The sequence below is a fragment of the Hylobates moloch genome, unplaced genomic scaffold (genome assembly GCF_009828535.3).
Source record: "Hylobates moloch isolate HMO894 unplaced genomic scaffold, HMol_V3 SCAFFOLD_12, whole genome shotgun sequence".
In the NCBI taxonomy this organism is placed as follows: domain Eukaryota; kingdom Metazoa; phylum Chordata; class Mammalia; order Primates; family Hylobatidae; genus Hylobates; species Hylobates moloch.
In genome coordinates, this window is record NW_026652287.1 from 13,575,679 (window position 1) to 13,703,183 (window position 127,505).

General features: G+C 44.7%; 1 protein-coding gene and 3 long non-coding RNA genes across 7 annotated transcripts in view; 3 read left to right on the forward strand and 1 right to left on the reverse strand.

Moving 5' to 3' along the window:
* The window catches only part of LOC131380720 (uncharacterized), a 17,900-nt gene extending 5,490 nt beyond the window's left edge, over window positions 1-12,410 (forward strand). The window contains exon 3 of the long non-coding RNA XR_009208835.1: window positions 12,142-12,410. This is a non-coding gene — a long non-coding RNA (uncharacterized LOC131380720). The remainder of the gene's footprint in view (window positions 1-12,141) is intronic.
* A 26,391-nt stretch (window positions 12,411-38,801) lies between these two features.
* On the forward strand, window positions 38,802-111,188 carry LOC131380787 (uncharacterized). 4 transcript variants are annotated; one of them, XR_009208986.1, is made up of 6 exons: window positions 38,802-39,098; window positions 67,217-67,438; window positions 101,344-101,470; window positions 101,640-101,838; window positions 110,113-110,260; window positions 110,939-111,188. It is a non-coding gene; the product is annotated as an uncharacterized LOC131380787 (long non-coding RNA). The 4 variants fall into 4 exon arrangements; XR_009208985.1 differs by lacking the exon at window positions 38,802-39,098 and adding an exon at window positions 100,297-100,350 and having other exon boundaries at window positions 67,324-67,438; XR_009208987.1 differs by lacking the exon at window positions 38,802-39,098 and adding an exon at window positions 100,297-100,350 and having other exon boundaries at window positions 67,324-67,438; window positions 110,962-111,188.
* Window positions 98,401-114,326, reverse strand: HSPB8 (heat shock protein family B (small) member 8). The gene is made up of 3 exons (XM_032168547.2): window positions 113,477-114,326; window positions 106,067-106,130; window positions 98,401-99,443 (listed from the first exon to the last, which is right to left on the reverse strand). Exons 1-3 carry the CDS (start codon window positions 113,841-113,843, stop codon window positions 99,284-99,286), a joined length of 591 nt encoding a protein of 196 aa, XP_032024438.1. The 5' UTR covers window positions 113,844-114,326; the 3' UTR covers window positions 98,401-99,283.
* Window positions 114,327-116,658: 2,332 nt separating this feature from the next.
* On the forward strand, window positions 116,659-119,074 carry LOC116479724 (uncharacterized). Its single transcript, XR_004251048.1, has 2 exons — window positions 116,659-116,736; window positions 118,576-119,074. It is a non-coding gene; the product is annotated as an uncharacterized LOC116479724 (long non-coding RNA).
* Window positions 119,075-127,505: the final 8,431 nt, after the last annotated feature.

Consider the following 127,505-nt stretch of genomic DNA (forward strand, 5'->3'; position numbering starts at 1 on the left):
ATCAGCAATCCATTGGCAGAAAACATTAATTCATAAAGGCTATGGGGTATGGGTTTTTTTTTTTTTTTTGAGACAGTCTTGCTCTGTGGCCCAGGTGGGAGTGCAGTGGGGCAATCTCGGCTCACTGCAACCTTTGCCTCCCGATTCAAGCGATTCTCCTGCCTCAGACTCCCGAGTAGCTGGGATTACAGGCACATGCTACCATGCCCAGCTGATTTTTGTATTTTTAGTAAAGACAGGATTTCACCATGTTGGCCAGGCTGGTCTTGAACTCCCGACCTTAAGTGATCCACCCACGTCAGCCTCCCAAAGTGCTGGGACTACAGGCGAGCCACCGTGCCTGGCAGGTGTTTTTAAATTCTTGCCGTTTGATTGTTTTTGCTCTACCTGGGAATGGTCTCAGGGTCCTTCCTACTAAGTGCTACAGGCAGTTGCTGCTAATCATTTGGAAATGAAATAGGAGATGAAACCAGACATTTTGATTTTTGGCAATTTTTGACAAAATCCATTGCAGTCTAGTTTTTAAGCCTCTAACTCATGGAAGCATGCCTACAGAGGTAAGATAATGTTGCTTCAAATTAATGCCAGAAGATAAGGTACTCAGAATAGCACACAGCAGCCTAAATGGCTAATGAAGTTTGACAGAAGGTTTTTATGAGCATGTGTAGAGCATCTGGGTTAAACAGTAAGCAAATTCCCAAAGACACAAGAAAAGATTAGCTGGACTCCACCATCATATCTGGAATGAAGCTCACTTCCTCGTAATCTTCTGGGGCTGGGGAGAGGGTCTTGGTGAATATTCCATCCAGAGGAACACTTTTTGGTGGAATAGAAAAAGAAGAAAATAAATTTGAACTAAAAAGAAAGTGTAAAAAATTTCAAAAGTAACACAAAAATGAAGAAAGAACAAAAAGCTTTAAAAAAGCCCTCCTAATTAATTAGTTTTTCCCATTTTCACTTCCCAGAGGTAATCTATAGTGAGATGTGTGTCTTTCAAGATCTCAGTGCCACAAATAATACATGCTCAACATAGAAAAATCAGAAAATTCAGATAAGAAAATGGAAAGATAAAGTTCCACAGCTTGGAGATAACCAGGGAGAACATGCTGATGTATTTCCTTTCTGCTGTGTGTGTGTTTGTATGTGTGTGTGCGTGTGTGTGTGTGTGTGTATGTTTTCAGAAGAAATATTTATTCAATGCCTGTGGTCATGTGACCAGCCTTCTGGGAAAAAAAAGGTGAGCAAAATCCAACCTTGGCTGCTAGGTCTCACTGTCTGGTTGTTGCAAACAGTTGTGGCCTTTTCTTTACCATTCCAGGGTCTGCTCAGCTTTGTTTTTCCAATGGAACAGTGAGGGTGGTGTCGGAGACTCCTAAGAGGGATGCATCATCTCCAGTGTGCACATTTCCTATTCACAAAGTCCTGTGTAAAGTGCTCACAAGAACTCTAGGATATAGTTCCTATTGTACAGATGAGGAGACTGAGGCTCTGGGAGGTGAAGTCACTTGCCCAAGGTCACCTAGCTCATAAGGGGCAGGGCTACCATGCTGGTTTTCCTGCCATAGCCGTCTTAGGAGTAGGCCAACCCATGTCCATAGAGAAGTGGGGTGAGCTCACAGTTGCAGGACGGTGGGAGGGATGGCATAGCACAGGGGTTCAGAAAAAGCCTTCAGAGTTTGATAAATCTGGATTTGAATCTTGACTCTGCCACTTCCAAGTCCCGAAACTCGTCTAGCTCATCTGTGAAATGGGGGATCATTAACCTATTTACCTCATGGAGTGAGGGTTAAATGGGCTCATGTGTGTGAAATGCCTATAAGAGCTCATGACAAGGTAAATTGCTCAGTAACTGTTACCGGCTGTTGTCACCATGACTGTTTCTGGAAAACCATGATTTAGGGAGACTTGTATCTTCCTGGTGGGATTAGGTGACACCTGCTCCCCCCAGGGACTGTGGCTCTGTTTCTGTTTCTGATTGACTGGGGCACGGTTTGCTGGCACCATTGTTCCTGGGACTTTGGAAAAAAACAAAAGTTGCTCCATAACCCCACAGGCTTCTGTTGTTGCTCTGACAATAGAACTGGGGAGAAGGTGGGACTACGGGGAAGATTTCCCTGAGGAACATTCTAGGTGGGCCTGACCCACTTGCTTCCCTGGCATGCTAAGCACCTTCTGAATTCCAACACTCTCCTGCGTTCTGGCTTTGTGCTTTGTTCACCCCTTTACCCTTTATCTGAAATTCTTTCCCTCTCTTCTCTCTGCTTACCTGACTGGAACCCTTCTAGCGCCTGGCACAGAGCCTCACACTCAGTCGGTGACGGTTGAAGATTGAATTGATGATGGAAACATTAAAGGCCTGGCAGATAGAGTGAGCTGGGGAATGTCGAGGAAGGCACTTCTCTGGGACTCAGTTACCATCTCTATATAAAAAGCGTAATAATAATACCAACCTCTTGGGTTACTGGAAGGATTAAATATATACTCTATGTAAGGCGCCTAGCACAGTGCTCAGTAAGTGATATCTGCAATGATTGTTCCCGCTCACCTCTCCTTTTTCCTTTTTTGGGGACTTTCCACACCAGAAATCCAGTTTTCCATGTGTGGTCACTTGATGGAGTCAGACAAGAGAAAGATACTGTTTTCTGTTCTGATTCCTGCCCCCGTCCTGATGCCTAGGGCATGATATTTAGACACCTCCACTTGCAGCTTCTTCACCCTCACAGTCCTGTCTTGCTTCCTTTCAGCCTTGTCTCTAACCACGGCCACTCACAAACCCTGTAACAGGTCCCTCCATTCCCCCTGAAACACTCTCCTCTCTCCTATGCCTTCTGTAACTTACAGAGTTCCAAAACGGTTAAACCGTAAGAACACAGCAAGACCCCGTAGCTACACTGGGTGGGGCATTTGATTAGAATTCATGAAAAGTGTCCTAGAGTTGGTTCCTTTTGCTCAGCAGAGCAAATCTGATCAAGCTCAGCCTGGATATAATGTTGGCCAGCCGCCGGGAGGACAGACCCACTGATTTCCTCCACCGGTACAGTGGGGATGGATGAACGTGGCCGTGTAAGTCAGCTGAGTTCTCTGGCCGCTCATCCAACCTCAGAGCATTCCTATGTGTGGGAATAGTGTTTTTAGATCACTTTACAGATCCATTTTGCAGATTGAGCAACTGAATCTCAGATGAATTACTGAGTAGAAAACTGATTTGGAGGAAACTGGCATGAAACAAAAGGGGCAGCTATTCTCTTTGACATTTTGGAAACGTGTGAAAATGCTACACTTGCCCCGTTGGGAACTGGGATGCCAAATTTGATTTCAGATATAAAGCTCACATGTCACGCAAGATTACCTTTCTCAGGACCCGCTGGGGGCAGAACTGGAGCATGAGGAGACAGCAGAAAGGACAAGAAAGGAATCTTCTTATCCGATAATGAAAAAGTATTTTCAGCTCTGACTATGTTTACAGACTGTGTAACTAAGGATTTGTGCCAAAATTCAGAGGTGTCTTCAGTATATAAATGATCTGGCAATGTTTGCAGTAAATTCTGTAAGAGAACCAGAGCCGTCTGAACATAACTGAGGAATTGAGAGGATGTCAAAGGAAAATAATGATGATGATGGTGATAATTACTATTTTTCTGGGTGCCAGTTATCATAATCAGCATATTTAATTTAAATGTAGTTCTGCTTCTCCAAAACTTGAAGGTAGATATTTTTATTTCCATGTTTCAGATGAGGAAATTGAACTTCAGAGAGGTGAAGCGACCTGCCTGAGGTCACACAGCTAGTGAGCGACAGAGCTGCAATTCAAACCCTAATTTGTATGAGCTTAAAGCCCACTCACCTTCTGTTATATTACTCAGGCCTTGGGTTAGGTCCTAGAGATTCAAAGATGAGTTGAGACACAGTCCCTGCTCTCAAGGAGCTCTGTGTTTTACAGAAAAAGGAGCTAGCTCAGCTAGAGTTCCCTGTTGAAATGTGAATCAGGTATAAATAAAACAGCTCATCTCCATTGCCCTTCGATAAAGAAAGAAACCAGTGAATGCATAGGTTGTGTGTGGATATCCCTTCATCTTAGTTCTGATTTTATTTTTTTATCATCTGCATGAGGCATTCCAGGGCACTTTCCCTAAACCCCAAAGGAACAGAAGTTCTACCTGTGTCTGTACTGTGCCTGGGACCTGAGCTCTGGGTGAGCAGTCCTCTTTGCATTATGATGCTGGTGCAGGCAGCAGACAGTCTTGACTCCCACCCCAACTTCCCTCCCCAACCCACCCTGATGTTTAGCTTCAGAAAGACAAATTAGCAAATCTCCCTCTCGAATTGCTGTCCAACAGGGACTAGAAAGATGCTCCCCCAGGAGCCAGCATCGTGATCGCAACATGCATAGTTTTCTTGTGGCTGATGAGCCAGCAGTGGTGGCGTGGAGGGGCCCCTCATGCTCCACTGTGGTATGTAGACCTTGCTCTCAGCCACTCATTTCCTCCTTCTGGACTGTCCAGCGCCGGGCTGATAATCAAGTGCAACCCCCTTGGCATTTAGCTCTGAAAGTCTGGTTTAACCTTCACCTGCACAAGCAGCTCATAATAACAAGAGCAACCACTTACTGAGTGTCTTTTGGAGGCTTATTGTATGCTTTCTCTAAAGAGCCTGTATATTGAAAGAGCAGGGCTGTGGGATACAATCATAAAGCTACTTTTGTTGCCCCCTCCCCTGTTGTGTATCTCAGGACCGGTCCTCTCTGCCTCCGAATGAATGTCAGCCAGGCCCCTTTGCTACAAATTTGTTATGTGTAGGTAATAAAAATGTCATTGGCATCTGTGGTCCCCCAAACCACTTTAGTTCAGTGATTAATGTGTCCAATCCAGTGCAGGGTCACACCTCTGACTTCATTTTCTCAGACTTGGTACAGGCAGAAGCTGCAGTGGGAAATGGGAACCGCCAGCTTTGTGAGTTTTCTCTGAAAGAGTGGTAATTTTGCCCTCCAATCTCTTCCTCAGCCAGGCTGCCGTTGACCCTTTAAGGTTGGTGAGGGCACAGTGGGAAGAGACAAGGGGTAGAAAAAGGTCTCGCTTAACTGGGACTGCTGCTGTGAGCTGGGTCCTACAGGATGCCACTCTCTCATGGGGAGTTCGTGTGAACTTTGAAACTCTGTCTCCATTGGCTTCGAAACACAAGATCTTCGTAGGGATTAGGAAAAAGGGATCAGACACAGCCTCGTGTATGCTCAGCTTGGCAAATGGATGTTGTCTTGTGCAAGTTAGAAAAAGCCTTTCCTGGTCGGGCGCGGTGGCTCACGCCTGTAATCCCAGCTCTTTGGGAGGCCGAGGCGGGCGGATCACGAGGTCAGGAGATGGAGACCATCCGGGCTAACACGGTGAAACTCCGTCTCTACTAAAAATACAAAAAATTAGCTGGGTGCGGTGGCGGGCGCCTGTAGTCCCAGCTACTCGGGAGGCTGAGGCAGGAGAATGGTGCAAACCCGGGAGGCGGAGCTTGCAGTGAGCCGAGATGACGCCACTGCACTCCAGCCTGGGCGACAGAGCGAGACTCCGTCTCAAAAAAAAAAAAAAAAGAAAAGAGAAAAAGAAAAAGGCTTTCCCTTTCTCTAGGTTTCTGCAAGCCCGCATGGGTATGTACATCCTAAGAGCAGAACATGGCTGGATGTCTGCAACACTCTTGAGCGAGAGCTTTTGTTCAGTGCACTGACGACACGTTCATCTTCAGGACCTTGTAGGCACATCTCTTACCTGTAGTTCTCCGGCTGGAGCTGCACGAGCTTCACGTTCCAACTGTCCAGTCACGCATGACATCCCCTTCACAGAGGCTCATCATACCTGAGAAGATCAGGCAAAACATCTTTCAAATATCCCCAGGTCAGCTTGCTTGTGCATGCTCGCTGTCTATCCCCTGCCCCCCACAGAAAACACTGGCCTTTGGTGGAAGTGCAGCTGCTTGCCAAATTGAAGCCCTCTTCAGCTATCCCTGGGCCCCTTAGATTTCTCAGGTACAAGTCAGACTCCAGTCCACAGGGTTCCCATCATTAGGGGACAGAAATCAAGCTCTCCAAGGCCTCTCTGCAAAGCCCCTTTCATTAGGCTTCAGGCGGGAGGATTGCACCCCTTCTCTCCCCTGAGAGATGACATTGGCCTTTCTGCACTGATATGATGAATCCTGATGGGGCACTGAACACTTCTACTGCTGGTATTAAAATGGGACACATTGTCTCAGTTTGGACTGAGTCCTGTAAGACAGCCATCCCCAGACTTTTTGGCACCAGGGACTGGTTTCATGGAAGACAATTTTTCCACAGACCGGGTCAGGGGATGGTTTCGGGATGATTCAAGCACATTACATTTATCATGCACTTTATTTCTATTATTACATTTTAATATATAATGAAATTATTATATGACTCACCATAATGTAGAGTCCGTGGGAGCCCTGAGTTTGTTTTCCTACAACTAGACGGTCTGATCTGGGGGTGATGGGAGACAGTGACAGATCATCCGGCACTAGATTCTCATAAGGAACACACAACCTAGATCCCTTGCATGTGCAGTTCACAATAGGGCTTGTGCTTCTATGAGAATCTAATGCTGCTGCTGATCTGACAGGAGGTGGAGCTCAGGCAGGAATGAGAGGGATGTGGAGCAGCTGTAAATACAGATGAAGCTTTGCTCGCTCTCCCCCTGCCCACTTCCTGCTATGTGGCCCTGTTCCTAACAGGCCATGGACCATTACCAGACTGTGACCTAGGGCTTGGGGACCCCTGCTCTAAGAAAGCCAAGAACAAAACAGTAAATGCCAACTCACCCAGTGCTCCAAAGTGAGGTCCAGGACTCTCAACATGACCAGCAAAGGAGGTGGCCAGAACTTGTTTCATGTCCCTTTAGCCTTTCCTCTAATTTGAGGGCAAAAGAGGGTTCATGTTGAAGTGTGGAGAGGGGAGGAAATTGGAAGGGAGATTTTTTAGATAGAATTGATGGAGTTCTGTGACATGTTCTCTCCCAAAACTGGCAGTAGAAGTGGCCAGTGCCCCATCAGAATTTATCATAGCAACCCTGAAAGGCCAATGTCATCTCTCAGTATCGCCATCTCTGTGCTTTGGGGCTTTCTCTGAAGATGAGGAAGACCAGTATGCCCATTCCCAAGGAGACCACAAGTGCCAGGGAATTAACATCCTCCAGGAGATGCCATCAGCCAATGACTGATGGGAGTTGGTATATAAGGCTCTGAGATCCCTCACTGTTGAGTTGGAAGCACATTGAGGCATGTATTCTGCATAGTTTCCCAGAGTTCCTAGGAAGTTATTTTTGATGCCCACCAAAATGATAGTTGGCTTGATTTTAAGAAACTTGTATAGGTTTTTTTCTCTTCCCTGACTCTTTTCCCCCATGATATGGTTTGGCTCTGTGTCCCCAACCAGATCTCATCTTGAATTGTACTCTCATAATTCCCATGTGTGGCTCTGTGTCCCCACCCAGATCTCATCCTGAATTGTACTCTCGTAACTCCCATGTGTTGTGGGAGGGACCCGGTGGGAGATCACTGAATCATGGGGACTCCCCCATACCGTTCTCATGGTAGGGAATGAGTCTCATGAGATCTGATGGTTTTATAAGGGGTTTCCGCTTTCAGTTCTGCCTCATTTTCTGTTGCTGCCACCATTTAAGAAGTGCCTTTTGCCTTCCGCCATGATTGTGAGGCCTCCCCAGCCACGTGGAACTATGAGTCCATTAAACCTATTTTTCTTCCCAGTCTCGGGTATGTCTTTATCAGCAACGTGAAAACAGACTAATACATCCCACTCCCCTCCCAAATAAAGTACTTGTACTCAAATCCTGATCTCAGGATCCCTGATATGGTCTGGCTGTGTCCCCACCCAAATCTCATCTTGAATTGCAGCTCCCATAATCCCCACGTGTCATGGGAGGGAACTGGTGGGAGGTAATTGCGTCATGGGGTGGTTACCCTCATACTGTTCTCAGGACAGTGAGTGAGTTCTCACAAGATCTGATGGTTTTATAAGGGGCTTCCCCCTTTGCACGACACTCACCTCTCTTACCTGCCACCACGTAAGACATGCCCGTTTCACCTTCTGCCGTGATTGTAAGTTCCCTGAGGCCTTTCCAGCCATGAAGGACTGTGAGTCAATTAAACCTCTTTCCTTTATAAATTACCCGTCTTGGGTATTTCTTCCTAGCAGTGTGAGAATGGATGAATACAATCCCTTTCTGGTGGAACTCAAACTAAGACAAAGCCCTGTTATTCAGATAATACCTTTATTCCTAGCACATCTCTAATCCTTTCCTAACTCTTCAAGATGGGTTTCTTTTTTTCTCCAATGAGGAAGCAGAAGATCCATATGATTCCAAAAATATGCTCTTTTCCTCACACCACTCCGCTCCCTAGCAGTTGTAAGCCATTCCCTCCAGCCAGCAGAATACGATTCTTTAATTGGCCACCCATAGCCTCTGTTTAATCTAGCACTTTCTTGACGTTCAGAACCTTGGTTCTGAATCATTTACTCAATGCTATTCCTCACTGTCCATTGCATCCTGCTTTTAATACCCCCAACATCTAGTTTCTGTTAGCCCTCTGGATGCAACGCTGGATGCTGTCTCCCTGGCCCTTGACTTTGACTCACCATCCAGCTCCATTGCCCTAGAATTGTCTTGAGAAATACTCTTCCTAGTTGGACTGAGTTCCAGGACTCCTGGTCTTGATACTATCCACTATGGATGATGTTCTGGTTGGTTCATACCATGGCTGTCCCTCTATGCCCTAACAATTCCTGTCCTCAGCTGGAGCAAAATGAATTTTTATCCATTGCTTAAAATTTGAAAGCACATCCAGGAAGTTGCACATACTAGCTGAGCAAGCCGAGTGCCTATCAGGAAAACTTGGACACCACTGCTGGGAATTGGCTAAGTGGGAAGATTTTAATTGTTCCCAGGCTTGTCGCATCCACATAATTTTCTCTAATGAGCACACACAAAGCAACAAGGAGAGGTGCGGGATTGGATGGCAATTCAATGCCTCATAATGCCAGATGAATTGCAGCGCCTGCTCCACAGTATTGCATTTGCCGATGTCTGGGAGACAGTCTCCATGGATGCTAATTCAATTATGCTGAAACATAGAAGGAAATTGTCAGCCAAATTGCTGCCATGCTGCCGAGCTGTAACTCGCTCATGCCCCCCGTGCTGTTTCCTGCTAATTCAGCAGCACACGGCGGCTCGTCTAGTCTGGGAATGACCAGGGGCTGTGTCCCACTTGGTATGGTTCTTCAGGCAGACTTCCCATCTTAGACCTCCAAATAGAGAAACAATTCCTTATTAAACTTTTCCTTTCCTCCTTTCACTCCGGCAACACCTCTTGTTACTTATTCATCATCAACAACAAAAATATATGATAAGCTTAAGAGAACTATATTGTTCAACTAGTAAATCTTGATCGAGCATCAGTTAAAGACTGAGAACACAGCAGGGAACAAAAATGGGCATAAATCCATGCCTTTAGGAGTTTACGGTCCTGTCTCACTTTCCAAGGAGGGAAGATTATTGGGTCAGTTTCAAGGCTTTCTTTGCTTTCTAGAATCTGGATAATGGATACATGTGAAAACTCAGAAGAGATAGAAAGGCTCAGTAGATTCATAGGATAAATTGCTGCATAGGAAGAGAAGACTAGGGAAAACAAGCCAGGGGGCACGGCTAGGTTCGGAGATTTTAGGGAGTTTATAAAAGAGAAGAGAAGAATGTAGTGGAGCGTTTTGTGGGGAACACAATGAGAAGAAGGAAGTGCATTTCAAGCTTTGCTCTACTGTATGAATGGAATGCCTCTGTGCTCTGTGATATTTTTTAAGAGACTTCAGTAATTGCAGTTTTTTGTTTTTGTTTTTGTTTTTAGATGGAGTCTCACTCCGCTGTCCAGGCTAGAGTGCAGTGGTGCAATCTTGGCTCACTGCATCCTCCACCTCCCGGATTCAAGCGATTCTCCTACCTCAGCCTCCTGAGTAGCTGGGATTACAGGCACGCACCATCATGGCCAGCTAATTTTTGTATTTTTAGTAGAGATGGGGTTTCACCATGTTGGTCAGGCTGGTCTTGAACTCCTGGTCTCGTGATCCACCCACCTCAGCCTCCCAAAGTGCTGGGATTACAGGCTTGAGCCACCGCGCCCGGCTGTAATTGCAGTTTTAAACTTGCTTAAAAAAAATTAATCAGTCAAAAAATATTTATTGAATGCCTACTAAGTTCCAGGTACAAGACAGATGCAATCTTTTCCTTATCTGGCATGTCGTTCCAAGGGAAAGAGAACTGAATACATGACAGGTACACATATGAGAAGGATGGAACTTCATCTAGGAAGGCAGAGAAGCCTTCACTGAGCAAATGAGATTTCTGATGAACTCTGAAGGATTAGGAGTTTGTCAGGCAAAGAGATGCGGGTGGGGAGTACGGACAGTTTCAGACACAGGTAGTGGCTTTTTAGAGGGATTCATGGAATGAAAGAATCCAGTTTATTGGCCAAAGCTGTCCCATCAAAAGTAACAATGCTGTGAACTTCTCCACCAGACTCTTCTCAATATCTAGTTTCTGGTTTCAATGAAATTGAATATTCTCGAGTGAGTTCCTGTAATGTGGGCCTGAATCTGTCTTGCTCCCAACCTCTGCAGCTGATTCTGCCCCTGCCACTATTGTCAAGAAAACAAGTTGGGACAAAGCTGATGGTAGATGGGGCAGCGGGCGGAAATTGCTTTTCAGACTGACTGTCTGGCTGCCATAATGGACGTTTCTTTAAATAAGGTTCTGTGCTATGGTGGCTTCAAGGCTTTATATTTATTAGGCACCTACTGTGTACCCAGTTCTGTGTCAAGTCCCAGGAAACAGAAATGAATAGAAGACGTGGTTTGGTTCTTGCTAACTTCTGTCACAACTGTAAAAAAGGCTTTCACAGTGTCTTAATGTCCTAAGACTATGACAATGTTACTTGGTAGGTGACTTCCAGAGTCCCTTGGAGAGGTCAGACAGACCTGAGTTGGAATATAGGTTCTACCCAGTAATAGCCGTGTGACTTTAGGCGAGTTAATTCTCCTGCGTTTAAGTTTTTCATCTGTTAAAATGAGGATTATAACACCCACCGAAGGACTGGAGTGAGGCTTAGAGATAGCCTGTGTGTCACTCACCTGGTGAATAATCGGGACACGGTAGAGCGTGAGAAGATACCCTCACTGTTTTCTCCACTGTCCATTGGCAACGCCTTGATGAGTTGAAGCTTTCTCTGCCCGTGGGTAAAATTTTGAGCAGCCCTCATCACTTTGCTGGTTCTTCCTGGATAATAAAATGTCCTGAAGTCATTTTTCTCACAGAATAGTTCTGTGTCAGTAATTAAAATGCCTGCTTTTAAGTAATGGTTAAAACTCTGAGTTTCATTTAAAGTTAAAGCTTCTTTCAAACAAACCAACTGCTTTTTTGTTGAAGACATTTCTGAAATAATTGGAGAAATTTGAACAGTAACTGAATAGTAGATGAAATTAAGGTATTCTTAATTGAGTAATGGTACATATGATATGTGGATATTTACACTGAATTACTAAAGATGAAGTAAGGTGGTGTCTGAGATTTGCTTTTCAATAACTAGTGGTTTGGGGGTAAAGGGTTGGGTTATAAGTGAAACAAGAACGATCATGTTTATCTTATTATTTTTTGTTATCCTATCCCCTACTTTTATAAGTGCTTGAAAACTTTACAATAAAAGTTTGAAAAAGATTTTAAAGCATCTTTCCTAAACAACCTTACATAATTGGCAGGTTGTATAGCACATAAGTCTAGTGGGTATTGTTTATTTAATATACATTGTCAATCTATGTGTTTATTATAACAGTTCTTTGGTGGATGGCAGTGGTCTGTTGCTTTAATAAAATCAGCATATTTTATTATACTGGTAGATAAACTTCTGTGATAGCCCTCTAATTATCTTCTCTTCCTGGTATTCACATCCTGTGTAATCACACCCCTTTGGGGCTGGACCTAGTGACTTTGTTCTGATGAATGGAATACAGTAAAAATGACAGAATGCCACTTCCAATATTAGATTATAAAATACTATCTTTTGTCTGGCACTATCTCTCTCCAGCTTTTCTCTCTTGCTTATTCTGAAGAAACAAGCTGCCTTGTTGTGAATTATTCTGTGGAGAGACACACATTAAGGAAATGACAGCATGACCACTGGCCAACAGCCCTGGAGTGATTGAATCTTTCCAAAAACCACTCGCATGAGCTTGGAAGAGGATTATTCCCCATTCAAACCTTCAGCTGAGACTGCAGCCCTGCCAATACCATGATTGCCACCTGGTGAGAGATCCTGAGCCAGTGGACTCAGCTCAGCTGTGCCTGGATTCCTGACCCATAGAAACTGTCAGATAATAAATGTTTTAAACTACCAAGTTTTGGGGAAGTTTGTTATGCAGTAATAGATAACAAATAGATTATATAATGACAAACTTCAGATAAATGGAGGTAAAGTTCTTGGAAGGGGCACTTTTTTTTCTAGTTCAGGGCAGTAGCCCTGGTCACCCCTCTCTCAGCTCAGATGTTGGAGAAGGGGTTTGTGGTTGGCTTCCCTAGGTCCTCACCTTTTCTCTGATTGCTAGCCAAAGGCCCAAGGGAGCAGAGGGAGGAGAGGTGAGGGCAGATAAGGGCTCTCTTGACCAGTAGTGTCACAGTTTGGCATTGGTGCCCTCTGCCTGGGAGGTATTTAAAGTTCCTTCAGGTTTGGCAAGTGATCAAAGCTGAGTCAATTCTTTGAGGTGTATTGTGGATTCTTTGAAGTCCCTGTTAGTGGCATCCACACTGCACAGTCCCCCAGTTGTTCACCTGAGAACTGTGTTCAGGTGGGGATTCTTCAGTTCCCTTTTTGTGGTGCCTCCTTCCCAGATCCCAAGCCAGGTGGTAGCTGTGAGTACTTCTTTCTACTCCTTTTCTGCACATCTGCTTGACTCATGGGAAGCTCATGCATCCTTGGCACCTGGATCAGGGTAAGTCCTGCTTCTAGTGCTATCCTCAATCCTCACCCTGAGATCTCGATAGGCTCCAGCCACAGTCTGACTAATCTATACATTTTTCAGGTCTCAATCAGATGCTAGTCTACCCAGACTTCAGGGAATTCACAGCAAACTAGAGATAGTTCCTGTAAGTTCCTCTCACCAGGCAAGGCTGTGGTCAGGAGTCATTGCCTCTCTCCTCTTCCAAGGGGACTGAGACTAACTTCATACTGGACTACTTTCTCCAGAAAAATCCTCTCCCCAGTTTCCAACTTCAGCCTTTTCAGAGATGGCTGTTGGACCAAGAATCAGAAAACTATTTCCATTTAGACCCTTTGCAAGGTTGGAAATGTCAGGTATTTGAACATTTCATTTTGTTTTTGGCCCATGGAGCCTCAGCTGAAACCGAGACCCAAATATTCCATTTTAGCATCCTGTTATATGCATACAGTTGCTTTTCAATCCATGGTGCTTTGTAACTTTTACGTTGTTGTGGGAGATTTACTGCACTGATGGACCTCATCAATGGTATCCACACTGTTTGCCGTGGCTTGTTAGCCCCTCTCATCAAGGGTTGAAGTCTATTTCCCAATCCTTGGATTTGGGCTAGTCTTGTGATTGCTTTGACCAACAGAATGTGGCAGAAGGAACTTTACACCTTTTCTGCGCCTGGGAACAAGAGAACCTGAATGATTTTGGCCTGTCTCTTGGAGTTCTCCTGCTGTCCTGTGAATAAACCCGTGGGTAGAATGACAGACCATGTGAATAAGAGCAGAATCAGCTCAGTTGTCTCAGATATGCGAGAAAGCCCCGCCAAGATTGGCAGAGCCACCTAGCCTGACCACAGAGACATATGCAAACCCCACCAAGCTCAGCTCAGATGATCAGAACTGCCCAGCTGACCCACTGACTTGAGAGTGAAAATAATCGATTGTTACCGTATGCTACCGAGGCTTTGTGGTTGTTTGTTATGCAGCATTATGGTAACTGATACATTGTACTGGGTAGCTAATGAGGGAGTGTTTTTTGAGCAGAGGACCCTCTCAAATATCAGGTGACAAAGCTGACTGCTGGCTTGGCCTTGTCATGCAGGCACATCCCTTCTGGAGGAAGACTGTTTTTCTTTTCCTTAGGTACCCTCAGCTTCAGCCTGGATAGATTCCTCCTGGGCTTGTCAAAACTTTCCAGAATGCAGTACAGCAAACAAGGATTCCTCTGGCAGCTTGTTGGGATAATTGAAATGTGGGTGGAAGCTCATTAAGCTCCCCTTTGTCAACATTCTTCCTTCCAGGCCTGGAGAAGCTGTGAGTTCTGTCACATCCCATTAGCACTGTGTTGGGTGGTTTCCACACCTTTCCAAGCAAATCAAACACACGGGGTCCACATTCAAGGGAGAAATAAATTTATTCCCATGGAGAGGAGTGTGTTTTTGGAAATGTAAAGACATGTGCACATCAGGCAGGGATGGATGATGAGAAAGAGAACGAGAAGATCTAAGAATGCTTTGGAAGTATAATATATACAGTAGCTTGCTGCTCTATGTATTAAAAATCTAGCATTTGAAGTCTGTTCTGAGCATCCTCAAGTTCCCTTCTATTCCTATCTCAGCGGGCCCCCTACAAAACGCTATCTTTATGGAAAAGATTTTGGAGTCAAAAAGACTTTTGTTCAAATCCCAACTGGGCCATAGAAATAGTACTACTAATAATGTTAACTTGTATTGAGCATATTTTGTTTGCCAGGCTCTGTGCTGTGAGTTTTATATAGAAAAAATCTCATTTACTCCTAGACAGGAAGCTCCCTCAGATCAGGGGTGATGCTTGGTTTTTTTTATTTTTAATTTTTGAGACAAGGTTTTGTTCTGTTGTCCAGACTGGATTGCAGTAGTGTGATCATGGCTCACTGCAGCCTTGACCTCGCAGGCTCAAGCGATCCTCCTGCATCAGCCTCTCGAGTAGCTGAGATTAGAGGTGTGTGCCACCATACCTGGCTACTTTTTTTATTTATTGTTTATTTTATTTATTTATTTATTTATTTATTTATTTATTTATTTATTTATTTTTGAGATGGAGTTTCGTTCTTGTTGCCCTGGCTGGAGGGCAATGGTGGGATTTCGGCTCTAACCTCTGCCTCCCGGGTGCGAGCGATTCTCCTGTCTCAGGCTCCCAAGTAGCTGGGATTACAGGCGTGCACTACCATGTCAAGCTAATTTTGTATTTTTAGTACAGATGGGGTTTCTCCATGTTGGTCAGGCTGGTCTCAAACTCCCGACCTCAGATGATCCACCTGCCTCGGCCTCCCAAATTGCTGAGATTACAGGCGTGAGCCACCACGCCCAGCCACCTGGCTAATTTTTTATATTTTATGGAGCTGGGGCTTCACTATGTTGCCCAGGCTGGTGTCAAAATCCTGGGCTCAAGTGATCCTCCCACTTTGGCCTCCCAAAGTGCTGGGATTACAGGGATGAGCCACCATGTCTGGTCGTGATGCCCATTCAATAAATGTTTCGTGAACAAATGAATGAATGACAATCGTGTGAGGTGGAGCTGACTACTCTTCAAGATAAAGAAACAGAGGTTCTGTAACTAACCTACGTTTCCACAGCTAGTGAGTGGCAGGAGGGGCTTTAAGCCAAAAATGCTGTTTTCAGGTGCCATTATTTCGTTTAGTCCTCGGAGTGCCTCTAGGATTCCTGGAAAATGGGAATACTAACAACGCCTATCTCACAGGGCTGTTGTGACAATCACATAAGTCAGGGAAGTAAACATATAAGAGATTACCTGGCACACAATAACAGCACACATGCTGGCTTCGTTTATCTTATGTTTGTTTGTGTCTTTGTTTCCTAATAAAGTGTCGAGGGGGTGGGTGGAGGGGGAGAGTAGTGAAAAAGGGACCAGAGGAGGCCTCATGGTGCATGGAACCGAAACAAGTTCAAATCTTGACTCAGCCATGTAATTGTTGCACAACCTGTTTAAAGCCATGTACAATTAACGTTGTCATATTTACCATGTAATATTCTTCTATCACTGGTCTGTGACTTCCAGATCATGTGGGCATGGGAACGAAGCCAACTTATCATTAAATGCTTTTCTATCAACAAACACCATATGCTTGTGCAAATCAATCAACAACAATTGGTTTAAAAATTTTAATAACACAAAACCTACCTCATAGGATTGTTTTCAAGACAGAATTAATGCTCAATGAAGCGTAGCACTTGGTAAGTGCTTAATAATAATAGCTAATAATTAGAGCTTACTGAGCAGATGCCATGGGCCAGTGCTTTCCACATAATATCTCATCTGGTGTTCTTATCAACCCTACGAGGCAGGTACTGTTAATTGCTCCATTTTACAGTTGAGGAAACTGAGGCACAGAGGTTAAGCAACTGGTCTAAGGTCAAACATCTAGTAGAAAAGGCGAATTTCACATAAGACTGAACACATTTTCTAGAGGAGGAGAGGAATGGCAGAACATAAGGACACTTGGATTGAGCTGAAACCAAACCCCTGTCCTTTCTAAACCCAATTTTGGGTGATTTCCAGCTTGAGGGGTATGTGGCATTTCCTGATATGTATAAGAAGCTACTTCTGCAGCCCATGGGTTACAAGGTCACTTTTAGATGGGTTGTTTTGATGACCTTCAGTGCAGAGGAAATGGTACTTCTATAACATTGTCTTTAAAGGGGCATTGTGTTAGCAACTACAGGAAGAACATTACCTGAGGATAATTATTGAACATAAATGTGCTCTGATGGGCTAAATCTGGGATTGGCTAGTCATCAAATTAGTCAACCCTGTTCTGTTGGTTTTAACTGGCTGGAATTCCTTTAGACGGATTTCAGCAAAGATCGACATGTTTGATTAGCAATGTCTGCTGTGGGTGAGGGAAGGATGACAGAGGCATGTGTGACATGAATTATTGACTCTGCCTTATTTATATGATTCGAAGAGTTACTCTGGGAGGGCAATCACACTTCCCTTTGTCGAAGTTTTTGGGGTGCATCTCATGGGTGTCTCTATAAATCATGCACAATTACACATTTGAACAAAGAAGTGTTGCTGTGTCATTTGTCATTGAACCTCTACCGTGTGACCAGGCCTTTCTCCAGATTCTCCAGTAATTATCCAGGAGAAGAAACAAAGGCTCAGAGAGGTGAACTAATTTACTCAAAGCTGCACAGCACCTAGTGCAAAGTCTGACATCTAGTAGGCAACTAATAAGTTATGTGTTAATCGATCAGATAGTAAGTGACCTACTGTGATTCAAGCGTAGGTTTCAAGCTTTGAGATGAATGCCTATTCTATGGCTCAGTTGCTTCCTCTGGAGAGGGCCTCATTCTGTGCTAGGTGCTCGGCTGCATACAGAAGTAAGTAGTGATCTGAATGCTCAAGGAATCAACAATCTTGTTTCCTCCCTCTCCTCTTTATCAACCCTCAGAGAAGATTCCAAATCTTCTGGAAAGAGAAAGAGTCACTGCATTTTATGCACTAAATGGTATAAAGCACTAAATGGTTTAAAGCACTAAATGGTAAATTGCCTTTATGTTTTGAATTGCTGGCACCATCAGATTCATTATGAATACAACTGCATCTTTTTGGGGTAATAGCCATTTTTATGTTGCTGATATAGAAAAAGGAAATATGGCCCAGACAGCAGTCTGACGAAGGGCTCGGTAGCAGTCCTGAGGCTCACGGCGCCTAGAGAAAGCCACCAAGTCTCTCTGGACCTGTTTCCTCCTTAAGAAATTATGTTCGATCTGTGTCTTGGTAACCACAGCAGGGGACAGTTAAGGAAACCTAATAAAAAGTCTCAAGGCAAACCTAAAGTTCTGTGCAAAAACAAAATAATGAGAATACTGCATGAGAAATTTGCTTTGTGTTAGCAGTAAGTCCCTTCTGTTTGTTCAGCCCTTAAAGCCCTCTCAAATCTAGTGTCTCATGTGATCATCACAACAAACCTGGAGGCTGGTGAGCTGGTAGTAGCAGGGTCTCAGGGAAGTGAAGTGACTGCCAAAAATCACACAGGCTAAAGAGGAGCAGAGCCAGACCCCCCAGTACAGATCTAGCTGGGTCCCAGTTGCATCATTGCATGACTGTGCTGAGGAGAAAGAAGGTTAGAAGCCCCTCCTAACAAAGAAAATGTTTGTTGAATGAATGCAAGTGACTGGGTAAGATGGTGAGTGAATAAACGCCCGTAATCCTTTCCAGGAGTGATTTTACTAAGAGTGTCAAGAGTCTTAAAAATGTAAATTTTTTCTGATCCCATTCTTTCCCCTTCTTAAGAATTTATCTCAAGGAAATAATCAGATAAGATGTAAAGATGTGGTATCTAGGCATTCATATTATTATTTATGAAAGCCAAAAAAATTGTATATAATCTAAATATCCAGCAGTAGGACACTGGTTTAAATAAATGAATAGATAAATAAATAAATTATGACATTCCTGCATTCTGGACATTAAAACAGTATCTTTGATGACTACAAAGAAAAATGTGCTTAGCTACAGGGGTGTTTACTGCAGCTTTCTTTACAAGAGCAAAAAGAATATAAACCTAAATATCCAACAGCAAAGGTTTGGATTTGTAAATATACCAGAATACTATAGAGTTGCTTTTTATTTTTTTGTGGGGTGGACGGATTTTCGCTCTTGTCGCCCAGGCTGGAGTGCAATGGCACAATCTTGGCTCACTGTAGCCTCTACCTCCTGGGTTCAAGAGATTCTCCTGCCTCAGCCTCCCAAGTAGCTGGGATTACAGGCACGCGCCACCACGACTGGCTAATTTTTTTGTAATTAATAGAGACAGGTTTCGCCATGTTGGCCAGGATGGTCTCGAACTCCTGACTTCAAATGATCTGCCCACCTCGGCCTCCCAAAGTGCTGGGATTACAGGTGTGAGCCACTGCACCCAGCCAGGATTTCTTAAAGCAACGATGTAGCTGCATATTTATACACAGGAAGAAATTCACAATGCAAACTAAGTGGATGAAGTAAGGAAGAGAATATGTGTAACATGATATCTCTCGCTCAGTATATCTGCGAGGATATATTGGAAAATGTTAACAGGGATTATCTTTGGATGATAGGGGAATATTTTTAAACAATGATAATTGGAATAATTCTTATTATAGGTGTTACTATTCATTGTGCTCTATGAGCTCTGTATGTGTCTGTGCTAGGCTCACAGACCTGCACCCATTTTGAACACAGTGCAGCTCCATGAGGCAGGTATTACTGCATGATTAGGACTTCAAGCATGGGGTTGACCTGAGGAGAATGATGGAGGAAACAGGAAGGTGCATAACTTTCATAAATACCCACTCTGTGCCAGACACTTAATGGACATCATCACACTGAATCTTGCACTAATTATTCAGAAAAAAAATTACCTCCCATTCATACGTGTGAAAATTGGAGCTCAGAGAGGTTGAACAACTTGCTCAAGGCCACCCAGCTTGCAAGTGGGACCTGTCTGATTCCAAAGTGCACACACTCTCCACCTTGCTCTATTGCCAGGAGTGTCTACTTCTCACAAGCAACGGGGCCATGGCCAAACCCACCGACAAGCAAAGATTGCAGGAGTTTTGAGGGGCTTTTTATCATCTAGTCCAGCCTAACCTTACAGTGAAGTTGGAGGCAGAGTCCAGGACCTTCTTAGCCTTGCTCCAAGCTCTGCTTCTCTCCTGTGGGATAGTAGTGATCCCCATCCCTGCCTCTGACTTTGGAAATAGATACATGGAAGTCATACCAACTTTACGTAGCTGTGAAACTGACTCTAGACCTCCATTTTGCAAGTCGCCTCCCCTCTTGCTGTCTCAGTTTCCTTGCTCACAAAGTGGAGTTAATAGTAACACCCACTTTTATGGGGTTTTCAAAGGTTAGAAGTAATATTTGCAAAACACTTGGCACAGAGTAGGCACTCATCATTTAAAGAGGGTTTCTTCTGTTTTGTTTAGTCATCCTGAAAATACAGGAGTGACAACATGAAGGGAATATATACTCTTAGTGAAACAAGTGACACAGGCTAGGCCAATATGCATGCATTTTGGATCCCCGAGGAAAAGCGCTTCAGGTTTTCTTTGTCAAATTAAAATCAGTTCCACCTTAAAATTCCCCTCTGCAAACATTTGGAAAGATGGTAGTTAATTGATCGTAACATCCTCAGACTCTCAGGCAGTCTCTTTCCTCCTCTTGCTCATCACCGCTGATTACTCAAGGTATTTTTATGTAAACAGAAAATGGCTCCTGCATAATTAGACCCATCCACCTCCACACTCCCTGCTCTTTCTTTGCTTCTAGCCTCTTGGAGCCACCCAGCCACCTCTGAGGCTAATCAGCTGAAGGTCTATGCATTTGCTGAGCTCTGAAGATTCCAAGAAGGCTGTAGAGGGGCCACAGACACTGACTGCAGAGGCTGTCATCTGGGGCTGTAAAGGCTGCTGAGAAAAACACATAGTCCTGCGACTTCGATTTTTCCCTCTTGGTTCCCTCCAGTACCTCCTCCTGTTCCCAGTGCCCTGTGCTACCTGTTGCACACATCACAGAGACATTCGTTTTCCAAAGTTAGCAGCCTTGTCTCCCATCCCTGACTTTCTGTTAGCTAACTCCAGACATGTAAGGGTTAATCTTAAAATAACCAAATCTCTGTATATGGATGACAGCTATGTAATGTGTGCCTTCCATGGTAGCTTCCTGGGTATATGCAGGACTGGAATTCTTCGTTTCCATCTTGTTCTTCCTGCACACCCTCCACTCCCCGACCCTGATAGACCACATCATAGCTCTCAATGACATCACTGAAGGCAGGGAGTGTATCGTATCATATTGTCTTCTCATCCCCCATGTTTGGCATAGTTCTGAGAGTTAGTAGGTGCTCTGTTTGGGAACTTCAGGTTCAGTTGAGAAGGCATGGTAATGCTGAGAAATAAGTCCACAGAGGTAAGTAAAGTTAGAGGGTTGAAAGGTTTGGACTTTATCTTGCAGGCACTGAGGAGTTTTAAGGGTGGAATAATCAGATTTGTGTTTCAGGAAGCTCACTTTGGCTGCCAAGTGGAGAGAAGACAAAGGGGAACAGGAAGACTATTAGAAGGCTGTTAAAATAATTCCAGAGACCTGCAGCCTGAACTAGGGGGTGGGAGCTTTCCTTCATCCCCCCAAGGTTTGTGCAGCCACATATGCCTACTCCAGGCAGATGCCGTTGGGAGGTGCAGTTGGTACCCAACCTGCACTGCCTAGGCCTCAATTGCCTGCGGCAGTTATTGGATGCTCTGATGACTTCCAGTACGCTGTGATGCTTTCCAGTGTCTCTCAGCCTAAGGGTGTCCTTAGGCCATGGTAGTGTGCTTGGAACCTCTCAGAGCAGGTAGGAGGCACCGGAGGAGTGACACCTCATGAGTGTTCCTCAACCCGTGAGGACAAATACCCCAGCTTCCTTGACCCTTGGAGGGACGATTCTGAAGCATATTCTACATTGTCTACTAGAAGTATCCTGAAGGATTAAACCCCAGCAGTCCACGGGGAGTGACCAGCTCATTGAGATATCCTGGATTGCCGTCTTCCCTTCTCTGTCTGACTTCCCCACTCCTTCACAGTGCTTCCTGGGATCACCCCCAAAAAACCTCTTTGAACCCAAATCCTTGTCTCAGAGTCTGTTTTTAAAGGAACCCGAACTAAAACAGTAGCATTTTACTATAATTTCGTATACATGGATAAATGGATAAATACACACACATTGGCCGGGTGTGGTGGCTCATGCCTGTAATCCCAGCACTTTGGGAGGCCGAGGCAGGTGGATCACGAGGTCAGGAGATTGAGACCATCCTGGCTAATGCAGGTGAAACCTCATCTCTACTAAAAATACAAAAAAATTATTCCCAGCTACTCGAGAGGCTGAGGCAGGAGAATGGCGTGAACCCAGGAGGCGTAGCTTGCAGTGAGCCGAGATCGTGCCACTGCACTCCAGCCTGGGTGACAGAGCGAGACTCCATCTCAAAAAAAAAAAAAAAAAAAAATACACACAGGTTTTCATTCACTCATTCATTGATGCTATCCCTTGTTACTTGACTTTTTAACATCAACGATTCCTTTAAGAATGGCACATTTGCTTTCTGGGGCACTAAGTCCTGCTCAAACTTGTTCAGGCACAGCATTTAGTCAGTGACACTATTGCCATGCATGGACCCCAAATATCAAAATGAGGCATGGAAATGCACCTGGTTTTCAATGTCCAAAGTCAAGGTGCAAGGGGTTATGAGAAAATGGAATGCCCACTTCAGCAGGTACCACCTATTGGCTCTGCTCAGTAATATTAAGACAGGACCCAGCAGTGGGCAAATATAAGGGACGCATTGAAGGTGCTATCACTTAAGCTTCCTTTGCCTGGGAGAGTGTACACGAGTTGTCTAAAAAGAGTAAACTTTATGGCTGGTGGAGAGTTCTATTATTTCCTTTTTTCTTAGAAAATATTCTGGTCTTAGAAAAAAAAGTGATCTCAAATTACCTCAACTGTAGTGGCGAAGGACTGCTCTGTATTTAAAGTTCATTGTGAAAATTTGGAGGGCTGGGATAGGAACCTGCCAGCCATGAGTAAGCCCATGGTTTTTGACCAGGGGTGATTTTGCTTCCAGGGGACACTTGACAATGTCTAGAGAAATTTCTGGTTGTTATAACTTGTGTGTGGGGAGTGTGTTACTGGCATCTCATGAGTAGAGGCCAGGGATGCTGCTCAACATCCACAGAGCCGCTAGATTATCTCATCCCAAAGGTCAATAGTGCTGAGATTGAGAAGCCCTGCTTTAGAGGAATCACTTATCCTAGCTTCTATTTTTCCCCCTAGGCTTGGGGAGGGAAGGACCTGAATCAGGGGGCATATCTGGGGATTCCAGCATGGGGCAGTAGAGGATGGTATAAATCCCTGTGCCTGCCTTTGCTTGGGGGTAAAGTGGTAGTGGTGAAACGGGAAAAGTTCCCTTACCCCTCTCAGGGTGTGGGATGGGAGTGTGGCTCGCTTCTTGAGTGCCCCACAGCTTAAACCCCTAGAGGGAGCATGCAGATGTGCAGGTCGTGGGCAGTGCGGGCTCTGACCCTACAGCAGCATCTAGGGTTGAGTGTTTATAGCTCCCGAAGCCCCAGTGGGCGTGTGGTACAGTGTGCTCTTTCAGCGTAGCCGTCCACAAGTGGCTTGTGTTAATCAGCTCAATTAGACCCTCTGCCTTATCACAAGGACAGAGGGCTTTCTTTATCCTAGGTTCTTGCCCCAGTGTCCTGGAAAAATCAGATCACACGTGGGCTTGGCTGATGGGTGCAAGGTTTTATTGGGTGAAGGTAGCTCTCAGCAGATGGATGGAGAGCCAGCAGGGGGTGGTGTGGAAAGGTGGTCTTCCCCTGGAGTCAGAATGCTCAGCAGCTGGACTCTCCTGCGACCACCCCCAACTGAATTCTGCATTGTCCCACCGTAGGTGGCCTCCCGGCGTCTACTGGTGTCTGCTGGTGTGTGCTTCTGCCAGCGTGTTCCTCTCGACCTCCAACTGTTTGTGTCTGTGTCTGCTAGGGTCTCGGGGTTTTTATAGGCACAGGATGGGGTGTGTGGCAGGTCAGAGTGGTCTTGGAAAATGCACCATTTGGGCGGGAAAACAGGAGTGCCTGTCCTCACCCAGGTCCGTGGGCACAGGCCCAAGGGTGAATCCTTTGCCAGGGACCCTGCTCTTCTTTACCCAGCACTTCCCTGCCCCAACTGCTGTATCAGTGGTGGGAACACAGGACCATTAGCGTTGCTAAGGGCCTTATTTCAAATTGTTCTCAACAATGGGATGGTTTAAAAGCAACCAAAGCTTACTTAAAAAGGAAACTTGATATCATTACCATAAATTTAAAAAACCCAGAGTCACTCGCCTTAATTAGAAGGTAATCACAAAATAAATCCAATGAAAGTAATAAAATATTATTGAATACGGGGGAGTTGAGCAGGCTGGAAATCAGGAAGCCTTAGGAGAGTCCCATTATCTCTCCAGGCTTCGGTTTGCTCAGCTATCAAATGAGATTTGGTTAAAATAGTGTTTCTCAAAGAGTGGTAAGGGCAGTACGTTTTGTGCAAAGGAGGTAATTTGTGGTTGTGTGCAGAGGCGGCATTAAATAACAATGAAATACTTGGTGAGGAATTGATCCCTTTTTTCAATTTTCTTTTAGTCCCTCCAAACATAACAAGGACAAAGTCTCAGTTGGGGTGCTAACATGTCTTTAACACCTTTTGGACACTTGCTAATTTCCCTTTTGGCAAAAGACAGAGCAGTCCACAGGGTCAGGGGCGTTTGTCAGGTCACCGTTCTCAGTAGTTAGTAACATTCTATAATTTCATTGTACTTATTTTATGATTGCCTTCTATTCGTGTAAAGTGGTACTAGTTTTCCATTTTAGTGGTATTATAGAAATTTTGTCTTGAAATGCATCTATGTAAGTTCTGTAAGTCAATCAATTTAATAATATTACATAAAAATGAGCAGGTAGTATGTAAAAATGGTAAAGATTATGACATTAGCAGATACTATGATGCAAGGAAGTCAGGTTGTCCTTCTTCCAGGGATAATCTTAAAATCATTGTATTTTTTTTTTACTTGCAAAGTTAATAATTTGTAAATAAATTGCAAATATCTATGCTTTAAATATTACCTTAAAATTACACAGGACTCTCTTAAAGTTAGCCAGTTGACATGTCTAAGTGCTTTCAGCTCTATTAAGCACTCATCCCTCCTCGGACTCATTTTACAATATCTGTTGTGAGAAGCACTATACCTATACCTATACCTAACCCAGTACTTGATACAAAGTAGGCACTTAATAGGTGCTTGTTGAAGAAATATATGCAGCCAAGTAATAAAAAAGGAAGTTTTCAGTTGCTATTGACAGAAAATCCAACTGAAATTGGCTTAACAACAGCAAAAAGACAGAGAAATGTTCAGAGGTAAGGGGGGTTGTAGCATTGTTCCAGAGGTGTATGATATGATCTTGGCTGTGACTTCATTTCTCTAGTCTTCTCAGATCTGCCATTCTTTGTGTCCTTGTCCTCTGGGGAAGATCTGCATCATGGTAGAAAAAATAGGTGCTGAGATCTCATTCCCAGACACCAAAAATCCAGGGGTAGAGAGCAACTTGTCTCCAATATTCCAAGGAATTGTTTTGAGATTCACTCCAACTGGACCATTTTGGGTCACATGTCAACCCCAGAACCAATCACTGAGAGGGATGAAACCGTTGATTGGTTTCTCCTGGGTCACATGTCCCATGCCTGCATCCAGGGATGGTACCATCTTCCCCAGAGTAACATGAGTTCTCAGATGGGAATTGAGAGCTGTTAGGAAGGTTAAGTTGGGAGGGGAGGGAATAGATGCTAGAAAGCGTGAACATGTGATGGATGCCACTCCATCCATGAATGACAGCTGGCATTGATAGAGGCCATGCTGGTTCATGAACCATTTGTTATTTTCCAGGATGAGATGAGAAGAGTAATTGAGGGTAAGCATTTAGAAACTTTGTGAGAAGTTCAATATTTGTACAACATCCAAGTGTGTGATGAGTGGACTCATCTTGTTGAACAGGGTTTGGACCACAAGCATTGGCTTATGAAGCACGGGAAAAAATTAGTCTTTCACAATAGATAATTTGAGAAGTGCAGGTGTAGAAGCTGCATCTTGCAGATTGTCCACTGTTAGAAGATTGGTTTCTATGTTCAGCTGGAATGGGGATAAGGTGTGTCTGGTTGAAAGAAGAGCTGAAAATAGTAATAATAGCTACATTGGTGAGAAATTGATCATTTCAATTACAAATGGAAATCATCATAGCCCGCCCATCCAGTCTCTCTGCACGAAGATTAAAAGTGAAGGCTTTGGAATAAGAGAGACTCAGGTTCAAACCTTACTTCCAACATTTTCTAGCTGTGCCATAAAGTACTAGGATAAAGTACTAGGAGTGTTGGAGCCTCAGTTTTCTCCTCTGTAAAATGGAACTAACACTCAGGTTGCTATACAGACTAGTGCCTGATTAGTGGTCACTCTTTCATAGGAAATTTCTTGAGCTGTAGATAGAGGTAAGGGAGATGATATCACTCCTATTTTATGATTAAAGAATCGAAGAACTGAGAGGCTGTTTGTTCCTAATAATCTATTTTCCATTCACTTTTTTTTTTTTTGAGACAGGGTTTCGCTCTGTCACCCAAGGTTGGAGTGCAGTGGTGTGATCAGGGCTTACTGCAGCCTTGGTCTCCCAGGCTCAGGTGATCCTCCCACCTCAGCCTCCCAATTAGCTGGGATCACAGGTGCCCGCCACCATGCCTGGCTAATTTTTTAATTTTTTGTAGAGATGGGGTTTCACCATGTTGCCCAGGCTGCTCTCAAACCCCTGAGCTCAAGCAATCCACCCTCCTCGGCCTCCCAAAGTGTTGGAATTACAGGGGTGAACCAATGTGCCCTGCCTCCACTCACTTTTATCTTAGGCTTTTGTGATTGGGATGTAGATAGAAAGTCTGAACTAAATTCCTTGGATTTATGCATGACTACTGGGTTCATTGAGAAATTTGGGTGTGAATTGGCCTGATGTCAAGATATTATGAGCATCCTGATTTATCTGGAGATGCTTCCAAACACTAACAGGTGATTATTACAAATCACAAGATGCCAAGTAACTATAAGGAGAAGAAAACATATAAGGATTGAGAATGACTAGGGGTGAAGTCTACATTTGTCGGCCTCTTGTCTCTTCTGATAATGACTTTACTACTTATTATGGAATATGGGTTGCTATCATGACAAAAGAAGTAATGGGGATTGTGCAAAGTGGCCTTGTAGATTAAGCTTCACAAAACTTGGTTTAAGTTTCTTCCTGGGAGTTTAGCTTGAAACATCTCATTGACAGTTGTCTTGATACCAGAGATTTTCATGAGGACTATAAAGTTTTTGAAAGTTTTTGCTACCAGGATTGCACTTGTCCTTAATATCCATACCTGGTGAGAATAGGTCCCGATTCTTCTGAAACTGATTATTATTTCCTCGGGACTAATATTTCCAAGAACATTCCATGGTCAGGCCTGAAATCACTGCAGGCAGCATTATAGAGAAAGACTAAGAGCTACTCCTGGAACCAGGGGTGATATGGTTTGGCTATGTCCACCCCAAATCTCATCTTGAATTCCCACATGTTGTGGGAGGGACCAAGTGGGAGATAATTGAATCATGGGGGCACATCTTTCCCGTGCTGTTCTTGTGACAGTGAATAAGTCTCACGAGATCTGGTGGTTTTATAAAGGGGAGTTTCCCTGCACAAGCTCTCTTTTTTTGCCTCCTGCCATCCATGTAAGACATGACTGCTTCTCCTTGCTTTCCACCATGATTGCAAGGCCTCCCCAGCCATGTGGAACTGTAAGTCCATTAAACCTCTTTCTTTATAAATTGCCCAGTCTCGGGTATGTCTTCATTAGCAGCGTGAAAATGGACTAATACAAGGGGTAACTGAAGAATAAAAGTCACTGCAGTCTTGCGTTCCAACCAGAGATACTCCTTTCATATGCAAAGGCAAGAGGTCAAAACGGGCTTTCTTTTTCTTTTTCTTTTCTTTTTTTTTTTTTTTTTTTTTTTTTTTTTTTGAGACAGGGTCTCACTCTGTTGCCCAGGCTGGACTGCAGTAGCCTGATCATGGCTCACTGCAACTTTGACCTCCTGGTCTAAGGTGATCCTCCCACTTTGGCCTCCTGAAGTGCTGGGATTACAGGCATGAGCACCATGGCTGGCCAAAATGGGCTTCCTTTTTGATGGAGTGATCTACTGTCAGAGATTTACTTTAAAATACTCTCAAGAGTGGGATATAGACAAAGCAAGCTTGGCCAAATATGATGGGTACATGAGACTATACTTTTTTGTGTTTGAGATTTTCATGAATACAAAGTTAGAAAATAGGCTACAGAGTTTCAATTTTCCACTGTATAAACAACATGGCATTAAATATCAGTCATTCAGTAAATAATTGTGGAGAATCAACTATATACTCTTTGGTGCTGACCTTTGGGTGACCCACCAAAGAAGATGGGACAGATTCCTATCTAGTCACCCTTAATTAAGAGATCCATTGGTTGAAGTATCCTGCTTGTAGGTAAAAAATTCCAATTAGCTTTCTAGTTTTTAAATCTATTCACATTTCTCGACATATTAGGACTGGACAAGACTTAAGTAAAATTGTAACATGAAAATACAGATACCAAAGTTAACAAATAGAAATGAGAAACTTGGAGAAAGCAGAGATGACATAGGAACAGAAAATAAAGTAAAATAGAAACAAAAGAAATACTTAATATCCTTGTAGAGTTAAGAGAAGATATTACATCTGTGAAATAAGAAAAGAATATCACCAAAAGGAGCAATGAGAGTTAAGAATGAGTTATTGAAATAATTTAAAAGAACATGAATGTTTGTTTTACTATAAATAATTCAGGTTACATATTTGTTCTGTGCACTTTTCTATATGATGTTTACAACCTACAATGATTAAAAGTAGAATAAAATGAATTATACTGCTAAAAAAATCAATAGAAAAGTTGTAAAGTTGAAGAAATCTCCCATAAAGTAGAACAAAAAATGAAGAGCTGGAAAATAAAAGGGAAGAAGTAAGAAAATTAGAGACTTAGTCTGAGATTCAAAACAGGAGTAAGTGAGTCATAGAGTTAGAAAACAGAAAAATGAAGTGGAGAGAATGAGATAATCAAAGTACAAGAGAATATCCAAGAACTACAGCATATGAGACTACAGATTAGGAGGGTCTACTGAATAATCTGCATCCTAAAGGGGAAAAAATATCTGCACAAAGCCACATCATTATGATATTTTTAAAACAGAGGGGATAAAAGGAAAATCTTAAAAGTGACTAGAGGCCAGGCATGGTGGCACATGCCTATAATGTCAGCACTTTGGGAGGCTGAAGCAAGAGGATTGCATGAGGCCAGGAGTATGGGACCAGCCTGGGAAGCATAGTGAGACCCCCATCTCTATAAAAAATTAAAAATTAGCCAGTTGTGGTGGCATGCACCTGTAGTCCCAGTTACTCAGGAGGCTGAGGCAGAGGATCGCTTGAGCCCAGGAAGTTGAGGCTGTAGTGAGCCACTATCATGTCACTGCACTTCAGCCTGGGTGACAGAATGAGACCCTGTCTCAAAAAGAAACAAAAAAAGGTGACCAGAAATGAAATTTTAAAATAGCATAGGTCACATACATTGTGTGTTAGTCTATTCTCACACTGCTATAAAGAACTACTTTAGACTGGGTAATTTGTAAAGAAAAGAGATTTAACTGACTCATAGTTCCACAGGCTGTACAGGAAGCATGATTGGAGAGGCCTCAGGAACTTACAATCATGACAAAAGGGCAAATGGGAAGCAAGCACATATTCACATGGCCAGCAGGAGAGAGAGAACGTGAAGGGGGGAAGTGCTACACACTTTCAAAACAACCAGATCTCATGAGAACTCATTCGCTATTGTGAGAACAGCAAGGGGGAAATCTGCCCACATGATCCAGTCACCTCCCACCAGGTCCTTCCCCCAACATTAGGGATTACAATTCAACATGAGATTTGGGTGGGAACACAGAGCCAAATCATATCATTCCACTCCTGGCCCCTCCCAAATCAATCTCCTGCCTTTCTCATATTTTAAAACACAATCATGCTTTCCCAACAGTCCCCCAAAGTCTTAACTCATTTCGGCCTTAGGTCAAATGTCAAAGTCCAAAGTCTCATCTGAGATAAGGCAAGTCCCTTCCACCTATGAGCCTATAAAATCAAAAACAAGTTAGTTACTTCCAATATACAACAGGGGTACAGGGATTGAGTGAATACTCCTGTTCCAAAGGGAATAGTTGGCCAAAACCAAGCAGCTACAGGCCCCATGCAAGTCCAAAACCCAGCAGGGCTGTCATTAAGCCTCAAAGCTCTGAAATCATCTCCTTTGACTTCGTGTCTCACATCCAGGGCATGCTGATGCAAGGGGTGGACTCCCAAGTCCCTGGGCAGATCTGCCCTGTGGCTCTGCAGGGTGCAATCCCCATGGCTGCTTTCATGGGCTGGCATTGAGTACCTGAGGCTTTAACAGGCGCACAGTGCAAGCTGTTGGTGAATCTATCATTCCGGGATCTGAAGGATGGTGACCCTCTTTCCACAGCTCCACTAGACAGTGCCCCAGTAAGGACTCTGTGTAGGTGCTCCAACCCCACATTTCCCCACTGCACTGCCCTAGTAGATGTTCTCCATGAAGACTCTGCCCCTGCAGCAGACTTCTGCCTGAACATCCAGGCATTTCTATACATCCTCTGAAATCTAGGCAGACTCTCCCAAGCCTCAACTCTTGCCTTCTGTGCACCTGCAGGCCCAACACCACATGGAAGCTGCCAAGGCTTGGGGCTTGCACCCTCTGAAGCAAGGGCCTGAGCTGTACCTTGACTCCTTTTAGCCACAGCTGGAGCTGGAGCAGCTGGGATGCAGAGCATCCTGACCTGAGGCGGCACAGAGCAGAGGGGCCCTGAGCCCAGCCCACGAAACTATTTTTCCCTCCTAGGCCTCCTGGCCTGTGATGGGAGGGGCTGCCATGAAGGTCTCTGAAAGGCCTTGTTGGCATTTTCCCCATTGTCTTGATTATTATCATTTGGCTTCTCTTTACTTATGCAAATTTATGCAGCCTTGAACTCCTCCCCAGAAAATGGTTTTTTCTTTTCTACCACATGGTCAGGCTGCAAATTTGCCAAACTTTTATGTTCTTCTTCCCATTTAAATATAAGTTCCAATTTCAGACCATCTCTTTGTGAACACATATGAGCATATGCTATTAGAAGCAGCAAGCACATGGCCAGAAGGAGAGAGAGGAAGTGAAGGGGGGAAGAGCTACACACTTTCAAAACCAGATCTCATGAGAACTATCATGAGAACAGCAAGGGTGAAATCTGCTCCCATGATCACTTCCCATCAGGTCCTGCCCCCAACATTGGCGATTATAATTCAACATGAGACTTGGGTGGGGACACAGAGCCAAACCATATCACCTTGGTATGTGAGAATAAAAATTTTACTGGCATCAGTCAACCAACAGTAGTACTCAAAGACTGAAGTAAATGCATCAATGCTTTCAGGATTCATAGTAAATATTATTTTCAATGTTCAATTATATATCTAGGGAAACTGTCTGTTGAGTTCAAGGATGGAAGAAGGATATTTTCAGATCTGCAAAGTATCCAATATTTCCTAAGTACCTTTCTCAAAACGTTGCTAAAGGAAGTGTTCCAGGAAAACAAGTGGGAAATCCAAAAAAGTGACAGGATATTTGGATAGGAGATCCAGCAGAGAAGTGAAAGCCTCAGGACAATTACAAAGGAAAATCCCAAGACAGTAGTCATGCTTCAGGCCTTAAATGAAACCAGTTCATTTTGAAGCAGGAGAATGGAGAGTCCAGGAAAAGAGAAGGAGAGCAAGAGGAACAGGGGACATTGAGGAGAAGGAGGAAGAGGAGGAGAAAGGAAAAAAGAAAAGGAAAGAAGAAGAATGAGGAAAGAAAGACAAAGAGGTAGGGAGGATGTGAGAAAGGGAGGAAGAGAGAAGAGGATGGGGCAGGGTGAAGAGAAAGGAAGGAAGGATGGCAAGAAGGGAGAGAGGAAAGTAGGAGTTGGTAGATTTTATGATGCTTTGAGCAGGTAGAAAAATAGTATTAAGATTTTTGCGTTATAGATTTTAGGAGTAACTAATAATAAGCACATAGTAAATAAAAGCAAGAGGAAATTATTATTATTGTTTTAGATTCAGGGAGTACATGTGCAGGTTTGTTACATGAGTATATCGTGCGATGCTAAAGTTTGGGCTTCTAATGATCCCAGCATCCACATAGTGAACACAGTGCCAAATAGGTAGTTTTTTTGACCCTTGCCTCCCTCTCTGCCTCCCCACTTTTGGCATCCCCAGGGTTTATTGTTCCCATCTTTGTGTCTGTGTGTACCCAATGTGTAGCTCCCATTTTTAAGTGAGAACATGTGGCATTTGGTTTTCTGTTCTTCTGTGAATTTGCTTAGGACAATGGCCTCCAGCTGTACCCATGTTCCTGCAAATGACATGATTTCATTCTTATTTTATGGCTGCATAGTATTCCATGGTGTATATGTGCCACATTTTCTTTATTCAATCTATCATTGATGGGCACCTGGATTAATTTCATGTCTTTGCTGTTGTGAACAGTGCCATGATAAACATATGGGTACAGGTGTCTTTTCGGTAGAATAGTTTATTTTCCTTTGGGTGTATACTCAGTAATGGGATTGCTGGGTTGAATGGTAATTCTGTTTTTAGTTCTTTGAGAACTCTCCAATAAGCCTTCTCTTTTCTCTGCAATGTCATCAACATCTGTTATTTTTTTAGTTTTTAATGCTAGACTGGCATGAGATGGTATCTTGTGGTTTTGAGGCAATTATTATCTCTAGAAAAAAACAAACAAAAGACAAGAAAAGACATGTAATCATAGTACAATACTTACCTAAGGAATTAACATTATTTACATGATTGTAATAATAACACTATATACTAGTTTAAACAAAAATTGAGATATTATGAGGAAGAATTGGGGGTGGGGGAGAGAAAGAGAGACAGAGATAGATTATGTGACTGAGGGATCATGATGTAAAATAATTAAAAATTTTCTTCCATAGAAAAATAGAAAATATAATAGATGATGCTTACAGTTGATAACTCAATAAATAGTAGTATCAGTGTGTTACTTAAAATGTGGAAATGAATACCAGAAAAGGCAGCCTAAAATAGTGAATGTGGTTGCCTCTGTGGAGCAAGATTAGGGGCTGATGTTGCATAGGGACATACATGAGATTGCTGAAATTTCGTTATACTTTTTTTTTTTTTCTTTGAGACGGAGTCATGCTTGGTCACCAGGCTGGAGTGCAGTGGTGCAATCTCAGCTCACTGCAACCTCCGCCTCCCAGGTTCAAGGGATTCTCCTGCCTCAGCCTCCTGAGTAGCTGGGACTACAGGCGTGCACCACCACATCCAGCTAATTTTTGTATTTTCAGTAGAGACGGAGTTTCACCATGTTGGCCAGGATAGTCTCGATCTCTTGACCTCATGATCTGCCCACCTCGGCCTCCGAAAGTGCTGGGATTACAGGTGTGAGCCACTGCACCCAGCCTGTTACAAGTTTTATAACAAAATTGCAATCAGTCTAGACAAAAGCTTGCCCCATTACTCCCTTCTTCCCTCCCTCCCACCTTTTCTCCCCACTTCCCAGAGAAACTTGATTAATCCATTAGGTTTCACCTCTCTTTAATTTCCTGATTAGTTACATTTATAAACTCCATTTGTTTTTGCTTTCTCATCAAGCCAAACCAACACCCCCAGAAAAAAAAAATACATGTACATAGCTTCTCACTATGTACATGTATTAGTCTTGTTAAAATAAAATTATTTAAAAGTTTAAATATCCTACATCACAGACTACAGGGAGAAAATGGAAGCAAGGAAATATCTTGAATATTTCACTTTGCTGATAAAAACATATAATCCCTTAGCTTCAGCTTTTACTTTTTTGTTGTACTTTGTAGCTTTGTTACTCAACTAGGAGATGGAAATTACAGAATTTATTAATCTGCTTCATTAACAGACTTGGTATTTTGCAACTTTGGCCAGATTTGAGATCTTGCCATCACTGAGTTTTCTCTCTCTCTGTTAAAGCTTCTCTTCCATTCGCAAAGATACCTGCAATGTGAAAAGGGGGAGTTGAAATTCTAGTCATGTTTCTCCTCAGTTCGGTCTGATTTTCAGAAATTGCAGTAAATCAGTGTCACTGAAAATTGGCCTTTTTTTTTTTTTCTGGGGGTGTTGGTTTGGCTTGATGAGAAAGCAAAAACAAATGGAGTTTATAAATGTAACTAATCAGGAAGTTAAATGGAGGTTAAACCTAATGGATTAATCAAGTTCCTCTGGGAAGTGGGGAGAAAAGGTGGGAGGGAGGGAAGAAAGGAGTAATGGTGCAGGCTTTTGTCTAGACTGATTGAATAAGCCCTTCCATGGAGTCAGCTCTGAGCGTCTGGGTTTTTTTTTGTTCCCTCTTTCTTCTTGTCTATCCTTTCTTGTGAGGGCATGGAGAGCCACCCAAAAGTAGCAGCCTGCTGTGCTGAGTGGAGAGAAGGTACCAGCTGCTAGAAGACGTTGGCTTTGATTTCTACTCTGCCTCTTACTGTAGTTGTGTAACCTTAGAGAAGTGCCTTTACTGTTTGAGCTGATGTCATGCCCATCTATAAAACTGGGGTGAAGATTCCAATTTTCCAACATTCTAAAGCTTTTAAAGGCCAACAGAGATCATATTGCAGAATGCAGAGCTGGAGGTGGAGATGGAGAGGGGAGATTGGCCAGCACCTGCAAAGGCCTTGAAGTGAGATGGCAAAGATAATAGTGAGTTTAGATGAAACGGGTAATCTGGGGTCAAAATAATGAAAATCAGTGTAGTTCACATTAGGGATTTTCATCTTTATCTTGAGAGCTGTAAGAAGACCTTGAACTATTTTAAAAATGACAAAGAGGCTTGAGATCGTCAGGTTTGTGTTTTCAGATCATTCTTGTGGAGAAAAGTTCCAGGGTTCCATGTGTCCTTTGTATCTTGGTGGCTCTCACATCTTTAGCTCTGGCTCACACCGTTATTCTAAGTTTCATACATGTATATTCAACTGTCTATAGGACAACTCTCACGATTTTTTCCCAAGCACTCAAACCCAGCATGTATCAAACTGAACTCTTGATCTTCCTCCCCAAACCTGACTCTCCTCCACTGTCCCCTCCACACTGTATTTCTTTTAAATGGAAACTGTAGCAGAAACCGCTAGTTGCCTCTTCCTTCTCCTTAGTAATAGAATCTTGGGTAATATGCCTAGCAAAACACTACGTTTCTACATTTCCCAGACTGTCCCACAGCTGGAAGTGACTGAGTTCTAGCTGATGAGATGTAAGTGGAAGCTTTGCTTCCAGGAGAGCTCTTTAAAGGAGCTCCATTTTGAACTTCCACTTATTCTCTTTCTTATACCCTGAAACACAGGTGTGATGGCTGGAACTCCTGCAGCCACCTTGGACCCTGAGGATAGAACAAATGAGGCAGAGTAGTTAATAGATAGAACCAAGTATTGAACAGCTTCTAAACAGGCTTGGACTATCTACCATCAGATGACTTTCACCTGAGGAAAAACAAATTCTTCTTGCTATTTAAGTCATCATAATTGGATTTCTTGTTCCTCACAGCTGAAACAAATCCTAAGTGATAGGATTCTGGGAATCCTCCCCTAAATCTACTCTTATACAAAGTTCTGCATCCTGGCTATCTCTTCAGTACATCTCCTTCTTTTATCCTTGTCTGAGCCACATCGTCTTTTGCTGGGGTGATTGTAACAACCTCCTTACCATCCCTCGGCTTTCAAGCCCCTCCCCACCAATGCCCATGCTCAAAGAATTTCTACCTTTTAGTTAAAAAGACATTCTAGAACTCAATTATGACTGCTACTTCTAGGGGAATCATGGAATTATGGGCACTGAAAATGTAGAGCTTACAGGACCCCTAAAGGTCATTTAATTTTGAATTTCTTACTTGTTGGTTTGGCTTGATTAAAAAAAAAGCAAATGGAGTTTTCCATGGGCCTCTTGTGATTGTATATAAATTATTCAATATATAAAATACAGAAGGCTGTGCACAGTGGCTCACACCTGTAAGCCTAGCACTTTCAGAGGCTGAGGTGGGAGGATCACTTGAAGTCAGGAGTTCGAGACCAGCCTGGCCAACATGGCGAAATCCCGTCTCTACTAAAAATACAAAAATTAGATGGGAGTGGTGGTGGGTGCCTGTAATCCCAGGTCCTCAGGAAGCTGAGGCAGGAGAATCGCTTGAATCCGGGAGGTGGAGATTGCAGTGAGCTGAGATTGTGCCACTGCACTCTAGCCTGGTCCACAGAGCGAGACTCCATCCCAAAGATACATATCTATATCTATAGACATAGATTATATAGAGAAATGGACTTCTCTGGAGAAGATGCAGAGTTTTCAGCAGATTCTCACAGGCATTCAACAAAAATTAAGAATCTGGCAAGTCTATCCTCCTCATTTTATAGATGGGGAAACTGAGGCACACAGCAGTTAAGTGACATGTCCAAGGTCACAAAGAGACTCAGTGGCAGAGCTGGAACACAGACTAGTGCTCTCTTCTCCACAAAAGTGCGGCCAACTGACCGTCAAGGCAGATGCTGAGACCTCGTATTTCTCTCCTTGAGGACTGAGTGTCTGTTTTCACTCAGTCTACTCTGATTGGACTCTCACTGATGAGGACTGGAATGTAATTAGTACCAGTGAATACCAAAAGCCTTAAGAGAGTTATTAATTATATACATTTCTGTTTACAGGAGAATAATACTGTTAGCTTCATTAAGCACCATTATCAATGCATGATCTAATAGTTTCAACATAATGAAACTGATACATTTCAGAGGAATGGAAGGAAATACTACATATCTGTAAACTGGATTATTCTGAGCTAGGAAGTCTTTGAGGTGGTGATAATAATGGTTCTGATAATCCTCACATCTAATTGGTACTGTGATTTACAGTTTATATATCTGTGAAGGTCGAATCAACTCCATCTTGGATGCTAATCTGCCATGTTAGCTTCTGATTAACCCGTTCTGGGAAGGCCTCTGAGATTTCCAGTTTATCTGTTGTTGGTTGTGTAAGAGGACTGTACTTCCTGCAAATCCTGCCCTCAGGGCAATTTCCTACCTATTCTCTGTGAAGCATGTGTGCCTCTCCCCTAGACTATATAATCTCTGGGTCTGGAGGCTATTAGTGCTGCAGGGATCCACCATCTTGTCTTGCCACCACTCAAGACACAGGCATGGTTTCTGTTCCTAAGCCCCTATTAAATATTTCTTCCTAAGAAACTGGATTTTTCAGCCTCTTTCTTCAGCTTCTCAGCTTCCTCAGGCTTTGGGGGTAGGTTTGCATAGGCCTGCCCAAGGCAAAACAGTATTATTTTCCCGTACCTTTTTATCTTATTTTATTCTTCCAGAAGTTTGGAGAGGGCAGAGAAAACAGTGTACTAGTTAGGAATATTTTGGTTGCAACCAACAGAAAAATCCAACCTAAAATAGTAAGGAAAAAAGAAATGGGGAGAGGGGCCAATGAGAAGATTGTTGGCTCACATAACTGAATTGCCCTGTAATATTCTGATTCAGGAATGGTTTGATCCAGGGGTTCATGCTACCATTAAGGCTCTGGCTTTGTTCCTGGATGATTCTTTCAGCTGCCCTGTTGGCTTCCTCTTCAGGTTGACTCTTCCATAGTACAATATTTCTGGCCTCTTAATCTCATAGCCTCACATCACACTGCGCAAAAAGCAGACAGATGCTTCTGGTAGGTCTTTTGGAAGATGGAGCACTTGTCTGTCCCAGAAAGTTCAGAAAACCTTTTCACATGTCACATGAGTGTGAACTAGGTCAGAGGCCCATCCTTCAGCCAAACTACAGTGAACAAGGGATAGTAGGCACTTATTGGCTTAAGCCAATCTGGACCTGCTCTAGAGCTGGGGGTGAGATCAATCTCAGTGAAAACAGCAGAGCTGAAGATGGTGAGTAGTTACCTACGGAACCTATATCAAATCCTTAATTAATGTAGTTACCTACAGAAAACGTAAGTGCATGGTAGGAAGGAGGGAAATGATCTGGGGGAGCAACCCAATATTCCATCACACGGTGGTTCAGAAAGGTTAAGAGACATGTCAAAGTCACAAGAATTATGACTGGTGGGATGAAAATATAAATTTTTTGTCTCAAATCTTCTACCATAAACATGAGCCTTCCTTAGAAAACTGAAGGATTTTCCCACCATCCTCATACTTATCTACCATCTCTGTTCTTAGAAAAGCACTGGAAAACCCCTGGTATCATTCTGAGCCAGGAAATTCCTGTCCACGCCTACTGAAGACACAAGAGCCCAAACTCCAGATAATAGAGGAAGTGAGACTTGTTGACATTGTCCTTCATGCATAGAAATTCCCTCCAATTCCGGGCATTGTGGCTCACACCTGTAATCCCAGCACTTTAGGAGGCCAAGGTGGGTGGATCCCTTGAGCTCAAGAGTTCAGGACCACCCTGGCCAACATGACAAAATCCTGTCTCTACAAAAATTAGCCAGGTGCAGTGGTGTGTGCCTGTAGTCCCAGCTACTGGGAAGGCTGACATGGGAGAATCACTTGAGTTTGGGAGGCAGAGGTTGCAGTGAGCTGAGATTGCGCCCATTGCAGCCTGCGTGGGCTGTGGGAGTGAAAACCTGTCTCAAAAAAAAAAAAGAAAGAAAGAAAGAAAGAAATTCCCTCTAATGTTGTCACAGGAAGTAGCTTGACAGAAGCAAGTCTCAGTTATTTTTTCACAGATCCACACCCTTCCAAGTCAAGTGGAGATTTAAAGTAGGCAAGTCCATTCCTCACATCATAAATCAAATCACCATGACGATGACCTCCCCAGTCATGCTGCTTTCCCCAAGATTCCAATTCACTTTAATAAGAATCATCTCCTACTATGATGCCTGGAACTGGCCAACAGTACCTCTAGCTACCACCATGTCCTGAGTTCCTCTGAGCTATTGGCCATATACCAAAGTTCTTTCAACCATTTAAGCCAGGAATTGCCCTCACTGTTTCCAAGGTGATGAGAGCCTCTGAGAGGTGAGATTCCACGTCCCAAGTTGCACAGCTGGGGAGAGACAGTGTCAGGACAGTATCGCCTGTGCTGAGGTCTAGCTCCCCAGCTAGACTGAAGCTTTGTGAGGATTTTATTCATTTCAAGTCTGGATCTCCTGGGGCAACCAGATTGTGCCCTTGATGTGAGATTGTTGTCAAAACAAGAGCGATCATTTATTGAGAACTTACCGGGTGTGAAGCCTTGTGCTAAAAGGATTTTATGTGCTTCGGGTGATTTAATTATTTTTCCCAGCCACCCCATGAGGTAGGTAATATGAGTATCTCTATTTTATGAATGAGGATACTGACTCAGAAAACTACAGTCGCTCCTCCAAAAATCACTCAACTGGCAAATGTTGCAGGTGGGATTTCAGTCCATGTCTGTGATTCTCACCTGCCATGCTGCTAAGCTAACCAGGTGCCCCATGCAAGAAGAACGCACCTTGGTCGCATGTGGAAGCATGGGGAAGACAGTAGTTTGCACCATTCTCTGCTGCCTGAATTTGACAGCAGAACTCCCTTTCCTGTTGCCCGTCACTCATATCCAGGAATGAAAGCCTTGATTGAAAGGCTTGTCCAACAATATAGCTTTAACAGGGCCACCTGCTCAGGACACAGTAAGTAGCGACAGGAAACATCTGCTTTGGAAACGCCGGTGCTTCTGTTGATTGAAATGTACACACAGGAAAGCCGTCTTCCAGTCCGGGGGAAATTCTGAGCTGAAGAGATTGTGGTATTATTGGCCACACCCAGAAGAGCTGGAAATGGGAGAACTCTTGGGTGGTGGAGGAGCAGATCCCAGGCCAGTGGGGGTCCTCTTGGTAATAATAACAATTGCTGATAAATATTGTTTCATGAAGAAGATTGGAAGGACCTCTGGGGTGTTGTTTCAAATGGGTAATTGAATTCCCTGCTGGGAGGGAACAACGATGGCTTGGTTCACCCCACTTTGGGGAGTGGTCTCAATGTAAATTTAATGTGGAAATGCCAAACCCACAAGGCATTTTTGTTTTCGTTCTTTTGTTTGTTTGTTTGTTTGTTTTTGCCACAGAGTCTTGCTCTGTTGCCCAGGCTGGAGTGCAGTGGCTCCATCTTGGCTCACTGTAACCTCTGCTTCCTGTGCTCAAGTGATTCTGCCTTAGCCTCCTGAGTAGCTGGAATTACAGGTGAGCACCACCACGCCTGGCTAATTTTAGTATTTTTAGTATAGATGAGGTTTCACCATGTTGGCCAGGCTGGTCTTGAACTCCTGGTCTCAAGTGATCTACCTACCTCGGCCTCCCAAAGTGCTGGGATGACAGGCATGAGCCACGGCACCTGGCCCCACAGGGCGTTTTCATTTGCGTGTGTGCATGCAGACGTGCAGATGTATGTGTTCATATCAGAAAGACTGCTCATTTAATGTACGAATTTATCACACGATTCCCTAAAGCCCTGGTTTCCACTCCAGGTAGTTCAAATAGAATTTGGGTTACAAAATCCATTTAGGTTGATTTATCTATAAGCTTTCCATAATATACATACTGGGTGAACTTAGGCCTTCTTCCCTCCCCTTCTCCCTCCTTTTCTTTCTTTTCCTGTATCTTTTCTTTTCTTTCCTCCTTTCTTCCATTCTATTATTAAATAAACATTAGTTGAGCTACAGTGCTGGGTACCAGGTACACAAAGATAGATAAGAAACAGTCTGGAGGCGAGCTGGCATCTGCAACAGTGGTTTTCAAATAGGAGTGATTTCCTTTTATCCCTAAGGGGACACTGGGCAATGTCTGGAGACATGTTTGGTTGTCACAAGAGGAGTAGGTGCTGCTGGCATTTAGTGGGAGGAGGTCAGTGAATTAGTCTGTTCTCACACTGTTAATAAAGACATACCTGGGACGGGGTAATTTATAAAGGGAATACGTTTAATTAACTCACAGTTTCACATGGCTGGGGAGGCCTCACAATCATGGTAGAAGGCGAAGGGGAAGCAAGACACATCTTACATGGTGGCAGACAAGAGAGCATGGGCAGGGGAACTGCCCTTTGTAAAACCATCACATCTTGTGAGACTTATTCACTGTCACAAGAACAGCAGAGGAAAGACAGGCCGTCCCTATGATTCAGTTACCTCCCACTGGGTCCCTCCCACAACACGTGGAAATTATGGGAGCCACAATTCAAGATGAGATTTGCGGGGGAGGGGCGGGGGGGCACAGCCAAACCATATCAGTCAGGGATGCTTCTCAGCATCCTGCAGTGTCCAGGACAGTCCCACCACTCGCTACAAAGAGTTATCTGGCCTACAATGCCAGTAAATGTTGAGGATGAGAAATCTGATCTCGAATATGGTAGAAAGAATTGGACTTAACTGGATTCAGTCCTGGCTCTCTCTGTCTCAGGCAGAAGACCTTGAGTAAGTCCCTCAATCTTTCTGAATCTCAGTTTTTTCCATCTGTGAGAAGGGACAAAGAATGATTACTGTTTCGTAGTGATGGAAAGAAGTTTGGGCATAAATCATGCCATTTAGTACCTGGTGGATATTCAAGAAACAGTAGCCATTGGGCTTATCTAAGCCTAGGCTTCTAGGGTCTAAAAGCTACCACTGGGTTCTCTTGAAGATAAATTCCAAATAAACTCCTCTTATTCTAAGTGGAAGCCCGAGGATAATCTCATACCCTCTTCCCTTCCTGGCCTCCTCGCGACCTGTAGCTATAGATTTGTTTGTGCATTTAATGAATGCCTCTCTCCCCGATCTACCATAGACCATAAGGTCTTTGAGGGCAGGGGCTGTGTCTTCTGCTGTCCCTTCCTATATTCCCAGCACCCAGCACAGTGCCTGGCCATAGAATCAGCTCGAGGTAATTGAAGGCAGACTGCCTGAGTAGAAATCTTAGCTTCTTTCACTCACTAGCTGTGTGCCCTCAGGCAAGTTACTCCAATTTTCTGTGTCTCATTTTCTTCATCGACAAAGTGGGGAATATTATGTACTGCAAAAGTTTGTGGTGCGAGCCAAATAAGCTACTATATGTCTGGAGTCTGGCACCTAGTATGTGCTTATAAGGGTTAGCTATTATTATTGGCCTTATTCCTTTATTATTTTTACTTTAATTACTGAATGCCGCTCTGCTGCAGGATGGCAGCACAAGGGGATGGGCCTGTCTTTGCCTTTGGGGAAAATCATTTCTGCGAATTATTTGGAGAAAGATCCGAGTTTGCAGAGAAGCTGGCAGCTCATCTAAGCAGAAAAGTAGAGGTCAAAGTGATTTCTTGGAGGAGACTCATGGGGGCCTCCTGGGTCACCAAACAGCCATCTCTCTCACCTGGAAGAAATAGGAATTGATTTGAAGCTTGTCCCATCTGAAAAGGTCTGTCAGGAGCCAGAACCAGCTCACGTTGTCAAGGATGCTTTTGGTCTTTGGTCCGGAGAGGAAGTGATTCATGATGATTTGCTTTTCCAGGGAGTCAGGGAGACCCAGTGGAGATGCAGGCTGGGGTCCCAGGGGCCTGCTGAGTTAGATTGTTTCCCTGAGCAGCAGGAAGGGAAGAAAATCAAGGAGCCGGTAGGAGCTGATGAGTGAGGATAGGAGACCCAGGGAAAGCCAAAGTGGGGAGTCAGCGGGGTTGGGAATAAAGTGCAAGGAATGAGAGAGGATCAGAGAGAGGTTTATTTCTTCATTTTATATTTTTATTATTTTTGAGACAGACCCGCACTCTGTCACCCAGGCTGGAGTGCAGTGGTGCGATCTCAGCTCACTGCAACCTCCGCCTCCCAGGCTCAAGTGATTCTCCTGCCTCAGCCTCCCAAGTAGCTGGGATTACAGTTGGGTGCCACCACGCCCAGCTAATGTTTGTATTTTGGGTAGAGCTGGGGTTTCACCATGTTGGCCAGGCTGGTCTTGAACTCCTGGCATCAAGTGATCCTTGATAATATTTGAAAATATTATTTGAAATAATATTTGAAATCCTGGGAAAGTGGGGAGGAATATTTGGTCACCAGCCTTTTGTCCACTTATTAGATTGCCTGGAAATTCGGAGATCTTGGTCCATTATCTCAAGAGACTGTAAGCTCTATTGAAGGTGAGGATCATGCCTCGGAAATCTTTTCCCCATAGGACCTTGGAAACAGTAAGAAGCTTTATACAGGGGGCACATTGCCGTTAATACTAACAGTTAATGTTTATTGAGTACTTGCCCTATCCTAGGAACCACAGTAAGTGTTTCATAATTACCTTAGTAAATTCTCAAAAGAAAAAAAAACAACGATGAATAGACAACTATGCTATTATTGTCTATCTATTCTTTTAAGATTTTTATTACCATTTTACAGAAGATAAAATTGAGGCTCAAAGACATTGAATAATAAGCCCAAAATCACGAGCTCATTTTTTCTTCTTTAAGACAGGATCTTGCTCTGTTGCCCAGGCTGGAGTGCAGTGGCACGATCTTGGCTAACAGAGCCTAGATCTCCTGGGCTTATGTGATCTTCCCTCCTTGGCCTCCCAAGTAGCTGGGACTACAGGCATGCACCACTATGCCTGGCTAATTTAAAATTTTTTTTTTTTTTTTTTTTGTAGCAACAGGGTCTTCCTATGTTTCTCAGGCTGGTCTTGAACTCTTGTGCTCCAGCGTTCCTTAGGCCTCAGCCTCCGAAAGTGCTAGGATTGCAGGCGTGAGTGACTGCACCCAGCCTCACAGAGCTCCTAAATTGTAAGTGTGGGGATTTGAACCCAGGTATGTAAGATTTCATTCTGCTACACTGACCTCAGAATCAATTAGGTTTGGATCAAAACTTAGCCTTTTCTAACCAGCTGTGTGACCTTGAGCAAGTCATTTACCCTTTCTGAGCCCTAGTCCTCTCATCTTTGAAACAAGAGTAAAAACAAAATTCTCATAGAGTTGTTGTGAGATTGAAAAAGAATTATAAAAAGTGCCTGGCATTGTGTGGGCAACTCCAAAGTATGAGATCCCTTCTAACTCTTAATAAAAGTGTATTGAAAGAGTAAAAAATTTCTCTCCCTCTCAGCCTGCAGAGGGTTAACTTAGAACCTCAGGGTGTCAGCATTTCTCTGATCTTGGCACTAATTATGTACAGAAATCATTTTGCCTCTGACACATATAATGAAAACGATTGTACAGAAATGGAATTTATCATGCTACATGTTATGAGAGGCTTTTTTTAAAGACTACCTCAATTTCCCCCACTTTTCTTTTATTCTGCCCCCCCCACTTCTTGCCAGATAATCAAATACAAAAGTTGTATTAACCTCCAAACCACTTCAATTAAAATGCTCATCCAAAATTTGAAAACAATTAAAAAACCCATTATCTCAGATTTAATGTTCTCTGATTCTGTGTCTATTTTCTGCCGCAGCATAAATGGCAGGTAACATTATCACAGTAGGTGCCTTCTAGAAAGCAATGTCTCATTCTTTGCCTGTCGGTCCTGCGGCTGCTCTCTCGGCACCGGCCTTATTAAAAATCCGCACACCCTGGTGTACTTTTGTCATGTCCAAATGCACTGAAATAACTGATTGTTTTAATGAGCTCTCCATCTGTCTCATTTTCTTCTGTCTTTCTCTACTCAGTAACTGGTTTTAGTGAGAGAAAAGAACAGACTCCACTCTTGGGAGATCACAGATTGAAAGAGGGGAGGATCTCTGGCTTGGATCTGCTGCCCAGGGGTTCTGCATTCCCTGGTGAAATTAGAAATTATTTTCCCAGGCTGGGCATGGTGGCTCATGCCTGTAATACCAGCACTTTGGGAGGCCAAGGCAGATGGATCATTTGAGGTCACGAGTTTGAGACCAGCCTGGCCAACATGGTGAAAACCTGTCTCTACTGAAAATACAAAAATTAGCCATGACTGGTGGCACACCCCTGTAGTACCAGCTACTCAGGAGGCTGAGGCAGGAGAATCGCTTGAACCCAGGAGGCGGAGGTTGCAGTGAGCTGAGATCATGCCACTGCACTCCAGCCTGGGCAACAGAGTGAGACTCCATCTCAAAAAAAAAAAGAAAAAAAAAGAAATGATTTTCCCAAAGAAGAGCATGCAGGGAAAAGTGTTAGGTGCTGTGGTGGCTGCAAGGAGCACAGGTCCCTCAACTTAGCCCAAGAGAAAGAAAACTCTCTAGTCACTCCTTAAGATAGAAGGAGGACACCTAACCACTTCAGTTTGGGTCAACAAACAGGTATTGAGTGCCTACAGTATACCAGACATATAGCAGACAGTAGAAATGTGGTCTCTAAGGTCTGGCAGAATCAATCAAAAACCTCCTTGGGTGAGATTCATTCACACGCTACTGGTAGGAATATAAATTTTTACAGCTTTCTTGGAGCGTAATTGAACAATATGTATAAGAGATTTAAGAGATGTGCATGCCCATTGACCCAACAATTGGCCTACTAATAATTTATGATAAGGGGATAATCACTTATGTGTGCAAAGATTTAGCTGCAGCTGTGTTCATTGCAACATTATTTAGAAAAGCAAAGAAAAAAATCATTGAAAAACCTAATTGTTCAATGACAAGGAATTATATAAATTCATGATGACATATCCTTAGGATGGAATACTAGAAAATCATTTAAAAGAATATTAGAAGAGAATATTTATTGAGATGGGGAACAGTTAATTATACTTTTTTTTTTTTTTTTTGAGGTGGAGTCTCGCCCTGTTGCCCAGGCTGGAGTGCAGTGGCACGATCTCGGCTCACTGCAACTTCCGTCTCCTGGGTTCAAGCGATTCTCCTGCCTCAGCCTCAGCGAGTAGCTAGGATTACAGGTGCCTGCCACCATGCCCAGCTAATTTTTGTATTTTCAGTGGAGGTGAGGTTTCACCATGTTGGTCAGGCTGGTCTTGAACTCCCAACTTCAAGTAATCCTACCACCTTGGCCTCCTAAAGTGGTGGGAAATGATACATTGTTAAGTTACAGTAAACAAATAAAATACCTAATAAATAATATGATCTAAATTTTCTGAAAAAAAATTTATATCTGTGATTGCATGGAAAAAAGACAGGAAGGAAATGCACTGTTCTGGGAAGATGAGAATTTGTGTTACATTTAGATTCTTCTCTGGGGTTCTTCTGATTTTTTTTTTTTCCAGTGATAATGTGTTACTTGTTAATTTCAAAACAGAAAAAGCTGTTTTGAAAAGAGATAGCTGTGAGCAGGAGCCAGAAATGAAATGGAAACTGTTGGGAATTCAGCAGGCTTGGGGACTAGCTGGGCTCTAGCCTGCCATGTTTCCTCTGTGGGTTCATTCTACTCTCTCTACTTACTGGGTGTGTTAGGCCATTCTTGGGTTGCTCTAAAGGAATACGTGAATCTGAGTAACTTATAAAGAGAAGAGGTTTAATTGGCTCACAGTTCTGCAGGCTGTACATACAGGAAGCATGGCTGGCATCTGCTCAGCTTTTGGGTGACCTCAGAAAGCTTACAATCATGGCAGAAGGTGAAGGGGCAGCTGATGTATCACGTGGTGAGAGCAGGAGTGAGAGAACAAGGGGAGGTGCCACACACTTTTAAACAACCAGATCTCACAAGAACTCATTCACTATCGCAAAGAAGGCACCAAGGGGATGGTGTTAAACCATTCATGAGAAGTCCACCCCCATGATCCACTCACCTCCCACCAGGCCACACCTCCAACACTGGGGATTACCTTTCAATCTGAGATTTGGGGGCACCCTTTCATTGCTTACCCATGGTTCTGCTGCCTCCAAACCTCTGCCTGCTTCTGGTCTATCAGAGCCTCTCCAGCCAGAAGTCAACCTCATGACTTTGCTACTTCAGTGCCAAAGTATAACTATTTTGGTCTCCGGGTATATTTAGTTCTCTGGATATACTATACATAGTCCAAATTTCCAGAAGAGAGAGACTCCTCTCTTCTTTACCAGGCCAAGGCCTATGTCACTGACTGGATCAGACCTGATCTGGTGGCTCATATCTAATCAGGTGTGGTCCAATCAGCAGTGGGCCAGAGTCAAGGGTTACTGGGCTCATATCTTAACCAGGGCATGGAGGTGGGGCATTTCCCTTTAGGATGCTCTGTGGTTGGGCAGTCGCAGTGATAGATATCTTCAGCACAACAGTCCAATCAAATAATTTAAATAATTCAGGGCCCAAATATCTGCATGGGAACCAGATCCCAAGTCTTTGTTCTCAGCTTTGATCAACTAAATTAGGCCACTGTTGATTCTTACTGATTTTGGGGCTGACATCACAGCTCACACAATTTTGGGGGACAGGGTATTAGGCCTATCCAACTCAAATATATAACAAATCTAAGCTTTATTAGGGTTATAGATGCAGACAAGGCAAAATCAAAGTTAGATCATTGTCAAAAGGATTGAATTAGTATAACATAGCATGTTAATGATAATAACAGCTATCATTTTTCATATAATAGTATATAATTTACTACCTGCCAGGCACTGAGCTTCACAGTTTTCATTCTAGTGACTCCTCAAACAATCTCGTTATCAGTTAGGTACGGTTATAATTAATTCCCATCTCATAGATAAGGAAACTGAAGATCAGGGAATGTAAGTAACTTTTTCCCAGGTCACACATGACTAGAAGGTCACTGGGTTAGAATGCAAACCCAAGTCTTTTGTAATTCCAGATTCTGTGGGCTTTACCACCTCTCAATACCACCCAAATACTTTCTGTCCAAACCCCTTATTTTGGAATAATTAAAAAGAATTACCATCACTTCTGGCCATTCTCTGGCATTTTATCTAGAGCAGGATAAGACTCTGGCTCAATCTTTCCCAGGCCAGACAGGTTATGTAACTATAATAATTGGCATGTTTTTGCAAGCAGCAATGGGAATCCCAACACAAACTTGGAATATACTAGTTCAACAATTGAACAAACTTCTGCTCCTCATGAGAAGGGAGTAGCAGGGATGAGATTTTTTTTCCTCCTGCTTCAAACAACCAAAAAATAGATACAATGTATGATGCAATGGTTTTCCAACTTTGGACCTCAGGAAACAGAGGATAGTTAACCTTGAAAGACAGGAAACAAACTGAGCCCTGGGTTTGCTCCAGCATACTGCTTTGAGAGACTTTCCACGCTGCAGCCTGAAGAGGAGGATTCGAGGAGACTCCCTAAATTAAGGAGACAGAAGTGAAAGTTTGGGGAGGCCAAGGTGTCTGGAGGACCCAGATTGGAATAGTGGAGAGAAGAGAGTTGCACAGAGGGAGAAAGCCAAAGATTGGCCAAAGAGTATCCTTGGATTTTCAAGACAGGAGGGATCAGCCTGCACATTTGAGGAAATGACCCAAGTTCGGGGAAAGAATTATCAGAAAGGATTAGAAATAACAGTGTTGGCATTTACATAGGACCAAGAACAGTGTCTGTTCCCATTTGCCAGACTGGAAAACCTCATGGATCTCAGGGCATTGAATAGGCTACAGACGGGTCTCACTCATTGGTGGGGAATAATTATCCCTAGACTGAACACTAAACAAATCTTAAAAGGGATTCCCACAGTTAACAATATACTTAATGGTAAAAACTAGATACTATCTCCTAAGATCAGAATAAGACAAGGATATACTAGCACATCTTCTATTTAACAATGTGCTGGAGGTCCTTGCTGGTGAAATAAGGCAAGACAAAGAAACAAAAGGCATCCAGATTGGAAAGTAAAACTATCTTTATTTGCAGACAGCATGATTATCTATGTAGAAAATCCTATGTAATCTACATAAAACTACCATATCTAATTAATGAGTCTAGCAAAGTTGCAGGACACAAGATCAATATACAAAAATCAATTTTATTTCTATACACTAGCAACAAACAATTGGAAATTGAAATTTAAAATACCCTTTACAACAAATTCAATACTTAGGGATAAATCTGACCAAAAAAGGTGAAAGAACTGTACAATGAAAGGTACAAAACATTTAAAGAAAAAATTAAAGAAGACTTAAATAAACGGAGAAATATGTCATGTTTATATGTGAGAAGCCTCAATTTTGATAAGATGTCAGTTCTCCCCAAATTGATCTGTGCAATCCCAATCAAAATCCCAGTTGGCTTTATTTTTGGTAGAAATTGTCAAACTGATTCTAAAATTCATATGAAATGCAAAGTATCTACAATGGCCAAAACAACTTTGATAAAGAAGAATCATGTTCAAGACTCTTACAGTTATAGTAACCAAATAGTATGGCATTGGCAAAAAAAAAATAGACCAACATATTCATCACTGATGGGACAGAATAGAGAGTCCAGAAATACACAAATGTATACATAAACAATCGAGTCTTGACAAAGGTGTAAAGATAATTCAGTGGTACAAGGAAGCCCTCTCATCAAATGGTGCTGGAAGAATTAGATATCTAGATGCCAAAAAAAACCACTCCAAAAAACAAAACAGCACTTGGATCCATACCTTGTATGAAAGCAAATTTAACTCAAAATGGATCATAGATCTAAATGCAAAGCTTAAAACTATAAAATTCTTAGAATAGTAGTTCTTAATGGGGGCAATTTGACACCCCCTACCCCACCACCCAGGAAATATGTGGCAATGTCTAGGATATTTTTGGTTGTCATAAGTGGAGTGAGCATGCTATAGGCATCTAGTGGGTGGAGGCCAGAGGCACTGCTAAACATTTTATAATGCATATAATGACCCCAACAGCAAAGAATTATCTAAAGCCATTTGTCAAGAGTACCAAGGTTGAGAAACTCTGTTCTAGAAAAAAATATAGAAGAAAACTTTTGTGATCTTGGTATAGGCAAACATTTCTTAGATCTGACACCTAAAGTACAATCTATAAAAGAACAAATTGACAAATTAAACTTCATTAAAATTAAAACTTTTTGCTCTTCAAACACATTGTGAAGAAAATGAAAAGACAAGCCAAGGGCTGGAAGACAATATTTGCAAATCATACCCAAAGGATCTGCATCTAGAATATGTAAAGAACTCTCAAAACTCAATAATAAGTAAATAAATAAGCCATTTAAAAACTGGGCAAAATATTTGAACAGATAATTTGCCAAAGAAGCTATAAAGATGACAAATAAGCACATCAAAATGTGCTCGATCTCCTTAGTCATTAGGAAAATGCAAACTAAAACAACAATGAGATACCACTACACACCTATTTTAGAATGGCTAAAATTAAAAGGAATTATATTGAGTATTGGCAAGGATGTGGAAGAACTGAAACTCTTTTTTCTTTTTTTTTGAGACAGTCTCACTCTGTCACCCGGGCTGGAGTGCAGTGGCATGATCAGAGCTCACTGGAGCCTCAACCTCCCAGGCTCAAGCCATCCTCCCACCTCAGCCTCCTGAGTAGCTGGGACTAGAGGCATGCACCACTGCACCAAGCTAATTTCTTTTTTTTAAATTTTAGTAGAGATGAGGTTTCACCATGTTTCCCAGGCTACTCTTGAACTCCTGGGCTCATGCAATCTTCCTGCCTTGGCCTCCCAAAGTGCTGGGACTACAGGCATGAGCCACTGCACCAGGCTGGGAGACACTCTTACATGCTGCTGGTAGAAATGTAATATTGTAGAACTATTTTGGAACCCAGTTTGACATTTCTTTAAAAAGGTAAACTAGCCTGGGTGCAGTGGTTCACACCTGTAATCCCAGCACTTTGGGAGGCCAAGGCGGGCAGATCGCCTGAGATCAGGAGTTTGAGACCAGCCTGGCCAACATGTTGAAACACTGCTTCTACTAAAAATACATAAATTAGCCGGGTATGGTGGCACGCACCTGTAATCCCAGCTACTTGGGAGGCTGAGGCAGAAGAATTGCTTGAACCTTGGAGGCTGCAGTGAGCCGAGATTGCGCCATGGCACTCCAGGCTGGGCAACACAGCAAGACTCCGTCTCAAAAAAAAAAAAAAGTAAACTATATCTGCCATCAGATTCATCTTGTCCGCTCCTAAGTATATACCAAAGAGAAATAAAAGCGTGTGTTCCTGTAAAGACTCACACACAATGCTTATAGCAGCCTTGTTTGTAATAGCCCCAAACTGGAAACAACCCAAATGTCCATCAACAGGTGAATGGATAAACAAACTGATGTATCCATCCGATGGAATACTACTTAACAATAGAAATGAATGAACTGTTGATACACATAACATGGATGAATCTCAAAATAATTATGCTGAGTGAGAGAAGTCAGACAAAAAAAGTATATACTGTATGATTCCATTGATATGAAATTCTAGAAATGAAAACATCCACAGTGACAGAAATCAGATTGCCCAAGGCAGGGGTTGAGAGAGAAGGATTAAAAGAGGCAGGAGGAAACTCAGAAGGTGATGGATATGTTCTTTATCTTGATCGTAGAGATGGTTTTACTGGTGTATACATATGTCAAAACATCAAGTTGCACATTTTAAGTCTATGCTGTTTGTTGCATATTATACCTCAATAAAGCTCTTACATTTTTTTAAATGAAAAAGTTGGAATACACAGATTTTTCAAAGTTAAAGTGTCATGAGAGTAATCCTGGCTTCAAGCATGTCTGAGAAAAAAGAGGTCAAATGATATGTTGGTGTGCAACTTCTCTTTCTCCGATTGTGGAGCTCTCCTGCTGGATCAATGGCGCTGCCTCGACTCCTGAATTTCTTTTTCTTTTCTTTTTTTTTCTTTTTCTTTTTCTTTTTTTTGAGACGGAGTCTCCCTCTGGAGTGCAGTGGCGAGATCTCGACTCACTGCAACTTCCACCTCCCTGGTTCAAGCGATTCTCCTGCCTCAGCCTCTGGAGTAGCTGGGACCACAGGTGCCCGCCACCATGCCCGGCTAATTTTTATATTTTTAGTAGAGGGGGGTTCACCATATTAGCCAGGCTGGTTTCGAACTCCTGAGCTCAAGTGATCTGCTTGCCTCGGCCTCCCAAAGTGTTGGGATTACAGGCGTGAGCTGCCCTGCCCAGAGACTCCTGAATTTCATCCTTCCAGGTTCAAATCCAGAGAAAAGATAGGAGCATCTTTTCCCCAATGCACCTCTTAAAACTCTGAATTCTCTCTGATTGGATCAGCTTAGGTTATGTGTCTGTGAATGCACCAATGGCTGCACCTAGGGCACTGTGATGCTCTGATTGGCTCAGGCCTGGGTATGAGGACGGAGAGCAGGAAAGGAGCAGATTCCTAAACAAAAATCAAGAAGGGCATTGGGTACTGTGGCAACTGTGAGCACGCACCTCTCAGATCTCTGCTGCAGGGAGCATGATGGATCTAGGGCTTCAGCTGCTGTGCTCTGAAATCCATCATTGCATTTATGCAACGGCCACATGTCCCCCCAGGGCTGCTTCCAGCCGGTGGCTGAGTGCAGCAGGAATACTAAGACAGTTGCATTCTGGAGAGACACGACTCCCCTGACAGGTGACTTTGGCTCAAGGACTCCCCACTGGCCTTGCTGAACAACCTTGCATTGCAGTCCAAGATGCCTCTACCCACTCTTCTTTCTCGCTCTCTACCCCTCACTTGGGATTAGAACTGCATCGGGCTGGTGAATGTCCCAGCTCCCCTCTCCCCTGGCTCCCTTCCCATTTTCCCTCACAGGTATTTTCCCCTAATAAACTTCTTGCATGTTTAACCTCATCTGGGCATCTGCTTCTTGTAAGACCCAAATTAACACAAATACTGGAAAGGCAACTAGCAAATCTCTAACTCTCATCAAAAGTTTTAGAGTTTGCCAAATAAGTTCTTACCCCATATCTTATTTGACTTGTGGCTTTGGTTAGAGGAACTTCTGGGGATGAAAGCCTTGAAGTCGATATAACAATGTTGACTTATTGGTTAATAACCCTGCCTTCTGTTTGCCAAGCACTCAATGACTTGCAAAGCACTTTAAGGTACATAACTTCAGCTGGTCTTTGCAAAAACTCAGTGAAGCAGGTGGAACTGTTTTTTGACGTTAGTCATAAAGAGACTGAGATTCAGAGAGCTTAAAATAAATTCTTTAAAATCCCTAGATTCACGTCACTGCTGTGCCTAAAATTTTTTCAGTAGCTTTCCATTTCCTTCGAGATAAAGACCAAACCATTAATGTAACGAGAAAGGGTTATATGGTTTGGTTACAAGGTTTCCATGGTTTGGCCCCGGAAATACTGAGCTACGTTCAACCTTCTGATAAGGCCATGCACTGTTTGGCCTCAAAGACTTTGCATATGCTTTTCCCACTTCCTGAAACACGCTTTCCATACTCTCTTTTGGACATCAACCACTCCTTCTGCTCTCCTTTTATAAGAAGCTATTCTTTAAGATTGAGTCACGTGCTTCTTTGGGCCCCAAACCCCCTATTCTTACCCATTTCATAGCACATTGCAAACTATATTGTAATTTATGCCGTAACTGCTTGTCCTCACAACAACCCGTGAAGTAAGAAAGATCCTCATCAGTTTCCAGATGAGGAAACAGAATTAGGAAAGTACAGTGTATTAGTCAGAATACTCCAGAGAAACATAACCCACTGAGAGAAAAAGATTTATTAATTACAAAGAATTCGCTCCCATGATTATGGAGGCCAAGAAGTCCCAAGATCTTGGCAAGCTGGAGACCAAAGAGAGCGGAAGCATTATTCCAGTCTGAGTCCAAACGTTTGCGAACCAGGAGGGCTGATGGAGTAAGTTCCAGTCTGAAAGCCAGCATGCTTGAGACTCAAGAAGAGCCTATGTTTCAGTTCAAGTTCAAAGCCAGGAAAGATGGATAGCCCAGCTCAAGCAGTCATGGAGGAGAAGTTCCCTCTTACTCAGCCTTTTTGTTCTATTCAGGTCCTCAATTTTTGGATTGGGTTGGATTGGATTGGTCCAATTGATTGGATGAGACTTACCCATATTAGAGAGTGTACTCTACTCAATCTACCAATGAAAATGTTAGTCTCAGGCAGGGCGCAGTGGCTCACGCCTGTAATCCCAGCACTTCGGGAGGTCAAGGCTAGCAGATTGCCTGAGCTCAGGAGTTTGAGACTAGCCTGGGCAACATGGTGAAACCCTGTCTCTGCTAAAATACAAAAAATTAGCCGGGCATGGTGGCGTGTGCCTGTAAGCCGAGCTACTCAGGAGGCTGAGGCATGGGAATTGCTTGAACCCAGGAGGGAGAGGTTGCAGTGAGCCGAGATCACGACACTGCACTCCAGCCTGGGTGTCCGAGCAAGAGTCCGTCTCAAAAAATAAAAATAAATAAATAAAATGTCAATCTTATCCAGAAATAATCTTCACAGGTTCATTAAGAATAATATTAGGCCAAATGTCTGGGTACCCCATGGACCAGTCAAGTTGACACACAAAATTACCCTTCACATGGATTAACTACCCAAGATTGCATGACTGCGTTTGCAGCTAGGCTAGAGAATAAACTCTGTCACCGAAGCCCATTTTACACAGCCATGTAACACTGTCTTTATGGACAGGGCAGCTATGGGGTGGTGGCACCTGCATATGCATCAGGAGTTTCTGTACTTCTTAAGGACATTTAATGCGTCAGACTCTATGTTTGGCATTTTATTTGCATCCCTATGACTCTGTATGTCGTAATCTCCAGGCATATGAACATTTGTTGAGTGCAGAAATCCCCATTTGCTAGAGAGGATAACCCCCTTATTATGGATGATTACAGATTTATTATTATGGATTTGAACCCAGAACTATCTGACTCCACAGCCAGGACTCCTTACATAGCATTGCCCTTCTCGAAAAGGACAGTTCTGTTGTCCCAACCTCTTTATCACTCTCCAGAAACATGCCTTCCTGGAGCTTGACTCTAGTCCTCTAGGGGGCTGTGGGCTGGGCAGGACCTGGGAGCAGGCTGAGAAATCTAGAATCTCAGCTCCCCCAGGAACACTCCTGGCAAGGAGGCATCGTCCCCTTTGCCAGAGCAGACTTGCCCAGCTTAGCAAGCTCTCCAGGGCGCTGCTGAGCAGACCCCGGGTTCAGGAGCCTAGCCAAGCACCTTGTAGGTCTGCTGGCTTCTGATCTAGCTGCTTCTACTGCAGTGTCTCCAGATGTACAGGGGTTTGCTGGGCCTGCGGTTCTGAGTAGTAGCTTTGTTGAGGGGATTTGTGTTTTTTCTCTTCCTTTCTCTCTTTAAATCTTAGCAGCATATGTTCCTCCGTCCGTGGCAGGTTCCGAGTGTCTCAGACAGACGTCAATATTGAAAGAAGAGGCCCCCGGGCCCAGCAGGGAACACCGTTCAGAAGAGGAGCTGAACAAGCTCATTAGGGGGACTTCTTGGCACCCTTTGTCAGCCCCAATTACTTGGTTCTGAGCAACAGGAATATTGATCAGTGGAATGAGGGGTCTCATCTGGGTTAGGCTTTTTTTTTTCAGAGGAAGTATAGAAGAGGGTTTTAAGGTCACAGGCTCTGGAGTAAGAAAGGCCTGGCTTCCCATCCTGCCTCTGCCCTTGGCTACGCATGTGACCTTGGCAAAGGGCGCTCACCATGCTGAACCTCAGTTTCCTTATCTGTAAAATAGACATCTCGATACTATGTACTACAAAAGCTTGCTGTTGAGAATCACATGACTTAATGCATTTAGCACAGGGCCAGGCACACAGCAAGTGCTCAGTAAATGCACCAGTCCCTGTTGTCTCATCAGGAAATGGCCACATCCAGTGGAACCGATCTCTTTCCTAAGATTGAGGAAGCCTTTCCCAAAAAGCTCCCGGCAGAGTTGGGTGACGTGTTCATTCCTAAGCCAATCGATGGCTAGCGGACTAGAACTGTTACTGTCCTGGGTCCGTGTTTCATTCGCCAGAATTAGGTCATGTGACCAGCTCTGTTTGGCATTAAATCAAAGATTACCAAGCATGCAAAGAAGCAGGAAAACATGACTCCTAAGGAGGAGTAAAATCAACCCATTGAAACCAGCCTAGAACAGACACAGATGTTAGAATTAACTGACAAGGACATGAAAACGGTTATTCTAACCATATTCCATAGGTTTAAAAAAATGTTCTGTAGAACTATAGAAGACATGAAAAATACCCAATTGAACTTCTGGAGGTGAAGACTACAATGTGTGAGATGAAAACTACACAGAAGTGTATTAACAGCAGATTAGATATTCCAAAGAACAAATGAGAAAACTCAAAGACTTAGTAATAGAAACTATCCAAAGTGTAACACACAAAGAAAACATATTTTTTAAATGAATAGAGCATCAATGAGATGTGGGACAACTTCAAGCAGTCTATTAATAATGTATGTGTAATTGAAGTCACCAAGGGAGAGGAGACAGTCGTGGGATCAAAAAAATATTTAGCTGGGCACAGTGGTTCATGCCTGTAATCTCAGCAATTTGGGAGGCCAAGGCAGGAGGATGGCTTGAGACCAGGAGTTTGAGACCAGCAGTTTGAGACCAGCCTGGGTGACATAGCGAGACGAGACCTCATCTCTACAAAAACATTTTTTTTTAAATTAGACAGGTGTGGTGGCACACGCCTGTAGTGTCAGCTACTCAGGATGCTGAGGTGGGAGGACCACTTGAGCCCAGGAGGTTGAGACTGCAGTGAGCTATGATTGCACTACTATACTCCAGCCTGGTGACAGAGCAAGACCCAAGACCCTTTAAAAAAAAAAAAAAAATTAGAGAAAGAATGGCTAGAATGGCTGAAAATTCCCATATTAGATAAAAATCTTTGGCATCAGGTAGAGCCTGGTTTAAGCCCTGGCTATGCCATTTACCACCTCTGTGAACTTGGGGACATTATTCACCTGCTCTGGTCTTTATTGGTAAATCAGGGAAAACAACACTAACATCATAGGATTACTGTGAGGAGATGCTACTTATAAAGCACTTGGCACAGTGTCTGGTGGATGGTGAGCCCCGATACAGGTCTGCTGTTATTTTTATTAGAGTCTTTTCCAGCTTTGGCCTTCTGTGGTTTGCAGAGATTCTAATGTTCACCCTTTGGTTTATTAAATAATCACTAACCTTTATCGAGTGTTTATGGTACCCCAGATTCTGTGCTAATTCTTTATTTGTATTAACTTATTAAGTCCTTAAACCAACCCTTTGAGGAATGTATAACATTTTATACCTCTCCCTATTTTATAGATGAGAAAACTGAGGCACATAGGGTTAAGTAGGTTGTCCAAGGTCACCGCTGAAAAATGTGGCACTGGGATTTGAAGCACTGAGCTCTGCTGACTCCTGAGAAGGTATCTGATTGTATATAGTTCAGTCTCATTGTTTTATAGCTCATGAAACTGAGGCCAAGGGAGACTGAGGGTTTCGCAGAGAGATTACACAGCAGGTCAGTGGCAGAGCCAGGGCTGGAACCTGATGCCAAGCTCTTTTCATTCTCCTACAGCACCCCTCTAACAGCTGAGATTTCCAAGGCTTTTTGGCCAATGTGTTTGTCAACATCTGCAACAAATTTCCAGAACTCAGGCCAGAGCCCTGGGCAAAGCCTCCTTTTTTGTCTCCTCTTTTTATCTTCCAGTGCAGGTGAGCAGCTTGCTTCAGTCCTGTTCTCTCCAGCCAGCTCCTAAGAACTCTGATGGAATTATTCATGCAAACATCTTACTCCCAGGGCCATTGGAATTCAAAGGAGCTGCTGGGAACAGGCAATGCTTAACCCAAAGGGGTGAATTTCTAGTGGCAGGATTTGCTACATTTGTACTGGAAATGTTTCCTGGTGGCAGTGGAATCTCACTGGCACCCCTAAAGCACACTAACCATTTTTTCCTCTTGCTTTGTTCTTTCGTTTATTTGATCAACTTGCTGAACCAGGGACCTTGCTTGGTGATAGCAATACAAAAGTAAAAATGGGTAAGGCATTGTCTCTGCCCTTGGGGAAGACATAGAAGTGAATGGATGACTACAATTGCTGTGATAAGTGTTATGACACAGGCATGGAATAGAATGCATATCTCACTACCTGGGCCCATCAGGGCAGGCTTCCTGGAGGAGGTGACATGAGTTGAGTTTTGAAAGACTAATACCACGTCACCTCTTTCCACTAGAAGGTGAGCTCCACGAGAGTAGAGGGTTTGTGTGTTTCATTTACTGCTGGATTCCCAGTTGTCAGAACAATGCCAAGCATTGTAGGTGCTCAATAAATACTTACTGAATGAATGAATAGAAAAAAAAAGATCCAGGAAGGGGTTCCAGGCAGAAGGAACAGCATGTGCAAAGGCACAGAGGAGCAAAAGGGCGCGGCACATTTGAGAATGGTAGGAAGCTCACTGTGGCTTTAGCATAGGGTACGTGGTGGTTTATAAATGAGCCAAGCCTGAGGATAAGAACGTGAAAGTCCTTCCTTGAGCCATAGGCTTAGTTTGGACTTGGCTCCAATAGCAATGGGAAATTATACACAGGTTTCAAGCAGAGTCATGGCATGAGTAGCTTTGTGCTTTAAGAGGATTATATCCTATCTGTTACCTGGACAAGAAAATGGGGGTGAGTGAGAGACAAAGGGCTGCGCGCCTAGAGCAGCATCAGTTCAACTAGTTTGTACAAGGACCCCTAGCGGGGTGGCTACAGAGGCTTGAGGGAAATCTGTCCCCTGACTCATCTTCCCTGGCCTCCTGCTGGCAGGCATGTGGTCATGCAGAAAGCCCATTACCATCTCACCAGGAGACGCTTTCGCTTGTTAAAATTCTGGGCCATGGTGTCTTGTATTAAAGCTGATATTAAGCCATAAAATGTAATATGTTATGACACCATAAAATGCAATGTAATTGCTATAAAACCATAAAATGTAATGTAACAGGCACAATGTCCATTATGCAGCGTCACAGTCTAAAACAGCTTCCGTTTTGCATTTAAACAAACAAACAATTCCTATTCATTGCTACCTCTGGAGAAAGGTATAGGAAAATCATCTTGGATGAGCATGAATTGTAACACAAACAGCCAGGGAGGATGCAGTGTGGTGTGGAGGAACCGCCCCTGGCTTTGTAGTTAGATAGAACCCATGCTCCAATTCTGATGCAATGATGTCTAGATCGGGTTCCCAAACGACAGAGCCAAAGACAAGGATTCAGACTAGATTGCTCCTGAAATCCCATTAGTCGAACTCCTCCTTCTGCCTGAACATGTTTCTCTCACCTTCTCCTGGAAGGTAAGAACTGGTGGGCTCTTATGCCTCCACATCAGGGAGACATTAGCCCAGGGTGTCCCCTGCGAAGGGATGTGAACTTCTGGGTGACAGTGAGCAAGGCGTGCAGGTGTGACCTGTTAGCAGACTCCATTTGCAGTGGTTAGGTGACAGGTGCACTTGCTAAGGGGGTGAGGGTGAGAAAGGGGTGGCACCAAGAGCATCTGCAACAAATAACTTAAAGCTGTGTCACTGTAGCCAAAGGACTTTCCCCTCTAAGCCTGAATGTTCTCATTATAAATGCAGATCATGCTATCTATAAGATGTTTATATAAATTAAATGAGATCAAAATCTACAGAAAACACTTGAATATACAGATATTCTCTCATAAATGTATTCACGCACAGCATTGCACACATACTCAATGTATTAAAAAAATGACAGAATATATACATATATATATATATATATGCTCTAGGAAACACCAGTGCATGTGTGTACACAATTAAGCTTGCATATAGAAATGAAGATGCATATAAATGTGCGTATAGAAATTATGTTGGGCATCTAATAAAGCTGTACTAACCAAATAATATAACTCGAGGCAGAGAAAGAGGCCGGGACACCCCTGGCTTGTCATGCTAACAGCATGGCTGAGTGGTGGGCTCAGTCATATTGAATTTGCTCCATCCAGAAGCCAAGCTACAGTAAAGGCAGCATGTGGTGAGTCGCAAGCACTTGTGAGCAGTGCCAGAGACAATGTGCAGGTGTGTAGTGAGGGACCAATGTCATTGGCTACAGGGAGAAGAGAGGGACACAGAGTGAGCGAGAGAGAGAGCCAAGCAAGAGAGCACCAAGATGGTGATGGGGAACTGATGAGTCTAGAATAAAGGTCTCACGCCTTTTAGAGAGCTGGGGAACAAGCTAAACAAAGGGGAGCAGCCACTCCCATCTCCCTGCCCTGGGGAGACTGTACAAATGGAAATGCATGGCTTAAATTTAAGGAAAAAGACCATTGCATATGTTAATTTGGATTCAGAACATGTGCGCAACTAACTCAAGGGAAGACATTTCGATCAAATACTGTATATCCCTCTTTTTGGACTCTTAATAGTATAATACGATGATGCCAGTTTTGTCACTTAGGATTATATTCTGCTGCAAGTTACAGAGACATAGAAATATGGGCTAGCACAAGTAGCTTATTCTTTTCCATGACAAAGAAGCCAGAGGTAGAACTTTTCAAACTCAGTGTTCTAGAGGGGACAGAAAGGAATGTAAATGAGGGGACTGGGTGGGGGTGGGAAGCAGAGGGCACAAGTCCCATGTAAAGGGTACATCAGTTCTTCATCTTTACACAGTTATTGCCATGGGGAAAGTCGGCTCCATGTTGCTTGAGCTATTGATTTTTTTTGAGACAGTGTCTTGCTCTGTCACTGAGGCTGGAGTCCAGTGGTGCAATCATGACTCACTGCAACCTCCGCCTGCCAGTCTCAAGCTATTCTCCCACCTCATCCCCCCGAGTAGCTGATACCACAAGCTTGTGCTACCCCACCCAGTTAATTTTTGTATCTTTTGTAGAGACGGGGTCTCACCATATTGCCCAGGTTTCTCTCAAACTCCTGGACTCAAGCGATCCACCCACCTCAGCCTCCCAAAGTGCTGGAACCACAGGGGTGAGCCACCGCACCTGGCCCAGTTTTATAAAGAAAAATTTAAAACCTGGATTTTGTATGTGAAATTTGACTTCTAAATGTTACAACTAATTCAAAAATTTAAAAGCCCTCTGGACCAAGGATAACCTATAAGTAGGACATATTTGATCCAGGGCTGCCAATATGAGATCCACTGCCAGTTCTTATGACAGCTGATCTCATAAGAACTATAGAAATGCCTAGGTGTGCAGACATGCGCATAGACCACTAGGCGAGTACATCAATGTTGTGGTTGAGTGCAGGGCATTCTTATGGAGCTATTCCCAAGTGGTGGGTGCATTCTCAATTCTGGGAATTCAACAGTAAACAATCATGTTAATTTGCGAGTTGAGTTGAAATCCTGTCCTCTGGGAGGTTTTAGGCTGTTTATCAGGTCAAAGAAGCAGAAACAGTATGAGTGATATAAGGGGTTTATGATAGGGTTGGGCCTTACGTGACTGTGCCGGTTGGTGGTGCTGCTTATGTAAGCCTATTGCCCTGCATTGGATGCTGAACCTGCATTCAGCAGGGCTGTGCATTGGTAAGTGATTACGGACATGAAATGCGAGAGAGCAAGAACAACATGGAACCCATGAGGATGAGCTGGAACATACCAAGGAAAACTGGAACCTGCCTCTGTCCCTCCCTGGAACCTGTCAGTCTCTCAGTGCCTCCAGACTTCTAAACTTAGTGATGCCGTGAGCTTTGGAAGGACCATGGAACTGCACCCAAATCTGGCACAGACGTTAGAAAAAGTAAAAGAGGAGATTGGCAGGAGGTGGAGGAGCCCCAGCCCTGCCTGCTGTCTGCAATCTCCCAACAAGATGAGCCATCAAATCCACGACAATGAGTGTGAGATGCAGCAGAGCCTCAGCTCACATTGACCCCTGGAGCATAAACACAACTGCTGCTTCACACCCACTTTCCAAAGCTCACCCAAGTTGGTTGGCCCACTTTAACACAGAACACTGCAGGAAAGGGAATTTGGGGAAATGCTTTCAATTTAACTAAGATGACACAATGCAAGGCCACTCTGGCCAGGGAAGACGCAGTGAACTAGGGAGTGGCAGTACAGTTAGTGGGAGTTCCAAATGGGGAAGGGAGGCACTTGTGGGTGCTTACCCAGCAGGAACAGTTACCATCTAGGGACTCAGGCCAGAAGAAGTGATGGCCATGCTGAGGGGTGAAGGGGGGGTTCATCAGGTGAGGTGAGTGTGGAAGGAGGAAAGAAAATAGTGTGTGTAAGTGACAGGGCAGGGAGGGGAGAGGAAGAAGGGGGAGGAAGAGGAGGAAGAAGGAGTAGAAGGAGGAGGATGAGGAGGAGGAGGGAGATGAGGGAAAGGGATAGAGAGGAGGAAGAAGAAGAAAGAAGGAGGAAGAAGGAGGAGGAGAATGAGAAGAAGAAGGAAGATGACAAGGAGAAGGAGGGGGAGGAGGGAGAGGCAGGTGAGATAAAGGAACGGAGCTAACAGAGTCAGAGAAAAATGCAAAGACAGTGTCAGAGGGAGGGACAGAGTGATTGGAGAGAAGTAAGGAATTCAAGAAGAGGCTATGTTTAGAAGATAGAATGGTGTAAGATGGGCTAGAGAAATAAGCAGGGAACAATGAAATATGAATACACACCCACAGAGAACGAGATCAACACCCTGACATTAACATATATGACAATCTGACAATCCAGACTTGCACGCACTTAACAATTCATGGAGTCAACAGACAATACGCATACACATCTATCCATACAGGGACACAAGAAACCACATATAATTAATTCCTCACTGATTCTCCCTGACTCCCTCCACACCCCAGGGAGGCAGCAGAAGGGGTTAATTCTGATCAGATCACCTGAGCAGGGCCTTGGAGGACATTCTCCAAGATCCCATGAAGCTCTGTCCCCATGTACTTCCTTGGTGGTGTGAACACTCAGCCGGCCACAGCTATCCCATGAGTAGGTAACCCTATTAGGTGTCTCATCTTGTTCAGGGGAGAAATATGACCCCTTCTGTCATGAGGGCAAAGCCTGACTGTGCCACACCTAGGCTTGGCTTCTCAGGTCCTCCAGAGGAGACCTTGTTTCTGATGCATTTTACAAGCCGCTTCATAGTGTTACTAATGAATAGGACAGACCATAAAAGCAGGGAGGAAATGAGCCAGCATAATGTTCCCACTGTGAAATTTTGGTGAGAAACCCAAAGAATCAACCAGTGGGAAGGACACAGAGCCGCGGTCTTGGGAAGTGTTGTTGAAGGCTGGTGTTTGAAGGCAGAAAAGAACAGAATGGACAACTAGGGACCTTCCAGCATGACTCAGCTGTCTGTGTGTCTGCGTGTGCCTGAGTGTGTGTCTCTAAGAAGGAACTGTGTGGATGCATATATGGGGTGCCTGTCGTATAAATATTTGGGTCTGAGTAAATGGGAGAAGGCATCATCTAAAACCCCAGGAGCAAATGCTAAGGTTTGGTCAGGTTAGAGGAATATATGTTTCCCCTCCTTCTCCACTTCTACTTCTTGAGAGTATTTTTAGGGAACGAGGAAGTGCTGAAAAGTTTACTGTAAAGCAAATGAGAGGAAAACTGTTGATATCAAAGTTTCTGCTATTAGGTGGCACAAATGTAACTGAGGTTTTTGCCATTACTTTCAATAATTATTCGTGTCAAGATGTTCACCTGGGTTAGGTGCACCACCAAATCTTTTGAGTAATGCGAAGGAAGTTCCTGGAGTTTGTGATAGAGATTCAGAAAATATTCATTTGCTTAATAAAATGAAAGAAAATTTTGTGGATGTCCCCAGGCCCTGGGAAGCTGGAGAAATACATGTATCAGAGAAGTAAAAGACAGTCTGAAAAATTCCCTGCAGGGTTTGGTTAAGGAGCTTTAAGGATAGAGGCGATGAGTATTACATTGTAGGTTGTTTCCTATTCTACACTGTGATGTAATTCACTTCTGATGTTGCTAAACCTTCCATAAAATTCTGTGTATTAGTTGAGGTAAAGGTTAAGCTGCTGTAACAAAGAATGCCAAAATACAGTGGATTATAGAAGACAGATATTTATTTCTTATTCATGAAATGGTCCTGAGGTGAACAGCCTAGGAGTATATTAGACTTTGCTCCACACCTTCACACAGGGACGCAGCTTCCTTCCGTTGTCCTCATGGGCATGATTCAGCTGCATCCAGGCACATTCCTGTGCCTTTGTATAAACGAGCAGGGGGCAAAAGAACACGACCCACCATTTTTTTCAAGCAAGTGAGGCAGTGTTGCAAGCATCTTTTGTTTATATTCCATTGGTTAGAACTTAGTCACATGATTCGACCTTGCCCCAGGGGAGGCTGGGAAATGTAGTCCCTTGTTGAGCAGCAACGGTTCACTTATCGCTGTGGAAGAAAGAGAGAATGGAGTTTGTTGGAAAACTGGTGGTTTTTATTGTTGTCTTGGACCTAGTCTCTCACTTGGATTATTGTAATAATCTGTCAATTGTACCCTTGCTCTAATCCAGCGATGTCCAACCTTTTGGCTTCAGGAATTGTCTTGGGCCACACAATATAAAATATACTAACACTAACGATAGCTGATGAGCAAAAAAAAAAAAAAAAGAAAAAAAAAAGAAATCCAAAGAAAATCTCATAATGTTTTAAGGAAGTTTATGAATTTGTGTTGGGCTGCATCAAATCTGTCCTGGGCTGCATGTGGCCCACGGGCTAGGGGTTGGACAAACTTGCAGTCTAATCAGTGTATTTTGAAAACAATACTGCTGCTAAAATGTGATTCTCTCCTCAGAACTCCCCAGTGGCCTCTGGTGTGCTCTTGGAGTAAAAGCCAATGTCTTTGGAACTGCTTGTCAAGCCCCACATGACCCCACCCACCACCCAGTTCTAATCTCATCCCCTCCCACTCACCTCCTTGCTCATTCCCTCCAGCCACACTGTCTTGTTTGCCTTCCTCAAACATGTCAGGCATCTACCTACCTCAGGGATTTTGCACTGTTGAACCTTCTTCCTGAAGCGCTCTTTCTCAGTTAGCCGTCATTTCCTCACCTCCTTCAAGTCTTTATTCAAATGCCACCATCTCATCCAGGCCTTCTCTGACCCCAACCATTTAAAAAGGCAACTCCACCCCCTGATGCTCTCTGACTTCCTTCCCCTGATTTTTCTGCATAGTACATATTACCAACATACATACATATACATAGGTATACATGTTTATATACGTATACATGTTTGCACATGTGTACAATTTTGGTGTAATAATTAGTAGTCAATAAAATACATCAGATATTCAACCCTTTATTATAATATAGACTTTGTGTTAGATGATTTTGCACCACTATAGGCTAAGTAAATGCTCTGAGCACGTTAAATTTAGGCTAGGCTAAGCTAGGATGTTCAGCAAGTTAGGTGTATTTATGCGGGGTTTTTTTGTTTTCGTTTTTTTTTTGTTTTGAGATGGAGTCTCCCTCTTGTTGCCCAGGCTGCAGTGCAGTGGCGTGATCTCAACTCACTGCAACATCTGCCTCCCAGAGTCAAGCGATTCTCCTGCCTCAGCCCCCCAAGTAGCTGGGATTACAGGCACCTGTCACCACATCTGGTTAATTTTTGTATTTTTAGTAGAGATGGGGTTTCACCATGTTGGCCAGGCTGGTCTCGAATTCCTGACCTTAGGTCATCTGCCAGCCTTGGCCTCCCAAAGTGCTGGGATTACAGGCATGAGCCACCGTGCCCAGCCTACTTATGCGTTTTTGACTTACAATATTTTCAACTTATGATGGATTTATTGTAAATCAAGGAGCATCTGTGTATATGTGTGTGTGCCTGGGTGCGTGTGTGTGTATGTGTATACGACTTATTGTCCTTCTTCTCCATTAGAGGGTAAGCTTCATGAGAGCAGGGTTTCTGTTGGATCCATGTGTGTGCACATGCGTACATGTGTATGGGACATGTATGTGTATGTACACAAACTGTTAATCTCCTAATGACAGTAGTCTGTCATATATAATTATATATCAAGCAAAGATTATAATAAAGCACACAGGAGAAAGTTATGGAATTTTATCTCTGAAGTTTGTTTTTTAGCATGGTAATGTATTACATTTAATTAATAAAACATCAAATGTATGACTCAAGAACATAAATACTACGGAGATAGAGGTAAATCAGCCATCCAGCAGTTGGTAGTAAAAGGCAAAGGAGAATATGGAGTTATTATGCCCTGGATAAGTGCTACAATAGAGATAACTAGAAGAGAAGATGGCAACACTGATATATCTGGTAGATAATTGGAAACTGGAGGTGAGAGTCAGTGGCTAGAGATAAATATGTGGGAGTCATCGGGTTATAGGTGATATTGTGAGGAAATAAGAATGAGTGAAATCTGTGATGAATACCCAGTAAATACTGAATCCTGTGTTAGCTGACTGCACATGCCTGATATTTCAGACACTAGATTATCTGTGATTATAAAAAGAAATTTCTCCCCCAGCAAACCTATATATGCAAATATTGTAGATGTGTATTTTATTCTTAACGTATGCTTTCTTAGTTTTTTGTGCATTAATAAGTATTAAGAGATAAGAGATAGTGCTAATGACAAACTCTGTCCTCGGCCCAAAAAGAGATGCAGAATGAATAAACAGACTCAAATCTCTGGGGCTCACTTTTTGGTAGAGGAAGACAGGCAATAAAATACATGAAAAAATAGTAAATAAGATCATTTCAGAAGGCGATACATGCTATGTGGACAGTATCTTGGCATGAGTCTTTGATGAATGATGTTGGGGGAGGGGGACTTCTTTAGATGGAGTTTTCAGGAATAGCCTCTTGGAAGAGGTTGCATTTGAGTGGAGACTTGAGTACACAAGGGAGCCAGCTGTGCAAAGTGCTGGGAACATAGTATTTCAGGTGGAGGAAATAGCAGGTGCAAAGTCCCCGAGGCATCAATGGGATTGTGGTATTCAAGGAACTGAAAGAAAAGCAAGAAGCCTCAAACACAGAGAGCAGCAGTGACTGTAATAGAGATGAGGGTGAGAAGAAGGCAGGGACCAGGTCATTGAGAGCTTCCCTGTCCCCTTCATAGCCATTAATCATGTGTGGCCATCAAGCACTTAAAATGCATCGAGTCCTGGCTGGGCATGGGGCTCATGCCTGTAATCCCAGCACTTTGGGAGGCCGAGATGGGCAGATCACCTGAGATCAGGAGTTGGAGACCAGCCTGACCAACATGGAGAAACCCCGTTTCTACTAAAAATACAAAATTAGTCGGGCGTGGTGGCGCGCACCTGTAATCCCAGCTACTGGGGAGGCTGAGGCAGGACAATCGCTTGAATCCGGGAGGCAGAGGTTGCAGTGAGCTGAGATCACGGCACTGCACTCTAGCCTGGGTGACAGAATGAGACTCTGTCTCAAAAAAAAATAAAAAATAAAAAAATGCATGGAGTCCCAATTGAGATGTGCTGTAATTGTAAATATGCACCAGATTGCACAGACCTAGAATGAAAAATAAAGAATGTAAAAGATTCATATTTTATATTGAACACATTTTAAAATGATAGTATGTTTGATTTTGGGGTTAAACAAAATATATATTTATATATTAAATAAAACATATTATTGAAGTTAATATCATCTGATTTTTTTTTTTTTTACTTTCTAAATGTGCTACCTACCTATGTGTACTGCTATTAGGCAGCCTTGACCTGGAGCCCTACAATCCTCATGGGCAGTCTGAATTTTCTTCCAAGTGCAGTGGTAAGCCATCAGATGATTTTAAATGGAGAAGTAAGACACTTGGATCTGTGCCTAAAAGAATCACTCTGCTGTTGAGTTCCTGAGAAGCAGACTCTGAGATAGAGATCATTCTTCAGGAAGCTTATTGAGAGGTGCTCTTGGGATCCACACTTGTAGAAGGTAAGTGAAAGAAGCAGCACTGAGCAGAAGGAAGTCGGGATATGATGCATTGCAAGGAAGGGCTCAGCCAACGCCACGGGAAGCTTGGAGCCTGGGATGGCCCTTCAGAGTTATCCCAAATTGAGCAAGGAGGCTGGGCCTTTCTGCTTCTGCAATGACCAGTCTCTATACAACCTGTCTTGGAAAGAGAACGTGACCTTGGAAAGGTCAGCTTGGGAAATAAGTTATTCATGCTTGAAGGACGATTTTGTCAATGCATCCATCATCCACTACTGGTGTCATTCTATGAATTAAGGAAGGAGGGGCTCAGAGTGGTAGCAGAGAGACAAGTTAGAAAGATCTAGCAAGGGATGACCCTCAAGGTTGGGGGACCTTAGTGGGCAAAGGTGCAGAGGTGAGATTACACAAGTAATCGTGAGAGAATATGGAGAGCCGGGCTTCACTGGAGGGAGATGAGTGCAAATGAGGGCTTAGGGGTTTTGCTGTTAGTTGGAGACAAGGTGCCCTACTCAGGGAATGGAAGCCTCTTTGCTCCCCACACTTCAGGACTGGCTTTTTAAGATCCAAAGGAGAAGCTAACCAAACAAAAGCATTCTTGGCAACCGGGTATTCCTGACCAGTCCCCGGCTCTCTGACAAGCTGTGACACAATATTGATCCAGTGATTACATTTCATGCTGAACTGACTGAAGTCCTAAATAACATCCCTGTTAGAGAGCTACTGTCTGAGAGGCTGACTCCACATGCCTGGTGGTTCATTAGTGCCTCAAGAGGCAGACGAGAGCCAAGGAAGTGAAAGGAGGTCATGGTCTCCGCACTTTGTGTCCTGCAAGAGGGGCTCTTGCTTGGGTAACAAAAAAGGCACTGGATTGAGGCTTCAAAAACTGAGCTTCCAGACATGAGTAGCAAGTCACTTTGTGACTATGGGCAAGGTATTTCCTTTCTGAGCCTTTGCCACCCCAAACACAAGCCAGTTTGGCAGGGAGGAGGGGTGGACTCGATGGTCCTTGAAGATTCACAACAGCTGCTCTTTATGGAGGGCTTCTGATGTACTAAGCACTCTATATGAATTATCTCCTTTAATTCCTATCAGAATCCTTTGAGGTGAGCATTATTATGCCCATTTTATAACTGAGGAAACTGAGCCTCAGAGAGGTTAAGTAACTTGCTCCAGATAACACAGCTACTAAATGTTGGAAGCATTTAAATGCCAGCAGTGGAGCCTGCGGTATTTTAAATTTCTTATATTTACTAACCGTACAAGTTGGGGGAAGATTATTTATCCATAGTCATACACAGTTAGTTCTGCAACCCCAGCAGAGTCAATCTGACTCCCAGCCTCTCTCCTAACCTCTGGCTGTCTTGTTCTTGGGCTGGAATCGAGTGTGAGGCTCTGTAGAATTGACTTTGGCTTTATCTCAAGAGAACCAGAGTTTGGGGCAGGCGTAGGGGGACGAGACTTGATCCTGACAAGACTGCAACAGCTTCATTGATCTCATCCTGGCAAAAAGTCAGATCTCATCCTGCCTCACGAGCCTTTCAGCCTCCACTCCTTGCATTCTCTGTAGCAGAGACAGCAAGTCCTGGGGCTCAGACAGGCAGCCAAAGCAAATGCCATCTCCTCCTTCCCAGCACAGCGAGGTATGGTGGGCAGCGGAGGGGCATCCCTGAGCACCTCCTCACCTGCCGTGGGAAATAAAACAAACATAAGAAGCCAAGTGGTTGCGTGTGAACCTGGCTGGGGTTCCAGTGTTGGTCAGGGTGCAGGAAGAAGGGCACTGGTGCTTTATGTGGGTAGTGGAAATCCACACCTCTGTGCAGGAAAATTTGTGTATTTTTTTTTTTTTTTTTTTTTTTTGAGACGGAGTCTCGCTCTGTCGCCCAGGCTGGAGTGCAGTGGCGCAGTCTCGGCTCACTGCAAGCTCCGCCTCCCAGGTTCACGCCATTCTCCTGCCTCAGCCTCTCCGAGTAGCTGGGACTACAGGCGCCCGCCACCACGCCCGGCTAATTTTTTTGTATTTTTAGTAGAGACGGGGTTTCACCGTGGTCTCGATCTCCTGACCTCGTGATCTGCCCGCCTCGGCCTCCCAAAGTGCTGGGATTACAAGCGTGAGCCACTGCGCCCAGCCGTATTTTTACTGAATCTCTTAAAAATGTGCATGCCTTGTTGAGGATGCTCTCAATTAAATAGGAATATATTTGCATGGAAACAAGACTAGAAGTTTCACCACTAAATAGTGATTATTTCTGTGCAGTGGTTTTTAAAAGATATATATCCATATATATTTTTTAATTCCTATTTATATGATGTGTATATTTGTATTTAATGAATAGACCATTTTTGAGCAGTTAGGTTTATGAAAAACTTGAGCAGCAAATACAGAGCCCCCACTCCCCATCCCAACCCCCACCCCCATGCAGTTTCCCCACACATTAATGTGGTACATTTATTACAATGGATGAATCAACACTGGGACATTATTATCAACTAAAGCCTGTAGTTTACATTTGGATTCACTCTCAGAGTTATACATTCTATGGGTTTGGACAAATGTATAAGGATGTGTATCCCCCATTATAGCATCATACAAAGTAGTTTCATCGCCCTAAAAATCCTAGTCATGAATTATTTGCCTACACCAGTGTCCAGAAGAGTTTTTCTGATGTTGTCTTCTAGAGTTTTTATAGTTTCAGGTCTTAGATTTAAGTCTTTGATACACCATGGAATACTACTTAGCCACATAAAGGAAAAAGAATGTCTTTTGTAGCAACTTAGATGGAGCTGGAGATCATTATCCTAAGTGAAGTGACACAGGAATAGAAAATCAAACACCGTATGTTCTCACTTACAAGTGGGAGCTAAGCTATGACGATGCAAAGTCATACAAAATGATATAATGGACCTTGGGGACTCAGGGCAGGGGGAGGAGGGTGAGGGATAAAAGACTACATATTGGGTACAGTGCACACTGTTTGGGTGTTGGGTGGACCAAAATCTCAGAAATTGCCACTAAAGAACTCGCCGTGTAACCAAAAACCACCAGTACCCTCAAAAACTATTGAAATAAAATAAAACAAGAAAAAACATCCTCTGTGCTCTACTTATTCATCCCTTTCTCCCTGCAACCCCTGGCAACCCCTGATCATTTTATTGTCCCCATAGTTTTGTCTTTTCCAGAATGTCATGTATTATAATTAGAATCATGTAACCTTTTCAAATTGGCTCCTGTCTCTTAGCAATGTAGATTTAAGGTTCCTGCATGTCTTTTTATGGCTCAATAACTCATTTCTTTTTAGCCCTGAATAATATTCCATTGTCTGGATGTACCACAACTTACTTATCCATTCACCTGTTAAAGGACATCTTAATTGCATCTAACTTTTGGCAATTATATACTGTCTCTCACTAAGTTTTCCTCCAGAATTAAAACAGATGGCTGTTTCTTGGGTTTGTGTTTAGGGATCATGTTGAGTTATATCTATTGTATGCTCTCTCTCTCTCTCTCTGTCTCTCATCTGTCTATCTAAATATTTGTATATAGGCCAGGCATGGTGGCTCACACCTGTAATACCAGCACTTTGGGAGACCGAGGTGGGAGGATAGCCTAAGCCTAAGAGTTCAAGACCAGCCTGGGAAACATAACGAGACCCTCTCTCAACTTAAAAAAGTAAAAATTAGCTGGGCGTGGTGGCACATGCCTGGAGTCCCAGTTACTCGGGAGGCTGAGGCAGGAGGATTGCTTGAGCCGAGGAGATTGAGGCTGCAGTGAGCCATGATCGTACCACTGTACCTCAGTCTGGGTGAGAGTGAGACCCAGTCTCTAAAAAAAATGAAAATAAATAAATAGTTATATGTAACTGTATCTTTAAATTCTAGAACCACTCTCAATGTGGCTGAGATGCCCTCTCTTTGCAAGTGGGAAATGGCATCAGCTGAGAGTTAGACAGACGTATTTGTCCTATCTCATGCCTGTCATGGGACACACATTTACCAAGTGGAAGAAGGAAGCGTAATTGCCCACCTATTTGTACTGAAATTCCTCCCTTTTTTATCTGAACTTTTTGAAGCTTCCTTAATGACATTTCATCCATTTTAATATGCACATTTTTTCTAATTTTCACATCCCTGAAATTGAGATGTATTTTACAATTTGCTATCAGCCAGCCAGCAGGCATGATACAGTTTCATTCCCTGTGCCCAAGCAAACTCAGTCCTAGCTGCTCACATTGTCATCACTTCAACTGAGTTATGCACATTACAAGTACTTCACATGTTGATTTTAATTGCCACTTAAAATGTCTTCAAAAAGATTATACTGATATGATGTGGCACTGAAATGGAAAGCCTGTGTATATACAGAAAGGTCCCCAAACAGAGCAGTGGTGTGGAAATTTGATATTAGTGAATCACATTCTTGTGTTTGGGGGAATGACTCCAGTTTCATATTTTCCTGCAAAGCAACAACCAAATCTTTGCTGAACCCCTAAAAGGAAGAAACCACAAGTAGATGAAGCTATGTTACATTATGTCACTGAAATATGTGCAAATGGGTTTCTTTTTATACACTGAGCCAGGCAACTAGAGGCAATCCTTTAGAATAGATGAAAAGAATTTCAAATGAGGAATGCTGTGATCAATCAATGTGTGGCACTGGACTAGAAGGCATTGGGTCATAGTTTAATTGAAAGAGCTTTTAATTTTCCTTCTTAATTTTACATAAAATAATAGTGTATCTTAAAGTTGATGATGTTTTACATTTAGTGAAGGACAGTTGAATTCAAGTTAGTTAAATATACGCGATGCAACTCCAATTTAATGATCAATTAACTCTCGTAGTATAATGTTGATGTGTCATTGATATGGTTTGGCTGTGTTGTCACCCAAATCTCATCTTGAATTGTAGCTCCCATAATCCCCACGTGTCGTGGGAGGGACCCAGTGGGAGGTAATTGAATCATGGGGGTAGGTTTTCCTGTGCTGTTCTCGTGACAGTGAGTAAGTCTCATGAGATCTGATGGTTTTATAAAGGGCAGTTCCCCTGCACATGCTGTCTTGCCTGCCACCATGTAAGACATGCCTTTGCTCCTCCTTTGTCTTCCATCATGATTGTGAGGCCTCCCCAGGCACATGGAACTGTGAGTCCATTAAACCTCCTTTCCTTTATAAATTACCCAGTCTCAGGTATGTCTTTATTAGCATCATGATAACAGACTAATACAGTTATTATGTTTTTAAAAACTTCTGAATTTTCAGAGATGTTTCCCAACAATGAAAAAGGAAAGGGAGAAATGAAAACTCTCCATTCAAATATATAATATATATATTTGAATATATATTATATATAAATGTATATATATGTTATATATATGTAATACATATATATTTTATGGGCATGCAACAATACAGTACCAGCAAAACTATGTATATCTATTTATTTGGAAATACTACTTCTAGGAATTTATCCTAAGAAAGAAAGCATGAATGAGTACAGATATTTAACTGCCAGGATGCTTATCTCAGCTTGGTTTATAAGAATGAAAACTTAGAAACAATCTAAAGGTGCATCAATAAGACTGTTCTTAAATAAATTATAAGACATCCATACAACAGAATTTCATAGTAGGCAGCCATTAAACATTAACTCAATCTATATTTATTAGCAAGGAAAGACACTCATGATATGTACTAATAAAGAGGAGGAAATACACCAAGTTTGACACCATTTCTGTAAAATAATATTAAAAACAATACTCTCTATATGTTGGTGCATGTGAAAGTTGATGGGAAAAAAGCAATGAAAATGTAATAGTTATAGCCTTCTCTGAAAGAAGGGAATGTGAATGATTTTCATTTTCTTCTGGGTTTTCTGGTTTTCCTGTAACAAAATGTTTTATGTAGTTAAAAGTAATAGAATTAAGGAAGGGAAAAAAAGGAATTGATATAGATCTGTCAGAAAAAATGAGAAAAGATGGCAGTGTAGGCTTCCTCTGTGGTATTTCTTCAGATGTCCACAGCCTCCTACTCCAGTAATGATTTTGTCTGTGGAAAAAAAAAATCCTAATCACACTACTAATAAAAACCTTGTGCTGGCAAATATTTTTAGTACAATAAACTGAGCAGCAGTAAGCCTCCATGTCTGCTTGCATTTGTGTGGGAAGTCAGGGAGGGTTTTGGCAAGTTTGTAAATATTTGCTGCTTGGGTGAATCGTTCTTTTGCCTTTACTCTCTCTCCCCTTTAAGAGTGAGGAGGCTTTTGTTTTCGCCGCTAGCAGTTTCTCTCTCAGTGGGGTGTGGATTGTAGAATTCAGAGCAGGGAGGTGGGGGTAACTGGAAATGACCCTGACTGAGTGTTTGTGTCCCACCGAAATTCAACTGCTAATGTGGCTGTATTTGGAGATGGGACCTCTAAGGAAGTCATTAAGATTAGATGAAGTCATGAGTGTGAGGCCCTGATCCAATGGGATTAGTAGGCTTATAAGAAGAGAATCTCTCTCTCTCTCTCTCTCTCTCTCTCTCCCCCTCCCTCTGAGAGCAAGAAGGTGGCTGTCTGCAAGCCAGGAAGGGAGCCCTCACCGGAAGCTGAATTTGCCAGTACCTCGATCTTGGACTTTCAGCTCCAGAAATGTGAGAGAATAAATTTCAGTTGTGTTTAAACAAAACAATTTGGAGTATTTTGTTATGGCAGCCAGAGCTGACTAATACAGACTCCCTCCATAATGAGGGGCTCTGAGCTTCCCACCTGCTACACAACAATGAGACACCTCCCTTATATGTTGTCTGACTTGAAGAAGGGAATCAGATGGACCTGGGTTCAAATCCTACCTCTGTCGCTGCCTGGCTGTGTGATCTTGGAAAGCCCCTTCACATCTCTGAGCCTCAGTTTTCTCATCTTTCCAATAGTGGTAACAGTTGCCTATTTCCCTCCTCAGGACATGGTGAGAATTAAATGAAGTAATGCATCTGCACGCAATCTGACTGATCATTGCCCTGCTTAAAAATCTCTTTGGATGAGGCCACATTACATAGATGAAAGAATGCCTGCAAAGGGTCTGGTGCACAGTAGGGGCTCATCATAGATCAGTTTTCTCATTTCTAAGGATTCATTCATTCATGTGTTGCGGGAAGTCAGAGACCCCGAATGGAGGGACTGGCTGAAGCCATGGCAGAAGAACATAAATTGTGAAGATTTCATGGACATTTATTAGTTCCCCAAATTAATACTTTTATAATTTCTTACACCTGTCTTTACTGCAATCTCTGAACATAAATTGTAAAGATTTAATGGACACTTATCACTTCTGCAATCAATACTCTTGTGATTTTATGCCTGTCTTTACCTTAATCTCTTAATCCTGTCATCTTCATAAGCTGAAGATGAACGCCGCCTCAGGACCCTGTGATAATTGTGTTAACTGCACAAATTGTTTAAACAATATGAAATCTGGGCACCTTGAAAAAAGAACAGGATAACAGTAATGTTCAGGGAACAAGGGAGATAACCTTAAACTCTGGCTGCCTGTGGGCCGGGCGGAACAGAGCCATATTTCTCTTCTTTCAAAAGCAAATAGGAGAAATATCACTGAATTCTTTTTCTCAGCAAGGAACATCCCTGAGAAAGAGAATGCATCCCTAAAGGGAGGCCTCTGAAATGGCCGCTTTGGGGACAGCTGTCTTTTATGGTCATAGATAAGGGATGAAATCAGCCCCGGTCTCCCGTAGCGCTCCCAGGCTTATTAGGATGAGGAAATTCCTGCCTAATAAATTTTGGTCAGACCGGTTGTCTGCTCTCAAATCCTATCTCCTGATAAGATGTTATCAATGACAATGCATGCCCAAAACTTCATTAGCAATTTTAATTTCGCCCCAGTCCTGTGGTCCTGTTATCTCACCCTGCCTCCATTTGCCTTGTGATATTTTATTACCTTGTGAAGCATGTGATCTCTGTGACCCACACCCTATTCGTACACTCTCTTCCCTTTTGAAAATCACTAATAAAAATTTGCTGGTTTTGCAGCTTGGGGGGCATCACGGAACCTGCCAACATGTGATGTCTCTCCTGGACACCCAGCTTTAAAATTTCTCTCTTCTGTACTCTTTCCCTTTATTTCTCAGACCGGCCGACACTTAGGGAAAATAGAAAAGAACCTACGTGAAATATCGGGGGTGAATTTCCCCCAATAGTCATTCATTTATTCATTACTCATCAAATAATTGTCTTTTAGTGCCTCACTTTTCTCATCTGTCAAATGGGGGCACTAAAAGACATTTGATTGAACCACAGGAAACTGTTAATATTGGACTGTTTTAACCTACAAAAAATGGCAGTTTCATAGAGTGTGACCTAATACCACCTGGGTATTGTGATAATGATTAAAAGAGTTAAGCTTTATGAGTTCAGATTTGTAAAATGTTTAGCACGTGGTGACAGTGCAAAAAAAAAAAAATACATGAACCCAAATGATGGCTCTAATAATGATGATGGCAATGCTGCTGCTGCTGAAGACACTTATTGCATGCAAGTTCTGAGCTATTCCCTGCAAGTATGATGGGGACAGAGCGCCATTTTATTCTTCAAGAAACTTACAGTCTAAAGGGCCAGGTGTAGGGGATCATGCCTGTAATTCCAGCACTTTGGGAGGCCGAGGAGGGCAGACCACTTGAGGTCAGGAATTTGAGACCAGCCTGGCCAACATGTGAAACCTTTTTCTACAAAAAATACAAAAATTAGCCTGGCATTGTGGTGCACGCCTGTAATTCCAGCTACTCAGGAGGCTGAGGCACAAGAATTGCTTGAACCCAGGAGGTGGAGATTGCAGTGAGCTGAGACTGTGCCACTGCACCCCAGCCTGGGCAACAGAGAGAGACTCTGTCTTAAAAAAAAAAAAAAGAAAGAAAGAAAGAAAAAAAAGAAACGTACAGTCTAGTAAGGGAGGGAAATAGGTGTGGATGATCCAGTGACAGGTGCATTGATGGTTATGCAGTCTGTTTTGGGAGCCCCGGGTATTAGAGGAGACAGCCAGAAGAAGCAGAGTGCTAAAGGTAGGAACATTGGCCACCTGAAGAAAACTGAGGACAGGCCATAATGTTGCAGGCAGAAAGAAGCACACATACGGACAGCTGCAAGACAGAGCATTAGATGTCTCCTAGGTAACCCATGTCCGTTGTGGCTGTCTCTCTCTGAGGTGCTGTTCTCACCTGGCTCAAAGACAGAGGTCATCATTCCTGAATCACAGTCCAAGATGTTTGAACCCTCAACCCCTGTGTGCCCCTCTGAGCTCCACCTTGATTCCTCGCCCAAGTCTCCCTCTTAGTTCCAAGCACGTTCCTGCAAATGTGATTGAGCATTCTTTGCTAACACTGGTCTCCTTGCCTGTGGTGTCATCTTGCTCCTGCCACCCTACTTCAAAGCTCACACCAGCCTGTCTTCCTCTTGCCTCATAAGGACTATCACAGGGTTTGTGTGTCTGTATCACTCAATGAACAAGTATGTTCGTGTATTCCCTACCAGAAGCTGTGTCTTTTTCTCCATTACACCCCCAGCAACTTGCAAAGTGCCTGGCACATAGGAAGTACTCCTTAAATGTCAGTTGCAGAATGAATAAATGAATGAAGATGAATGAGCAACATATATTGAGGGCCTGGCATGTAACAACACTTTAGACTCTTAAAAATTAATGAAGACCCCAAAGAATGTGTTTGTATAGATATAACTATCATTATTTACTACTTTAGAAATTAAAACGGACACATTTTTTAAATATTTATTTATAAATCCATTTAAAAACAATAGGCAACCCATGTGATGTTAACAAAAATATCATATTTTTATGAAAAATAACTATATTTTCCAAAAAACCAAGAAGAAGTACATTGCTTTATATTTTTGCAAATCTCTCAGATGTTCAACATTCAATGATGACTGGATTCTCATTGCTGCTCCTGCCTTCATTCTATTGTGATATCACCGGTCATGTCGACTCTGCAAAATTCTTCTGTCTACCCGTGAGAGTATGAGAGTGAAAAAGGCAAATAACACCTTAGTAGTGTTACAAAAAATAGTTTTGATCTCGTGGACCTCCTGAAAGTGTAGTGGGAGCCCTCTGGAAGCCTCTAATCTCTGTTTGAGAAGGATGGATCTAGTCTGCCTTTACCATTTTAATTTTACAGGGAAGGAAACCAAAGACTAGAGACATGAAGGGATTTCCCTAAAACTAGAAGCAAATTTGTCAGATTACAACAATAATGACAATGAGAGCTATCATGCTTGAGCTCTTACTATGTGCCAGGCACTGTGCTCAGCACTTTAAGTGCTGATCTCATGAAATCCTTGATGCAATTCTCTAGAGTTGGAACTATTTTCACCTTGGTTTACAGAAGAAACTAAAGCCCAGAGAGGTTATGTCAGTTACCTAAGATCACACAGCCAGTCAGCAGCAGAAATAGGATTCAAACTCAGAGTTACATGTTTGAGTTTTGGGTCTTAGTCCATGGTCCACATTCCTGGGGCATAAATACATACTTGAGGGCCGGGTGTGGTGGCTCACGCCTGTAATCCCGGCACTTTGGGAGGCTGAGATGGGCAGATCATTTGAGGTCAGGAGTTCGAGACTAACCTGGCCAACATGGTGAAACCCCACCTCTACTAAAAACACAAAAAGTTAGCTGGGCATGGTGGCGGGCGATTGTAATCTGAGCTACTCAGAAGGCTGAGGCAGGAAAATGGCTGGAACCCGGGAGGCAGAGGTTGCAGTAAGCCGAGATAGCACCACTGTACTCCAGCCTGGGCAACAGAGTGACATTCCGTCTCAAAAAGAAAAAATACGGCCGGGCGCAGTGGCTCACGCTTGTAATCCCAGCACTTTGGGAGGCCGAGGCGGGCGAATCACGAGGTCAGGAGATCGAGACCACAGTGAAACCCCGTCTCTACTAAAAATACACAAAATTAGCCGGGCGCGGTGGCGGGCGCCTGTAGTCCCAGCTACTCGGAGAGGCTGAGGCAGGAGAATGGCGTGAACCCGGGAGGCGGAGCTTGCAGTGAGCCGAGATTGCGCCACTGCACTCTAGCCTGGGCGACAGAGCGAGACTCCGTCTCAAAAAAAAAAAAAAAAAAGAAAAAATACATACTTGTATGTGGAAGCTAATAAAGAGGACAGGGTCCTCTTAAAATGTGGGTGGCCTTCAGTGCCCAGAGAGAGTAGGGGTGCTCCAGAGAGTTGGAGTAGAGCTGGAGGGTTAGGGCTTTGGCCGAAGTTGGGCGCAAAGGAAGTTGGAGGTGAATCTTTGTGGACCTCCCCGCAGACCTCACAGGGGGCACTCTGTTTGTCTGCCCCAGCAGTTCACAGTCAATTTGGCCAATTTATCAAAAATCAACTCCATGATCAGCAGTTCCCTAAAATAATCAAGATGCTTGATATCAATCGATCCAGTCGGTTAAATTTGCCAGTTTTCCAAAACCGTATTCTAAGGAAAACACTTATCAAATATAATTACTGAAGACGAACATCCTGCTTTTGAACATAGTCAATGACTACATTCTCATAATACGCTCTTTTAATCAGTTCAATGGTAATTCTCAGTGAATTTATGCTTCTTGAATACTCTTATCCAAAAATGTAGCCAGGATATTTTAATTATATTCAAGACTCTGTTTAAGATATTCAATAATCTATTCTTCATTAGAAGATAGTCATAAGAAAGCTAAACAGCCCCCATGATATTTAGTGTTAGACAAATTAAGCTTAAAATGCTGCTGAGAAGGATATGTTCTCTGAATATGTTCAAGACTAACATATTAAGAAGACCATATTAATATTCATTAAATATATTCAGGAAGGCTAGTCTTCAAGAACATTTTTGGCAAATTCAGAAATTGGTGGACTGGTGGTCTGTCTGGCTTTCAGCCAGTCTGAGGCCAGGCATCCTGCAATCACCGTGGCAGTCATGAGATGACAACCCTATTCAAAGGCTATGAGTTGCATTCGAAGCCTCAGAGGATAAGAAAGCACTGTTGTGTCCCCAAACATCATTTTGACCCTTTGGGCACCTTCATGAGAGGAAACAAAAAAGCAGAAGAGAAAAGGGAGAGAGGGGTTCATGTTGCCTGCCACTCACTGCCATGTCCCAAAGACACTGTGAGCATTATCTCCCTTAGTCAACTCGAGGGGTTGGTAATGAAAATTACCCCTTTACTAATGAGGATGCTGAGGTTTGGATAGGTGAAGTGACTTGCCTAAGATCCTCTAGTTAGTTGAGGGCAGAGTGGGGATTTGCACTCAGGCAGGGTTGGAAATTACACTCAGGCAGGGTAACGATTTGGACTCTGACAGAGTGGAGATGTGAACTCAGGCAGACTGGAGATTTGCATTCAGGCGGAGTAGACATTTGAATTCAGACAGAGTGGAGAGTTGAACTTAGGCCGAGTGGAGATTTGAACTCAGGCAGAGTGGAGATTTCAACCCAGGCAGAGTGTAGATTTGAACTCAGGCTGAGTGTAGATTTGAACTCAGGCAGAGTGGAGATTTGTGCTAAGGCCGAGTGGGGATTCGGACTCAGGTAGAGCGGGGATTTGCATTCAGGTAGAGTAGACATTTGAACTCAGGCAGAGTGGGGATTTGAACTCAGGCAGAATGGGGATTTGAACTCAGGCAGAATGGGGATTTGAACTCAGGCAGAGTAGAGATTTGCAATCAGGCAGAGTAGAGATTTGCACTCAGGCAGAATAGAGATTTGAACTCAGGCAGAGCAGAGATTTGAACTCTGGCAGAGTGAGGATTTGAACTCAGGTAGAGTGGGATTTGCATTCAGGTAGAGTAGATATTTGAACTCAGGGAGAGTGGAGATTTGAACTAAGCAGAGCGAGGATTTGAACTCTGGCATATGAACGTCACCAAATCAATGAAAAAAGAAATGAAAGGTGAGGTGGTGCCCGGTTAGTGGGAACTGAATGGATGAGGGCTGGATGTGAAGGAGCTGGGGAGCTCTAAGGGGGCTTGACAGGATTTCCATTTGGACATTAGAGGAACCAGGCGATGCAGGGGGAGGCAATTGTGAGTCAAAAGCACAGGCCCCTTTCTTTTTTCTGTGTCTGGTAGAAACAAACACAATAGAAATCCTGATGACCCACCTGCCTATTTACTTGTTCCCTCATCACGTGTTTGCTTAAGCTTAGATCCAGTTGTATTAGATTCCCTGAAACATAAAATAAATAAATAAATAAAAATAAGCACAAAGAACTGTGGAAGAACAAGGCTGGCCACTGGTGTAGATGTTTACACCGTTTCCCTGCAGCAACTTTATACAGGTTCCAAAGTATTTATTCCATTCTTTCTTTTGAGAAAAAAACAACCTTTTATTTTGTTGTTTATTATTCAGTTAAGACACACCCCACATGTACCTTGCTGATAAATTAGAAAATTATAGATAAGCTAAACTAATAAAATAAAAATCACCAATACATCTGCTCTCCCTTACTCCAAAAAAAAATCATTGTTAATATTGGGTATATTTCTTTCCAGCACTTTCATTCTTACGCAATTTTTAAGTGGTATCCTGTTGTACCTGCTATTTTGTAAGCTGATCTTTTCAATGTATTGCGATGATATAAATAAAGACAATTTCACAACTTGATTTTTACAACTGCAGATTTCTGATTGTTGGTTATTTATTTCTTGTTTTCAAAGAGGTGAGAGGTGGAGAAGTGTTTTGTGGCTGACTGGGCCGTTGGCTGTAGGGCCAGGGGTCTTTCCACAGGATGTAGAAGGGCTTGGAATAACTTGGAAACTTCTAATGGAAAACATTTGGGACTTCAAAACAACAGCCCTCTATCAGCCAAGTGCCCTCCTCTGTCAAATGGGTCATTTCAAGAATTGATTGAAAGAAGCAGGCTAATGCCTAGACAGCATCTCCTTCTTCTCCTCCTTCACTCCATTTATCTAACACACGTCTCCATAGACACCAGGAGTGTTCTGCCAACCCCTCCCAAAGATAATAGAGTTTTGATAGCTTTACTTCCCAAGACAATAATTTTGGGGCATTGCACAGCGGAACGTGGTGGGACATTGTGATCAGGTTCCTCTGAATGGCAAGAACTTGGTTCCTAAGTTCCTGAGCTTCAACTTTCTTTATCTCCCCAAGGGCTGGGCTTTTCCAGTTCCAGTTCCTTCTCTCCCACCTCCCACTGGTCTCCTTTCACTATCCTCTGCTGTCTCCTTTTGGGAGTCTAACCAGAGAGAGGAGGCTTGGAGTGGTGGTGGTTACCGCTGCTGGTGATAGTGGGAAGTTGGGGAAGTTCTTGGAAGGTAAGCTCTGACCTGGAGCTGGACCACCTCTCTTAGACATCACTCAATGTTTGGGAATCATTGTAAAGAATAGACAACCTCAAAGAAGTCATTTTCCTATGCAGCAGAGACTCAACATTTTAGCCAGTTAGGGAGATAATGTATATTTTTTAAAATCACAATGCCTGGCACATAGTAAGCACTCAATACACGCTACTTATCATGATGATGATGGTTATGATTATTATTTTAAAAGGCATAGAAAGCATCAGGCCCCTGAATCAGGGGAACTGTGGGAAGTTTAAGATGCACACAGTTCTTGGAAGGAGATCCTCTCCCCACTCCTGCCACCCATGCCCTGGAACCAGCCTCGGGCGGAGTGCATGCTGGGGAGTATTTTCATAGCCCTCACAGCCTGAAGACATCCAGTGTGTCGCCAAGCAGATAAATGCACTCATCGTCTCCCGCTGAAATTGGCACGTCCAGGGTAGAGCTTCAGTGATTTATTTACCAGTGACAGTTCTGCTCTGGGGTGGAAGTGCCCTGGTTTGCTGAGTGGTTCATTCATTTATCTAGGTTGACAATGCAGGCCCGTGGGATCCCCATCCCAGCTCCCACCCATGCCTTCTCCTTTCGCATCCTGCTGCTCACATGGAGGGCACAGGCATGAGGGTTGTTGTCGTTTACCTTCCCGCCTACAGAAGCACCATCTTGGGTCTGCTTTGGGTGGGGAGGTCCTTGGGGGTGGTCGTGGAGGTGGGGGACATACATAGCATTAGAAAAACCATATTCCTATGATCATCTCCCGTTTCAAGATGCCATCGGAATCAAATTGCTATGAGCTTAGATGCTGTCTCTGCTGTTTATTAGCTGTGTAGCCTCAAGTCAATGGCCTGACCTCTCTGAGCCTCAGGTTCTCCATCATCTGTTATAAGGGAATCATAATAATACCTATTCCCTGCTTTCTTGTGAGGGGAGACATAGAAAGCACCTGGCACCTAGAAAAGTGAGCCTGACATATGTATGAAGCTCTTAATAAAAGGTGGTTATTGTTCATAGCTTCATTCTTATTATTCTCCTGGGTCCAGCACTGGTCCCTGGTGAAGAAGGAGTTTGCTCTCAGGCTTATGAAATACCAGAGCTGGACTCAACTTACAGAAAAAGCCCTAGGCCAGGCACGGTGGCTCACGCCTGTAATCCCAGCACTTTGGGAGGCTGAGGCGGACGGATCACAAGGTCAGGAGATTGAGACCATCCTGGCTAACACGGTGAAAACCCTTCTCTACTTACTAAAAATACAAAAAATTAGCCAGGCGTGGTGGCGGGCACCTGTAGTCCCAGCTACTCGGGAGGCTGAGGCAGGAGAATGGCGTGAACCCAGGAGGTGGAGCTTGCAGTGAGCTGAGATCTCGTCACTGGACTCCAGCCTGGGTGACAGAGTGAGACTGCGTCTCAAAAAAAAAAAAAAAGAAGAAGAAAAATCCCAGAAGCTGTGTTGAAGCTCAGACTACCCCACACTTACACACTGTGATGTCAGGACAAGTTACTTCACCTTTCTGAGCCTCAGTCTCCTCATCTGTAAAATGGCAATAATGAAACGAGATACATTATGGAAAGTATCTGACGTCAAGGGTACTCAAGGAAGATCAGTTTTCCTCCACCCCCTCTTACTTGTATAATACCTTATGATGTATGAAGGGTGGTAACAATCGTTATCTAACATGATTCCCACCCTAACACCCACTGCTCCAGGGACAGATTGTAATCCCTAATTCACAGATACAGGGGCCCACAGAAGTGCAGCAACTCATCCCAACTTATATTTATTCACTCAACAAATATTTATACTGAGTGCCTCCTGGATATTAGCCATTGTCTTCGGTGCTTCAGACACGTTGATGAATGGAACAGGTGAAAAAATCCCTGCCCTTGTAGAGCTTGCGTTCTAGAAGTGGAGGCAGATAATAAAGAATGGAGTCATGAATAGATAAATTATAGAATATGTCAGAAAGTGGCAAGTGCAATGAAAAAAAAAACAGATCTGATAAGGGAGATCAGGAATGATGAACAAAGGGGAACAGCTACAGTTTCAAATGGGGTATTCAGGCTGAGCCTCACTGAGATTATATTTAAGCAAATATTTGACGGAAATGAAGGGCTCAGCCATGCAGACGTCTTGAGGAAGAGCATATGCAGGATGTTCGAAGACCCTGGGGTGGTGGTGTGCCAGGGGCATTCCGGAGCAGCAAGGAGTGGAGTGGGGATGGGGAGGGGGGAAAGTGATGAGGCTGAAGGGGCACAAAGGGAACAGGGTGTACATGCAAGGATGTGTGTGCATGTGTGCGTGCGTGCATGTGTGTGTGTGCCTGTGTATGTGTATGCGTGTGTGTGTGTGTATGTGTGTAGGGAGAATCCTTTAGGGCTTTGTAGCCATGATAAGGACTATGGATTTTGCTGAATACAGGAGCCTTAAGAGGCTTTGATCTGAGTTATATTTGTACTGAGTAATATTTTAACAAGGTCAATCCAGCTTTAGTGTTCAAATTGACTGCAGGGTATACATCAACAGATACATGTATGCACAGCATGTCATATCCATACAATGTCATATCCATACAATGTGGAATATTACTCAGTCATAAAAAGAAATGATGTTTCAATATATGCCATGCATATATTGAATATTTTTTATTGTATAAAATATTACTGTGGAATATTACTCAGTCATAAAAAGAAATGGTGTTTCAGTATATGCTATAACATGAAATAACCTTGAAAACATTAAGCTAAGTGAAAGAAGCCTGACACAAAAGAACAGATATGGTATGATTTCACTGATATGAAATGTCTAGACTAGGCAAATTTAGAGACAGAAAGTAGATTAGAAGTTCCCAGGGGCTGGGTGCAGAGAGAAATGAGGAAGTTGTTGCTTAATGCTTACAGAGTTTTATTTTTTTTTTTTGGTCGATGAGAAGTTTGGAACACAGTGGTGGTGGTTGCACAGCATTTTGAATGTAATTAATGCCACTGAGTTGTTCACTTGTGAAAATTATTTAAATGGTGTATTGCATGTTACGTATTTTACTACAATAAAAATTAAAAAAAATTGGCCAGGCATGGTTGCTCACGCCTGTAATCCCAGCATTTTGGGAAGCCGAGGAGGGCAGATCACTTGAGGCCAGGTGTTCAAGACCAGCCTGACCAACGTGGCGAAACCCCATCTCTACTAGAAATACGAAAAAATTATCTGGGTGCAGTGGCGCATGTCTGTAGTCTCCGCTATTCAGGAGGTTTAGACGTGAGAACCACTTGAGCCTGCAAGGCAGAGGCTGCAGTGACCTGAACTGCCCTTCAGCCTAGGTGACAGAGCGAGACTCTGTCTCAGAAAAAAAAAAAAAAAAATTGACTGTAGGGACAAATGTGGAAACAACCTTTGCTGTAACATAGGCTTGGATCAAGGTGGAGGCAGGGGAGGTGGTGAGAAGTGTTTGGACACTGGATACATTTGGCAGCGAAGGATTTCCTGATGAATTGTATGCAGAGTTAGTAATTCTTGGGGCAAGACATAAAATGTAGGTCTCTTGAGCCCTCCCCCGTATCCCAGGATGGACAATGAGTGTTTTGTGATGACTGCAGGTCACAAGCCTCCCCATGTTTCCAGCCTCTGTTGTTCTTGCCAGGACTGGGTTTTGGATTCCTCTGGCTCATCAGGGGCACATGGTGCTAATTCCACAGAGGGGGCATTCTGGGCTGGAGCCCTTGAACGTCAGCCACGGTCCTGGGCTTGCACCAATCCTGCCTGGGCAGCTCCTCTGTTTGTTGCATCACTCTGGTTGCCTGGGAGATGAATTCCCAGGTCACGAGCCCGGATTAGGACCGGGTGGAGCAAGATGGAGCAGATGAGCTCATGAACAACACTGTTGCTGTTTGCGCCGTGGACCTTAGTAACCTGCCAGAGAGAGACGGGCTCAGATCTTGCTCCTCCTGCATTCAGGCACCATGGACAGAGGAGGTCCTGGAAGGACCAGCATGGTTTTAGGCTCAGTCAGCTCTAGGTTCAAACCCCAGCTCTACTTTCTAATTCCTGTGTGACCCTGAGCAGATGGCTTTCCTTTTCTGATCCTCCGTTTCCTTAATTTGAGATAATACCATCCATCCACCTCCTCGACTTGCTGTAAGGGTTAAGTAATAAATGGATGACTGGATTTTGTAAAGTGACAATTGCTGGACAACAGGAGAACTCATATGGCAGAGGACAGTATTGGCAGATACAGATCAGAGAGTGTGGACAGCACGTTGGTGACAGGCTGACAAGGAGAGAAGTCTAGAAGAGCTCTGGGGTTTCTGCGGGTAATGTGTTAGTGCTGAGTACTAACTTGAGGGAAGGAAGGGAAGGGAGCAGTTTGCAGGGAGAGATAGTGGATTCTCCTTTGGAGATGTGCAGTTTGAGAATCCTGTGAGTGGTGATGTCTAGGAGCCACCTGAAGCCTCAGAGAGCTGATCTGGAAGGGACTTGGGTGTGTTAGCTTAGAGAAGGCTATGGAATGTGTGGGATACTCCCAGGAAAATGCATGGGGGCCTTAGGAGGGGACTCCAGCACAACCGCATTCACTGGACGCCTCTAGGAAGAGAACTCTGCAAAGGAGAATGGGGGTTGGGGGAAGATGGGGAGAGGCGAGAGGACTTGGCCAGGGTCACAGAAAGGGTGAGTAGTTTGGCTGGTTTAGAACTCAGGTGTCACCTTACAGGTAGCATGGGGGATGCTATGCTGCCTAGCCTGACATCTCTCTCTCTCTCTCTCATTCCCTCTCTCCTAGTGTACTTACTATAGCATAGCACCTGGTATTCTTTGTTTTTAAGTGAAAGAAACAGACTTTACGTAATTTGGGGAGAAAGGGATGTGGGATAGTTCATTTAATTGAAAAGAAAAGTTGAACACTATTTAGATGTCAGGAAGGACAGAATGGGGCCACTCTGGGGATCTGGAGCAAGGAAAACGGACATCTCAGGACACTGTCTCTGGAATGCATCAGCTTCAACTATTTCCCATCCTCAAGTCTCTCTGCATGAGGTTCAAATTCCCATGAGAGAGGCTCTGCTTGGCTTAGCTTGGGCCATGTGCTCACCCCTAGTGAAGGAAGGTTGATGTCCTTTGATGGACATTCCCAGTGAATCTGCACAAAGTGGTGAGAAAGATGGCCCAAAGAGGTATCGAGGGACTATGACCAGAGTAAAGACACATAAATGCTGCCAGGCAGAAGCCACAGGTGTCTACTCACCCCCCACTCCACCCCAGGCCTCTATAGGGCTCTCTGGAGCCTTCAAAACTGGGTTAGAGGGCATTCCCTGGAGGAGGTAAGGCCTGAACATAGATGAATGTGATTGGCCAACCTGATTAATTCATCACTACCCACTTACACCTGGCAGGATCCCCAAGGAATGCAACCGAAGGTGGAACAGGGTAGCTTTAATGAGAGGGAAAAGAGAAGAAAAAAAGGCCTTAGCCATTTAGACTAATTAGAGATGAGGGAGGGGTGGGGGAAGGTAGGTCTGTGCTGCCAAAGTGCTTTTTATTTGCCAGCAATTGCTGTAAGTATTTTACGTATCTTAATTCATTTATTCCTTTCCGCACCTCTACAAGGTACTCCATCATCACTCCTATGCTATTGCCAAGGAGCCTGAGGCACAAAGAAGTTAAGAAATCTGCTCAGGGTCACCCAGCTAATACATGATAGCACAGAATTCAAACTAGGGCCGTCTTGCTCTGCAGTGTGTATGGATAACCTCACACGGCTACACCAATGCCTTGTTCTAGGACAGGAAATAAAATTTGCATCAGGTGATATATTAAATCAAAGATTTCCTTATGAGAATCTCTTAGACCTAACAGCTACGTTTACTTTTCTTGTTTGAAATGCAATCCGTTCTCTATGAAGAATACTTGAAAAACACAGAAAAGCACTGCTCCTAGTTCGAGCTGTTATAATAAAGCACCACAGACTGGGTGGTTTATAAGCAGTAGAAATTTATTCCTTACTGTTCTGGAGGCTGGAAGCCCACGGCCAGGCTGCCAGCATGGTCGGGTGGTGGTGAGGGCCCTCTTCAGGTTGTACACTGCCAGCGTCTTGTTGTGCCCTCACATAGCAGGAAGAGGATGACAGTGCTCTCTGGGGCCCCCTTTATAAAGGCGCTAATCCCATTTGTGAGGGCCCCATTGTTATGGCGTAATCACCTCCCAAAGACCCAACTCCTAAAACTATCACATTGGGAATTAGGATTTCAACGTGTGATTTTTGGTGGGACAGAAAATACACAGTCCATAACAAGCACAAAGGAAAAAGTAATGTGAACACTCAACTTCTTTAAAGAAATAGTGGATTTTAAAACAAAATAGAAAGCAAAATTGCATTCATTTTAATTTTTAAAATTTTTTTAGAAATGGAGTCTCACTTTGTTGTCTAGGCTGGAGTGCAGTGGCACGATCTCGGCTCACTGCAACCTCTGCCTCCTGAGTTCAAGTGATTCTCCTGCCTCAGCCTCCCGAGTAGCTGGGATTACAGGCGCCTGCCACCACGTCTGGCTAATTATTATTATTATTATTATTATTATTATTATTATTATTATTTTGACACAGAGTCTCACTCTGTCACCCAGGCTGGAGTGCAGTGGCATAATCTCGGCTCATTGCAACCTCTGCCACCCAGATTCAAGGGATTCTCCTGCCTCAGCCTCCCGAGTAGCTGGGATTATAGGCACCCGCCACCGTGCCCCGTTAATTTTTGTATTTTTAGCAGAGACAGGGTTTCACCATCTTGGCCAGGCTTGTCTTAAACTCCTGACCTCGTGATCCACCCGCCTTGACCCCCCAAAGTGCTGAGATTACAGGTGTGAGCCACCGCGCCCAGCTAATTTTTGTATTTTTAGTAGAGATGAGGTTCCCCGTGTTTGCCAGGCTGGTCTCGAACTCCTGACCTTAAGCGATTTGCCTGCCTCGGCCTCCCAAAGTGCTGGAATTACAGGCATCAGCCACCGTGCTCGGCCAAGAAATAGTGGTATTTTAAAACAAAATAGAAATGCAAAGTTATATTTATTTATTTTAAATGGAATATCATACATACCGATTATTTGAGGCTGGCTCTTCCCATATGTTATTTCTGTGACAATAAATCATCTTCAGGAGCATGTTATTTAGTGGTTGCATACTGTTTCGGCCATTTGTCCAGCTGATGCCCTGCAACTGAACCACTTCTGACTTCCACTTATTCATGCATATAAAAGCAGTGGACACAGCAGCCCGCATCCCCCAGCTCCCTTCTACTGTTTCTGTATATGCCTCCCCTGGCCTCTGGGTGCTTTTGTTTCCATGAGTTTGCACCTGTGACTCTTCTGTGGAGGACTTCCCTGGGGCTACTAGAGCCATTTTAGGCACAGGATCAAAGGAAGTGATGTGTATGTCCTGCCTGGGAGTTTACAGCCCCACTTCCACCCCAGGGCAGACATTAGACAATGGGTATTGGGTGCAGAAGCATTAAAGCCCAGCTCTCTTGCCTGAGGTTGGAACAAATTCACATCCACTCTAGGGTTTCTTTATAGTGGTGCTGTCCAAAAGCATATAGCAGGAGTAATGCTATGCCACTTTCCAGGATAGATCACAAAAGACACATTGGGCTTCTGCCTCATGCTCTGTTGGCTCACTTGCTCTAAGGGAGGTCAGCTGCCATATCATGAGGATTCTAATGCATCCCCATGGAGAGGCCCACGTGGTAAGGAACTGAGGCCTCCAGCCAATAGCCACAAGAGTGAGCTTAAAGGCAGACCCTCCAGCTCTGGTCTAGCCTTCAGATGGCTGCAGTCCCCGCTAACATCTTGACTGCAATCTCATTTAAACCAGGCTCATCCAGCTGAGCCTCAGCTGAATTCCTGAACCTCAGAACTGCAGTCATAACTGTTTCAAGTCACTAAATTTTAGGGTAATCTCTTATGCAATGACAGCTACCAGCTGTATCTTCCTCTCGGAGGTTCACAATGCACATCACCAGACTAAAGAGGAGTATTTAACTTTGTCTAACCTAGCAGTTCCCACACTTATTTGACTGAGAAACTCTTCCCATCTCCTTTTCTGCTGATAGAATCCACTCTAGGAACTGCTGATCTAGCATGAAATCTTGGACACAGCCAGAAAGTCTCCATTTCTGTCCCTTCGGCAAAGACATTCTTTGTTCTCCAACAACTGTGTCTGTGCTGGCTTAGATCTGAGGTGTGCATGGGCCTGTGTGTGTGTGTGTGTGTGTGTGTATACATGCCTGCCTATTGGCAGTAAGCTCTGTCATCTTGTCTGCTGTGGATTTTGTAAGCTGTCACTGTCAGATCCAGAACAAGCTGGTGTGTCATGCAGGCACAGGAAAAATGAAATTGTCCCATATCAGGTCACTAGGCAACGTTTCCAAGACAGCTGGTCCTTTTCATTCCTCTGCTCTCTCTGCTTCTCTCAGCTGCTGGGATGGTGATAATAACTAAGCAATAGCCCTGTTTATTTTACAAACTTGCGATCATCCCAGCAATTCTTTGGGGGATATTAAATGTGATTATTAATTATTCCCATTTTACGGATAGAGAAACTAAAGCTCTGAGTGAGAATTAAGGGTTTCCTTTGTTTTAAAATACACACACCTACTAAATCCACGCATTAGCATTCCCTCTGCCAGAAACTCTTAACCCTTCTTTTCACCCTCCCTGCTCCCTGGCCTAGCTAACACATTGGTCTGGAACAAGCCTGCTATAGTTTAAAACTGGCTCATCACTTCCAGGCTGTGGGGTCTTGGGCACATTTCTGGATCAACTGCCTTCCAGGATTGACTACAGATTAAATGAGTGTGAAGAGCATAGACAGTGCCTTGCAGCTAATAACATTCAATAACATTATTATTAATACTCCCCCTTCAGGTTTCAACTGGACATCATTTCTTCCATTTCTTCCTAGAAGCCCCCAGTAACTACCGCATCCAGGCTGGGTGCAGGCAGAGGCCCATGTGTGTGTTCCCCAAAGGCCCAGTGCTATAGCTGCCACATAGTAGGCCAGTGTGTGTGTGTGTGTGTGTGTGTGTGTGTGTGTGTGTGTTCGTGTGATATTCAAAATCTTTAACTGGTAGGACACGGCACTGATCTTTCAGAACAGCCACTGGTCCAAAGGCCTCCTGCTGAAGAGATATTAACACTTCAGCTGTTGATTCTTAGAGGGAGTTGCAGGTGATGGGGGCAGTGGCTATATTTGAAATTGTAGCCAGGTGCGGTGGCTCATGCCTGTAATCCCAGCACTTTGGAAGGTCAAGGTGGGTGGATCACCTGAGGTCAGGAGTTCGAGACCAGCCTGACCAATATGATGAAACCCTGTCTCTACTAAAAAGAGAAAAATTTGCCGGGTGTGTTGGCAGGCATCTGTAGTCCCTGCTACTCAGGAGGCTGAGGCAGGAGAATTGCTTGAACCTGGGAGGTGGAGATTGCAGTGAGCCAAGATCATACCACTGTACTCCAGCCTGGGCAACAGAGCGAGATTGTCTCAAAAAAAAAAAAAAAGGAAAAAACGAAATTGTAGGTATTATCATTATTTAGATGTGGACAACAGAAAAGGAGAAGACTGCCATTGAAAACATAGCTTGTTATTCGAAGATTCTAAGAAGCGAGGGCACCCCGTGCCACGGGGAGCCACAAAGGGAAACTCCAGGGTCCCTCAGGAGGCAGAGGGAGTAAGAAGAAAATGTGAGCAAGAGCCTTTATTATGGCTTCTGCAGGAAGGAAAGGGTGAAGCAGGGCATGCAGGTTTTGAATTGGCTCATTTGAATAATTGCAGCAGGCTCTGGGACATAGGGGCTGTCTCTGCTTCTCTGGTTCCTGGCCCTGGGTGATTAGGGCAGGTGGAGAGTGACCCAAGGGCTGAAAAGCACAATAAAGGAGGTGGTTGGGGGTCTGGGTTCTGGAGGGTTTGGTTTGCATATGAAAAATGTGCTCCTCTCCCAGAGAGTCCTTTTCCATCTCCAGAAATTGGCTGGCCCTGGGACAGGCAGTCCCTCCAGGGTTAGCTAGGATCCAAATGCCAAAGCATCAGAATAAGAAAACATGCTTAATACAGGCCAGGACCCTGGGGGTCCTGAGAGGCTCAGGCAGTGCTATTCACCGAGCGGTAATGAGGTATTTCATTATTTGAACACTGGCATACTATACCTGGGCATACCAGTTGAATTTAGTGCCAAGCACAAGTGCTCAGTAAATATACATCGAATTGCTGAGTTGGGTAGTGAGACGTGGAGTCTCTCTTGCCCTGCCCCCCATATCCAAGTCATCCTTAGAGAATGGCAATGGCAATGCCCTTCCACATGGCTGCCCTTCCTCCTTCCCAAGGGACCCACCAGGTAATCCACATCTGCTTATACCTGGGAGGCCTTCCAGCTATGGGACAGGTGGGTTTGCTCAGCCAGCCTTCAGCAACCTGAGAGCTGGGCCCACAGCAGGCCTTGAGACTCCCACTGCTTCTAACAACTCCTGGGCCCAGGACACTGGGTGGGAGGGGACCTCCAGGCAGCCCCACATCCTGCCAGCTCCAGGTGTTGGCTCATTTAAGAGACAGTATTGATTTTCACATACGATGCACTACTCGTGAAGCGCTGAAGGGAGGGGTTGGAGGAGAAGCCAGCCACTGATTCCCGGAATTTATTTTGAGACACATTAATTTGTTTCTTCCCTTCAAGGTCAAATCAAGTCATCTCTATACATCACCATTGGCAGCCAGCTGGCTAGAAGGCAGTTGGGAGGGGGTGGAAGTGTGCTGTGGATAAAGCTCTGTCAGAGCTGGGTCAGGGCAGGGGGCTGCAAGAAGGTTCTGGGCATCTCCTCTCCCAGTATCATCAAAGTGAGAGCTCTGGAACAATACTTCTCTGTCATTTGATTGAAGATCTCCAGGGAAGGGTCAGGTCATCTATTCCGATGCCAAGTCTTGTGTCTTTGAGCTTGAACCTCTCAGAATGGAAATGAGCCAGGTTTCTGGGTTTTGAAATTATGCCTTTAGCCTAATTTCCCAGGGTGACCCACACTCACCATTTATTCATTCATCCATCCATTTAATAAATATTTATTGTTTCTGATGTGCCAAGCATTACATTTAGCATAAAAGACAGTAGCGGACAAGACAGACAAATAAAACGCCTACTCTTTTGGAGCTTCCGCTCCAGGGTGTATCTACGTAAGTGATGTGTGTTGAGGGTAGCTTACATTTTAACAGGCACGTGTGTTTCCAACCAAGCAAGCACAGTTCTCAGAAGTGCTTTGATGGAAATAAAGCAGTGTGATCTATGTAACAGTCAGTGATTGGAGGTGGTGATTGTGAGCCCTGAGCAAGCAGGGGTAGGGTTGGGGAGGGGAGATCTGAGGAAATTAGGATAGGAAGAAGGCAGCCAAAGAGCTGGGGGCCGAGTGTTCACAACCTAAGGAAAGGAAAATGCAAAGGCCCTGGGGTGAGAAGGACCGTGGTGTCTGAGCAGCAGAAAGGTGGCCAAGAGATGAAGTTGGAGACCGGACAGGGGCCAGATCACGTGGGACTTTGAAGGCAGTAGAATGGGGTTTGGATTTTATTTGTTCAATCAATCCATTCATGTATCCATCTGGCAAGTATGAAATGCTTCCTCCGCACCAGGCACTGTGTTATGAGTTAGGGATACTGGAAAGAAGCACCAACGTGTGTTCTCTGTCTGTAGTCTACCAGGGCAACTGTCTGGGTATCTGGGAAAAATCATACTCTTTTGAGATACTTAAATAAAAATGACTCATACCCCTAGCAAGTACCCTCTCCAAGAGCCTCTCAGGAGACCACTCTTGTGGTTCCGTCTCCAAGTTCCTGCCCATGAAGAATTCTCTCCATTTACCTTGCTCTGGACTATCCTTGACCTTGATCCATCCTCACCCGGCAAGACTACTCATACAAAGCACCTACGGGTGTGTAAGACTTCCCCTAAAGTTGTACTGGCATATGAGTTTTATACCACAATGCAAAGAATTTAAAATTAAATATTGTGCACCATATTTTAGGTTCTGATTCCCCCCACCACCTGGCCTTCCTCACTGATCACCTCTCACTGAAACTGCCTTTGCAAAGTTATAACTGAGGAAATTGTGACAGGGAAAGAAATCAGACCTAACTGACTCTATCTTGCTTCTAAGCCTTAAGCTGCCCTTGTTCATTCTTGGGCGTAGGCCGAACTAACTTTGGGAAGGAATTCAGTTCATGGTTTGACTCTGAAACAAAATTGACAACAGCCCTTCCCTCAAAAGACCCCCTTCTTGCTTGGGGACCAGTCTGCCTTTGTAGGACTAACAAATTAGCTACAAGATGAGAAATTACAGTTTAGGGTCATGCAGCCTCTGGTTCCAAGAGTCTGAACCTCCCCAAATTGCTCCCGGGGGTAACATCACTATCGTAAAACCTAAGATCAGTGCTTGAGATATTTTGCAAGCCTTGCCCTGGATGGATCAGCTGACACCACCCAGATGGTAATCTGGCCTAACCAGTTCTGCCATCCCACCCAGGAACAGAAGACATTAAGAAAATCTTGGCTGGGTGTGGTGGCTCACGCCTATAATGCCAGCACTTTGGGAGGCCAAGGCGGGTGGATCACGAGGTCAGGAGTTAAAGACCAGCCTGGCCAACATGGTGAAACCCTGCCTCTACTAAAAATACAAAAATTAGCTGGGCGCGGTGGCAGGCGCCTGTAATCCCAGCTACTCAGGAGGCTGAGGCAGGAGAATCACTTGAACCTGGGGGGTGGAAGTTGCAGTGTGCCTGCACTCCAGCCTGGGTGACAGAGAGAGGGTTCTTCTAAAAAAAGGAAGAAAGAAAGGAAAAAAGGAGGAAGGAAGAAAGGAAGGGAGGGAGGAAGGAAGGAAGGAAAGAAGGAAGGAAGGAAGGAAAGAAGAAGGAAGGAAGGAAGGAAGGAAGGAAGGAAAGAAGGAAGGAAGGAAGGAAAGAAGAAGGAAGGAAGGAAGGAAGGAAGGAAGGAAGGAAGGAAGGAAGGAAAGAAGGAAGGAAGGAAGGAAAGAAAACCTCACTTCGACACCCTGTGATTCCATTTCCAACCTGACCAATCAGTATTCCCCGCTACCCAAGTCCCTACCCACCAAACTATCTTTAAAAACTCTGATCCTCGAATGCTCAGAGAGACTGATTTGAGTTCTCCCGCACAGCCGGCTCTGCATGAATTATTCTTTCACTATTGCAATTCCCCTGTCTTGATAAATCGGCTCTATCTAGGCAGCAGGTGAACCCATTGGGCGGTTACATCACTACAGTCCAGCCATCCAACACGCTGCCAGGCCCCCTTGCTTTAGAGCCCTTGCTCACTTGCTTGGGCGGATCTGTGTGGTTCTCCATGCCCTTGGCTCGGGAATCCTCTCATGGATGGCTTCTACTCTACCTGCTTGGGGTCTCACCATTCAGTGGCCTAGAACTAGAGAACTTGGAAATAACAATCTTACTTTCCTCCTCTCACCAGGCTCTTAAAGTGAGAAGAAACAGTATCTAACACCCAGCCCAGTGTCTTGCACGTGGTAGGTGTCCAGTAAATGTTGTTGAACAAATATCAGATGGGTAAGGATTTTCCCCTAGGCTTGAAATGATTCCTCCTCCCTTCCTTGAAAGCAGAGTAGCTAGGATCAGTTTTGATTTTTGTTATTGTTACTATTATTTATCTGCTACACAAATGCCTAGGCTGTTACAGTATGATGTGTTGTGTTGGGATAAGAGTAAATGAGAGGGGGCTCTAGCCAGCCTGGTAGGAGGCCCAGCAGAGACCCCAAAGAATTAGCCAACGAAGAGGGTGGGACAGTAATCCTTGGAAGAGAGAGAGTAGTGTATTCAAAGTCCTGGTAGCAAGAAAGGGCCTGTCTGGTTGGAGGAACAGAGGGAAGTTAGGTGGGGCAGGAGGGAGAGAGTGGGGGTTTGGGCTGTAGTGGAAAAAGGTCACCCAGGGACTGATCCAGCAGCCTAATAAGTCTTGCAAAGAAGTCTGCACTCAGTCCTGTAAACAGTGGGGAACGATGAAAGGATTTTTAAAGGAACATGCCTTTTGCCTTGGCTCATGTGTCTTCTTCGGCTTGTGAGGCACCTCCGTGCCCCAAACCCTGCTTGCTCAAGTCCTGTATCTGTGCTTGATCCTCAAGCCTGCCACGAGTGAACCCTCCTCTAAGAAGACACCCCTGATCCCCCCGCGCTCCGCAAAGCCCCGATCTGAAACACCTCTCTTCTCTTCCCACAATTTGGTTGGACTCCCTTAAGGCACACATCTTTGCTTTGTTAGGAGAAAGTCAGAACAGGGTAATAGTGAAGAGTGAAGGTCCTGAAGTCAGGCTGCCTGGGCCCGTTGCTTACCAGGTATAGGATTTGGGGCAGGGCACTTTTGCTTATCTGAAAAATGGAGATAAACGCTGGACCTACCTCTGCTGGGCGCAGTGGCTCACGCATGTAATCCCAGCACTTTGGGAGGCCAAGGCGGGGGGATCACTTGAGGTCAGGAGTTACAGACCAGTCTGGCCAACATGGTGAAAATGCTGTCTCTACTAACAATATAAAAATTAGCTAGGCGTGGTGGGCACCTGTAATCGCAGCTACTGGGGAGGCCGAGGCACGAGAATCACTTGAATCTGGGAGGTGGAGGGTGCAGTGAGCTAAGATCGTGCCGCTGCCCTCCAGCCTGGGTGACAGAGTGAGACTCCCTCTCAAAAAAAAAAGAGTGAGAGAAAAGAAAAGAAAATTGGACCTACCTCGTATGATTGTAGTGCAATTAAATGTATTAAATATGCATAAAGCACCCAGCATGGTGTCTGCTCAAATCAAAGATTCAGTGAGGGCCATTCTTTATTTGCCTGTCTCTGTTAATGAACTGAGGGCACTTTGCAGGCTGGGATTGCGACTCATGGTTTGCTACGCCCTTGGCTCCTAGTACAGGGCCCAGCACAGTGGGTGTTCAGTCACTGATTTTGCTGTCTTTTGGGGGTTTGGAGGTGCCCTTGAGAAGCAGCCCAGGAGCTCCTTATTGACCTTCCAAAAGAAAACATATAAGTTCGAATTTTGCTGTCATCACGTGACTTACTTAAGCCACCTCTCTCTTGGCCTCAAGCTTTTTCATTGCAAAAATAACAACATCCACTTCCCAGAATGTTGTGGGATTAAATGGGATTGGCTGCAGGGATGGAGCATGTGACCCAGGCCTGGCCAATCAAAGCACTGATTTCTTGACCTGCCCTTGGCCCAGGGATGATCATATGATCAGGCTGGTCCAATAAGAATGACTCTCTGGAATGAGGCGCAGGGTGCTGTGGTTCACGCCTGTAATCCCAGCACTTTGGGAGGCCGAGGCAGGCGGATGACTTGAGGTCAGGAGTTCCAGACCAGCCTGGCCAACATGGTGAAACCCTGTCTCTACTAAAAATGCAAAAATTAGCTGGGCGTGGGAGTGGGCGCTTGTAGTCCCAGCTACTCGGGAGGCTGAGGCAGGAGAATCGATCGCTTAAATCTGGGAGGCAGAGCTTTCAGTGAACAGCGATAGCTCCACTGCACTCCAGCCTGGGCCACAAAATGTGAGACTCTGTCTGAAAAAATAAATAAATAAATAAAGAATGACTACCCAAAGTAGCAGATGCTGTGGGAAAAGACTGGCTTTTCTCCCTCAGGACTGGAATGTGGATGTGGAACTGTAGTGACTGCAGCTACCTTGTGGCCCCAGTGAGAGGACATGGGGGCATGGAGGGCTGACAGCGTGGGAAGCGGGGGCAACAGAGAGAGTAGGAATGAAGCCACCACTGCAGGGCCATGTCAGATGGAGGGAAACAATTCTGTTGGTATCATTAGTGCCCCAAATCCGGCTGTACCAGCAAGCAGCTCTTACCCCAGACTTCTCAGCTATGTACACCAATAAATACCCCTTATGGCTTAAATTAGTTTGAGTTGGGTCTCCTGGCACTTACCACAGCAGCCCTTCTCCCTCCCGCCCTACAGTCAGGGATCTGTGTTCCTGGCAGCATCCTAACCTGTGACAGCCACAGCACTGTTAACTGCCCTCAGAGCTGCTAGGCCTCTTTCCTCCTACCTAACAGAACCTTGTTTTGTTCAGGCAGCAATGTTCCTGGCCTCAGAAGATGTTGATCCAAGCCGGTCATGACCATCCTTTTCCCTTTTGCCAGAAATTGGTCTCAGGGTAGGCATGTGACCCACTTTTGGCCAATGAGATAGAAACAGAAGTCTGCTGGGAGCTTCTGGAAGATATCCTGCTCACTGATAAAAGCAGCTAGGGGAGAATACCTTTTCATGACTTCCTTCTATTCCCATACATTGTCATATGAGGATGAGATGCCCGGAGCTGCTGCAGCCATCTTGCAACCATGAGGATAGATTGTGACTATGTACACTTGTCAGAGATGGCAGAGAAAAAAATGGAAATATCCGGGGCTCTTGGTGGCATAACAGCTGAAAAAAACAACTCCGTATCTACTTACCTGTAAACTTTTTGTGAAGTTAGAAAACAGCTATTTATATCATTTAAGCCACTATTCATCAAGTAACATTACTTTAAGCCACGCATTGCTAACTGATGTTGTATATCTAGGTGGTATTACATTTAGTTCCTCATTAAAAGAACCACACAAGGCTAAGAACGTCAGCTCCTTTATTATTATTATTATTAATTATTTACTGTTATTTCCCCCTAAACAACAGCATAACTCAAATAACAATGACACACACGTCCCGCCCATATACACGATACCACTAGCCTATCTGTCAGGCTATCTGGCCTTTGCTTGGTTCCTGATGGAGCTGTCTGGAGACAGCTCCCTCTGTAAAAATCCCGACTGAAACATAGGGGACAGAAGAAAGGGGGGACCTTGGCCAGATCATAAACTGAGAGGCTCCCAGAGTCCTTAGGGAGTGCTAACTTGGAAACCTTGGGAACGTGCTGGAAACATCTGGGCAGAGGGCAGAAGGCACTGTTTGTTTTTATGTGGTTGATGGATAAATTCCATATGGGGATATAAGACTTGTATATCACCCTTTATAGGCCAGGCATGTGGAAGCACAGTGGGGTTAGCTACTGGGTTTCATTAACCAAACCATGCGGCACGGTTTGGGAGCCATGGGAATTGGGAGCCCAGAGTAGGAACCCGGGTGATGGGGGAGGTCCCCAGAGAAAAGTAACCCTTGCATTTGCTGCAAGGTAAGATGCAATGTGAAATGTTAAGTCCCCTTTTATGTGTTTTGCAACTATAGAATGTGCAACATTTTCATCAAGATAGAAAAGGTAAAGAAAGAAAAACTAGTATTTTGGCCTAACGCAACCAAGCATGATTTGCCAATTGCGCTATCTTGTGGACAAATCTACCACTACACTATCCAGGGAATCCGTGGTCAGTCCCCACCCCCGCACCCCCTAACATTTTACTTGCACTAAATCTGAGTTCAGCTAAAGTAATGTATCCTGGAATCAGAGAAGCCCTAGGGTTGGGGACAAAACAAGGATGGGCTAGTACTGGCATCTCAGGTACAGGTGACTTCCTGGCTGTCCTGGGGAAGCTCATTGTTGAAACTGCTCTCTCCAAATGTTGAGTAAGGAGGGACCTGGGGAGCTTCGATGATCAACAGACCCTCTGGGGAAAGTGAGGCAAATACTGTCACAGGATCCACCTCTGCAGGAAGCCTAGGAGAAACACACGATTTTATTCATTTATTATTGTTAATATAGCTTAAACATTCTTTTATTCACTTGAGAGGAAATATTTTTGATAAGAGCTTAGGCTTTGGGGACATACAATGTTGGGTTTGAATCCTGGCTCTACCCCTTTCTAGCTGTGTAGTCTTGGGAAGATTATTCAATTGCTCTGAGCTTGTTTTCTCATCTGCAAAATGAGGATAATAATACCGAACTTGTAGAGTATTTGAACTTCAGAATCTGAGTATGCTTTACAAATGGTAAAATGCTGTTTGAACAGCAGTTCTTAACTTAAAAGAGAGCTGTGGCCCACATATTTGGTCCCAGGTTGAAGTCATCACCTTAATACCCACTACTGACCACAATTACTAGCAGAAATGGCACCATTACCATCCCTTTATAGAGCACACGTAAGGTGTTATGCATAGCAGGCAACACATTTTCATCTGACATGTGCTTGCTGGAGAGTGCTTCACTACAAAATGCATTAATGGTGATGCAAGCACTAGGTACCTTGGCAGATAAAAGGGGCCAAGCTGGCCACATGTAGATTTCAGATGGCGACATACTTGATGGTATTCAAAATAGGCCTTGATTTTGTTCATACCCTAAGTATCTCTGATGTGGTTTGGCTGTGTCCACCCAGATCTCATCTTGAATTGTAGCTCCTGTAATTCCCATGTGTTGTGGGAGGGGCCTGATGGGAGATAATTGAATCATGGGTAGGAGGCCGTTTCCTCCATACTGTTCTCATGGTAGGGAATAAGTCTCACAAGATCTGATGGTTTTATAAGATTTTTTGCTTGGTTCTCATTTTCTCTCTTGTCTGCTGCCATGTAAGACGTGCCTTTCACCTTCTGCCATGATTGTCAGGCCTCCCCAGCCACGTGGAACTGTGAGTCCATTAAACCTCTTTTATATATATATATATAAATTACGTAGTCTCAGGTATGTCCTTATCAGCAGTGTGAAAACAGACTAATACAATCACTTAGCAGATCATTATTATCTTGTTCCTCTTCCTTTTTTTTTTGAGACAGAGTCTCAGTCTGTCACCCAGGCTGGAGTGCAGTGGCATGATCTCAGCTCACTGCAAGCTCTGCCTCCCAGGTTCAAGCAATTCTCCTCCTGCCTCAGCCTCCTGAGTAGCTTGGATTACAGACACCCACCACCATGCCTGGCTAATTTTTGTACTTTTAATAGAGATGGGGTTTCACCATGTTGGCCAGGCTGGTCTCAAACTCCTGACCTCGTTCATGATCCACCCACCTCGGCCTCCCAAAGTGCTGAGAAAACAGGCGTGAGCCACCGAGCCCAGCCAATTATCTTGTTCTTAAAACTCAATTATAGACAATACCTGGTTGGAGTATTATAAGAGGATGATTAAGAGGTAAGAATTAATATGCCCATTCTACAGATCACTAAACAGAGACTTGGGGGAAATCAAATGACAAGCTTAGTGAGAAAGCATCGAAGATAGAATTTCTAAACCTAAATCTGGTCCAAATTCTAATAAGGTATTTTTATGATTTTTGGATTGCTTTGGGTGACTGAGACTATTGAGAATTTGGTTTCTTCAACAAACTATTAAAACTGTGAGGACATATTAGTGGTCTCATTGGAGTGCCATTTTTTTTTTTAATCATGAAATCCATGGCCTTCTGAGTGCTTTCTATGTGCCAGGTACTTTAGCTGAGTCATATCATTTTGGTATTAACAATAATCCCGCCAGGCAGATTCCATTGCTATCCCCATCTTACAGATGAGGAAATTGAGGCTCAGAGAACCCAAGGTCGCTCAGCTGGCAAATGGCAGATAGGAACTGGAATCAGAATCCTGGTCTCCAAACTCAGCGTATCTGATCGTGATGCTCTCCTGCCTCCCCCAGCACCAGACATTTGAAAGAAGGACTATGGCAGGAAGGCCCGGAAGTTCAATCAAAATCTTTCCACTGGTCCATGCTGGCTCTGCCTATTATAAATACAAGGGTCTTGATGAAAGAACCAAGGCATGAGGTAAGCCCGTTCCTGATCATGGGCAGGACTCTTTCTGGAGGGGCTGGGGAGTCTTTCTTTCTTTCTTTCTTTCTTTCTTTCTTTCTTTCTTTCTTTCTTTCTTTCTCTTTCTTTCTTTCTCTTTTTGTGGGTGCAGCAACCTGTAGCCACATAAGCCATATCTTCCCAGGAGATTCCTTGCCAAATTGGAACCATGGAGATGAACAAGGGTGCTTCTGGGAAGCCCATTTGGAAGAAAAAGAGGGAACTAGAAAGCTGCCAAGTCAAGACTTTGAAGCGGAGACAAAGTCAAAAGTTTAGACCTCCCTCCAAATGCTGGGGATGGGCTGACTGTTTAACCATGTGCACACCAACCCAATGCACACCAGGTACAGTGTCACAGCGTGGCTGTGGCCTAGAGCATGAGTTTTGCAGGCAGGCCGACCTGCATTCAAATTCGGACTCTTCCTGACCACACAACCTGGGGCTGGTGATCTTGCCTCTCTGAACCTATTTCTTTGCAGAAAAAAGGGGGCAATAATAGTACCCACCTCTTAAGGTGGAGTGAGAATTATGTTGCGGTCATTGGCCTTACATGTTGGCATCTTGACAGCAAGATGGAGTATCATACAAATTGCAGGATCATTGAACCACAGAGTATCAGGGCCCCAAAGCATCTTCCTGATTGTCTATGACAATGCTGTCACATCGCTTATGGGGAAACTGAGGCTCAGAGAGACACACATGTCCAAGGTCTTTCACCAGGTGACTTCCATGTTGAACCCACTTGGTGGGAAAGTAATTCCTCTTCAATTATCTTTCAATGCTTCTACTTACATCTGAAGGAATGTCTCTGCTAAGTACTAATATGCCTTTAACACCTGTAGCCTCTATCACTTGCTACCTTCCCTTTTTAACAATGAGAAAGCTGAGGCCCTTAGGCAGGCAATATTATCTAGTTAGAATTTAACCACAGTTTGCTTTCATTGGATTTATTTCATGATTGCCTTCCTCAGTGAACATTTTAGTGATGAGAATTTAACTTTATCAAAAATGAGATGATCTAAAAGAAAAAAAAAACCTTTAGTAAATCATGGTACAGCAATGTAAGCATATAAGGCAAAAAATAGTGAAGATAGGATGTGAATGACGGTATTGCAAATGACTGTAATTTGGTTTCCCCTAACCAAATAGGAAGATCATGGATTTTGAAAGCTGAGACCCAAGACCTCTCCCTCTCCTCCTTATTCAGTCCAAATGGGGCTTGTCACACAGAGATGGATGTGTTGGGATGAATTTCCTTGCCATGGTTAAGGCAAACAGCTGCAGCATCCTGCCTAGGTGGAAATCTCCAAGCATCTCAGCCTCGCTGAAGGAATCTCCCTGTCCTCTAATGACTGGAGTTTTCCCTGGGAGAGGAGGCAACGAGGCCTCCTGAGATTGGTCCAGAGGTGTCCCAGGCTCCAGTTCGACTCCTTGGTGTCTAGAGTCTGGGCAGAGCCAGGAGCTCCCAGGAGTCCCAGCTGCTGGAGTGTGAGTCCAGCCTTGTGAAGCCTTTTCATAATATTAATTCCCATGGACCAAGCCCTGAGTCTGTATTCCACGCTTAATGCGTTATACACATCCTCTCACTCCCATCACAACCCCTCCATGCAGGGATGCGGGTATGGAAGGTCAGAGCAGTTAAGCAAGTTGCCCCAAGTTACCCACTCACTTTCTCATGGAGCCAGGACTGCCTGCACCTGGAGCTGAGATTCAAAATAGTTAGCAACTGGTGCAGCTGGGCACTGACCATTCAGAAGGGATGGGTGCATGTCATAGTGATGGAGGAGGGTCCTGGGACCCTTTAGTTGTTGGAAGGTGGAGAGGTTTAGAGGGTCCTGGGGACAGGATCAGAGTGACTGGGGTTGGCTAGGGAGGGCTCAGGTCAATAGCTAGCCAATATTCAGGGGTCCCCATCCCCCGGATCATGGACCGGCACCCATCTGTGGCCTATTAGGAACCAGGCCTCACATCAGGAGGTGAGCAGCAGTTCAGCCAGCATTACTGCCTGAGCTCCGCCTCCTGTCAGATCAGCAGTGGCATTAGATTCTCATAGGAGCTTGAACCCTATTGTGAACTGTGCATGCGAGGGATCTAGGTTGCATGCTTCTTATGAGAATCTAATGCCCGATGATCTGAGGTGGAACAGTTTCATTCCCCAGTCCATGGAAAAATTGCCTTCTACGAAACTGGTCCCTGGTGCCAAAAAGGTTGGGGACCGCTGAATATTTTAACGACTAGCCCAGCTCAGCAGCTGAGCACCAACCTGGAGCAATTTCAGGCATTTCTCTTCAGGTTACTTCCAGCAAGCTATCTCCCTAAGGCCTTGGAGCATGTGAAACACACACACACACACACACACACACACACACACACACACACACCCCTTTTAAGATGATTAATTCACTTCTTTCTTACTCAGTCCCTTTTACAGCTATGCCCTGCTTGTGACTCCACCCTGAGACCTCTTTTGAGCCTTGACATCAGCTTCCCCCCACCACCTTCCTTCCTCTCCCTCAGCAATGTTTAATCTGCTTGCTGTACCAGGGGCACGGAGATGCCAGGCAAGCCAGCGAACACGAAGAACAAATGGTTCGGCGTTTGCCTTATCAGGAAGTGTCCACAGGCTTCCAAGAACTGCAGAGGCTCTGGGAGGGCCAGAGACAGACCCGTGGGGGAAGAGACAGGAATGTAGAATCCCAAAGCTGGAAGAAGCCTCAGAATTCAGCTAGTGGGATCTCTCTATACACAGAACTTCTTTGCAAAGGCTGATGGAAAAGTTAAGAGTCAACAATAACAATAGTAATAATGAACTGCCGCTTATGAGGACCTGTGCCGGGCCATGACCTCATGTCACTTTCAGCCAGGAACTCTGCAAGGCTGGAATCAGCATCCCTTTCACAGATGAGGAAACAGCATTCCTTGCTCAAGGACTGAGCGTGGAACTCAGAGGTCAGGGATCTATTCTGGGCCCTTTCTAGTTGTAAAGACCTTGGGTATGTCCCTTCACCTGTGGGAGACTTAGTTTCCCCGTATTGCAAGGAGGGTCATGTCTCTTCTCCCCGATGCACACTTTTGCTGCAAAGGCTAAATGCAACAATGGCTTGGAAAAGAGTTTAGGGGCCAGGCGCAGTGACTCACACCTGTAATCCTAGCACTTTGGGAGGCAGAGGCGGATAGATCACTTGAAGTCAGGAGATGGAGACCAGGCTGGCCAAACATGGTGAAACCCTGTCTCTACTAAAAATACAAAAATTAGCCAGGCATGGTGGTGTGCACCTGTAATCCCAGCTACTTGGGAGGTTGAGGCAGAAGAATTGCTTGAACCCAGGGGGTGGAGTTTGCAGTGAGTTGAGATCACGCCACTGCACTCCAGCCTGGGCAACAGAGTGAGACTCCATCTCAAAAAAAAAAAAAAAAAGAGAGAGAGAGAGTTTAGGGGCCAGAAACGCACATAGTGGAGTGACGCTGATTGCTGATTAGAGAGAAGGTATGTATGAAGCACCTGGCAGTTGTTTAAGTGCAGCCATCGTGACCACACTGTGCAACTCTTCTCCCTATAGGTACTGCCAGTTAGGTAGTAACTGGTGGCTTTGGTTCATGCCCTCAGCCTGATTGTCTTTGGCTGCTCTCATGGTTCCCCCAGGCTCCCTTTCCCTGTTAAACATGAATCCCCTCTACTACCTCCCCTCAGCAAAATAGCTCTTCCTCTGTCCCAATGTCTCAGCCTCCAAACCTCTCTGGGTAGTATGCACGCTCTCAGGACACTTTCCAACTTCATTTTTGTGGATGCTCTAGAGAAGGTGCTCATTCTCCTGGCAGGGCAGAGGCTGAGCAAGCAGCCTGCAAGATATTCTGCTGGGGCATTTTGGGAATCAGGGGATGGTCTTTCTGGATGGTGACGGGGTCCTCCCTCAGCTATGCCCCGTGGGTAGGAGCTGTGCGATTGTGGACAAGTCATTGTCTTGCTTGCCCTCAGATGCTTAGTCTATAAAAGGGGGTTGTTCCCCGGGTGCAGTGGCTCAAGCCTCTAATCCCAACACTTTGAGAGGCTGAGGTGGGTGGATCGCTTGAGCCCAGGAGTTCAAGACCAGTGTGGGCAACATGGTGAAACCCCATCTCTATTAAACAAATACAAAAAATTAGCTGGACATGGTGGCACATGCCTGTAATCCCAACTACTCGGGAGGCTGAGGCACACGGATCACTTGAACCCAGGAGGTGGAGGTTGCAGTGAGCTGGGATCACACCACTGCACTCCAGACTGGGTGACAGAGCAAGACTCGGTCTCGAGATAAATAAATAAATAATAAATAAATAAAATGGGGTTTTTAATACCCACCTCACAGGGCACCGAGCAGATGAGATGATGCAATCTATGTGCTCCCCCTTCTGGGACCCTATTACAGGTCTGCTGGGACATTTTCTCCTCGTTAGGTGTGAGGGTTCAATTCCCTGCCCTAAGGAGGTGTCTTAAAAGAGAGATGCCCAAGAGGGAGAAACCCCAGATCATGGGTCCCAGGTGTGCCCCCTCCTCCACTCCCACCCTGAACTCCATGACTCCAGGTTACTTACTGGATTTTCTTTGTGAAGTTCTTAGAAACGATGCCACCTTCTTGCTGTTTCTCTTCGTGTTTGCCTGGAAGGAAGAGAAGTGTGGCGTGTCAGCATCTATGTTCCTTGGGCATCCTTCAGGACTGAGGCTTGGGTTCAAATCCTGGCCCTGGACCTGCCTTGCTGTGTGGCTTACGCCTACCCTAGAGACTCCAGTTATCTGAGCCTCAAGGACCTTGTCTGCCATACAGACCCACTTAAGTCCACTTCCAAGGCTGGCTATGAAGGTGAAATAAGATAATTGATGGAAAGGAGGCGTAGACCGTGGTTTGCAGGTAATTAAGGGTTAGTCTGAGGAAATCACAGAAACTGGGCCATGTGTTGTACCAAATCTTCCAAGTCTCCCACGTGACTCCTCTTCTCTAACCTGCCAGTAGAACCCTGGGGCTGATGTCCCAGACTGGGTGGCAGGCTTGAAGCAGGGTCACGTGCTGAGGGCGACTCTGCCATGTAGCTTGCTTTATAGCCAGCAGAGAGCTTTCCTAACTCTGAGCCCAGACGTCATTCTCCGTTTGTTTCCGACATGGAAACTGAGGCCTGGTGTTGGATCCAGGGTCGCCTAGCAGGTCCCTGGTGGCTCTGAGCTTTGAATCAGCTCTCACTGAGTCTAGGCCAGGTTCTAGGGCTTGATGTCCCTCTGCTCTTGAATTCCTGTCTGCTCCAGCTCCCGCTTAGCTCTTTAAGCCACGTTATCTGTACCCAGTAGTGAAAGCACAGCCTGGAAAAAGAATGCTTCAATCTGCCAAAAACACCCAGCTTTTCCTAAGGGCACTGTGGATGTGAAATTCCACCAGCCCTCTTGCCTCTTAACCTGTGGTAAGAGAGGGCTTCCCAACCCCCTTAGGGAGGAAAAAGATGAAATTACAAGAAGACTTGGGAGTAAACTGGTTTTGATCTTGTAATGTATATAGCACATTCTGATTCTCTCGGCTGCTCCTCATTCTTTTTTTCTTTAATAGAGAGAGTGTCTGTAGTTTCTTTTTAAACAAACAAGATTATTACAACACTGGGGCCATTCGGCTGTTACTTTTCACTCCTCATTAGTGGGGACACCTTCTGGAGGCAAGAACTCTCATTTACATAGGGAGGTGCTTCTGAGGGGCCTGGAAATCTAGAATGTAAACAACTTTGTTGAATAGAGCAGTCCAAATTTTTTTAAACTGACAACTTATAGCTAATTACTTTTAATTATTTCTTTGTTAATAGCTTTTTTTGTGCTTTAAGATAATGCATGTGTATGTTAGAAAATGCAGAAAATAGGCTGGGCATAGTGGCTCACTCCTATAATGTCTGCACTTTGGGAGACTGAGACAGGAGGATCACTCGAGGCCAGGGGTTTGAGACCAGCCTGGACAACATAGAGAGGCGCTGTTTCTAAAAAATAATAATAATAATAGGCAGGGCCTGGTGACTTATGCCTGTAATCCCAGCACTTTGGGAGGCCGAGGCAGGTGGATCACGAGGTCAAGAGATCAAGACCATCCTGGCCAACATGATGAAACTCCGTCTCTACCAAAAATACAAAATTTAGCTGGACATGGTGGCACGTGCCTATAGTCCCAGCTACTTGGGAGGCTGAGGCAGGAGAATTGCTTGAACCCAGAAGGCAGAGGTTGCAGTGAGGCGAGATCGCGCCACTGCACTCCAGCCCAGCAACAGGGTGAGATTCTGTCTCAAAATAATAATAATAATTACTATGATTATTATTATCCAGGTGTGATGGTGCATGCCTGTAGTCCCAGCTATCTGGGAGGCTGTGGTGGGAAGATTGCTTGAGCCCAGGAGTTTGAGGTTACAGTAAGCTGTAATGCACCACTGCACTCCAGCCTGGGCAACAGAGTGAGATCTGGTCTCTAAATTTAAAAACAACAACAATAACAGAAGAAAAAATTAAAAAAAAGAAAAAAGCCATCAAAACTACCCATAATCCTGTCACCCCAAGGAAGCTACTAATAATATCTTTTATATGTTCTGACTTTTCTATGTTTCTCAGAATGTGTGAATGTTACATAGTATCCATGTATATCGGTATTCTATCAAATGGGATAGTTCTCTGCATTATGTTTGGAACTTATTTTTCTCTCTCGCTAACACATTATAATTACTTTTCCATATTACCAAATACTCTTTGACAACATAATTTTTAATGGCTGCAGTGTTCTATTGAGGAATATATAAGAGCTAATTTAACCAATCCCCTCCTTTGGGGCCCTGAAGAGTTTCCAACATTGGAGAGAACTTCACGGCCCTGAACATTCTTGTACCTAGAGCTTCACACCGGGCCCTATGACTTCTTTAGGATTAACTGAGGACTAATGCAACTTCCAGAATTTCTAAGGCTTAATCTATATTGCTAAATTGCTCTCAGGAAAAGAAATTCATTTTAAACTGGAGTGTCTGGCTAACCAGAACATGCTCTCCTGTGAATGTGTGGCCGCTTGAAGAGTCTGTCCTGTGCTGCCAACTCCGTGTCCACCAACTGCCTGGCTCTAGCACAGGCCTGTGCCCAGAAGAGCACTGTCTGTTCTTTGGTACCCTCCCCATAGCCAGGGCGCCGGGAGACCTGCTGCCCCTGGGGACAGGCCAGTGCCTCTGACTCAGCCCTTTGGCATCCTAGAATCCTCCTGCATGCTGGTGTCTGGGAATAAAAACTGATAATATAAATAACAATAGCAAAGTAATATAGTGCTTCCTTGGTGTCAGCCACTGTTCTAAGCACCTTATCTATATCAACTCCTTTAATTTTGGCAACAACCTTAAATAATAATAGTAAAATAATAATATAAGCAGGCACTTTCATTATTGTCATTTTGTAGATAGGAAACCTGAAGTTCAGAGAGGTTAAGTGCTGTACCCAAGGTCACACAGTTTGGAAGTGACTGGTGCAAAGATTCAAAAGCAGGCAGACAGGTTCTGGAATACTGGGTTTTGGACTTAAGTCTCTACTCTGACATTTCCTGGCACATCTCTAAGTTTCTCTGAGCCTCAGTTTATTCTTCTCTGAAATGGGAATGATGACATCTATCTTACTGGGTTACTGTAGGAAGCAAATGAAAGCGAGTCACAGAATGGCTTTGGAAGTTGTAAAAGTACCATGTGAAGGTAAACACTTGTGGTTTATTTTGATGTTTGGGGAAAGGACTGCTCCTCAGAAGCTAGGTGCCTCTGTCTGCTCTGAAAATAGGGTTTTGGGGTGAGGGAAGGGAGGATCTCTGAGCAGGGAAAGCTCCAAGATTTCCAAAAGAGGGGCCTGGAGGTGGGGTTAACCTCGTTTAAAGAGAGTATTGCTAGGAGGATCATCTTGAAACTCAATTTGCTTATCATTTGCCTACTTAGATTGGGGCAGCTTAAGGATTATGAGTGATTTTTAATTTCTTATTTTGCTTTCCTAACTACATATTCTATCATGAAGACATTTTATTTTCGTAAACTGAAAAAAGTAATTATTATGATTTTTAGAAATACATCCAGAAGCTAGGAGAAGTCAGAGACCCCTTGCAGACATGCTTTTTTCAACATGCCTCAGAGAAATGTGGGTGGAACACTATTGGCCCAGCTAAAGAAAGAAAGTGCTGTTTCCAGGGAAGGCAGAGGCCCTGGGACTAAGGAGAAGGGGTGGAAATAAGGCCTTGGGGTTTTCCAGTCTCTATCTTAGCCAGGGTCTGGCCCAGTGGCCCATGAAGGGAACATTTCTTGGCTGGTGGTTGCAGGATGGGGGCAGGGGAATCTGAGGCTTGCTGGAAATTGTCTAGTCCAGCATTTTCCAAACACTTCCTTGAATGAGACACTCATACGTGGTCAGATAAGATAGAGCTGCCTCTTAGAGATTCATAAACTACATGAGTGACTTAAAGGCTCTGATAAGTCCTGCAGTGAGAAGACCTGTTTATAATTTTGTTTTTACTGGTACCATACAAGACCTTGAACTCTCCTGCTCCTGTTTCTAGATGCCTAGTAACAGCTTGAAGTACATTGGTAAATTCTGATCTTGTCTACCTCTTCATAAGACCAACAGTAAAACTGAGGTTCCAGAGGCTGTGCGATTTGCTCAGGGCCACACCGCCAGAAGTAGATCCAGCCATCCTGACTCAGAACCAGCCAGAGAGGCCTGACATTGAATGTCAGACACTGCCAGGGAGAAGTGGGTGATCTCAGGTGAGTGACTTTCTCTGGGCCTCGGCTTCCTTACCTGTATAATGGGGTTAAGAAACCTACCCACACTTCCTAGGAGGTCCTTGTGAGGAGCCACTGAGCCACCACATGTAGGCCTTTCGCACGTGCTTGTGGAGGAACGGATTTGTCATTTTGTGGTATAGGGTGGGAAATTGGATCTGACTTCCAACTTCCTTTGAAAATTGCTTTTTATTTATTTTTATTTTTTATTTTTTATTTTTGAGACAGAATTTCTTTCTTGTTGCCCAGGCTGGAATGCAGTGGCACGGTCTCAGCTCACTGCAACCTCCACCTCCCGGGTTCAAGCGATTCTCCTGCCTCAGACTCCTGAGTAGCTGGGATTACAGGCACTCGCCACCACGCCTGGCTAATTTTTGTATTTTTAGTAGAACGGGATTTCACCATGTTGACCAGACTGGGGGTCTCAGACTCCTGACCTTAAGTGATCCTCCCGTCTTGGCCCCCCAAAATGCTGGGATTACAGGCATGAGCCACCGCACCCGGCCCGAAAGTTCCCTCTTAAATAGAGCTCCTGATATCAATTTTATTTTTAAACCCCTTTTATGAAAGCCCTTGTATGGACTCTCAGGGAATTTGGATTCTGTCTAGCCGATGTCCCTAATTGCACATCTGAAAAGCTTTGTCTTTGTCTTATTTAAGCTCCCAATGACCCCATTTTACAGACGTGGAAATTGAGACTGCGTGACTCACCCAAAGCCTCTGGATTAGTAAGATACTTAGCTGAGATCTCAACGTGGAGCTGCCAGACCCCACCTGTTATGAAGCACCTACAAAAGAGGATGGTGAAAAGCCCTCCAGGCTGGACAGAGGGTCTCCTAGACAGGCTACAGGGTGGGGTAGACCCTTGGACTTGGGCTGGAAGCATCTAAGACCCTAATTAAAACGAGGACAGAAGGAATGGTGATAATCGTTCTGTTTACAGAGTGCCAGGCAAGCACTATTATTAGCTCCATTTTATAGACCCTCTGCATATATTATCATAGATAGTCTGCATATGTTTAATCTTTCCTACACTCTTGCAGGACAGATATTATTATGGTCCCCATTCTGCAAATAGGAGAAATGAGGCTCAGAGGGATGAAAAGACTTTCTCGTCCACATCCACCATGCTAGTGAACAGCAGTGCTGGGATCTGAACCCAGGTTTCAAAGAACATCTATTATTCATTATTTATTGGGGCCTTCCTGGATGCCTGGCACTGTAACAACAACGACGGCAATAATAATACTAATTCCTTGTGTTCCAGGTCATAGAAATGTGAAAGGAAAATAAATCTTGGGGCCCCCAAATCACTAAGCTAAAGGGAAAAGTCAAGCTGGGAACTGTTTAGGGCCAACCTACCCCCCATTCTATTCAAAGTCAGCCCGCTGCTTACTGACGTAGATGCATATCTGCTTGCCTTCTTTGGAAAGGCTAATCAGAAACTCAAAAGAATGTGACCATTTGTCTCTCACCTACCTGTGGCCTGGAAAACCCCTCCCTGCTTCAAGTCTTACTGCCTTTGCTTCAAGGTGTCCTGCCTTTCCAGATCGAACCAGTGTACTTCTTACATATATTGATTGATGTCTCAGGTCTCTCTAAAATATATAAAATTCAGCTGTGCCCAGACCACTTTGGACATGTGACAAGAGGACTTCCTGAGGCTGTGTCATGGGCGTGTCCTCAACCTTGGCAAAATAAACTTCCTAAATGAACTGAGATCTGTCTCAGATTTTCTGGGTTCACAGGTGTGTACATATTTTACAGCATCGCCTCACTTAAAACAACAATCCTTATGGTACAACCATTTGAACCCTAATTTCCAGATGAGGAAACAAAACAGAAGCACAAAGTGAAGTAATCTGCACATCCTGCTGGTTAGAGTTGGAGCCAGTTTTGGAACTCGTGCCCTGCCCCCCAGCCAACTCAGAGATCTGGCTGACCCTGTCATCAGCACGTGGCCCCAGTGTGTCTCCCGGCCCACCACACCCGCTGGAGCCTCTGATGTTTATAATTCTACCATGACTGGCTTGAAACTCCCCCTGAACGCTGCTGGGGCTTGTTCCTGCCCAGCCTGTGTTTGCAGTGGCTTTGACTGATTTTCTGGAAGGCAAGCCTCTGCCGGGAACACATTCTTTTTAATGGAGCGTTAATCAGGAGGGAAGGAAAAGAAAGATTTTTCTACTGCCCAGCTTAACAGGGGCTGAGCTTCCTGTCTTCTCTCATTTTTTCCCCCTAGTATGTTTATTTCTCCCAGGGTGGGATGTGGCAGTGAGAGCCCTAGGCCTAACGCTGTGGATAGGCCCAGTCCCTACTCCAGTCCTATTGCTGACTCATGGCACGACTGTGAACGAGTCCCACCTAGGCCTCAGCCTCCTCAGCTGCAAGATGGGCCTAGACACAGCTTCTCTTTTGGAGAAGACGTATAAGAATGTCAGCCCAGCCCTTGACACCTAGTAGGTGCTCAGTAAATCATCACTTCTTCTTTCTGGCCTCCTAATTCCCAGACAGCCTGGGTCTGAATCCTTGGTGGCCTTGAACAAGTTACTTTAATCTCTCTGTGCTTCAGTTTCCTCATCTGAAAAAAAGAAGATAAACAGTACCCACCTCCTCTGGTTGTTATATTAGCGGAGATAGTATAGGCAACAGCATTTAGCAAAGTGCTGAGCGAATAGTTAGCATTCAGAGTTACCAGTTAGTGTTATTACAATTACTGGTAAGCCTCAGTTTCCCTGTCTGGGACAAGGAGAGGTGTTTCACTGGAAACCAGTTGTGGTTATTAACACTATCATTGTTCAGCCTTAACGTGCACTTCTAGACTCTGTGTTGTGATGCTGGAGTGCACAAAATCCCGTTTCTTCTTTGTTTTTTAATTCTTTGATATCTGCTTAACCTATTCTTTATATTAAATGCCGTCTGTCAAAATATCCAACATGGTTTCTATTTTCCTGTCTGTACCCTGATTGATCAGCACTCAGAGGCCCCAATAGCTGAGTCAGGCAGGTTAAGATCTCTGCTGGGAGCCGGGAGAGAAGTTTTCCATAAAGATAACTTTGCGGGCTGCATTCCTGAGCCCTGAGGTCACCTGTGTCACACTGTCCCAGCGTCTACTCTCAGGAAACTTTCTCCTGGCCATTCCCAGGGCTGAGGCCTACACCCCCGCCCCCCCATTCTCTCTCCGTCCTGCCCCTGACTTACCAGACACCTCCACATATCCATCTTTGGTCTTCACCATCAACTCCTCTGGCTTGAAGCTGTGCACATTCACACACACTTTCCAGGGCTCCCCAGGGAAGGGTGGGGGGGTCCTGCCCTCAGCAGGCACCCCAAACCTGGCGGTGGCAGTGGGGCCTCGGGGCACCATGCCCGACCTTAGGGTGCCTGGCCAGGCGGAGGAGAGACGAGGCAGAGCCCAGTCGGGCCAAGAGGCCGTCAAGTCGTCCGGGAAGGGGTCCATGCCAAAGCCATCATCCAGCAGGCGAGAGGAGAGGGGAGAGTCCCGGAAGGGGTCTCGGCGCAGGCGGCTTGGGTAGTGGCAGGAGAAGGGCATCTGACCATCAGCCATGGTGGCTGCTGAGCTCAGAGGGAAACAGAGGCTCAGAGAGACAGAACCACCTGCCCAAGGTCACACAACAAGGTGGTGTGGCTGGGCTAACTTATTCTTCAGCTTCCGAAAATGCTGCTTTCCTGCAGGGAGAAGCAGAACCAACCACTGCCAGGGACGGTTGTGTCCCCTCGGCTGGGGTCCCAGCCCCCAAAGGTACCCCCCGGGCAGGTCCAGCAGAATCCCAGAGGGTCCCCGTCCGCACTGCCTCACGACAGACCGGCAAGCCACCGTCCTTCCAGGCTGCCCAGGCTGGCAGCCAGAGCTGCTGAGGTCTAGAGCGGAGCCAGGAGCTTAATAAACCCAGGGCACGCGCGCCTAGAAACTTCTTCTGGCTCCGCCTGGGCTGCAAGCCTTCTATTTATTTGCTGCTGGAGGCTGGAGGCGGGTTTTGCAAGCGTCTCCTGTCACAAGAGTATTCGGAGGTGATGAACCAGCCCCGGAGAATCCGCGGAGGGAACAGCTGGGCTGTGGGCGGAGCTGGGAGGGGCCGCGTGCAAGTTCAGCCGGCCTCTCCGGACGCTCTCTCCTCTCCTGGCCACTCCGCTCAGCTCCGCCCTCCGCTTGCTCCGGGAGCTGGAGCCGCCCTCCCTAGCGGGGTACTAAGGCCTGGCTATTAATAACCCCGAGCCTGGCTGAGGGCTCAGGTCATCCTCTGGAAATACCTTCCCGAGAGCATGTCGTATCCTGCCTTCCCCTTGGGGACCTGCAGAAAGGGAAGAGAGAAACAGGAGCCCAGTGGATTTGAAGGATGGCCCTGGGTTGGAATCCCGACTTACAAGGTGGCCAAGCTCCTAGAGCCTCAATGCCCTAAGGGGAGAGTGGTAAAGGAAAGAAAAAAATTTTTTAATGTATATATATATATATATATATATATTCATATGACGCTTGTTAAAGTATGATAAGCAAGACTTTACTGGGCAGGGAAACTTTCTCCATAGATGTGGGGACCCCTGCAATGGGATTTTGCAGTGAGGGAGAAAGATTAGACTTGATTCCCAGCTGGTCATGGGTAAGTGTGAATTTGTAGCCAAGAAGCAGGTGGGGGGTCAGCGAATGGAAATTTACTAGGAGGAAAGTCCAGGGGTCAGAGGGATTCGGGCTTAGCTAACCTAAGAGGATTCTTGCTGAAGACAGGCCAGGGTGCTCAGACATCACCTGGAGGACGGTGGAGGATGAGGAAACTAATCAGATGTCGAGGGTGATCAGAAATCGAAGATGGGTGATTGCTGCTAAACAGACTTAGCAGAGTTCATGCCAAAACTGAATTTTTCTTTCTTTTTTTTTTTGAGATGGAGTCTCACTCTGTCCCCCAGGCTAGAGCGCAGTTGCGCCATCTCGGCTCACTGCAACCTCCGCCTCCCAGGTTCAAGCGATTCTCCTGCCTCAGCCTCCCAAGTAGCTGGAATTACAGGCACCTGCCATCGTGCCCGGCTAATTTTTGTATTTTTTAGTAGAGTTGGGTTTCACCATCTTGGCCAGGCTGGTCTTGAACTCCTGACCTCATGATCCACCTGCCTCCACCTCCCAAAGTGCTGGGATTACAGGCGTGAGCCACCTCGCCTGGCCCAAAACTGAATTTTTGTAAGGAACCTCACAGATGGGCTTAGGAGAAGATTCAGAAATCCGATGAATGTTTGGTCAAGCAAAGCATCTTTATAGGCAGTAACATTATTCCCAGGCACCTCCAGGTTGTCAGTTTTCCTCCTTATAAATGGACATAACAGTGGCCAACTCACAGATGTACCGTGAGGAATACATGAGGTAATTCTCTTTCTCTTTGTATTTTCAATTTCGAGTTATCAATTACATAATGTTTGCTATATGCCAGGCCCTGCTCTATGGGCTTTATAAATATGAATTCATTTAATCCTCACCAGCAATCCTGTAAGGTAAGAGTACCAGTATTATCCCATTTTACAGATGAGAAAACTACCAGAGAAGTGTTCATGAATAGTAGCTTCTATTATTATGATGACTGTTAATACTGATAATTATTGAAAGGTGTTATACTCAGGCAGGATGTCTGGTCTGAAACTCAAAGCCCCAAATCTAGACTTTCCTGCTCTTCCCATGCAGCTGGAAGAATGAATTCACAAATCCTCCTTTGGCCTGGAGGGCTCTTCGGCTTGGATTCTCATCTTTGATCTGTCCGCAACAGGTAGACAATTTTAGGCATGTTGTTTTCCCTCCGTGGGCTTTCGGGTCTCAGCCCTGCCTTCTTCACCAGATGAGGGTAAATTGAGGATATTAAGGAATTCAGTGAGTCATAGGTTGAGAAATTGTTTTGATATTAAACAGTGAGTGCATGAGGCAGTTTGCTAAAAATAATAATATAGAGAAAAACAATCACTGTCGCCCATTGCCTCCTGTGCATCTGCTTTTAGAGTTAGTACATTTCAGACATTACTGAGTTAAATCCTGACCCGATAGTTAAACGTCACTATTATCATCACCCCCATTTTGCAGGTGAAAAAACAGAGGTGCAGAGGCTTGGCCCTTGCACACAGATATGGAGTGGCAGAGCCTGGGTGGGAACCTGGGTTGTTCTGAATCCCGGATCTGTGCTTAACCGATAGAGACCCCTGCCCTCCTCCCTAGCTGAGAAAGAATGGTGGGGACCCCACAGCATGACATGTCCCGAGTGACTGGGCCCCCACTGGATGTGGGGTGAGCTCATCAGGCTGGAAGCTTCGGGCTGACGTCATGGCTGGGCACAGAAGCCTCAGCTCTCTCTGTAATTACAGCTGGGCGGGGCCGGCTGAGTTGGAAACCAGTTGTGGGGAGAATCACTGCATGCCGCATGACGCACTGGAGAAACCTGGCCCTGCCTGGGACCTGGGCAGGGGCTGGGGTGAGGTTTCTGAGTGGGTGGGACAGGGTGGAATGAGTTTGTGTGTGGATTTGAGTGGGTGCAGGAGTGAGTGTGTGTTTAAGCGCCGATGGCACTGTGTTTGTTTATCGGCGAGTCTGCTGGTGGTTATGTTCAGGAAGAAACTCCCCTCCTTTTCCCTTCCCAGGCCATCCCCAAACCCCTAGAGGACCCGTCTGCCTCAAACGAGGCTCAGTTGGGACCAGGGGACCTGGAAGGAGGGGAAGACTGGCGAAGGAGCAGGGAACTGAACTGTGATGACCTAATCCACCTTCTCATTTCAAGGATGAGGGGGAGGAAAGGGAGGATGCAAAGGTGGAAAATAGAAATAACAATCACTAGCATTTATGGGGCACTTGCCCCGTGCCAGCTTCTGTTCTGAGCACTATAAGTGTATGCGCCTAAACTCTTTTACTTCTCCCCACAATCCTATTAGGAAGGATTTTTATTTATTTATTTTGAGATGGAGTTTCACTCTTGTTGCACAGGCTGGAGTGCAATGGCATGATCTTGGCTCACTGCAACCTCTGCCTCCCAGGTTCAAGTGATTCTCATGCCTCAGCCTCCGGAGTAGCTGGGATTACAGGCACCTGCCACCACGCCTGGCTAATTTTTGTATTTTTAGTAGAGATGGGTTTTCACCCTGTTTGTCAGGCTGGTCTCAAACTCCTGACCTCAGGAGATCCACCCACCTCGGCCTCCCAAAGTGCTGGGATTACAGGCATGAGCCACCATGCCCATCAGGAAGGATGTTTTATTAAACTCATTTTAGAGATGAGGAAACTGAGGCACAGAGAGATTACCTGATATGACTATGTCAGTGGCAGAGCTGGGATTCGAACCTGGGCAGTTTGGTTCTTGTCTCATCTGCTACACTGCCTCTGAAGTCAAAGTCATGGCTCACATTTATTGAACACCAACCATGTACCCGGCCCTGTGGTCAACAGTTTTATCCATGACCTCATGGAATCCTTGTGGTTCAGAGAGGTCAAGCCACCTGCCCTGGACCACACAGCTGACCAAGGATTGGAATTCAAGCCCGGGGGCACTTGGGAGTGCACGGTAATAACCACTATGGGACAATATTGGCCAAGCCTTGCCCAGCGATCCTTCCACACTGCCTGGTGTTCTGTTCCCCCTTGGGCTCTCACTGCATTTCTGGATCCGGCCAGCCCTTCATTTCAGGAAGCTGAGGAGAGAGGCAGCTGCTCCTGCTAACTCGGCCACCTGGTGAGGAGTTGCTAACACATGAGGAAAGCAGTCACTAAACCCCATGGGCTGTCACCAGTCAGGTGAAAGAAAATATGACGCTAGGCTCAGGGGAGGCTCGGGAGAAGAAGGGGCCTCCAAGCTGGTTCTGCCAGGGAAGAAGAGACCTTAGAGGGGACTGTGGTACAGGGGAAGGATTTTAGATCCCGGGGACCAGAGCAACGTTTCTCTTGGCTGCCATCCTTGTAGAGCTTTCATACGAGGCATACCACTATTAATTCTCAAAACAGCCCAGGAGGAGGGGGAGATCACCCTGCACGCCTGAAACTGGGGCCCAGCCGCTGGGGACGGTGGTGGTCTGAAGCCACACAGGTAGTGCTGGGACCAAGTAGGACAAAGACATAGCTGCCAGATTCTGTGCCTTTTCTTTTCAATGTAGTAAGAAACAAAAGTTCCTACCCTCCCCTAGGGGGTTCTCAGCCCACAGCCCCTCCCCAGGGTCTGAAGACCCATCTGAGAGTTAGTTCCTTTGGGTGGCCCTGGATCCCAGCACATCCTCCAGAAAATAAGAAGTAAGCATGCTCATGCCTTTTTATTTCTTTTGTTTCTCAGACCCTCCTACAATGACACTAATGGAATTCCCAGCACACTTGGCTCCATGAAAGCAGGACCCTTGGGTGTCCTGTTCATAGCGGCATCCCCAGTGCCTAGAGGGTGCCTGCTGCTCTGTAGAAGCCCAGCATATCTTGGACGAGTAGCTGATGTCCTATCAGCAACCCTGGGTCTGAATTGCCTAGCTCCTGCTGGGTAGACTCCACACGCAGTAACAACATCAGAATATTAACTAATTTCTGCAGTCCACAGAGGGTGCCGGGCACCAAGGCTTCCCAAGCATGCTCTTTTTAATTTTCATCACAGCCCCCTGGAGGTTTTATACTATTATTATTCCCTTTTTACAGATGAGGAAACTGAGGCAAAAGACATGAGGTGACCTGCCTGAGGCCACGAGCTTATGGATTCTGAACCCAGGTCTGTCTGAACTTTAAGCCCAGGCCTCTTTTCTCTGCCACACACCCCAGCAAGAATGAATAAATAAACAAAATAAAACAAACAGCCTGCATTGGGTCCGTCCCTAAATGAGCCTATGCCCTCACAATCCTGGGAAAGTAACACTTATTTATTGGAGCTCTAGCTTTCTTCTATTATTTTCTCCAAAATTATTTCCAGGAATTGCCTTCCCTGACCACCTCTGCAAATAATAATGATAGCGGTAGTAATAATAATAATAAGTGCATATTTAACATTTAGCACCAATTGTAAGTGCTTTTGCATATATCAAATTATTTAATTCTCACCTGAATTGCTCTAAGGTAGGTATTATTATCCCCATTCACAGATGACAACATCAAGGCACAGAACGGTTAAATAACTTGCCCAAGGTCACGCAGCTACTAAGTGGCAAAGCTCGGATTCACGTCTAGGCAATCCGGCTCCAGAGTCTGTTCTTAACCACTATGTGATTCTGTGAATAACAACAACAAGATGACAGTAATGATACCCATCATTATTTGAGAACTATCACGTCCCAAGATCTGCTAAATGCCCTATATGTTGTGCCTCTTTTAATCCTCATAACAACCCTTGGAGGTAGAAGTCCTGTTGTTAACCACATTTTACGGTTGAACAATCTAAGGCACAGGGTCAGATCTGGGATGAATGACTGCAAAGCCTGTACCTTCAGCAGCCCAGGGAGCCTGTGCCACCTGACCCCTAGTGTATGCCCAGCCAGAGCACTGGCCTCCCAAACCCAGATCTACCGGCAGAACACAGCTGAACTTCAGGTCACTGGACCACCTCTTCCCCCACCTTCTTTTTTCTTTTTTCTTTTTTATTTTTTTTGAGACGGAGTCTCGCTCTGTCACCCAGGCTGGAGTGCAGTGGCGCGATCTCGGCTCACTGCAAGCTCCGCCTCCCGGGTTCACGCCATTCTCCTGCCCCAGCCGTGGTCTCGATCTCCTGACCTCGTGATCCGCCCGCCTCGGCCTCCCAAGTGCTGGGATTACAAGCGTGAGCCACCGCGCCCGGCTTCCCCCACCTTCTTGCTGGGCTTCTCCCTCTGAAACCTTCTTCAGCCCTTCCAAACTTTCTCAGCAGAACAAATGACACCAGGAACATGCTGACATTTGGGAGAGTGACGACTGCCTGGGAGGAGCTATCACGCATCGAGCAGAGGATCCTTACATGTTACTAATGTGAAAGCCACTTGGAGCTAGGGCAGGGGTGGGGGCCCCTCAAGCTCAATGGGAGTTCCTCTCTGCGGCAGGTGCCGCCAACAGAAGGGAGTCCGGGCTCAGCTATGGGACGGAAAGGATCATCCTGCCTTCTCTCCACCCATCCTCAAGGAGGGACATCCCCAGCCGGGCTCTCAGGGGCTATTTCTTATACCTGAGCCTAAATCAAGGCCTCTGGGATCTTTCATGGTCCAAATACTTATTCCGGGTTCAGGGAACCAATATCTCAACTAACCAGAATTTTCAGGAAGTGACCGGGCTGCTATTTCCCACTTAAGACAGACAGTAAAACATAGTGGGTAGGAACTCAACCAGATGTGGATTTTAATCCCATTAGCTCTGCTGCTCTGGGCAAGGAACTTAGTCTCTCTGAACCTCTGTCTTGTCATCTGTAAAATGGAGACGAACTCAAGACCTATCTCCCTGAGTAATTGTCAGCATAGGTTATCAGGGGAAAAGGTCTGGGAGGTGGGCATGCCCTCGATCACATTGGACCTTGCAGACTCCATTAAGAGGTTAGACTTTGTTGTGAGCACATTGAAGAACCATTGAAGTCTTTGGAGGAGGAAAGTGCTGTGATGAGAACTGAGTTCCAGGAAATCACCGTCTGCTTTTGGAGAAGATCTTATGGGGGCTTTAGGGAGACCAGCTAGGAGGCTGTTGTAGTGGTCCCAGTGAAATGGCAACCTTGGCTGGGTTGTTGGCTGAGGAGCGGTAAAGCGTAGATAAAATCATGATCTATTAAAGAAGCAGGAGCATTTTGTTTTGTTTTGTTTTGTTTTGTTTTTGAGACGGAGTCTCGCTCTGTCGCCCAGGAGTGCAGTGGCGCAATCTCGGCTCACTGCAAGCTCTGCCTCCCGGGTCATGCCATTCTCCTGCCTTAGCCTCTCCGAGTAGCTGGGACTACAGGTGCCCGCCACCACGCCCAGCTAATTTTTTTTTGTATTTTTAGTAGAGACGGGGTTTCACCTTGGTCTCGATCTCCTGACCTCGTGATCCGCCCGCCTCGGCCTCCCAAAGTGCTGGGATTACAAGCGTGAGCCACCGCGCCCGGCCAGCAGGAGCATTTTGACTGCCGATTGCGATGAGAGGGGAAGAGAAGTTTGCATCAAATGCATGTCTCGGTTTTCAGACCTTTCAACGGGGTGAATGGTGGTGTCACTCAGTGAACATGTGAGGAGGAGCAGATGCGGGGAGTGGGAGACACAGTCTGTTCATTTACTCATGGAGTCATTCATTCCATAATTGTTACGTTCTCACTTGGAAAGCACTAGCCGAGGGGCTAGAGATGAAGCAGTAAATGAGGCAAAAGTCCTTGCTTTCATGTGTATCAATAAACGGATTGTGAAAGGAAAATAAATCTTGGGGCCCTCAAATCACTAAGCTAAAGGCAAAAGTCAAGCTGTGAACAGCTGAGGGCAAACTTGCCTTCCATTCTATTCAAAGTCACCCCTCTGCTCACTGAGATAAATGCATATCTGATTGCCTCCTTTGGAGAGGCTAATCAGAAACTGGAAAGAATGCAACCATTTGTCTCTTATCTACCTATGACCTGGAAGCCCTTGCCCCACTTCCAGTTGTCCCACCTTCTCCTCTGGTTGTCCCACCTTTTCGGACTGAACCAATGTACATCTTACACATATTGGTTGATGTCTCCTGTCTCCCTAAAATGTATAAAACCAAGCTGTGCCCCTATCACCTTGGGCACATGTCCACCTGAAGCTGTATCACAGGCGTGTCCTCAACTTTGGTAAAATAAACTTTCTAAATTAACTGAGACATGTCTCAGATTTTTAGGATTCACAAAATAAATAAACAATAGAAAGAATTTCAGATACTGTCAGTGGCATGTGGAGCAACTCCATGGTGAATGGGGGCTGGGGAAAATGAGGCTGAGACCTGCTGGGCTGCATTCCCAGTAAGTTAGGCATTCTGTCACAGGATGAGGTAGGAGTTTGGCACAAGGTACAGGTCACAAAGACCTTGGGTCACAAGGTCTTTGAGATGAGATGGGAGATCGGCACAAGATACAGGTCACAAAGTTCCAGGTTGCTGTAAAGAAGCCGACTAAAACCCACCAGAATCAAGATGGCAGTGAGAGTGACCTCTGGTCATCACAGCTCATTATCCACTAAGTATAATGCATTAGCATGCTAAAAGACACTCCCACGAGCGCCATCACACTTTACGGATGCCATGGCAACGTAAGGAAGTTATATTTACACCTACATGGTCTAAAAAGGGGAGGAAACCTCGGTTCCAGAAATTGCCCTTCCCCCCCACTTCTGGGAAAACTCATGAATAATCTACCCCTTGTTTGGCATATAATTAAGAAATAACCATAAAAATGACCAGCCAGCAGCCCTCAGGGCTGCTCTCCCTATGGAGTAGCCATTCTTTTATTCCTTTTTTTTTTTTTGAGGTGGAGTCTCGCTCTGTCGCCCAGGCTGGAGTGCAGTGGCGCAATCTCGGCTCACTGCAAGCTCTGCCTCCCGGGTTCACGCCATTCTGCTGCCTCAGCCTCCCGAGTAGCTGGCACTACAGGCGCCTGCCACCACGCCCAGCTAATTTTTTGTATTTTTAGTAGAGACGGGGTTTCACCGTGTTAGCCAGAATGGTCTCGATCTCCTGACCTCGTGATCCGCCCGCCTGGGCCTCCCAAAGTGCTGGGATTAGAGGCGTGAGCCACTATGCCCAGCCCCTTTACTGTCTTAATAAACTTGCTTTTGCTTCACTGTATGGACTCTCCTGGAATTCTTTGTTGTGTGAGATCCAAGAACCCTCTCTTGGGATCTGGATCAGGACCCATTTCTGGTGACAATACTACAAAATTTTATGAAGAAAATGGAAGGCTCCTGGTTAACCTTCTCATTGGATTTCCTGCTAATACTCACTCCTTGGTCATGGGCTTCAATCATAGGGTCCCCATTTCTGACCCTCAGATGAAAGAATCAAGCATGTTCCTGCCTGAAGGTTCCTGCCTGCTGTTCCCACAGACTGGAACACTCTTCCCCCTCCATAAGGCAGGTCTCTTCATTCATTTGTGTCTCTACTTAAATTTCAACTGCTCAGAGAAATCTTCTCTAATCACTTAATAAGTCACACTCTCACATTAGCTGGTTTACTTTTCTTCACAGCACTTGCCATTAACTGATAGTTACATTTTACATCTCTAGTTATTTGTTTCTCTGCTTCCTCCATTAAAAGGTAAGCTCCATGCAGGCAGAGGGCAGGGACTTGTGTCTGATTGTTCATGGCTGTATCATTGCCACCTAGAGCAGTACCTGACCCATAGTCAGGATTCAATGAAATGGGTGGTTTGAGGTTGTAACTAGTGCTGTTTGCCAAACATTTCTGGTTTCTCTTCCTCCTCCTGCTTTCTGGGCACCTGTGAGGTAGCAATGCACTTCCTGATGCCACTGTGGTCGGAAGGAGCCATATAACTAGTTGTGGCCGACGAGTTGTGAGCAGAAGTGATGTCTGTCACTGCCAGTTCAAAGCACCTTGGAAGCCCATGGGAGCCTCTTGGCTCTGTGTAGGCAGGACCCTTGGGTGAGTTCTTTTTCCCTCTGCCCTATTATCATCAGCGTCACAGTCGTCAACATCAGTAACAAGCAGACTGACCCTGCTGGCCCACAATGGACACAGTTGAGAAAGAAGTCTTTGCTCTTTCAAGGCATTGAAATTTTGGACTTATTTGTTATTGCAGCATAACCTGGCTTATTCTGATGGAGAGTCTTCCTAATTCTGTAATTTTGTGGTTGTTGGTATTGCTTTAAAAGAACTTGCCCAGTACTAAAATTATATTAAGGGGTAAATCATTCTGCCTCCTCTGTTTAGAGCCTGGCTGGGAAAGTGGTACATGTTCCTCTCCGTTTGGAGCATTTATGAAGAATTCCAACGTGAGCCCCTTATACAGAGGGTGGCTCCGAGATCTTTGGAAAAGGGAGAGATGGAAGGTCTGTAATCTTGAGGCCCCTTTCCCAGATACCTCTGCAGTCAGAGCACAATCTGGTTTGACCAGTTGGTGACTTTGCTGCCAGACAACTGCTTTGAAAACAGCTTCTTTTAGGTCTGAGAGTGACAGATCTTAGGAGCGTTCAGCTGAGAGCATTCTCAAGCTTTGTTCTGGGAGCAGGAGGAAGACTGGAGGAGCTGGGGAGGATGTATACAGGAGGAGAGATTAACAAGATATTCCTTCTGGGGACTGTCGTAGCTTCACCCTGAATTTGAGTTGTGAGTAGCTTTAGCTGTGAACAACAGACAGTCAAAATAACAGTGGCTGAAACAGGAGAATAAATTTATTTCTTCTTAACGTTGAAGTCCAGAGAAATTCTGTCTGAGGCTAATATGTGTCCCTGCTCCACCACGTCCTCAAGCTGGAGACCCCTTCTATCTTAGTGCTTTATCCATATGGACTCTATTCCCAAAGCCACCTCATGAACCAGGGAGTCACATGCATTCCAGCAATAATGTCCACATTCCAGCCAGCAAGAAAAAGAGAGGGATGAAGAAGGAAAAAGCACGTGACAAATCTCTTTCATAAAAATTTCTGGACACTACCACCAAGAATTCTGTCTATAGCTCAGACATCTTGCAGCTATGGCCACCCCTAGCTGCAAAGGAGGCTGGGAGATGCAGTCTTTATTCTGGGTGGCTATAATCCCAGTTGTAAATTGGGGTTTTTTATTAGTATGAATGAAGGGGGAATGGCTATTGGGGAGGCAACTAGAAACTCCACTACATCTGGAGAGAATGAAGATGGGTTTTGCAGAAGCATCCTGAAGGTTTCATTGAATTGAATCCCTTGGAAAACTGGTGGAAATATATATCTCTTCTGCACTGAAATGCTGGTATTTTAATACAGAAAACTTGGCTTGGAATTTCAAATGATTCACAGACTCTATGAAGCCCAAGCGCAGGAGGGCACGGTTTTCTTTAGATTAAGATACCTTGATCTAGAAATAGGTTTTGAGGTGAGAGAGACTGAAGGGAAAAAACAAATCCTGTCTCTCTCTCTCTCTCTCTCTCTCTCTCTCGGTGTGTGTGTGTGTGTGTGTGTGTGTGTGTGTGTTTGTGTGTACATCTATTCCAACCCCTTTCCATTTGGCAATATGACTCTATTTGATGTGATTTGTGTTATTTTGGTTTTCAATTTGAGAGTGTATTAAGGGACACCGTATTATACCTTCAGAAAACATTTGACAAGTTTCCATGGCAAAGGGGGAAAAAAAAGACCAAAAGAAAAATTTCCATGAGTCATCTGGCTATAGGTTGGCCATAGCCACACAATGGTGGAGTGACAGCGTTCCAAGGGAGTGGTAAACCTGTTTTGTAAACCCACTATGGGTGGAAAGGTCTGAACAGTGCCCCAGTGTCTTCCCACTGATGGATTCGTGCTACAGTAACTTGGGTGGAAGATGTTGATGAAAGATCAGGGTGGGGATCTACATAGGAGATTGCCAAGTTCTCAGGAGGCTTTAGATCCTTCTGAGAGGGAGAGATCCTTATGGAGGGTGGCAGGTGGGAGTGCCTCTCTTGAGAATCTGGTGGTGTCGGTGATGAAAGGTAGGAAGAGATACTGTTCTATCTTTTGCCAAGGTGACCTGAAATCCTCCCAGAAATTATCATGAGCTTACATAGGCAACTGAGCATCTACCCCCACCCCCCACCCTTTTTTTTTTTTTTTTTTTGAGATGGAGTTTCGCTGTTGTTGCCCAGGCTGGAGTGCAATGGCATGATCTTGGCTCACGGCAACTTCTGCCTCCCGGGTTCAAGCGATTCTCGTGCCTCAGCCTCCCGAGTAGCTGGGATTACAGGCATGTGCCACCACGCCCGGCTAATTTTGTATTTTTAGTAGAGATGGGGTTTTTCCATATTGGTCAGGCTGGTCTCGAACTCCCGACCTCAGGTGATCCACCCGCCTCGGCCTCCCAAAGTGCTGGGATTACAGGCGTGAGCCACCGCGCACCCCGCCCCCTACTTTTTAAAAATGATCAGTAACAATGGAACTAACACTCAGTCAGACACTTTGCTAAGTCGTTTCCAGGCATCACCTCTACCAATCTTCACAGCCGTCTTATAAGATTGATCCTTTTACTGTTCCCATTGGAAAGATAAGGAACCTGAGGCTCAGAGAGGTTAGGTCACTACACATAGACACACAGTAAGGAAGTAGCAGAGTCAGGCTCCAATCCAGGTCTGTCTGATTCACAAGCCCTTGCTTTCAGCCACTGCCTTTTAAAAATTGTGCCATTTTCTCATCTAAGGGTATATATCCAGTGCTTCCAACAATGCTGGACAAACAGTATGTGCTCATGTCTACCCTACCATGCATGCAGCCTTCTCTCACTCCCAGGGTGGGAAGAGAGTGTGCATGAGAGATCCTTAGAGTCCCTGTGTGGGACATGTCACAGCCTTGCCGCAGTCCTCCTAGTACCATTCCCCGTCCCCAACATAAGCTAAAAATTAACCAGCTCAGGAATGAATGGGTATTGGATGGGAGCGAGGCTGGCACTCCAGGCAAATTCAATCACTTGACAGCTGGCCACGTGCTGCTGGGTGTACAGAGATGAATGAGGTGGACAAGACTCCTGTCCTCACGGAGATGGGCAGTAAACAAGTAAGCAAACTGGTTATAGGTGGTAATAAGCCTCATGGAAGGAATACGCTGGGGAGGTGGGGGAGGCAAGTGGGTGTCATTGACTCTGGCCCTGTACACACTCAATTTCGCCTGTCTGAGATGACTCCCTTCCCTCCTCTTTCTTTCTCTTTCTCTCTTTCTCTCTTGTTTTCTCTTTGTTTCTTTCTTTCTTTCCTTTCTTTCTTTCTTCTTTCTTTCTTTCTCTCTCTCTCTCCTTCCTTCCTTCCTTCCTTTTTTTGATTCTTTTTTTGGACATAGTCTTGTTCTGTCACCCAGGGTGGAGTGCAGCAGTGCTATCTTGGCTCATTGCAATCTCTTCCTTCCAGGTTCAAGCAATTCTCCTGCCTCATCCTCTGGAGTAGCTAGGATTACAGATATGCACCACCACGCCCAGCTAATTTTTGTATTTTTAGTAGAGATAGGGTTTCACCATGTTGGCCAGGCTAATCCTGAACTCCTGACCTCAAGTGATCCGTCTGCCTCGGCCTCCCAAAGAGGTGGCATTACAGGCGTGAGCCATTGTGCCTGGCCCTTTCCCTCCTCTTTTTTAACCCTTCCTTTGCTTGACCAACACCTGCTCATCTCCCAGGATCAACCTAGAGGTCAGT

Coding starts and splice junctions, on each gene's coding strand:
- HSPB8 (XM_032168547.2), bottom strand. CDS start 113,843: ATGGCTGATGGTCAGATGCCCTTCTCCTGCCACTACCCAAGCCGCCTG. Junction 106,131..113,476: donor TGGATATGTGGAGGTGTCTG/GTAAGTCAGGGG, acceptor TCTTCCTTCCAG/GCAAACACGAAGAGAAACAG. Junction 99,444..106,066: donor AACTTCACAAAGAAAATCCA/GTAAGTAACCTG, acceptor TGTTTCTCCTAG/GCTTCCTGCAGAGGTGGATC.